The sequence below is a fragment of the Chelmon rostratus genome, chromosome 9, assembly GCF_017976325.1.
Source record: "Chelmon rostratus isolate fCheRos1 chromosome 9, fCheRos1.pri, whole genome shotgun sequence".
NCBI lineage: Eukaryota > Metazoa > Chordata > Actinopteri > Chaetodontiformes > Chaetodontidae > Chelmon > Chelmon rostratus.
In genome coordinates this window covers 10,508,792-10,641,986 of record NC_055666.1, presented here as the reverse complement: position 1 = coordinate 10,641,986, position 133,195 = coordinate 10,508,792, and the positions used below count along the sequence as shown (strand labels likewise).

At 42.8% G+C, this 133,195-nt stretch overlaps 9 protein-coding genes across 16 annotated transcripts; 4 read left to right on the top strand and 5 right to left on the bottom strand.

Annotated features, from left to right (window-relative positions):
* Positions 1-20,782: 20,782 nt before the first annotated feature.
* si:ch73-43g23.1 (serine/arginine repetitive matrix protein 2) lies at positions 20,783-29,429 on the bottom strand. The gene has a single exon (XM_041944669.1). It carries the CDS (start codon positions 29,427-29,429, stop codon positions 21,216-21,218), a length of 8,214 nt encoding a protein of 2,737 aa, XP_041800603.1. The 3' UTR covers positions 20,783-21,215.
* Positions 29,430-35,103: 5,674 nt separating this feature from the next.
* On the top strand, positions 35,104-41,689 carry rmnd5b (required for meiotic nuclear division 5 homolog B). The gene is made up of 10 exons (XM_041944120.1): positions 35,104-35,173; positions 36,892-37,068; positions 37,274-37,416; positions 37,495-37,632; positions 37,806-37,906; positions 38,326-38,492; positions 38,754-38,919; positions 39,126-39,228; positions 39,313-39,467; positions 39,674-41,689. Exons 2-10 carry the CDS (start codon positions 36,909-36,911, stop codon positions 39,735-39,737), a joined length of 1,197 nt encoding a protein of 398 aa, XP_041800054.1. The 5' UTR covers positions 35,104-35,173; positions 36,892-36,908; the 3' UTR covers positions 39,738-41,689.
* Positions 41,690-42,766: 1,077 nt separating this feature from the next.
* n4bp3 (NEDD4 binding protein 3) lies at positions 42,767-65,421 on the bottom strand. Of its 4 annotated transcripts, none has more exons than XM_041944117.1 (10): positions 65,231-65,421; positions 47,989-48,269; positions 47,687-47,858; positions 46,690-46,902; positions 46,388-46,509; positions 46,049-46,244; positions 45,859-45,951; positions 45,506-45,757; positions 45,088-45,346; positions 42,767-44,508 (listed from the first exon to the last, which is right to left on the bottom strand). In XM_041944117.1, exons 2-10 carry the CDS (start codon positions 48,234-48,236, stop codon positions 44,126-44,128), a joined length of 1,938 nt encoding a protein of 645 aa, XP_041800051.1. In that variant the 5' UTR covers positions 48,237-48,269; positions 65,231-65,421; the 3' UTR covers positions 42,767-44,125. The 4 variants fall into 4 exon arrangements, with proteins under 4 accessions (XP_041800051.1, XP_041800050.1, XP_041800053.1 ...); XM_041944116.1 differs by lacking the exon at positions 65,231-65,421 and adding an exon at positions 58,283-58,358; XM_041944119.1 differs by lacking the exon at positions 65,231-65,421 and adding an exon at positions 53,526-53,604 and having other exon boundaries at positions 47,989-48,166.
* Positions 65,422-66,699: 1,278 nt separating this feature from the next.
* LOC121611933 (platelet-derived growth factor receptor-like protein) lies at positions 66,700-70,743 on the bottom strand. The gene is made up of 7 exons (XM_041944667.1): positions 70,660-70,743; positions 70,231-70,397; positions 69,978-70,120; positions 69,711-69,862; positions 69,270-69,563; positions 68,156-68,295; positions 66,700-67,022 (listed from the first exon to the last, which is right to left on the bottom strand). Exons 1-7 carry the CDS (start codon positions 70,739-70,741, stop codon positions 66,816-66,818), a joined length of 1,185 nt encoding a protein of 394 aa, XP_041800601.1. The 5' UTR covers positions 70,742-70,743; the 3' UTR covers positions 66,700-66,815.
* A 1,177-nt stretch (positions 70,744-71,920) lies between these two features.
* Positions 71,921-79,151, bottom strand: LOC121611537 (cationic amino acid transporter 2-like). The gene is made up of 13 exons (XM_041944138.1): positions 79,081-79,151; positions 77,666-77,732; positions 76,598-76,979; positions 75,874-76,029; positions 75,617-75,782; positions 75,355-75,491; positions 74,299-74,521; positions 73,387-73,523; positions 73,195-73,297; positions 72,963-73,096; positions 72,693-72,859; positions 72,479-72,587; positions 71,921-72,391 (listed from the first exon to the last, which is right to left on the bottom strand). The coding sequence occupies exons 3-13, from the start codon at positions 76,965-76,967 to the stop codon at positions 72,261-72,263; spliced, it is 1,833 nt and encodes a 610-aa protein (XP_041800072.1). The 5' UTR covers positions 76,968-76,979; positions 77,666-77,732; positions 79,081-79,151; the 3' UTR covers positions 71,921-72,260.
* Positions 79,152-82,178: 3,027 nt separating this feature from the next.
* Positions 82,179-94,017, top strand: anxa6 (annexin A6). Of its 2 annotated transcripts, none has more exons than XM_041944184.1 (25): positions 82,179-82,284; positions 83,229-83,282; positions 85,382-85,466; positions 85,608-85,702; positions 85,844-85,957; positions 86,055-86,145; positions 86,240-86,319; positions 86,449-86,505; positions 87,136-87,229; positions 88,013-88,108; positions 88,195-88,253; positions 88,428-88,550; positions 88,639-88,697; positions 89,023-89,101; positions 89,682-89,763; positions 89,854-89,948; positions 90,103-90,216; positions 90,811-90,901; positions 90,990-91,069; positions 91,296-91,349; positions 91,452-91,545; positions 91,673-91,768; positions 91,896-91,954; positions 92,162-92,299; positions 93,573-94,017. In XM_041944184.1, exons 2-25 carry the CDS (start codon positions 83,280-83,282, stop codon positions 93,630-93,632), a joined length of 1,998 nt encoding a protein of 665 aa, XP_041800118.1. In that variant the 5' UTR covers positions 82,179-82,284; positions 83,229-83,279; the 3' UTR covers positions 93,633-94,017. The 2 variants fall into 2 exon arrangements, with proteins under 2 accessions (XP_041800118.1, XP_041800119.1); XM_041944185.1 differs by having other exon boundaries at positions 82,181-82,284; positions 92,162-92,284.
* Positions 94,018-95,359: 1,342 nt separating this feature from the next.
* On the top strand, positions 95,360-109,377 carry tnip1 (TNFAIP3 interacting protein 1). Of its 4 annotated transcripts, none has more exons than XM_041944181.1 (18): positions 95,360-95,475; positions 99,860-100,042; positions 100,463-100,606; positions 100,756-100,841; positions 101,001-101,060; positions 101,742-101,951; positions 102,827-102,921; positions 103,372-103,534; positions 103,796-103,888; positions 104,004-104,069; positions 105,548-105,679; positions 105,794-105,922; positions 106,011-106,145; positions 106,243-106,368; positions 106,505-106,588; positions 107,070-107,288; positions 107,550-107,634; positions 108,494-109,377. In XM_041944181.1, the coding sequence occupies exons 2-18, from the start codon at positions 99,895-99,897 to the stop codon at positions 108,568-108,570; spliced, it is 2,052 nt and encodes a 683-aa protein (XP_041800115.1). In that variant the 5' UTR covers positions 95,360-95,475; positions 99,860-99,894; the 3' UTR covers positions 108,571-109,377. The 4 variants fall into 4 exon arrangements, with proteins under 4 accessions (XP_041800115.1, XP_041800116.1, XP_041800114.1 ...); XM_041944182.1 differs by lacking the exon at positions 95,360-95,475 and adding an exon at positions 98,684-98,758 and having other exon boundaries at positions 107,160-107,288; XM_041944180.1 differs by lacking the exon at positions 95,360-95,475 and adding an exon at positions 98,684-98,758.
* An 899-nt stretch (positions 109,378-110,276) lies between these two features.
* gpx3 (glutathione peroxidase 3) lies at positions 110,277-114,003 on the bottom strand. The gene is made up of 5 exons (XM_041944186.1): positions 113,885-114,003; positions 112,166-112,313; positions 111,950-112,067; positions 111,308-111,407; positions 110,277-110,800 (listed from the first exon to the last, which is right to left on the bottom strand). The coding sequence occupies exons 1-5, from the start codon at positions 113,972-113,974 to the stop codon at positions 110,579-110,581; spliced, it is 678 nt and encodes a 225-aa protein (XP_041800120.1). The 5' UTR covers positions 113,975-114,003; the 3' UTR covers positions 110,277-110,578.
* Positions 114,004-115,511: 1,508 nt separating this feature from the next.
* Positions 115,512-126,698, top strand: dctn4 (dynactin 4). The gene is made up of 13 exons (XM_041944411.1): positions 115,512-115,673; positions 116,423-116,493; positions 116,666-116,844; positions 117,058-117,101; positions 117,662-117,769; positions 119,123-119,196; positions 120,280-120,392; positions 120,491-120,600; positions 120,714-120,787; positions 121,214-121,268; positions 121,487-121,594; positions 125,100-125,197; positions 125,278-126,698. Exons 1-13 carry the CDS (start codon positions 115,539-115,541, stop codon positions 125,492-125,494), a joined length of 1,386 nt encoding a protein of 461 aa, XP_041800345.1. The 5' UTR covers positions 115,512-115,538; the 3' UTR covers positions 125,495-126,698.
* The last annotated feature ends 6,497 nt before the right edge of the window (positions 126,699-133,195 follow it).

The window sequence follows — 133,195 nt, the reverse complement described above, 5'->3', positions numbered from 1 at the left end:
AAATGTATTTAAAGCTGCACCAATCAGTATTTTTACACGAGCAATGGATAAAATGACTATGTAATGTGAAAGGTGACATCACCAAGCTCTGCAGTCACCCCTCAGCTATATGGAGCATTTTTCATCTCATGGTTTTAGTATTACAGCATGCAGCGTTGCCTGTGCTCCCTGCTCGGCTCTAAACAGCAGACAGACAAATTAAGCAGCTAGCTGGTGAAGATGGTGGAGGACTTAGTGGCTAAAGAGCCAGATATTTCCCTCAGGAGATGGAGGAGGTGAGAGCAGAGCAACAAGGAGAGTGAATATTTGTGAGCTGAATGCTAATGCCGCTCCATGTGTGCTGGATGTGTAAACAAGCAAACGTTTGCTGATGTGTTAGCCATGGCAGCTTTGCAAGGCCATAAAGCGTTACACATATTTTGTGTGATTTTTAGCTTGTTGTCAATCATTCTGTTGAAAAATATACAAAATTCTAATTCTGCATCTGTAATTTTATACCTCTAATATGTGAGGTGAAAAATTTGATTCAGCCGTTACAGTAAACACCCTACTGATGAGGGTGATCTGCAACTCACAACCCTTGGTACAACTTGGCATTGAAGCCGAAGCAGGAATTTTATTTTGTTTTTGTTTTACTGACATTTATCTCACCCCTCCCTGACACTTGGCCTGCACATTTCTCTGTTTTGTTCTCTCTCAAACAGTTTTCCATTCTCTTATCTCGATATCAAGTTTGCTTCACAGCTGGTTAAAAATAGCCCTTCTGTCAAGACCATTGTGTCTATTTATATGGCGTAGTAAACAGTGCTGCACTGTTGTCTCACTTGCCCATTCCATTTGCCGAAAATTTTTATTTGCTTCTTCCTGGTATTTGTGTTAATACTTTTGAAACTGAACCCCACACATTGTTGTCTATAGTCTGTGAACAGGGGCCGTGCATGAATGTGTGTGTTTATTGTGTGAGAAAACGGGTGGATCCTCAGGCTGGGGGAGATACGCTGTCTGCACTTAGACAGGCTCTTCCTCCTGGCTGATTACTGCACAGTCATAAGCACCACAAACGGAAACATAGACAGGCACACGTCCACCAAACACACACATACACGCAGACACACACACTGACGACACACTGCTGACCTTACACACCCAAGAAAAGGCCCGTCTTGCATAAACACAAAGATTGTTCTTTGTTTTCCTTTTTTTTTTTTTTCCAGTACCCTGTTCCTCACCAACTTAGCTGCGTTTTATTCCATCTGTCTGTCAGTGGTGCTATTTCAGGAGGCTTTCTTTAGAAGTGGGTGTTAGTACCCTAAAGTAACTGCGAACACACTAAAAATACAAAATTATAAATGGCCTAAAAATAAACAAAAGAGGGAACCAGGGGAAGAAGAGGATGTGGAGGGGTAGAAACTAATGTCTGAACACTTATTTCTTGTTTATGCTCAGCGTCACAGCTTTCATCTGCCTCTATATGTACAGAAAAACACACGGACACAAACAGAAGCTGCTCTAAAGCTTTTCTCTCCTCCACTGTAGAACTCAGAATAATGCTGTTGCTGTGTTGCATCATACGTAGCAATAGCAAGGCACTGATAATGTCAAGAAATGCATATTTTAAAACTACCGTGTGTGGATTTTTTGATTGTGTTGGTGGTGGAATGAGCTTATATGGTGAAAATTTGTTGCATTCAGCTGATTCATTTCCGCACTGTTGCCTGCAACAGTGTCTGTTTGGAGCACCAAAGAAGGAAATTTCAAGATTCTACATAGGAGCTTGAATTGATTCCCACTCTCACTTTAGGCCTACCTATTTAACACATTTGGTGTTGTAGTAGCTGTAGTTCTAACATGAATGATCTCTCATACACATTGCAAACAATCTAAATAAGGCCTGTAGCATTCACGTGCAAACATCAGCAATTATGTAACTGGGGCTGGTGCACGCCTTTCAAAATTTGAAACATTGTGGCCTGTGGCCATGGAAACTGTGTGTGGCTACCTGTTAATTATGCTGGGCTTGTTTTCCAATGATTAACCCCTGAACCACTCACTTCCTTTTCACCTCCTTCCAGAACACACCGACAGTCAGATAACCTTTGTATTTATTGAGGGGAGGGGCCAGCGGCTGTAAAAGCCCACTGTCAGAGATCAATGGCAACGACTCGCTCGCACACAACTGCAGAGGAGATGGCAGGTTTTCGCAGGGAGTGCGCTGAGAGATTCAAGTGCAGATTAAGCTGCCATGGAAAGGCTTTACACAATACAGGCCAGGGCTGATAGTGTAGTTGGAGAAAATGAGAGAGAGAGAAAATTGGTTGGTGGTCCAATTGTTGCTAGTTTCATACCTCAAAGTGGATATAGGGAAAAGGTTATTGCTAGTTGCTGGTTGATCAGTTGTTTGTAATGGTCCTGAAGCCCTTGGTTTGTTGCAGTTTCTGGACTTTACTGGGTCACAGAAAGTGCAAAAAGTCCAGCGTCCTCTTCATGTACCACTTTTTGTTTTTCCCTTCAGGGTCATGAGAGCACAATGTGACCTAAATCTGTTTTGTAAATATTCAGACATGCACCGATTATGCATCCTGGTGTGATGAGCTGATAAACTGAAAGACACGTGGTGGTCAGTACATTCGCACCGCATGACACACCAGTTTCTGTATCACTCATACACGGGACATCATCACTGCTGAGCATATTCTGCAGTGCCAGCTTGAACCTCCTGGAGACAACCAGGAGACTCACTTCACGAACTAATCCCACAAAAATGACATCTCAGCTGGGTCCTTCATCAGTCCTCAAACCATAAGTGGGATCCTGAGTCACTGTACGGATAGAAAACATGCTCACACACCTGCATGCACTCTGCAAAAGCACACGCACACCATGAAAAGCCTTCGTAGCTCACTGATTGAATGTGGCAGAGGCTTTTTCTTCTACAGCTGGGAATGTAGGAGGCAACACGCGAACCACTTCCTTGCTTTATTTGAACCATTGTGGTAACATTAGTGTCCTTACTTCCTCCATACAATGACGGCACACGCTGCAAATATGGTTCTCCTTTAATACACTCGAATGTCCCAACACCTCACCGACACGTATGTCGCTCCGCAACACCTTCTCCCCACTCTTTCCCCTTCCTTCTCTCTCAATCCTGTTGTGTCTGTGTGGGTGCACCCTCTGTGTCATGCTGCCGTGCCACCACATTCCTCCCTGACCAGTTCCTGACTCAAAACAGCACTGACAAGGGAGAAGGAACGAGAGGAGAACGGAGCGGAGGGCTGAAACTAGCAATGACAAACAGAGAGACGTCAAGAGAGGGTGGCCTGTGTGAGATCACTGCTGCTCTGATGCCATGGAAATGCTGGTGGCCTCGTTGCAGCCGCTGCATGATAATTTTGAGCTAAAAACGTATAAACATAACATGGCTGATGTTTATAGGTTGCTTGAGCTAATAGTAGACTACAATTTAAGAGGATATGGCCTCACAAGCTCCCCATTCAGCAGTGGATCCTCAGTCTACCGTCCATAAACACAAGGAAGCTGAAATAACAAAGTGTTTGAAGTGAGGAAGTGTGATTGTTGTGTGGATAAAAGGGAGGGGAGGGAGGGGGCTTTCAACCAGCCTCTTGTCTGTCGGCCTCAACCAAGAAATCTTTGTGTGTTTTACGGCAGAACTCTTGACCTTCAAATGAGTAAATGGAAAAAAGTAAGCACTGCCTGGGCATTTGAAGGCAGGCACAATGTACAGGCACAGACACACACACAATGCCACAATGGGGAGCCATCGGCACGGTGGTGGCACTTTCCCATAATCCCCTTGAGTATGGGCACAACCGGTGGGAAGCTGCTATTTCAGTTTTACGTCATTATTTTTACACATACAGTAGGAATCAAAACACTTCCTGGTCGTTTTTGGTTCTCAGTCTACAAAGCAAAAGGCGTCTCATTTCTAAAGGTTTAAGAGCTGAGCTTTCCGTTAAGGAGAGGCGGCTTTATGAGCTTTTGCTTTGTTTCTATGGAATGTGTGTAAAAATCCCACGAGGGCCTTACTACATTCTGAAGTATGCTCCCACCTCAGGCACGGCTCGCATGCCAAGCATTACTGAGCAACATTACTACGAAACATCGTTATGTTCGGAGACGGCCGGGCACCAGGGCTTTTAAACCTGGATATATTATGCAGTAATGGCAAAAGTGTTGAGCATTTACACCCTGAGATAAGATCATTTCAAAGACTGGCCGATGGAAAGAAAAAGCCTAATGGAAGCTATTAAGCACATCAGTGTAGAACTGATATCTGTTTCATGACTTTCGTTAATGGCTTCAGTTTGACGTTTAATAGTGGTGATATGACCTGGATTTTGCTGACCAAACTTTCAGCAATGTACGTCATCTACTGCAAGAATAATATCAAGTTCAGTTGCAAAAATTAGCAAGATTTGGCTGTTGTTTAAGCTACAACACTTAGAGGGAAGGTTAAGGTTAATTTGAAGGATAAAGTTAGGTAATGTTTCTAATCCCTCATTGCACAGCAGAGCTGAGAACTAGGGCAACTACGGTAGGTCAGAGCTAAACCAGGGCATCCAGCTGTAAACTGGTGGATGTTTACAACAGACTTTGGTCCTAATTTTCACCTGCCAAATAAGTTTCTTAACCTGTTTTTGTGTTCCATGCCCCGTCCTTCTTCTTTTCATTGTTTCCATGTTATGTGATCTCATCTACAGCTTTATCAGAAACGATTTAACTGATAGCTGAGGCAGCAAAATAAAACCCAAGTTGTAATAAACAGTGGCTTTCCTTTAAGTTTGGCCACTGTTGAGAGCCAACAATGAACCACTGTGACCACCAGCACTGGTAGGATTTATAGGTGGCAATGATTTACCCTTTTAGTGGATGACTATGACATACATGCAACACACACATGCACTCTCAAACACAGTGTTACAGGTCAAGTACAGGTTGTGACAGGAAAATCCCAGAATGTGATAAATGAGGCGTGGATTCAATGGAAGGAGGGACGGCAGGGTATGTGTGGTGCGTGCAGCCTGGGGCCACTTTCTTCTACCTCTGCATGGGTGAGACCTGAAGGAAGCATAATTTACACAAGGAGGTCTGACTCACAGAGATGATGGCGCTTTACACAGATGTTCTCTCGTCCTCTCCCTCCCAGTATGTGCAGGCCTTCAGAGCTGGCTGTAGTAACCTGAGTACACCTGCGATGAGGCAGCAGCACTCAGGTAACATCAAAGCTCCTTTTCCGACAAACATATCCTGTTTCGCTGCTGGAATGTTCCACTGCCACAGCTTTCAGTCAGAGGCTGTGTTTTAATCGCTTTTGTTTGGCATGAAAGAGAATCAGCGCGAATCCTTTGATCACTGTTAACACACCACTGTGTGCTCTGACCCTCCAGGGTGAAGGACCTGTTGTGGTCTTGTAGGCCTTTAGTGAAGTCTGAGCTCACACTGAAGCACCTGGCCAGTGTACAGGAAGAACAATGCCGCCTAAGGAAGATGTGCACATGCATTTATTATGACAAAGAGCAGAGCACTCACGGATGCCTTTTGAGAGGGAGAGATATTTTAGAAGCATTCCTCTAAATACTTCTAATGGATTATTTAAATTGTTTCCAGAAGATGTGTTCGTCTCAGGCCTTGTGAATGCATGCTGGGTATGTTTGACATTTGCACAAACCACATCGCTGAAACTATCCTGAGGTATCTGATAAACTTGAACCAGGGTTCCTTGTGACTCACTGTCATTGCATCACATTAGGAGAGGAATGTGATGCAACGCAGTGACAACTGAGCAAACGACATGTCACAATTCAGGGAGATATTACATTAGTGAGATAAAGAGGCAGGGCAGAAAATAAGGGAAAGCTGAGCAAGCATACTATAAAGTCATATTTTCACTCCCAGCTATTGTTTCTGCCTTTCACCCACATCTAAGTGACATGAACACCAATAATGCTGGGCTGTGGCTTGTAAGGTTTTTCTTCTTGTGTGGATAGAGACTGGTAAAGGGTACTGGTTTTGTAGCCACTGTAAATTGATTCATAGTGTTGTTACATCAGTTTGACAAACAGCTTCAAATATCACAATACCCACATGGAGAAAATTACAAATCAGAGCTGAAGTAAAATGAGAATACTTCAATGTTTTTACTGGGACCACAGTTCCACCAGTTCCACAGGTAAACAGGTTGATTGGTAACAGGTGATAGTATCATGATTGGTTATGAAAGGAGCATCCTGGAAAGACTCACAAGCACGGATGGAGCGAGGTTCACCACTCTGTGAAAAACTTGATATAAAGGATGTTACTACATGGGCTCAGGAACACTTTGTAAAACAGAATTTGTTTCCAAATGATTGCATTCTGTTTTTATTGAGGTTTTACACAGCGCCCCACCTTCTTTGGAATTCGGTTTGTACCAAAAAACAGACATTTTGTTCCTCTTTCAGTTCCTCATCTTTTTAAATGATGATTCAGCTGGGATTTCAAGTCCATCCAGGTTTTGGAAACTCTTCAACTACCAGCCACCGAACATTGTCTGTGCAGAAAATGAGCCAGACTTTAACGGTGAAACCCTGTTGAATGCTAAGACACTGTAAATTCCTTGCATTTTTATCAGTGAGTGGAGGCCAAGCAAAAGCAAATAACCTAACTGAGTAAATGTGTAGCTACATCATAAGAATATTTATAAGGGCTACCACAAAACTGGTCTGTGCTCTAACAGTTGGCAGCTAACAGATAAACCATCTTCACTCCATGCTCCCACAGTTTACAGTTAAGGGTTGGGTTAAGCTGAGCAGGATGACCCAGTGATTCAGGTAGTTTGAATGGTTTCAGACACACCCACAGGAAGCACCGCTGGCCATGCCTGTGTCACCAACACTATTCCTGACTTGCAAAACTCAGCTGCCGTTGCACGTGTTTTCAGGGATATTAAGAACGGCCGTTTTCATGCCAAGTGAAGATATTCAGTGGTCTACTAATGGTGACCTCACTAAGAAAGGATAGTGCCACTGCAGCTGACAGCAGCTCTGTGAGGGATCAATACTGTTAGCCTGTCAACTTTCTGTTTCTCATGCCATTCCTGTGACTTATTCCTAAGGCAAATATTCACATCTGACCTGCCGCCAACCTGGAAATGTACAGAGGGACGTTTACAAGAGAGCACGGTGTAATGACAGACCTGACAGAGTGGAAAGGAGTACAAGAGCAAATGGACAAAAAAAAAAGGAAGATACAGAGGAAATAAAAGTGAAAAAGGAAGCCTGTGGTTGATTTTGTCTTGCTTTGTACCATATTTGTAAATCGCTGCCCTCCCTGTGGTTTTATTTCTTGGCAACTATGATGAAAGATTATCCTTTGTTAAACTTTCTGTCTTCGAAGAGGCTCACTCATTATGAAATAAGCCCAGTAACCGCAAACATATCTCAAACACTGGCAGCACATTGTCCCGTGGCAGCAGTCTTGGGGACGCGCTGTACTTGAGACCTTACACCGTTCTGATGAGTTGTATGAATTCGCAGGAGTGATGGTATCATCAGGATTAGCTCTCACCGCAGCTTCTGCACCTGGAAGTTCAGCTACAGGCTGGAGCAACCGTGACCTACTCCACCCTCAGTTAACGTGCAATAGTTACACTATCAACGTAAAAAGTTTGTATTTATGGAGCTTTTTTTTGGATGACATCCTCTGAAGAAAGTAATCACTGATACCCCTGTGTCTTACTCACTCATGTCTGATCTGTCTGAAAAGCAGACAGTCATAATACGATCAGTATCTCAGTAGTCATTGTCTCTCTAATGCTCCCACACACACGCACAAATGCACAGACGCATGCAACAGCACTAATACGCTCCTTGCCTTTTATCCAGCTCGCCTCTGGTGCCTATGTAACAGGAGCCGGCTGTCCAGCCTTTCTCACAGAAGGGAGAATGTCACAACGATAGATCTCCATTCCACAGACTCTCCTGACCTTCACACAATGCTGCTTTTGAAAGACTAAATGTCTCTGCACACAAGCCAGGCAGTTACTCTGTGTGTGTGTGTGTGTGTGTGTGTGCGTGTGTGTGTGTGTAGTATCAGAGGGGGAATCCCTGAGACAAATCGTGTTTTTTACTAGCGCAGCAATTAAATAGTGCATTTTGCCAACATAAGCACGCTCTCTAGGCTATGCAGACTCTTTTTTTGGACGATGTGGTTTCTGCCCTTTCACAAGCCAGCATAAAATGGATATGTGGAACAGAAGTGTGTTGATTTGGAGAAAGAAGGGGCGAGAAAAAACCATTTGTCTCTCGAGTAAGACAAGTCTGTCTGCCTGGGATTCCTTGACTGAATGTTGCCTCCCATGATGAAAAGCCCTGTTTATTTTTCTATCAGGGACCACACTCACATCCTGCAGGGATGGAATATGCCGGCGGTCTCAGCTGCGCCTCATGGATTATGTGAAATATGCAGAGGATGTGTGGGAGACAGACATATTCTGTTTGACGTGAACGAGACTGGAAATAAAACCAATTCAAGCAGACAGACAGTCTGATGACTTCGCTGACACACTGGAGTCGACCACTGTGATGGTGGATGATGAAACACGGAAGACGAGTTCACCCGCATCACAGATAATGTCAGGGCTTGTATTTGTTGTTCCAGACATGAGTGTAAATTTTATGGGTTTGACATTTAAGATATTGGGACAACATTTTGGTTTAAAACCTAATATGACACTGTACGTTAATGTCAGTGTGCCAGTGTTATTACAAGTCCACACCCATCAGAGCCACTTTTACACGTTTGATGATTTTGAACACCTGCAGCAACTCTCTTTATAGACCAGCAGCTCTCCATCCAGCAGCTCTGTGAGGCTGCAGCAGTGCTTTGAGCTCAATGCATACATGGTGTTGTTTAACAGGTATAATGTTTACCATTAACACCATCTGAGTTCAGCATGTCAGCATGTTAACAGACCAGCTTGTCCTTACTTTCAAATATTTCAAATTAAAGATGTGCATAAAAGCAGGTAGATGGAAGCGGACCTGTAGTCTTGATAAGAACAAGAGTCCATGCTAGTGGTTGTGTGAGGCTGTACTTAAACACAGCATCCCTTTGAGCTAATCATGTTATCATGGTTACAATGGCAGTGCAAGCGTGTTCACCATATTTGCTAAATAGCACTTAACACAAAGTACCACTGAGGATGGGAATTCCATTCATTTTTCAGACATTCTGTATTAATCCATAACTTTTGAGAAACTTAAAGTTCTCACAAAATGATTACAAAACATCCTGAAGGAAGCATGAATACATGTTCCAAATTTCATGGCAATCCATCCAACAGTGGTCAAAATGTCTCACTCGAAACCACAAATGTAAACCTGATGATGGGGCTGGAGGAAAAGTCTGGATCTTCAAAATCATTAGGATTCACCTTCGGAGGACCATGAATGTCTTTTCAGTATTTAATGACGATCCATCCAATAGTTGCAAAAGCCAATAAGGTCCAAACATGTAAAAATCATTAGAAAGTCAGAAAGTGTCACTGAGGTACAGTTATGCTGCTGTTTTAATTTACCTTTGTGAATCATAGCCATTGCTGTAATATATCTTGAGAAACACTGTCTTCAGACTACTGATAGAGAGTAGAGGAAATAAAATGTTCCCGTCTGGGGAAGGTGTGTGGTGAGGTGTTGACATCGGTGCTCTGCCTGGACATGTATGTGAGCACAACCTACGAACCTGTCATGACATCACACTGAGTGATTACCCCTCTCACAAGTCAGGAATGCAGCACAGGCTTCCCCCGTCTTCTGAGTCTGTGTCGCTGGTACTTTTCCAAAGCACAGCTGGACTTGTTTTCCAAAGCAAGAGGCGTGAGAACAGATTTAACAATAACAGCAAATATTGTCTTCAACAGTTTGCTTGGTGAAAACTACACACACTTTTCCTCTTTTGCCTCCTGTGTTTCAACACAGTTGTGGTGTTGTGTTTCTTGTGCCTGCGACACCACACAAACACACACGTCACTCTTTACAGCTATCAACACATGCATGATTTAGAGCACCTGTGTATCTGAGCCACTGTATGTGTAGTCCCTGTTCATAGCCCAGAGGTCATAAAACACAGTGCTCACGGACTGGAGCAGCTGTGGCTCGGCTTTATCGCCAAGACAATCTTGGCTTTTTTATGTTGCATTCACAATTTTTACCCCAGTGCATCTAAAAAATCATGCAGTGCACTTCAGCAACCAGCAGCTTGAGCATGATACACACACAGTAGGTGTTGCATGCGGGTGCACTGAGTAAAAAGGTGATAGTTGGGGGAACCAAACATAGTATATAGTATACTTGGTGTGCATAGCCAGCATTCCCCCCACCCTTACTCTGTATTTAGCCGCTGGCCCCCCCTCCATGACAAGGATCTACAGACCGTCATGACCTCACCATCCAGGAGGCTCGTGCATTCACATGGTCAGGGGACAGCGGGTAGCAGGGGTGTTAATTTACATGATGTCATTAAACTTGACACACACACACACCCTTATCACAGCCCAGACGTGACCCCAACATTAGCATGAACCCCACGCACTGCGTTTAAAGTGTGTTTTTTTCCTAGAAGCACAGTGTGCATGCAGCGTGGAAAGGTTGAAAAGGTGCTTTTCTGACTTTCCCCATCCAAGGATTCATCATGCACTGATACCTTTTTTCAGCACTCATCAGGATAAAATCTTTGCTTGGGGTCATTGTTAATCAGCAGTTGGATGGGACTGTGCATATGGGTGTGTGTTATTAATACTCCAGAGGCAGTCAGTTGGGGGGATTCGAGAGGCTTCTTGGGTTTCAGTGTTTCTGAGCTCACAGACAAATGTCCCTACATGGCGGGTTTATTCTCCACTGCAATGTGCTAACGACTTGGCCCCACGCTGAAAATGTCAAGCCATCAGAGCTCATGCTGCAGGGCATCGCTGCAACCTATACGATCTGCTGCCTGAGCCAGCAACACATACTGGTCCACACATCAAAAGCTGGATGTAAACTGGGCGCTGGATACGAAGAAAACTTGTGACTGGAGGGTCACAGGATTTCTTTGAATATGATTCAATTCCCCTGAGAGCCAGGGAAGATCTGCGTGGGATGGATGACAACCCCTGTCATCTACCTCAATGATGATTATTGTGGTAAACAAGGTACTTAAGCCCCAGCTGCCCCGCTGGGACTGTTCAGTGGTCAGCAACAGAAGACTGTGGTTGTCCTGGGCAGCTCAAGAGCACGTTTGCACAGTCAGCTTCCCTTGACTAATTAAAGGCTAAACAACCATACTAGAAATAAAAACACAAAAAGTACAGTTGGAATGAATACTGATGCATTTGAATTTCTGTGTTGGAGTTATTTTTTTTGGTGATTAATCACTATTTCCTGCCATTTCTTGCCATGTTGCCATGTGCATATACAAAACAATATAACTCCATATAAAGAAATCATTATGCATCCTTGGGGCTTCTCCACAACGTGACACTCATGCTTTAGGTCAAACACATAATGCAGGAATCCCAGTCTCAGTACCCGTCTGTCTTGAGCAGTGACACAGCATGTCTGTATGTCTGTCAGTCATTCTCTGACCTTGCGCCTGTCTGTCTGCTTTAACACTATCTGTCATTGCGGGCTGTGTGCCTGCCTATCTGTCTGGCCATCTATTTGCAGTATCAGACAGTCTATCCCATTTGTATTTGACAGTTGATGTGTTATTTTGTCTGCATGCCTGATGTCATTCAGGTGCAGTGTGCCAGGGCAGAAAGCCCAGGTGTCACCATCAGCTTTTTTTTCCCCCTCCTGCCCTTTCTTCTGTCATCGGACACCTTCCAGTCTGGGTTTTCTGGGGATGCATGCACATGTGCATGCAAAAGAACATGCAATATGAGTGTGAGTATGGGTATGCACTTGTGCACATTAGACGACATGGTGAAAGGGTGCACTGCAGGTCCAGTAGTGCAGCATGACCTGAGGCACTGTTGTGGTCAAATTGTGAGGTGTTTTAAATAGGCAAGCCCTGGGATTGGACTGTGGTGACTGATGGGCCACACTTTCCCTTCCTTGCTCTCTGCCTGTCTGTGCTTTTGCGCTGCGATGATGGATGCCCAGCCCTCTGTAAATATAGCCCTACCCCAGCTAGTTAGCATGGTTGGCATGATCCAGGCCGGTGGTCATAAGCTAAATATATATCCAAAATAAATACTTCCAGATTCAATTCTCAACTGTTGTTTAGACAGGCTGCAGCATATATATCACACAGAAAAAGTTAGAAAACCATTTTTAATGAAGCAGAGACCATGGTTTAAACATTGCAGAATCAAAAGGCTTAGAAACCATAGAGTGATAGATTTTTTAGAGACCAGTGGAGGAAAACACTGTGGTTCTGCAACTGTCTACAGAAGCTTTGCCCAGTGCTGTGGTGACTGTGGTGGCGAGTCACTGCTGTGGTAACAAGTCATTGCCATGGTTTCCATCCAAAGTCTGATTCTGTGTTCTGTGTGCACTGATACTGTGGAATGGATGCTGTGGGTGGAGAAACGGAGACATCCAGCCAGCGGTGACCGCAGTGAGTGACGCAAGTAGAGAGGCTATGATGTTAGTGTGGCGCTCAAGAGTTCATTCAGGTGTGATCGGACTGAACAGCGAGTTAAGTACCGAACCTGTTTCATGAAGTGGATACACAGAGGAACAACGGCACTTCCCACAGGTGACCTGTCAACACAGATGCTTTATCAGATCAAATACATCAATGCACGCATTCACAAGTATGGGACACTGTGAACCACCAAATCTATGAGCTGTTGTCTGGAAATAGGCCACAGAGGTATTCAAAAGGGGGAAATAATTTTTGATCTGGCACAACACGACAACAGACTCTTTGAGAATAGTTCAGAAGAAGCTTATCAGAGTGCTGCCACCGTGACCGCACTGGTAGGATGGAATTTGGCTGTGTGAGAGTTTCCATTCTCTGCACAACAATAGACGGCCTTCTCCGCCTGCTCCAACCCTGCTGACTCGCAGCGCTACAATCACCCAAACATGTCTTCGGTTTTCCCCTCCGCTGCTCTTTTGACTTAAATCCTACATCATCACCTATGTGGACAAATGCATAACAAAGTATAGGCATAGCAACATTTTACTAAACTAATAGTGTTTACCTAAACATTGATGGTATTGCACACCTCATCTCACCTGGCTTCAATCATGTCCTGGGTTATTACTGTCATTACTATGTACTAATTCTGTTTATGTTATGACACACTGGAAAATTGGCATCTTAAAGCGGCCCTGTGGGTTTTCTTTTAAACAAACAGAAGTTATGTTTACCTTCAGTGTTATTAACCAATAAGCATTGTATGCATCCTTGCTACAAAACAACCTATAAAAACATTTACAAAGCTCATTTTTAGAAATCCTACATTGTTTACAGGCATGTTCACCAGCTCATAATCTTCTTCTTCACTTCCTGTCTTGGCACACTGCTACACTTCTACTTGTGTGTGTGTTATCGCTGCCACCTGTTGATCGGTGGAAAAGCATGAAACAGGCGCCAGGAATGTGTGTGCCTGCAAGCTCCTGCGCATGCATCAAACAACACAAGGACCCACTGATTAAAACATGGCTCTATAGTCCTTCCTTGTGCACAAAAAACCCCACAGGGCATCTTTAAGTATTTGTAAAACTTTCCGAATGCAGACTACTGCCACCAAACATTTTGGTGGGCTGTTTATGGTTTCGAGGACATATTGAGGAACAAACACAGAGGCACTCTTTACAGCTTAAAAATAAATGGAAACACGGTTTTCATGGCAGCAACAGTGCAGCAAGTCTAGTGACAGCTCAATACAAAGACAACAGCAAAAGCCTTTTTCACATTATGCAGGATAAGCACAGGTGTTACTAATAACATTAATGATGGCTCTGTTCTGTCCACAGGAAGCCATGGCAGTGTGACAGAGAGGCAGCATGCACAATGAAGGGCCTATTGTTTGCCACCCAGCCATCATCATCATGTATTTTGTCCTATACGGAGTACATACCAACCTGCATGACACTTTCCAAAACATACCTTTTTGACTTCTGATGTTGTTCATTTTTTCTTGGTTGGTACGGGACGTCCTGTGTCTGTCATATCAGAAATATGCTAAGCCTTAATAGTGCTGCTCAGTGCTGAAGGGAAGTTATGACAGAGAGCTCATTAATCTGTTATCACGCTGTACCTCCACCCATCAACACGATAACAAACTTGACTTCACTTCAGAATCTGATATGAGGTGTTATACAGTCTACTTTGTATGGTTTCTGGGGAAATTCCTTTTAATCTCAAAAGTGAGATTATGTGGGACTACTTTAGAATCAAAACATTAACAAACAATGCTTATTTTTTACTCAGCACTGCTAATGTGTTGCATGCTGTCTGAAAAAAACGTGATCATGGCTCGGGGATGCATGGAAAAACTTGACACATAACACCTAGGTGATACCCACTACAAACAATCCGAGGGAAGACCTGCATGACAAATTATTCAGTCAACAAAACTATTAAACTGAGTTTCCATCCGTTGAGTTGCTCGTCTTGTCTTGCTGATGCCATTGTTACTCTGATCACCGGGATCAGACCAGTTATTAGATCCTAAATCTAAAGGGATCACTCCTATAATTCATGTGCAGTAGCCACAAATCAGTATGTCAGTATGAGCAGTTATTGATGTGTTGTAAGATGATGTCATCACATACGATTACACTGCATCGCTAACGCAAATCGATGTAATTTACTGAATTATTGGAGGAACTTTTTATACATTTAAAAATATTTTAAGAATCTAAAGTCTGCTTCCTTACAGCTGCTATAATCACTTTGCTTATTAACAATGAATTAAATGACTATGAGAGGATTTGCTTGAGGGGATGAACTCATTGTTAATCATCACCCAACTCTGCAGTTCCCCTCAGCTGTACAGACTGTTCTAATGTCTTTCAGCTCTTTGTGTTGATTTTTAGGGCCTTAAACTTTTCTGTTTGGGTTCAGTCTCACTGCTTTTATAACTGCTCTGATCATTTCAGCAGCAACAGGACGATCTGATGTGATCCACAGTGCACTACCTGCTCAGCAGGAATGACAGACGGACGACGTTATCAACTACCCGGTTAACGTAGTGGATCATTTAGCTGCTAAAAAGCCAGACATCTTTGTTTTTGTGAAGACAAAACCAGAATACATAAGAAGAATGAATATTGTATGTACATTGTCCGTGTGGATGCAATCTCAGCTCCAAATAAATGCTGATGTTGCTCTCTGTTTGCTGGATGTTTCTGTACTAAAAGCATTTGCTAGCAGGTACATCTTAAAACGTGGCCAAAAATCATCATTTATTGGGAAGAACACCAATTAAATTAGCATGACCATCATCTCAGTAAAATCATTAAGAAAGCTTGATTAGGCTTGATTACTGAATGTATCTTTGGTAGTTGCTTCAGAAGTTAGTTAATTCTTTCCAAAATATGTCCAAATAGGCTCCACCAAATACATTTTCCACTTTTCTAGTATAACTGTGGAATCATGACATGAGTTCCTGACTTCATGTTGGTGCTGCTTGTGTCTGCCCAGTTGGGCTTACTGAATTTGCCCAGCTGGAGATCAATAAAGTTTATCTTATATTATTTTTACATTTGTAACTGAGAGTTTTCACAAAATGGGATTCATAGAGTGCTGCTATCTGTTAACTTTGACCCACTTAACCAATGAATATTAACCTTGACGAACAGTACAAAGTGCAAACATGACGCCCTCCTCTCTGCCATTTCTTGTGGTAATTCGTCACTTTCTATCACTTCGGCTTGCACCCATCTCTCTGTCAGCTGTTAGGCCTCGTCATGGTGGGGACCTGTGGGGACGTTGCATAGTTGCTTGTATAATAATGTGCTGCAGGACCTTCAGTCCTCTAAAGCATACCATACATTGTCCTGACCATGTTTGAGATTCCACACACTCTTGATGCTAAAGCCAGTGAGAGAGATTCTTAAGTGAGACGAGGTACAGTACATAGAAATATTTCCTCAGAAAACTGGGTGACTGATAAATTATTGTTATTGGTCTCTGCTCTAATGTCTAATAGTTATATTATTAAATGTCTGCAGTCCATGGTCTGTGAGCCCGGGGCCACCCTCACATGACTCATGACTTTACCTCATTCTTGAGGAATCCAGTGACCCATACACACCATCACATAACGGACCTGACCACTGAACTAGACCAAAGGCTGATTCCCAGGAGATTCCCTCACACTAATAAGTGCCAGACCTCTCTGCAGCGGGGTAGCATCGCTGTCCAACTCCATATGAAGAGCTCTGACAAACGGTGCAGCGCAGTGAAAAGCTGACCGGGCACGATATCAATAAGAGTTTAGACATTAGCTTCGATTCAGCATGGAGGCAGCAACGAGCTTCATCCTTTCAATAACTCAGCTCTCTCACTCTCTCTCTTTTTCTCACCAGCCACTTACACAAGCAAGCACTCAGTCTCTCTCCCCACTCATTCCCTCCATTCCTCATTGATCTGACAACCAGGTCATGGGAGGAAGGGGAGGAGGAGGACGGGTAAAGTGATCAGACTATGACATCATTTTCTGGCTACCTCATCCTCAACACTGGATAATACGAGTGTGTGTTTGTGTGTATGGTGTGTGTGTGTGTGTGTGTGTGTGTGTGTGTGTGTGTGTCCCAGTCTTAGAGACAAGACTCATACTATAAGTAACAATTTCCTTTCTAGACATGAGGGGTCCTGGGACTCTAAAGGGACTAGACTGGACTAGACTAATGATTTCCACTATGAGTGAAAACATCTCTTCTCAGAGCTCTTTTCAGTCCGTTATTGTGTAGCTGTTGCTCATATAACAGTGAGGTTATTAGAAAATAACGTTGTGGCTATTGTAGAGGTGAGTCATGTAAAGCTTGATCATTACCTGGTGATGAATTTTATTGCAGGACATTGGGCTGAAGCAATCACAGGAAATGACGTGAAATCTGCGGGTCAGACAGGTAGGCACACCACCTGGTGGAGAGAGGGACGTCTGGGTGACACACAGCGGAAGGCTTGCAACATGGAACCATTATTGTGCTCTGGGGTTGCTTGGTAACAAGGTATCAGGTATACACTCTTTTCTCTTATCTTGCTCCTCATGCCTCACTCACCAGCTGTCAGCACACGCTCACACATGCACGCAGGCTCACATGGCCCTGTGACCCCACCCACTTCCTCCTGGAAGAAAGCCTTTTATGGGCATTAACCTGAGCGTACAGGTGAGGCACCACTGGAGATATACAGTGAATTGGGTTTTGGCTTTTTTTTATGGTCTATCTCTCATGATCAATAAATTCTTTGTCATGGGTGACAAATAGTAGTATCAGGCAGCAAAGGTTCCCAGTGTGAACGTAAAGGAAAACTGCTGTTGCTCATTGACATCTAATAAGGAGAGGAAAGCTGCACACTCATAACTTCAATGCAATGTTTTATTTCGCAATTTGGCACATCTTCCTCGACATTAAAGTCAGTAATCATTTGGTTTCATGCAAGATATATAATGTATAGCAATGATTCCCAATCCTCTCCAGGGGTCACAAGTTAAATCTGAGTGGTTGCAAGGTGCTTGACGGGTTAGGGAAAGAGGTGAAAAAAAGGCTAGCCTTCCACAAAATTATGTTTCTTCTTTCAGGCTTTTCTTTAATCTTGATTTTTTTTCTCATGAAAAAATGCTCACAGCTCAGACATGTATACAACCTGTGACAACAGGACACACTGCTTCATTTTGATGGGTTACAAACCAAGAAGACTGTACAGGACAAACGCATCAAATCAGGTGGCTCTAAAAATGTGGACACATTAATGCTGATGGCCTCTCTCGGCTAAGGCTGACCTCTCTCGGGACACTACATTAACAATGAAGGTTTCCAGTCAGACAGAGGTTACTAATATAAATGTCTGACATAGACCAGACATCCACCTCATGATCTGGCTTCCTCCCTTTGATTTGATTGATCACACACAGAGACAGTCATGGACAGACTGACTGACACACAAAGTGCTTCTTTATAAGTCTCTGAGTCGGCCATACAGTCATCATTAGTTAGAATTTCACTTTTACAAACTATTGACATCTAATCTCTGGCCGCACAACGGAGGCCACCCTCTGGAAAATGTCAGGAAGCACATTACACATTTTATTCCAAACGACTTATCCTTGCTTAAAACTGTGCCTCTTATCTAGCTGCCTGGCCCATGCAGCCCACTCTCTTCTACATTCCTGATACCAGAGAGACAATGAGGAGATGACTTTTCCACTGACCAATCAGCCTCCCGGAGGGTCCACATCAAACGTGGCTCACCCACTCACTCCTGGGTGCGGCACGGATGATGAGACTCCTACTGGGTTTGTGCTCACTGTGTGTGTTCACTATGTGTGTGTCCTCACAATGTGGGGTAGAATAGTGGTCACAGAATCATAACAATAACAGACGTACTGGAAAGAACCCCGAGCAATGCTCATGATGTCATGGTGTCTGTTTTATGTGTGTGTGTGTGTGTGTGATTGGAATTTAAGATAGTCATACATGATAGGGGGGTTTGTGTGTGGAAAATATTGATTAATGTTATTATTAGGAAGAGGCTAGATTATTATCAGGATTAGGCACAGGAAAATTAAGTCAATGCTGTCACTGCTTTTATACTCTTTGACCGTCATCTCATTTTTAAATTTAAATCACATTGAGCATACTGAGCAATAAAACCACACTGTGCTGGGATCTGTTTGAAGAAGCAGGTTTGCTGGATAATCTTAAAAAAAATGTCGCAGAGCAGGTCGTCTTACATCAGATTTGCGCAGGTTCTGGGTTAGATAACTCTGTAAAGCTGCGTCTTTGAACGGACCATGTGGAAGTGTGTGTATCTGGAAGTGATTCTAGGTGTGCCAGGAAGTTTAGATTAGTGTGTGTTCCTAAGGTGTGTCTCTAATCTAGAGGCTGATTGTGATAATACAGGATCATGACAATAAACTTCAGCCAGTCATTGCATTCCAGTGACAATTTCAGTTAAAGAAGTTGTACAAAGAATTGATCCAATTAATCAAAAGGATCCAAATCTGTGAACTATTAATAAACATTTTGATTATGTTTCAGCGCTGGTGTTCTCTTCTTTTCATGTTTTTGCTGTTTGATTGTTTGTAACTGATAACCTTGACGGCTGCCTTTCTTCTCCCTTACTCTCTCTGACTTGCCATAGTTCAGTTCATGTTCAGCGCACTCCTTAGCAACACCCTGGCTGTGGGACATCATGACCTCTCCCTTCTCGATCAGTAGGCATTCCAGACGACAAACAGTTGTGGATCTAGGCGTTTGTTTTAAGAGTGCTGGTAAAGTATATTTCCAGTGCTGAAAATGACCCACATACAGGACTAGACATTTTGCCAGGTGCCGTCAGCGTGGTATCGCCTCCAGATGTGAGTGGACACACTCTTGTGTCACTACGAGGCTTTGAGTTGCTTCTTTCAGATGAAACAGTGTTTTATTGAATCAGCCACATGCACTCACTCAGCCACACACCACACACACACACACACACACACACACGCACACACTAAAGCCCCTCATAGCTACTGGTCAGACCTCTCATTAGTTTTACCGCCCTCCACATCAAAGAAAAAGGAGAGCAATTTTGCCCCTTTGACCAAACAAATTAGGGTCTGGTTTCAGTTAACAGGCTCAGGTTTTGATTAGGAAATCATTGAACTGTTTTACTATGACTGGCTCTTCTCACGAAAGGTTAGCAGTTTCAGACTTACCTTCATGATGGGACTTCCTGTGGCCCTCTAGTGGTCTGTGGCACCCTCCAGTGGCCACAGTAGTATAATAAACTGCTACAAATTTATATTAGCCAATAAGGGACACCTCTTTGTGCTGAATATCAGTGCTTTCTCAGTCTAGCAAAAACCTTGGTGAGTTAATAACTTTTTTTTCCCCAATAACTTCCACGTCATGTGACCAGGTGACAACAAATCAGTACCAAAACCTCTGGTTGACAATTCTGTATTATAAATGAAGGCTCATTTTTGCTGTTGCCCACTTTTTAAGTGACTGTGCCCCCGAAAGAAAGAGCTAATTAAAGTGCTTCTTTGCAAAACTAATTTCAAAGAAGCAGCTGGCCCACATTTGATCCATTATAGTGGAAATATTTAGCAACATCTTCCGCTTACACACTTAATCATCAAAGACTCTGTATCTTTTGTGGAAACTTCAAGTTTGTGTAATGGATTGCTAAAGTAAATATTTGGTTTCATATACCCCACATTGTAGCCATTTTTATATTGCATATATGTCTGCATTTGGTGCATGGATGTAGTGTACCAGCACATGTATTACATTGTTTTTCTGAAAGACAACACAGTCTATAATGAAGTTACTGATTATAAAAACATTTCATGTGAAGGTCTTGCAGGACTATATTAGCTGAAAATGGCATGATATTACATATATGATGTGAATATCCAGTATTTAATACTTTACTTAGATTATCTGGCTGGTAAATAAATGATGCGATAGTGAACTATAGAAAGAATCTCCTGAAAATTAGATGAAGACATGAAGAAACAGCAACACATTAGTGACACATTTTATTGGCATTGTTGTTGCAGACGTCATGTGCACAAACTCACTCATCCAATATTGGAGAAACACAATAATAAAATAAATATGAGGTTCTTTTGAGACAGTATTTTCAAGTTTTTTGGTGATATTTCTTGTGAAAGTACACAGATCAGGATATCAGTAAACCTTTTGATTTATAGTGCCTATGCATTTCTGGTGAACTACAGTATGATGTTCTAACCCTGCAGCAAAAATAACAAACATTTTAATAGATCATTTTAGATTTAGGTCATAATCCTATGAACACCACATAAAAAAGACTTCAGAGCTTGTATTTTCAAAACTATTAACTCAAGAATCATGTTTCATGTTCTATTAAAGCAGCGTTGCACAGAACAAGCAGCAGCAAATAAACAACCAAAGAATTGCTGTCTTCAGTTGCAATGTGAAAACTCAAATAACATTACAGGCTAACATTAGACACCTCCCTTTATACACTGTGTATTTAAAACCTAACAGGCTCCAGGAAGGCGGCCTCTATCCTCTATTTCAGGACCTTTTCCCCCCTGTTGGGGGTAGGCTGGGGGGATGTTTGTGGTAATAGTCTGGAGGAGTGGGATTGGGGCTCGCATTCATCCCTGTAGGGACATAATACATACTCTCCAGGTAGCTCTGGTCCAATGGTGGGTGGTTCTGGGGCTCTGGCTTGGATGCCTGACCAGAGGGATTCCTGTAGCTGACCCCAGGCCCACTTGGGTGCATTGTTGCTGCAGCAGAGGCCTCGGGATATCGGGGTGGCTGGGGCTGAGCCTGGGGGTGAGCTGGAGGAGGAGGAGGAGCTGCATATGGCATATACTGCGGAGCAGGGGCATACATGTTGGTGTTGTGGAGAGATGAGAAGGGGGCTGCTGAAGGGGGATACAGGCCCGATTGGGACATTGCTTGCTGCGGGATGAGCACTTCCACATATTGGCCAGTCTCTGGGTCAAACAACATTTTCCTCAGTGGCTGTACAGGCACCTCAATATAAAAATACTTGCCTGTCTCAGGATCCAGGAGCACTCTGCGAGGTGTCTGTCCATAGCCACTTTCTGAGTACAAACTAGAGCTGTCACCCCCATATTCAGATCCATAAGAAGGCCCAAGGCTTTGAGGGCCACACAGGTACTGGGGATCCATAGGAGGAAGGCCAGGAGAGTGGCCGTGGCCTGTATCGCTGTAAGGAGCCCCAGCCATGCCTGGTGGCTGTTGCTGGGGGGATCTGTGGACAGGGGGACGTCGAGAGTCAATATGCTGGGGTGGCTGCAGTGGGCGGTCAGCAGGGCAGGCCTGCATGAGTGAGGGGTGGGGAGGGCAGGAAGGAGGCTGGTGGAGAGGCTGGTACATGGTCGGTGGCTGGCTAGGACCAAGAGGACTTGATTTGGGAGAGCCGGGCTGGTAGCTCATCTGCTGAGGGTCAGGTCTGCACTGGTGCGGACGGAGAGGGGGCTGAGCCACTGGGTAAGGCAGCGCCTGGCCCGGAGAATGGGGAGGGGCAGGGGGTGTGAGGGTATGGGGGCTGCGGTGATGGTGAGGAGGGGTGAGACCAGGGTGGGAAGGGCAGCCAGCTGTGCAGGAGCAGGGAGGAGGGCGGGAGGAAGGCTGATAGCGATTTGACCTCCTGGGGGTCAGATCTGGGAGCATGAGGGGACTGAAGCTCTCTCTTTCATCGTAGCTTGGAGGGTCATCTGAGGCATAAAAGCGCAAGTCATCTGTCCTTTGAGAGCGCTCACTGGAGAATGATCTGGAGAATGGCTGGTGTGTGTATCCTGGCGCTTGTGTTGTGGAAACAGCAGCGGGTTGTTTTATATTGTGTGAAGTTACCGGCATAGCTTGCTCATGAGGGTATGCTGTGGTGGGATGCTGTGGCTGGCTGTCTGGATCCATAACAACTGGCTGGCTTGGCTGGTTGGCTCCAGCCGAGGCAGGTCCAGGGACTTGGTTTGATTTTGGGTCATAAACTGGACCAGCAGCCGAGGTTAAACCTGGGTCAGAAGCTGATGTTGGGGCTGTAGTTAAGGTTGTGGGCCTCTGCGTATAACTAGACTGGTTTGGCTTTTGCTGCTGACCTCCGTCTTGAGATGGCTCTGTCTCTGATGGTGCTGTTGACTGGTTTGAGAGATTGGAGATAGTGGTTGCTGCTGTTTTGCAAGGTGGAGGTTTGAGGCTGGACACTGCAGAGACAGCTACTTTTCTTGTATAGTTTGATGCTGATGTTGACTCATTGGAGATCTTTCTATAGATTGTCGGTGAGGACACTACAATCGTTTGAGGCCTCTCCTCACTATGTGGTTTTACAGTGGATATTGTTGCTGGTGGTCTCTGTGCTTCATTTGGCATCACTCCTATATCTGCAGGTTTGAATTTGCAGCTCGGTTTTGGAGGCACAGCTGGCTTTTGAGAATTTTTAGCTATAGATTTGACTTCAATGGTTTGAGGCCTGTTGTTTCCTGTACAGTTTGTGGGCATCTCCTGTTTCTGTGTTTCTTTAGACAGTGACTTAACCTCAATTGGCTGTGGTCTGAACCTCCTTATTGCCGGGGACCTCGGGGGGAAAGTTGGATCTAGTCTTTTCACTGCTTCAAAATCTCCTACTTCCTTCTGTTTGGTGGGAGGTGGTATTTGCTCCAGCGTATTCCTTAGCAAAGATGCACTTTTTTGCTTTGCCGTGTCTTTTACAGTAGGCTTAATGCCAACGCCCTCTTCTTCTTTGGTCTTTGCAAGAGTGTCTGTGTTATCAGATACTGCTGAGGGGCCAGATGTGGTCGATGAGGAGGAGACTGTCCTCTCTCTATGAGACTCGATCCGACCTCCACCTGAAGGAGTGGTGGTCTGAAGAGGGATCTCCAGGCAGTTGACATGCTTACGGGGAGGCCCTTTACCTCCAGCTGCATTCTGGTTGTCACCCACCACAGCCCCGATGTCAGCTTGGTAGCCTTTCTCCTTTAATAACATGGAAACCGAGTGGCCGCTGCTACTGTGGGTACTGCCAGGGGTGTTGGGCCCTGGTGAAAGTGAAGAAACTGGAACTTGAAGCGGGGTATGGATCTCTTCCTGGGCTGGAGATACAGATGTTTTGGTCTTGCTGGATCCATCCCTTATTAACACTACAGCAGTGGACACCTCTCTTTCTTTACTGGGCAGTTTGGGGAGGCTCCCCAGCATGGGAGGTTTCCTGTCTGTTCTGACCACCACAGGTTTGTCCTCATTATCTGGCACTTTCTGCACTTCTGTCTCTCCTGTTTCTGCTGCCATGTTTAAATCGTGTTGGCATGACTTGTCTCCTGCCGTGTGATTCTGTGTATTTGCATTGGAGGACATCTGTGAATCTCTGCTTAACTCTGTGGCATGCTTTGGAGAGGCCCGGGGTTTGCCACCTGGGTTCTCTGAGTCTTTCGTGCTGCCCGAGATTTTATTTTTGTCCTCTTTCCAGCAAACAGCCTTGTATTCTATCTGCATTGGCTGTGGACGAGACAAAGGATTTGGTTTGCTCTGAAGAGGTGGAGATGAGGTGAACAGCTTTGAGCCCTTTACCTCCTCTTTCTGTTCCTCTTTCCCCTCCACCCTGAACTGCCCTTCCCTCTCCTCCCTCCTTGCCGCTTGCCTTACATCCCTCTCGTCCTCTGCTATGACCTCTTCCCTCCTTTCCTCTTTTATGTCTTCCCTCGTTTCCTCATTAAAATTTCCAACCCTTTCTTCATTCACATTCGAGGTCATTACAGCACTAGTTGCCTTGAAGGACAGATTATATGTATTTTTTACAAGTCGCCTCACATCTCTGACTTTGTGAATAGGGACCTTAACTGGATTTGCCCCATTTCCTTCCTCTTCCTCTGTTTTCTCAGCTACACTGATCTCTATTCTTTCCTCCCTCTCTCTGTAAGACATGTCTGGTGAAGAGGCCTCAGGTTTGTTTTCTGCCTCAGGTGTGAGACAGACATTTAGGGAGGCTTTCTTTTTCTCCACGGCTTTGAGTGTAATCTCCTGTGTTTTTGATGTGTAGGCGCCCTTGTCACCCTGTTGCACTTGTTTATGGTCCTCTGTGTGTTCACATTCCTGGTCTCTATTTGTCGCCCTTGCCTGCGTGCTGCTGGCTCCAGTGGCAGAAGGAGCTCCTGTGTTCCCGGCAGTGGCATTTGCTGAGTCACCACCCTCCCTTCCATCCCACATTTTACGCTCATCTGCTTGTTGTTCTCCGGCTCTTGACTGGTTACTATCGAACGGCAATTTCAATTTTGATCTCGTTTCAGATCTTGAGGAGGTTGCATTCCTGCTTTGAGAATCAGCCTCTTCACTCTCAGTCTGTGAAAAGCTGACACTTCTGCTGCTGCTGGATGAACTTGGCCTGTAACCGGATCTCACTCCACAGCTTTTTAGTGGTTTGGCGTCGTCCTTTGTGCTTGGTTCCCCTCTCACAAAAGAAAGACTTTCAGATGAGAGACTGTAATCTGACTGAAAACTGGAACTCAGAGTATGTGCGTCAGGTTTTGGAGACTCTCTACGTGGTGCCACTGCACTCTCTGTTGGTGGGCTGTTTTCCTCAACAGCGGGGCTCACTTCCTCTCCTGCCTGCTCATCAGGTTGTTTATCAACACTTTGCATCCTCTTGGACAGCACGTTCTTGATGAGACAAGAGGCCATCTTGGTTTTAGTGCATGTTTCATCCAGAGAAGCAGATTTATGGAGCTTGGATTTTCTTTCATTTTGTTGATTGGGCTCAGGGCTGCGCTCAGAGGTGTAGAATTCTTGCATTGCTGCTGGTGTACTGTGTTGTCTCATCAGTGTCTCTCTGGAGTGACTCTCTAGAGAGGGGCTTTCCACCATCACTGGAACCCCAGGGCTGCTATTTTCACTGCTCTCATCCTGTTTCCCTTCAGCAGTATCCTTTCTCTTCAGCTGGATCTGTCTCTTTGGTACTCCTCTTCTCACCTTCCTGGAGTCCTCTCTTTCCACGGCCACATCTACGCACTCAAAGCTGCCCATGTCATAGCGTCGTGATGGATCTAGGCCATCTGAGTAGTATGCAGATGGTTGCTGGAAGGAGAGTTCATCAGTGTCCAGTTTTGGAGCAGAACCCCTGAAGTCAGCATAGGCTAGCCAGGCAGCATTGACCCCCGCTGGGCTCTCCTGGGTAGATGGTTGAGAAATGTTGGTAGACGAACGGTGGCTGGAGTTGTACATATCGAGGTAATCTACCTCAGGGCTTGACAGGCTGCGGAAAGCCAAGTCTGTAAACCACTTCACCTCATTGTCTGCCTCATCAAGCTCACTTCCCATGCTGGAGCTGGAACTCCGACAGGGCCTGTTTACGGCCACGCGTCCAGGAGCACCGTTCTTGTTCTTGTGGGCAGGAGGTTGTAGCCGTCTGCTAGTAGCACCACCCCTGGTGTCCTGCTGGGAAGCCAGTCTAAGCAGACTCTGTTGTTGCTGTAGCTGTCTGGTGGCAAGCAAACTCTCTGAATAGGAATGCACTGTTGGCAGTCCCTGACGGGTCTCTCTGCTTGTGGGAGCTGTTCTGCGACTCGCAGGCCCTTTTCTATTCCTGGCATTGAATGACAGCTCAACCTGTTCCCCTCCGTAACTGGCGTCCCCTTGCCACCCCTTCCCCTTTTCAGGAAGCTGCTCCTCCCTCTTTCGCTCTCTCTCCATCTCCCTATCCATTTGCCTCTCCCTACCTACCTCTCTATCCTCCTCCAGCTGCATTTCCCTCTCCATCTCCAATTGCGTTCCTAGCCTGACCCACTGGGCCTGGCTATTATTGTCAACAGGGGCAACATCGGGGCTTTCCCTATTTGTCACCGCTTTCTTTAAATTACCACTTGGTGAGGATGCTACAATCTGAGAGGGGCTACAGCTTCTGTTTTGCCAGTGTCTGTATGGTTTCTCAGGGGCTATGATGTGGACAGGTGTAAACCTGGTGAGTGGCGGAGAGGGAGTCCGCCTTCTGTTCACATGGTGGGCCATGCCCTCTGTTAACCTTTCTTTGTTTTCAAGTCTAACACTAGTTGACAGCTGTCTTCTTATGTGTTCCTGTGTATAGGGTGATTTTAAAGAGTTGTTGCTTTCAGGACTTCGGGAACAAGTAGTGAACTGAGGCTGTGGTTTTTGCAGCGTCTGCACAGGTGATCTGGATGGAGCCCTGCGGACAGGGGAAATGCTTGGACTCCTGTCCTTGGACTCTAGAAGATTAGGGGAGGATGACTTGATTTCAGAGGGAGAATTATTATAAGTGTCTTCTTTCTTAAATAAGGTGAGGCCAGTGGCTTGTTTTTCCTCAGAGAAGACGGCTATGCCTGAGTTATCCTGAAGGTTTGCTTCCTTTAGCGATGCTTCTCTCTCTGTGCTTTGTTGTTTCGGTGAACTGTCCACCTCTTCTTCAGCTAAGAAAGGTGAGGTAGGTGCAGGTGAATGAAGTGCCACCACTGGTGATCTGCCTTTGATTTCGGCTACAACTGATTTGTCTCCTCTGTCTAATTCAAATGAGGGTGACACACTCTCTGTTGCCAAATGTGTGGGGTACTGTGCTTCTGTCAGATCAGCTGAAGAGCAATCCCTCTCAACCTCAGGTGTATTGCTCAGAGGAGGAGTAGGCTGTGTATACTGAGGGTTGTACCCTGGTGAATGCTGATGATATCTCTGTTCAGGAATTGGGGCAACAGGTGATGGCTCTTTACTTCGGTGCTGAGGTGAGGGACTCTGGTACTTGTCAGATGAAGGGGTTTGATATCTTGGCTCAGGTGAGGGAGTGCGATACTTTAGCTGAGGTGAAGGTGTTCGGTACCTGGGTTGATGCGACAGCGTTATTTCAGGCTGCACGACAGAGCTTGTGAAGCCTAATGTATGAGGTGAGTCTCGTGGTGTACTGGTGGACTCTGCTATACTGCTCTGTATGCTATCTTTGCTTGGGGTAGGGCTCCTTGCATCAGGCGACACAAGTGTTGTGTCAGGCTCAGGGGTGGAGCGACGAGAGAGCTCAGGAAATGGGGGAGTGACCCTGTCCTCAGGCTGAACAACAGAGTAAGAAATCCCTGTGATATGAGGGGATGAAGTGAGGCTTCTTGATGAGGATGAGTCAAAGGGAGGCTCTAAGAGAGGAGAGGCTGACGTCTCCACTTCAGAAGACCGCTCCTTCCTATTGACCTCAGGTGAGGATGCTGTAATCCTGATTTCAGGTGAGGGAGCAGTATATCTGTGCTCTATGGGAGAGCTGTTACTTGTAACTTCAGGTGATGGAGATAAACTATAGCTTACAACAGGTGAAGACACCTGGGCCCTGATTTCAGAAGGTGCTGAAATGTGTCTTATTTTATATGAGGGGCCAGGAGAGGGCGTTCTGGCCGCAGATTTAGTTGGAGAAGCAGTGCTGAGCAGGCCAGGTGATGGAGCAGTGTGACTTGATTCAGGTGAGACACTACGCTCCACAAGCTCAGGAGATGTTGCTATTGAAATGACAGGTGAGGGAGGTGTGTATCGTGGAGCGGGCGAAGACACAGCACTGACAGGTTCAGCTGATAGCCTCGTGGCTTGGTGCTCAGGAGTAGTTGTGGCGTCTCTCCCTGCAGTGGAAAGATCTGAAACTAGCTCAGGGGTGTGGGTAGATTCTTCAATATCAGGTGTGGAGCTTCTGCTGAAGAGATCAGGCAGGGAGACCCTCCCTCTCAGCTCAGGAAAAGGAGATGATGCTTGAGTATCAGGGGAGTAGGGCCTAGTATTCAGCTCAGGAGAGACCCGTGCCTCTCTTGACTGGGATGAGAACTCTGTACTACTGGATGAATGTAAAGGAGATGAAAGGATGGTTCTAGATTCAAAGGCTGAGTCTGTGAAATCTAGAGAAAAATCTTTGCTTATGTGCTCTGGTGAAGGACTGCTGTGTTGATTGAAGTAGCTGCTCCTTGGATCAGGTAAAGACTGGGTGTTCACTGATTCAGAGGAGGATGAGCTGACACAGTTCTGGGGCTCAGGGGAAGGACTTGGGGTGAAAGACTGATGTGAGGGGCTGTTGTGTCTATCTATGATAGTAGGAGTGATCCTCCTGGGTTCGGCTTCTGAATGGGCTTGTCTGGGATTAGGTGGTGATGGCGAACATCTATTTTCAACTGAGGAGGAAGATGAGAATGATGCTGTTCCCTCTGGACTCAAGGTATAGGGGCTGTTGTGCCCAGGAGTGGGGGTCCTCTCACCAGTGTTGAGGACTTCAGGTGATGGGCTAGCTAAAGCAAGCTGTGATACCGGTGATTTGTTTTCTGGATCTAAATTTGGGCTACTGTCCTCAGAAACTTCTGGATGCCCTGAGTTCAGTCTCTCGGCCTCTGGCTGCCTCCTCTCTGAAGACTCGCTCTGCAACAGGGGGCTGTGAAGCCTTTCTCTTGAATCTTCAAAGCCCTCCTCTCCTTCACTGGAGCCCTGTGCAGTGTGATAAGAGCCTGAGGAGTCGTTCAGGTCATCCACCAGGGGAGATGCAGCAGCTGACCCGTCCACCTCCCTCTGGGAAGGAACAAAAGCCCCTACAGCAGGGCTGCTCGAGAGGGAGGGTGACTCACAGTCGTCTCCAAAAATGTCACACAGGCAGGTAGTCTCAGAAATTGAACTGCGCTGATTAGGGACGTTGATGATGTCGAAAATTTCAACGTGGTTGGGGGTGCCGTCACGATGGCACAGGGAAAAGGTGCGGGGCGCACTGCGCAGGAAGGAGTAGCTGTCCCCCTGGAGAGTCCAGCTGTCCATCGCTCATCCACAAGCTCCAAATTCTCACTGTGGCCAGTCCAGTCTGCTCCTGTAGTCTGCTCTGGGCTCTGCTCCTGGACTGGAAATGAGATATGGTCAACTGGAGGGTGTGTAGCTCATTCATTTATATCACCAGTAACACTGATGAATATCACTGAGAGGCAAAAGCTTATTAATAGCAAATAAAGAGGCTAAAGCATTGTGCATTGTTTCTGTTTTGTTAGCTTGCCCAAAACAAATTTATCTTTTAACCCTTAAATGTTCTGAGAAAACTGTACATGGATATGTTGTAAACCTCCAAAAAGGGTTCAAAACATAAAAATAACTGTCACTGTGCCTTAAAAAGCGGCAGCAGCAAGCAACTTGAAATCAACACAATATACAAACATTCATTTAAAACTGACTAAAAATAATCAGTGTATCCCTACATGTGCTTAAAAGCTCAAAAGACTTCAAGATATTATACATGACTTATCTTGAATTATGAAAGACTGAAATTTATTCATCTTACATATATGGAAAGTGGCAATATTTAGAATAACCCAATACATACCCTTTATCTAAACTTCCTACTTTGCCTTGATGTAGGACTGACTGGGGAAAGAGGGCCTGCTCCCTGAGAGAAAAACAGAATGAATTGGTACTGTACCTTTGGCCAATGATGAGGCTTTCCCAAGGGCATCGAGTTCCTCTGTGTTGCAATATCAGCCCCGCATCCAGCGTACTGTTTCTCAAAATCCACAGCTGAATCCAGGACTGAGCAGCTCCGTACAGCTCAGTCTGGCAGTGCCACACCGGCTGGACAACTTCAGAATGAAAAAGGCACTGCCATGTATCAGACCTGAACAGAAAAAGCAAAGAGGGGCATCTCGCTCAGACCCGTTACATCTTTCAATGCTCCCATCTCTATTTCTGCCCCTCCCTTCAGAGCTTGCCTCTGGGAAATTGCTTGCTGAGTCTAACCTTTTCTCTTCTCCAGTCTGGGGTTTGGTTGGACATTGGCTTTCCTGTGTGAGCTGGGCGAGGGTGCAGCACTGAGGGTGGGTGGGTTTATAGTTAGCAGCAGGTGCTGATCCGGCCAGGACAGATGAGTGCGCCTGGAATCTGACACTTAGAGCCAGCTCAGTCACAGGGCTCCTCTATATATAGACCCATACTATCAGGGCCAGATAGCCTTAGCGTTAGCTGTTTGCCTGGGCATGCTGAGGGGGGGGCGAAGAAAATGGAAATACAGAGCTCTAGGCACAGCCCACACATTGTTCACTGAACCACTAGATCTGAGGTTGTACTTAACACTGAGGGTGTAGTTAATGCATGCTCGTGTGCATGTATGTGTTTGTGTGTGTATGAATGCTAAAGTGTAGCTGGGGCACAACAGGTCAAAGGTTAACACAGACCACCCATCTTTGACAGGTCACATGCAAAACTCCTGTGCACTGCATACACGGGAGCTAGCAACACTTGCATAACATCGGTGAGGTGCCCTCACATGTTTTAAGTCACGTTTTTCATGTTAAAGTCTGGACACTTTATGTTCCAGGACCACAACAGCTCGTGGAAAATTTCATTTCGAAATTGATGTTTAAGCTTGCCTATCACACCATAACACATGACAAACATTTGATCAAAACTGTCAAAACAAAAGGGATCATGTCATTTTACTGTATTGTTGCTATAACAGCAGCACCCTCTGAGCCACATTAAGACTGTCTGGGCATGTTTGATGGTAGTGCGTTTGGATAAGCCCTCTGTCCCTAACCTAATACCTCATGAGATTACCATTCATTCTCAGTCATTAAAGCCATTCAGGGCAAGCCAATGGAAAATCTTTGATTGCAGCCCCGACTGAATGTTGCATAAGGCTATGACTGAGGGTATACTGTATCTGTCATATCAAAGGGTAGAGAGATTGCTTTCAACACTGGACAGTCAACAATCTCTTATATGTATGGCATCAAACATACAGTACGTAGTTTGGCCCTCTTTTCTGTCTGAAGTGACACACATCACCACAAGTGCACACATTTTTAGTGTGGCCATCCAAAGTGGGAACTGAGTCCTTGACCTCGATGGAGGTAGTGCATGGCTTTCCTCACAGAGCTATACAACAGCTACATACTATATCTTTCTTTTAAACCATTAATTATGTATAAACTTACTATTGTTCATAGACTTCTGTCTATAGACTCCAGATCCCCATTCAAAGACATTCTAAAAGCACTTTCATATTTCACTGGAGGCTATAATGGCATGACATCATCCCGCTAAATGCTTTACTGAGGAGAGGATGGATGATATGATTAAAGCACATACAGTCAACCGGCATTTACTGTGTCATTATGTGCTATAAATAAACACAGATATTACCAGGAAAACACAGCGTGAAAGTGTGAAACATGGTTTTCAGAACAATAAAATCTTAAAGGTTGGAGGGGACAACATGCATGCATATGTATATGTGTGCGCTGGGTATGAAATACTGTCAACAAGTGTACAGAAGCGCTGATAAATTTGAACCTCTGCGGTTATGACAGTACACTGTAGGAGGACTCAGGGGGAAAGAATGTCGAGCACCTCAGCAATGGGGAGCTTTAGTCTACATCACTGATAGATTAGTCACACCAGCCTGCTTAAGTCTGAAGACCTCACCCACCCTCACCCTCAGCAATGCAACACAATGATAAATCATGCATAATCAATTAGCTACGTGGGCACCTATAAGCAGAAAAATGTATAACTTTCTAAATGGACAACTAAACACGACCTGCTTTTTAAAATGAATTACAGCAACTTTTTCTGCTTGCGTTGTATCTGTGGGAGTTGATGCTAAACAAGGGTCCGGTCTCATGATGGGTTATTCAGGTGCTAGTAAACAGTGAGAATATAAACACAAGATCGTGTTTCAAATCTATCTTTTTTGAACTGACCTAGTTGCTCATTTAGGATGCAAATAACTCTGCATGGCCAGGCTCTATACAAGCCACATTTTGATAGCTACAGCATATTTGACTTTTTGGTTATTAGTGATTTAGCAGTTTTGAAGTACTCATCCTCGACCTGAATACATTTACCTTAAAGAAATGTTGTACTTTTTGCTCCACTGCATTGATTTGACTGCTGTATTTTGCACATTAAGATGTTAAATTAAAAAAAACAATTGGCTTGAAATATGATTCATTGCTACAGATGGAACTCAGTAAAGCCAGTGGCAAAATCAGGCTGCCTAAGGGGCAGGGGTGAAAAAATTAAAACCCTGGTTAAGATTAAACCTGTTTTATCATGTGACTCCAATTTAATGTAGAGCAAGACACCTCTCTAATAAGGGAACTATGAGCTATTTAACCATTTAGAGGCATGGCATGTTGGGCAGCCTATATATCACTGCATCACATGTGTCTGCATTGAAAGGGCACCCTAGAGGGCACTTTATCATATTTTGTCTACAATTTGGGTATCCATGACAGCACTTTTGCTGTGTTTTTTGAAAATGGGGGAGCCCATGTCCAGTAGTGGCAAAAGGCTGTTAAGCCCTGGAGTCTGTACGTAAAGCACTGGCTGCAAGAATGGCTCTAAACTTGAGCTTATTAAGGAGTGTGACTCAAAGCTTTATGAAAATAAACTAAAAGTAACCTGACCGCAATGGTGCCTCAGTGCTGAAGGGTAAGGACTACTATCATGTCTATTCACTTCCTCAAGCGCTGAATCAGTCAACAGCAGGCCCCCACAGAAGACATGCCAGGCATCATCACAGCTTCATGCACAAGTTTAAGTGCTCCAGCTTCCACACCTCCACCTGTCACAAAGTCAACTTCACACCTGTGGGGAAAAAACAGAAAAGCACAACAGAGTGGGTGAGATAAGAAATTATTACATTAGTGAAAACAGTGGCATCAGACTTTCATCAGAGTTGTTTTTCATCATTACTTTAACTTGGTCTCTTACTGCCATTAATAAAATACCATTGGTAAAATGAATTATCGCCCTTTTTTAACAAGGTGATTATAAGTTTTTTAATGTTTGTAATTATTTTTGTCTTTGCTTGGCAAAAGCACATGTGAAAAAATGGAAAAATAGAGTCCGCACACTTGATAATGCTCCCATGAAAATGTGTTAGCAAACCATCATATGATGTTTCAGGCCCAATCCCTCCTTCAGACAAGCCCCTCCGCAGCAGGATGTTCAGTGATGTTGTTTACGCCACCTGAGGGAAAAAAAGTGAAAGCACATGAAAACCTCTCCTGTCACAGCATAAAACTGTCGTTAAAGAAATCATCAAGTAAAAATATTTTTTTCTCCAAATCTGTGTTTTTCCAGCAGGCCTAATAACACGGAACGAACTGTTCACCTTTAAATTCAAAAACTGACATTGATTGCTATACTATTAGAGCTTTTAAGAGATTTAAGTGGATGAATCAGTCACAAATAAAATGATCAAATTAATTTAAGTTATCTTACTGCATGATTATTGCCCAGCTCATGGGTGACTCCCATCAGCAAGTATTCTTCATTGATCAGTGGTCTACTGAGGGTCATTTTCAAGCTCTTTCAAGCTTCCACAATAGTTCAGTGATGCAACAGTTTTTCAACAATATCTGTTTCCAGTAGATTGTCTCCTGAGCTTCAGAAAGAGTTATCTCTTCCTGAATGGCATTTACTGATGCACATACCTGTGAGTGAGGATGACAGTTGTGTCCACTCTATTCATACTTTTTTTTTTCAGTGATTTGTTGCTACTGATATGGGGCAACATGGAATGTGTCACAGTAAATCTGAATGTGAAATTGAAATGAGAGAGAGTGCATGGAGAGATTAAATAGACCAACAGATGATATCAACTTTCGTGTCTATGCAGTTAGGGTCAATTAACTAGACCTTCTTGATTTTAAAGGGTGTTTTTAAAAATATACAGCAGGTCTATATCTCAGAATTTATTAGATTTCTGTGCAGAAAACTAAATGAAATTGTTATGTACAAAGTTTAGATTATAATTTAAGATAAAAAGGCATAAAGAAATCTCAGAGAATAAGGGCACAGTGAAGACCCGAACACAAGATTCAAGATTCAAGATTCTTTATTGTCATTGAGCATGACAGGTCAATGAAATTTGCATTGCAGCCCCCATGTTAGAAACAAGATAATAAGAAAGATAAGAAAGATTAGAAAGAATAAAATTAAGATAACTACAATAAAATAAACCAGCATGCAATAAAAATATTCGTAAATGCAATTAAAAATATACCAGAATGAAAATATACTAAGGCAATAAAAATATACTAAACAATCAAATATACCAGTGAAGCTACATTCACAGAGCCTTCCCTCCCTGCTGAACAGCCTTGTCCTGCATTAGAAAAATACACAGTTAAAACAATGAAAGAGTGAATAAAAAAATGGCAAAAAGACACCTAAGAAGAATGCATGATTTTTAAATACAGAGAATCATAGAAACAAATCCTAAAAATATCAGCAAAACTTATCTCTGATACATTATTCACAGGAAATAATCAGTTCAAAATTCATCTAAATTGCTTGTTTTACAGAAATGATAGAAGAGGGCCAAACATGATTCCAGTGAGTTTTCCAGCAGTTCCTCTTCAGTGTGCCAGAGACAACGACTTTTACTGTGAAATGTTCAGTTAATGCAGAATGCGACACAGGAAGATCCGCATTACGACTGCTGGTGAAGTGTTGCAATAACAGGCAAGTGGCTAACGCTAATGTGTGCTAACTAATTAGCAGGAGAGGTGAGTGGTGTTTATTTAAACATATCTTATATTTCAGTGAAAGGGCGACAGATGTTTCAAGTGTTGGAGTCATACAAAATAATGAAGACAAGGGTGTTGTCATCGCTCCTGAAATTATTTGGGCCTTGTCAGTCAACAGCTGGCTAACATCACCTAGCTAAGTAGCTGCTAGCAATGGCGAGCTTTTGTAGCCAGCCAGCCGCTGTGATAACCGTTTGTTTATGTTAGCTTTGCGACAGCTTATTTTTGTAAATACAGCATCGAATGAAAATATACAGCAAGCACTTTGTGGCACTTCATATAAGCATGTTTTAGCTAATAATAATCAATACGAAACGTGCCATTGCGGCGTTAAAATATAAATGTAGCTTGCGTTTATGTTGGTTAGCTAACGTTTTATTACGGTAACTGCTAGGTGGACATTTTCGGTATTCATCTTGTAAGCAGTCGGTTACAGCAAGCTAAAACAGTTACGTATCCATGATTTAATGTTTTTCCATTAAGAAAGTGATGGTAGCCGAAGTCAGAGCAGCTGTTCAAACAAAATCACCGATCAACATTTCCATTCGCCACTTGATTACTAAATTACACTTTGTATGTTGTGTGGCGACTAACGTTGGTAAACAGCAGGCCGCAGAGTACGCTGTTTGCCTGCGTTCAATATTGTTAAGGCCTTGTTAGTTGTTAGCAGTGGTACACCAGGCCAAACTTTGAATCAGGGCAGTACCCCCGAGTTTTGTTTTTTCTTCTTGAGATAAAAAACGAATTCTACTAGCTGACAAAGGTGTTTGCAAACATTGTACTTAGCATTCACCAGCGACAAGCCAGCCGTCTCGTTGAAGAGGCAGCTGTTTGACAGTCATGGGACTGTTTATATGGTAGCAGTTTAGTCAAATACTGCAGGCATTGTTTTTGTGACATTGGAAGGGGATCCTACATCTTTTTAATAGCTCCACAATCCAAATTTGTATAGTTTTGTTTTGTGTTGAATCCACTGAAGCAAACCACAAAGAGCTGCCAACTAGAGAGTTCACTGACAGAGAAAACAAACGTTTTTGTTATATTTTTAGTATTTGAGCCTGATCAATGCATCAGATGGGCTAATATATCACCATCTGTTGCTCTAGTGCATATCTTGGCTTTCTTAATTTAATTCCTTAAAAATGTATTTAAAGGCTTTGTTATCGAAAATGATTTGTTATGCTTTGTATTTAGGTAGAAAACAAAACAACAAGCAGAGCTTAAATGATCAGTCAATCAACTGGAAATTGATCTCTAACCGTTTTAAAAGATAACTGTTGATGTCATTGCAAAGCGAGATAACCTCACGTTACTTAGTTACAGTTTCTCAGTTGTGCAGATTTGCTAATTTTCTGTGTCTGATGTTATCCTAAACTGAACAACTTTGGGTTTTGGTCAAACAAAACAAGCAATGGGAAGCTATCACCTCGCCTTAGGAAAAACACATTTTTCACCATTCTGAAATTTTTTTGAATTATTCATTGTGACAGTGGCAGATCAATCTACAGATAACATAAATGTTATGTGCAGCCCTAAAAAATCCAAATAATGACAGCCGTTATGTTGTTATTAAACTCTCAAATACCGGTTTCGCCCTCAGAAGTCAAGTATTTCTCAGCCTGTAATAATAGCTCATTGCTTTGACCTGTATCTGTCTCTTGTTCCGTTTTTTTTTTTTCCTCTTTTCTCTGATCTAGGTGTTGTCGTTGTGTGTATGAGTGTTCCAGTCCCAATCATGGAACAGTGTGCATGTGTTGAGAGGGAGCTGGAGAAAGTGCTCCATCGCTTTGTAATGTACGGCCACCAGTCAGAGGAGAGGCTAGACGAGCTCCTGCGCAGCGTCTGTGAGATACGAGGACAGCTACTTGCTTTTGGTAAGAAAAACTGATGCACATAAGGTGACTGAACACTACGAAGATGTAATATTTGCAAATTGTGTTAATAAAATCTTATTTTTATAGTAGTTTAGATTTAATATCTTTGTCCCGTCAGAATTGTTTATGTTTCAACAGTGCTGTATCATACCTCATCAGGCACTTAACCTACACAATGAAGACTTTTCCTTTTTCTCTCTTTCAGGAGTACAAGATGCAGACTTATCGGTCCTATCTCAGACTATGGCACAGTGTTGTAAGAATATCAAAGAAACAGTGCAAATGCTAGCCTCCCGACATAAGGACATCCATGGCAGTGTGTCAAAAGTGGGCAAAGCCATTGACAGGGTAAGGACAGACAGCCGCTTTCTTTAACATTTAACATGTGGCATACATTTACTTAACCACCGATTTGCTTCTTTGCAGAATTTTGATGCAGAGATCAGCGCTGTGGTGGCAGAGACAGTGTGGGACACCCCAGAGAGACAGAAGTACCTGAGTGAGACAATTGTTGAGCACCTGTACAGACAAGGGATGCTCAGTGTAGCAGAGGATCTTTGTCAGGTAAGTAACTGAAGCCTTCAAACTAATGTTTATGGCAGCCTGAATGGCATAAGATGATTCCTTTCGGAAATGAATTAATGCAAATTAACTGAAGCAACAATATGGGGCTTCAAATCTACCTAATTGTTGAAAGAATTGCTAATAATTCAAAATTGCCCCTGTCTGTTTTCTAGGAGTCTGGTGTAGTCATAGATATGAGTATGAAGCAGCCTTTCCTGGAGCTGAACAGAATCCTTGAAGCTCTGAGGATGCAGGACCTCAGGCCAGCATTAGAGTATGTTTTCTTCTCTTTTTACCATTTTCTGTGTCTAGACAGTCATCATCTTTGTAAGGAAAGGAAAATGCCTTGACTAGTTTCACACACCGGTGGATAGAGGGGTAGACGTTTTAGCTGCCTTAAATCAAAATGCATTACAAGAGGTAGAAAAATTGTTGCACAGGGAATAAAACTGCCATACAGTGAAAAGATGTTTCATTGTTGCAAAAATTCTGAAGTTACTTCATCTGGCTTATTTCTCAAACTCTCTGGCTGCTTAGTAAAGGTGCCACTTGTATACAGTCTAAATTCCAAAGGCATCACTTTTGAACATGTAATGATTTAAAAAAAAAAAAAAACTCCCTTTAGGATGTTGATGGCTGTATTATAAGTGTCGATGTAGTTGACTGTCCTTATTTATGTCTGTGCCTTCTTAGGTGGGCCGTAACGAATCGGCAGCGCCTTTTGGACCTGAACAGCAGTCTAGAATTCAAGTTGCACCGCTTGTACTTCATCAGTCTGCTCAGTGGGGGAATCAGCAACCAAATGGAGGCCCTGCAGTATGCCAGGCACTTCCAGCCGTTCGCCTCTCAGCACCAGAGAGGTGAATAGTAAACAGTGGCATGAATGTGACATCCCAAATAGAAATACACTGAGATGCTTAGCTTGACTTATGTTTCACTATTTTTCTTTTAAACTTTGAAGAATATGAGGCTCTTAAGAGTCCCTACAACGATTAATAGTGTAATACTCACAACCAAGAAGTAATGAAAGTGTTCTTAAAGCAAACAGATGATTGTAGGAGGCCTGCCTCACAGTACCCATGCTATGTTGTTCCTCACCTGTGCCTCTTTTGTTCCTGCAGATATTCAGATCCTGATGGGCAGTCTGGTGTACCTGCGTCATGGCATTGAGAACTCTCCGTACCGCAGTCTGCTGGAGACAAATCAGTGGGCCGAGATCTGCAACATCTTCACCAGGGATGCCTGCGCTTTACTGGGCCTCTCTGTAGAGTCTCCCCTCAGTGTTAGGTTGGAACCTAAGAACCTCATCTTTGATTTGCTTTCTAAAATCTTTGAGATTGAAGTAAAAAAAAAAGTATTTTTTTCAGTTTATGATCAAGTATAAACAGTGACATTTCGTTTCATCATCATGTTGTATAATATAAACCTGTGTGTTAAAGGATATCAGCCGGAGTCAAAGAGGTATCGATGCCAACATGTCTGTTTCTCTGCAGTTTTGCATCAGGTTGTATGGCCTTGCCAGTACTGATGAACATCAAGCAGGTGATAGAGCAGAGGCAGTGCAGCGGAGTCTGGACACACAAAGACGAGCTGCCTGTAAGTCCTTCAGAATTCTCATCTGTCGCCGCTTTTCTTTCTTTTCCATCATGCTGTTGGTTCACATCATGTCTGTCCTTGTAGATTGAAATTGACCTGGGGAAGAAGTGCTGGTACCACTCTGTGTTCGCCTGCCCGATCCTCAGACAGCAGACCTCCGAGAGCAATCCACCCATGAAACTCATCTGTGGCCACGTCATCTCCAGAGATGCCCTCAACAAACTGACTAATGCTGGGAAGTAAGTTGCTGTACAGCCCGATTGATTGATATGTGCATGGTAGGATGAAGCTGTGTGAGTAGCAGTGGTGTTGTTATCTTGGATCACAACATTTACTTGTTACAAGCACTGCTGTTAAGTCAGCTGACAAAAGTTAGTTAATCAGCCAAAACAACCAATATAGTCCATTAAGCTCAACTTCCTGCTCTCCCATGTCTCGTCCTCAGGTTGAAATGTCCGTACTGCCCCATGGAGCAGAATCCGTCACATGCCAAGCAGATCTACTTTTGATACCGCACACTCTTCCTCACGAGTAAGGATGAAGTTCCCTGGAGCTCTTTGCATTTCCAGGACCATTTGCTCTGGCCCTTTTTCCTCTGTCCCTGGCCTCTCGGCCTGTTATTGTAAGCATTAAGGTTTTATCCCAGTGCTCCTCTGGACAGCCTTGGCCATCCTGTAACCCACCTCGGACCCTCCAACTTTGCGTAGTATACAGAGTCCAGCGGGGATGGTCCAAGTACAACCTACAGTAGAGTGAGGAGTCTGTCTGTAATGAGAACATCCTCACGAAGAAGCACCTCTGAAAAAGGATCATTCATTCAAACTCATTTGCAAATGCCTGCAGAGTTATAGGCTTATCTTTTTAAAGTATGTAATACTTTATAGTGTTTGTTTTCTCGGCTTTATTGACTGTTTGAGTTGGATGACTGCTTCTTTTTTTTCTTTTCCTTTTTTGTGACAGAAGCAGGTGAATGATTATGAATGAGTGAGTGTGGGTAAAAGGTATAGATAGTTTCTAATTTCAGGATGGTAATAAACTTATATTATACATGAGAAAAATCACAGAGTAACTGACTGTGCTGAAGGTTTATTATTTGCTGGTGAAGGGAACCGTGGAGGTCTGTCTTGAATTTAAACTCTTGATTGTGACCCCATTACTCCTCTAAAACGTAATAAAGGCCTCACGTAGCTTGAAATTCACTGTTGGCTGATGTATCCGTTTGATCAGTAGAGCAATTAACTCATCAATGGTGGAACAGCTTTTTTTTTGTGTGTGTGTGTGACTGAGTGCACCAGCAAGATTTTCCTCATTGTAGAAGCCATTTGTCTTGTTCTATGTATGTATTTAACAAACAGTGACAAAAAGGAAAAAAATATATACTGCTGTGAAATGTGCTTTGTTTCTATTTTTCATTGCGACTGCCACCACGGCTCATGTAAAATAGTAAATTAAACTAAACAGCAAAATGCATAATCGACACTACTGCGTAACTTTCAGAACTAACGACTGGACAGTTCACATCACGGTTGTGCCATCGCCTCACTCTGCCCCGCATTGTGTATCCTAAGCTTGCACACCATGTGATTTGGAGATGTAAAGTGGTGTGATGGTAGCCGTGTGGTCTGACTTGCAGTGGCTGTAGGCTTGTGATTCAGCTTTACTCGTCGTGGGTGGGGAAGTCCTCTGATCATTGTGGCTGTTGTTTAATATATACTCAGAAAAATGCCTCTGCTGCATAGGTTTTGCTTTTATTTGAGATTGAGTCAGAATAGAAACATTAAAATCCATACATTTCCTCAGGGCTCATTGTAACGATTCATACCACACTTTGCAATTAGAATTAAAGGTGTACATTTATATAAGGAGTCTTGAACAAAGATTACACAGATTTCACTATTGAGGCTGACAGTTTGGGTGCTGTTGGAGTTTGTATATATAATTCAAATGGTGGCGTGTGAGCATACACTTGGGGCAAGCGGGACACATGGTCCAAGGTATTTGGATGTACAATACTAATAGTGAAAGCTCCTGGTGTCCCCGTGACAATGCCGATGTCACCTCACACACCAGTGAGGCTCATTTGTTCAGCAAGCACCGCACCAGCATAGCTCACACTGGCAATGCAGCATTACACTCAGTTTGAAGTCAGAGTATAAGATGAACATTTTATCTTGGTTTCATTTGGAATGGGTTAAAGCACATGCTTTGTGTTGACTTTCACTGAGTCTCCTCTGTTCTTTCCTTGGTTGACAATCATTCATTGCTTCTTCGAGTGTTCCCTCAGATGGACTGCTAGCGCTCCGTACTTCTGTCATGTTCATTTCGTTGAATGTTTTTGCATTTCCTGCTTTTGTGTGTGCAACTTTTAATGTAAATATTTATCCTCTAACATGTTTCATATACTTGCATCTGAAATTCAAATAAAAATTTATACTCCAAGTCAGCTTTGGAGGCGTGTACTGGCGTTTGGTGGTGGACTGCTCCTGCCTTAACTCACTGACCATTTTCCTTCATGTTGCCAGAGCTGCTTAGCCGTCCTTTCATCACCACTTGGTGGTGCTATTGCTGTATTTTCCCTACTCGAACTAATAGCCTTGAAGCCATTAGGTCTCAAGCTATAGGTTTTAGTATGAGTTTCAAAATGAACCATTTTTTCCCCTCGTAAATGATACACTAATATTTAAGTCACATTAATTCATCAGATAAACAATACTGATGGTATTCAGTGCTGCAACCCTCCTACAGAGTGATAACATGTGAGGTAAGAATCTTTTCTCATCCCACTTCAGTGGACCTCTCCTGAGCTGTGCAGTTATATTAAGCCCCAGTTTATATAATGTTTTAAATGCCAAGGTAAGGGCCTTGTGAGTCAGCCACAACTCATAACTAGATTACAACCCTGCATAAAAAATAAACCTGTTATGGACTTCCATGTGCTGTCTCTCACTTTCCACACTATTTTATATATGTGTTCTCTCACTTATGCATACCCATAAACAACACATGGATAAAAAAAAGTCAATGTTAAGCCTTCATCCTTGCCAAGATATCCTTGGCACTCTGTTCTGGTTTGTACATTAGATGGGTTCCATTAGAAGTCCTTATTTTCCTGAGCAATCAGGGATCCTCCTGTGTTTCCATCTCCGCTGACCTCCCACCTCTCTGCCGCCTGTGCTGCAGGAGACCGTATGTGAGGATTGGCTGGGGTAGAGCTGGGAGGGCCTTAGGGAGAGGTTGAGATAAGGATTGACGGCTAAACCTCTAAAAGCCACATTAGTCCCAAAAGCCTCCACCGCTCTGTTCATTCTGTCATAAAGCTGCTGTCCTTGGGTTTTACTGGCACGCTCTGCGGAGATTTTAAGCCAACTCAGAGTGAGCAGGCGTCTGAGCCATCGGGTGAATGCCATCAGTTACACCTCGAACGTTTTGCCAAGTGATTTCTGGTGAGATTAATTCAGACAACAGTAGAGCGAAAAGCCTATTACAAAGCATTCCGCAGCCTTGATTGACACCAGATGATGCCATTGGGGCAAACACTAACGGAACAGCTTTTACACCACTTCATTAACGTTTATTATGAATCCAAAACAAACATATATTTATACTGTACAGTTTTAATTCCAGTAAATAGACAAGAGTCACAGTATGCTGAAAGGTCGATTGAGAGCTGGCTTTTGAATGTTCATATATTAATAATAAACAATACAGGAGAACAACTTCACTTACGTCATGCATTTGATGTTATTGGCTGAGTATGTGCAACAAATCGCACCATGAAGCAGGGCAGTCATGTTCAACAACCTGATCTATTGATCGCTTTCACTGCAATCAAAAGGAGTGGAAATACGCCCATTTAAGACAACAGTGTGCTTGGAATACAAGGACAAAAGGCCAGTCAAATCCAAATTACATTATGTACAAAATATATAGATCTCACCTGAAACTGAATGAGAAAGAAGTCCAACATTTGCAGTTTCTTAAGTAGCGTACACAGTTTCCTTGATGGCAAAGAATTAGCATTAGTACCTTGGCACCAGATAGCTTTAATCCTCGATACTTAACCCAGAGATGCAGCTTTCCTCCCAGAGCCCTGGTGGGCCCTGAATCCACAGAACCCTCTGCACAGGCTGGACAGGTGCTCAGATGTTACTGAGCCACACTAAATCCCTTTGAATCCTTTGGTTTAAGTCAAGACTATAAAGCAGTCCACACCAAACGGTAACTACCAAATGAACACAAAATAGTCAGCATATCAGTTTGCTAATTTACAGCTTGTAATTGGACAAAAGTCTTAGGCGGGACAGTCCAAGTGCTTGGCTGTACTTTTATAGAACTGCCGCTACTCTTCTTCCAAGGAGAGATGAGGCACAGACAGCATTTCTGTGCCGATTCCCTCAGTGTGCTCAACAGGGGTGCATGGGCAGAGAAGGGGAAGCGAACGGGAACATATGGAAGCCCACTTTCACCAGGAAAAGAAAAATAAATGAAAAGCTGCTTGATTAAAAAAAAACAACTCAAAGTCCAAATTATGAGATACTTAGTTAAGCGCGTGAAATAGTGGGTCAAAGTTTTGACTTACTGTCTCAGTCTTTACTTAATATGTCATAATTCTGACTTACTAAATTAATATTATGACTTAGTGTCTGATCATGTTGATCATAGTAAATCAAAGCTTGATTTTTCACGCAAAATCTATTTATTACCCATAACTAATAACTTGGTAACTTTTATTCTCTAAAAGTTTGTCTGAGTAAGTCCAAATTTTTACTGAACTTTTTACTTCCAAACTCAAAATTTGAAGTCTAAGTCTATTTGCTTTCCTTTTCGTGGTGGACATGGGTTTCCGTAGAAACCTGTCCACAGGGAGAAAACAGTTTGCATTGCAAAGAAGTCAGATTCAAATTTCAGATGATTCAATTCTCTCTATCCACGGCAAACCAGAGGAAGGTCTGCCCTCTTCTTTTTCACCCGCGCTCTCGCTCCTCAGCTCTGACGCCTCTCTCTCCAATGTCCCATTTCTGCTTCCTCCTCCTCCTGCTCCTCCTCCTCCTCGCTCTCTGCCTGCCCTCAGCTGGTGCAGCTCCCTCTCCAGTGCTTCATTGCGGTGGTACATCTCTAAGTAGCTGGCCTGCAGCTCCTTCTGGTAGCGGATGACCTTGTCCTTTTCTGTCTGCCATGTCTGCCTCTCTTCCTCGAAAGCCATGGCCTGGGCCTCGCTCTGGCGTCGCTCCAGCAGGAGCTCTGCGCGCAGACGCTCCTCTGTGGAGCCCCCGCACCCCCCTGCAACGAAGAGGTTCACATGGCTTCAACTACAGTCCAGCAGAGCTGCGAGGGAAATATAACGAAAGACGCTGGCTGCTTTTAAACAGGCAGAGAACTCTGCTCCTGCCCTGGTTAGCCAAATGACCTGATTTTGGGTCCAAGCATGTAAACATCATAACTCAAAATAACCCAGACACGTTTCTGCTGTGTTGATAAGAAACCCACTTTTCATGCCTCACTTGCTGTGATGTCAAACAGACATCTGTGGCATATGAGCTTCTTTTACTCCCCCCCAAAAAATTTTCCATGCATGTCAGCTTGGCATGTGCAGGCCTCTTTACACAGATTGAATAGATGTGAAATACTTATTGCTCTTGCAACAAGATTTATATTTTTTCTGTGGCTGAATGTGGAGCCGCTCAGTTTTATGTTAAGTGCTTTCAGACTTGTGGTTTAGTGCTGCGTCAACAAATAAGGTTTTCTTATCTGTGCTTGTGGCACCTCAGTAAGGTGTTTCCCTTCTAACCATCAAAGCGTGTACAAACATTGCCGATGACAATATGTACACACAACTAAGAGACAGATAGATGAAACTACCTGTTGCCCCAGCTGAAGGACTCTCTTCAGGTCCTTTTCCGTCCTCATGTGTGGTCTGAGAGGGGTTCCTGCGACGCTGTGTCCCCTGCAGGACCAGCTTCAGTGCATCTATCTGGCTCTCCCTGGTGCGCAGCTCTGTGCGGGTCTCCCTGAGCTGCGTCTTCAGCTGGAAGAGCTCACTCAGCTTCTGGGTCACCTCCGCCTGGGAGTCCCTCAGCTGCTGCTTCAACAAGGAGATCTCCCCTGACTTCTGGCATACCTGAGAGACGGAGTACAAAGGGACAATAAGATCGCTATAACAGGACAAACGAGTAAGGAGTTATCTCGTCAGTAATCTCCATTATGCCCTGTAATTACTACTTTTTAAGAGCTTGTGACTGTCATAAAGTGTCTCTCCCCTGTCCTTCCAAGGTCTAACCTCCCACTGCGTCTCCTCCAGGGTCGGACTGGTTCGTTTTGCCATGGCTCCAGGCTCCTGGCTCCTTTCCTGCTTCAGGCTGTCGAGCTCCTCTTGCAGTCGGCTCTTCTCCTGCTGGGCCTTGAACAGCTGCAACTGCAGGCTGCGCTGGGACCGTTGGGCATGCTGGGAAACCTGGCGCAGCTTGGCGGCGTACAGGCGTTTGAGCTCCTCCACCTCTTTCTCCCACAGACGCTGTTTCCCTTCAAACACCTGCACGCAGAGAGCAGATGGGGGTCAATCAAAACTTCAAAAGAGAGGCAGATGGATGGAGAGACTGATGGTGCAGAACAGACAACTACAATGAGAGTCACCTGAGCGATGGCGCCCTCACTCTCATCCAGGTTTCTTTTCATCTGTTTCAGCTCATGTTCTTTCTCCACCAGGCGCTCCTCCAGATCCCGGACCTGGAAAAGACAATATGTCTGTAAATCATAGCGACCTGCTCATCCTCCCATCCATCCATCCATCCATCCATCCACCAATCCATCCATCTACACTCACCACTTCCTCAACAGACAGGGAGAGTGTCCATTCATAAGGAGGTGGAGCCTCCCCTCCATATGGAGCCAGACGGCTCAGGGTTGCCATGCTCCGACACGCCATCTCCCCTATGTTGACGCCCCCTGACCCTGCAGCCTTTGCGCCCAGAGAGGTGCGGTCCAGAGAGCCGATGGTGTTGATGTGGCCCATAGATGCACTAGGGTACAAAAAGAAACCACAAAGACCATTAAAATCTCTTCCATCATCACTACCCACACGCTCATTAAGTCTAAAAAATCAATTATAGCAACATTTCTTTAGAATATTAAATAGAGCTGAGACAGTAATGCTGCGGCAGACCTGATGTGAGCCAGATGTGGGCGGAAGGGAGGCCGGTACGGCGGCAGGCTGTTCATGGAGTTATGGCCTGAGTCTGAAAGGTTATCATCCTCCTGGCTCATCCCACGCACCGAGGAGAGGGCCTACAATCATAATTAAAAAGTAATTCATCACTGTAACATTAATAGGCTGAGAAAAAAATCATTTTAGTCACAAATAACAATGACAAATCATGGCTAGTTAATTGCTGTGCTTCTGTAAAGACTGGATAATGCATCCAAACCCCAATTCACCTGTTTTGCTATGATCATGTGTTAAGGTACCTTGTTAGCACTGGATGTCAGTCCTCCGTGACGGGATGGCGAGGAAGAGGAGGACGAGGTGGAGACAGCTTTTGGGACATGGGCGTAGGCTCTGTGCAGCCCGTTGGAAAGGCCATGGTCCACATCCTCTGACTTGGAAGAGGGGTAGAGGTTTTGCATGGAGCTGAAATTTTTGGGGGTGACAGGCTTGAAGGCAGAAGACCTAAAACGAGCCTGAAGGAAAAGAACCAAGAGCCAGCAAAGTTCAGGGCACTGTTACAGGATATGAACATAGCAGAAACTGAGTTTAGGCTAGAGGGGAGAGAGAGACCTTACTCATAGCAAAGGGGGCTGGGTAATAAATCAGCAATGTTTCTATTAAATCAATACTGTTCCAGCCTCTGTTTTCCTAACGTTGATCAATCAAGAAAAAAAAAAAGGTGAGATTTGATTGCTGCAATAAATTCAGAACACAGTGTGTGGCAGATTTAAAGCTTAACTTAAAGCTGATTTATGCTGGTAACAGGCCATGGGGGTGTTGCATCACGCTGCCAGAGATGTATACATGTGATAGTAATCAATTTAACACAGCCCCTGCAGCCAGTCACTGGCTGCACATCATATATAAAACAGCCCAGTTGTGAAGTCATTCATCTGCATTTGGGCCCAAACTGGTGAATGAGACCCAGTCCTCTCATACCCGCTGCTTTATGGGATGCTTTAAAGCACATTTAGTTTGGGTACGTTTAAGCTTGAATACTTTTAAAATCACTCTGATTCTTGAACTTGAGTTTTACTCTGTGTTTGGCAGTGATGTAATGCACAGACTTGAAAATGAGATAAAATAGCTTACTAAGACAAATGAATACCTATTATGCTGAAACAAATGTAATAATCTAATGCAAATGATGCTCAACAACATGGTTTCTTTGATAAAATACAACATTTAAACACAAAAGGATAAGAAAGGACTGTCTTGAGTTGACCTTTTTGCAGCATTTTAAACAACAACATTCACCTTTTCATACTTGCCCCCACTTGGCAGTGAGTTCTTTGTCAAATCTACTTTGGTGCCATCTTTATGGTAGACCTTGGCGTATAAGTTGTCCTCCTCACGGGCGGTGGCAGAGCCGAGGCCAGAGATAACGTCCTTTTTGCCGTCACTGCTTGAGTTCACTTTAGGTTCTTTTCTGTTTGGAAGCACAGCGGGTCAACTGAGGTCAAGTCCTGTCGTGTTTTATAGTGCCCTGCAGACTACTTGGCCTTCAAGAGTGCAGCATGTGAAACATTCCACAAAAGCGTCTTTATAGCGGCGCTCACCTGGTGATGTTGAGGTAGTTGAGCAGCTCTCTTTGGGTGAAGCCTTTCTTCAGGAGGCCGTTGGTCTGTTTGGGTCTCACCTGGGGCACCGCACGGCTGGCTTTAGTCGGCGACACATCTGGCCTCTCCACCAGACTGCCTACACTTCCCATGCCGCAGCGGGAGGAGAGGGGCGGGGCTGGGAAAGGGTTACGGAAGGTTTTGTTAGGGCCGCGGGTCAGAGGAAGAGTCTGGACAGAGGCTGCCATTGGTTACAGGGCTCTGTGGGGGGGTGAGGTGCTCTGTAAAAAGGAAAAGTACAAAATAAACTGAGTGCTCAAAGGACGGTGAAGCAGGTAGACCTGTTTACAGTAAATATTGAGCTGATGACCAAGATGACCATGTTCTTGATGGCAACTTATCATTATCAGCTTTCTGTTAAGTTGTTCCTGCTTCTTGTCAAACTGTGTTTTAAGTACATGTAACATTTCAAATTCAAGACAGCTGCTCGTTCTGGGCTTTTTACGGCTGCAATTTCATTTATGCTAATGAATCAATTTGTTATTTGTTTATAAACTCAAATTCTCAGCGCCCAAGGTTTAATTGTCTTGTTTTGTCCCACCAACAGTCCAAAACCCTGAAACCTTCAGTTCATCCTCATAGAAGACTCAGGAATGCAGGAAATATATCAAATATATAATGAGATGTAATCACATTTGAGAGGCTGAACCCAGAATTAGTTAGTTAGTTAGATATTTTAGTCCGGACCAATAAATCAAAAAATCATCAATAAAGCCAAAAAATTTCCCTTCAGTGACATAAACTCCACCTCTTGGCTCTTCGCTGCCCAGAGTGGATGTTGGGTGGATGTCAGACGTTTCCTCAGCTGTGCTCCTCCGTACAGACAGCTGTCTCAGAGCACAGCTACAACAACTCAGCCTCCCACAACACACATCACAGCGCTGCATTCACCACAGAACAAACAGCACGAACTGACCTCCATGAAAACCCTTTTATAGGAGAACAATGAATGTAAAATGACGTCTTTACAAAGAGGACAAATCCCAAACCAATCTGAAAATGTTTACTCCGTGATGCTGCTGTCACAGTGCCAGTAACAGAGGCTTGTGCTGTCCCGTCCCAACGGCAAATCAAAAGACTACGGGATCACGTGAGAGGTACGTTTTCATTAGGCAGGGCAGCATATGTCACATCACAATCCTGTTATGTAACTCTGATCCAACTAGGTCTCTGCAGCAGGGCTCATTCCCTTAAAAAGAGTGAAAAATATCAGACAGAAGTGCTTTGGTGATAATACACATTATGGACAATTGAATTGAGTGCTGCACAGCTTATTTTGTTTGCAAATTTCCCATCTCTCATGAAAATCATGTGTATCCAAATGTGCCTTCATAAGTCTAGCATGGCCTGAATACATTTTTCAACCGATATGATGGCTGTCTGTGTGAGATTAGGTTCCCCGTTAGTCACAGCAGGCAGGCATTTTCCAGAAAAAAGAAACAACATGATGAACACTTTCTCTTGACTTTGAAAAAAAAAACCCCAAACCAGTTGCCAAGTTACCCCGACACCTACCTAAAGGCATTATTGTTTTGTCAACTTGAGTTTGAGCCTCTTCAAACCTCCCCACCACCATCGCTTGTCAAATAACCCACACATCCCCTCCCCTGCTTCTATTCAGACAACCTCATTAAGGATCACTATTGATTTCACCCTTCTGACCCCCTCACTTCCCGTGCATAAACACCCCCAGCAGCCATAAAACCTCCTTGAGACCATAAAACACACAAACACACCGCAGTCTCTCTGATTAGAAACGGGGCAAATTCTCCTTTTGTGCTCAGCCAGCTTATGTGGCACTTATAGAACAGGTAGTTTAACGGGCCAATTTTGCTTGTTTTAGCCCGATAACTACCAGTTTTATATACTCACAATTCTTCAGACCACAAATCTTTAAGAAATTTCCTAACTTGTAAGCAACAATTGGTTTGGATTTATTTCATTATATTATGATAAAACCCAAGATAGGCTTAAAGGTTGCTTCAGATAGATGATCCATCACAAAGATCCTTGTCAAACATAACATATTATATCGCAGACATCATATTTGAGATATGACTGCCAAAACCCATGACTGTAAAGGCACAAGATTCAACCAGAAAAATCACCAATAAGCAAACATGAATGCAATTAATTTCTTACATTAGAAAGGGTGCTGTTGGGCAGGTGACTCTAATATTGGAGTGTCCTTAAACGCACCAAGAAGATGAGCTTTCAAACCCATTCCTGCTGGCTCCTGCACCACAATGAAACAACATGGAAAAAGAAAGCAAAAATGTCTGCCTGGACAGATTGATTACCCATCTCAAGCAAGTTTCATGCCTCTGAAACAACAGTGAAATGAGCTGAAACAAGTGACTGCCTGGAAGGTAGGAAATCAAGCTGCTTTTCAATATGCAACATGCAAAAACCCCAGTATGGTGGCTGTTCTAGAAGGCGTTGGCAGGTGCACGGCTGCATGGGGGAGCAAACCTGGGCGCGTCCCAATTAATGTCTATGCCGTCCTGCCACCCGACGGTCACTTCTCAGTCAATACACACTCATGACACACACAGTGCTTTAAAGCCATTTCTCTCACTTGCTGTCACGCCGATGTATGAGCACAGACACCAGCAGTGACACTCTGGCATCTCCTCTTGCTTCTAATACAATCCACATTCATCAAGTGCTTTGCACTGCTGGCCTCGACAGTTATAACAATTATGCAAATGGTTAAAATAGGCAGAGAGAGCTGTGCAAAGGCAGCTCCAGCCCACTCCACTCAGGGCTCTCCGCCAGGCTGAGATCAAAGCAGCCCAAGCTGCTCATGTTTATATTCATGAGGTACTATTTCTCCCAGTGTAAAACTTTCCACTAAAGCATCCGGCTCTTAATAAGCCAACGTAATACAGACTGAACTGAGGCTGAGGAAGGAAACCAGATAATCAGTGATGATGAATATAATCAAATAGCATGTGACACTGCAAACGACCAGGAAGTCTTAGCGTGTTCCGGGTCAGAGTAAGACATGATGGATACGAGTCAGTGCAGGTCAAGCTGAGTGTGTATGTGTCTAACACCATATGAATAAATCATGAGTGCGCCAAACCTAATGGCCACTGGCCAAGGTCTGACACAGTATTTTTAGGTACGGTATTTTACTCAGTTTGTCTCTCCTATCTGCCAAACACATGAGAGGCCAATCGATGCTTGACGGGAAGCTGGGGCCGAGGTGAGGGCGGGTGAGGCGAAGCAATTCCTTTTGGGCAGATAGGAGGGTAAAAATCCTTTTAGGCTGCAACCACAAATCTTGCAGGACTGATGAAATCTTGCATCCAGTTGTTTTCCATAATTGCCCTCTAGTTTATGGGCCCAAGTAAACCAGGAGACACAGCAAGATTTACTGCCCAGCCTCCATGAACCAAGGGGCCCTGAAATGCAACACACCTCCTTAAATCACACACACACACACGCACACACACACACACACACACACACACACACAGATCAAAGCAGTGCTTCCTACCAGCCTTGAACAGTTATGGTCTAATTGAAAAGCACTCTGTTCTTGATTTATGCTTCTTTCAGTGACGAGCTTTGTCGAAAGCTGCTCATTCTGATCAGACATAAAAATGTTTAAGATCACTGTATCAAAGCGCCTCTCCGGCCTTCTGATACTGTGCATTCATACCTCCATCTGCTGCCCATGTTTCAGCTGGCCTGCTTGCAAAAGTGTGACGCAGTAAACTGGAAAAACTAAAATTAGCACATGAATGAAAACCCTCCACAAATGTACTGATTATATCCGGTCAGCACACCTTGTCAGCCTGCTGAGCATCGGTATAATTGTGGGAATGAATAGCCGATGTTGAAACAGGGAAAGGGTAATACTGAAAAGTGCAATTCCCAAACTGAGAGCGGTATCAATATTAAATATCGTGATGTCCAATTTCTTTAAGTACATTAAAGCTGTGAATTTGTGTGTCTGGCATCCCTGTGTCCATCCAGTATGCGTCACAGCTCATGATTTAAAAATCACATGATTTTTGTCAGTACGGTACAGTGCTGCTGATCTAAAGCCGTGCACTCTAAAGTGGAAAGATGTGAAGAAGCATGCCGCTGAGAGGTGTGAGTCTCTACAGGCTTGCAGTGAGGCTGTACAGTGAAGGTCTTGGCTTGAGTTTTCTCAGGTTGATATCCTAACTCATCTGGAAAACCATATAACTGCCACTTCACTACAATCACAAAGAAAACAAAGCACAGAGCCTTCAGGAGGAGGGTTTCAAGGGCACTCTCTCCTAAAATATTGTAATCAGGTGTACTGTGGGGAAAACAAAGCCCTCAGTGGAATGTTTGAGCGTGAAGAGGGGACATTTCAAACCCTCAGAGGCACACAGGTCATCGCTGGGACTGAGACAGAGGAGAGACGGACGGGGAAGCCAAATTCCAAAGATGCTTTGCAGAACACAAGCTCGGGCTCGTCAGTTTTTGATGCACAAAGCGCTCCCTCCCACGGACGCTCACTCACACTTGTGCGCTCGCGGGTCACTCGACACAGCCCCAAAAAAAGCACACGCAAGCTCCAGATCCTGTGCCCTCTTCCCTCTGCGCTCTCTCTCCCCTGCTCCACGATCAAAGTTTGTTTACGTTCGTGGGGTAACTTTGCAGGTTACATCTAAAACGCCCACACAGCGCACACTCTGTTACATTATATAAGCTCTATCAAAGCTATCAAGCCCTATCGCTAGTTTTCACAGCTGTTAGTTGTGTAAAACACTATAGAGCGATTACCAAATCAGCCACCCGCCTTATTTTATCTATTTTAGAGGGAACCGCAGTGTTATATTTAACTCCTACTCTGACAGCCTGCCCTCCTTATGGGACACTTTCTATCAAACAGCGAAGCCAAACAGGATGTGATGGTGGTTTGTCGCAGTGTCAGAGGTTTGACTTATCGTGCGAGGACAAATGATTCTGCCACAAACACACTAATTATGCAGAAAAAGAGTGTACTGCCATATTTGTTAATTAGCACATAAGGTCAGCTGTGGATGGTGGCATGTCATTAACTTTGCAAATAATTGCTCAAAATCATGATGATTGTGTGACAGGAAAAGTCAGGGGATGGTCAAAGTTGTTAGGATAAGATCTGGTGAAACTTTCACAAAAATATTTATACAACACATATTTAGATTATTGGTTATTGATTACAGAGCACCCAGCATTAAATTCATGTAAAATCAAATGTGACTTTCATCTGATGTCATGGTGTTTTGACTGTCCAAACCTGTCCGCAGCAGCAGCAGAGAATGAGAAAGGAACCATGCAACATGTGAAGCAACTTCACTCTCTGACTGACTCGTACATGCTGGCGTGTAATGAGTGAGTATGAGAGTGTCTCCGGCTGTTGGGCACGACAGCAGAGGAGTGCTCAGCAGCAGCCTCTAATTGTTAGCAGGTTATTCATTATGGATGGCAGACAAATCCGGTGGACAGACCTCGTTTTTCTCCAGAGACCCTGAGGCCATTCAAAGGAGCCACGGCGTTGAAAAGAAGAGTCGGGGTTAGGGTCACGAAATGTTCCTTCTTCTGTGCGTCTGAAGGCAGTTTGCTTCTCATGTAGTATCATAAATCTGGAAAAAGCCGACAACACACAAGCTACGCGCAGACATGGAAATCTGGTCAGATGCCTCCGAGCTAAACTGCCCCGCGAGGTGATCCTTGTCCTCTGTTTTCTGAATGAGAGCGCAGACGGAGCCTCGCGTGAAAGGTCAACCGTCATTTCATCACACTCAAGACGAGCAGCAGCCTCTCTGCGAGGCGTGGGACATAACTCACAGGCTTGGATGTGACCCAGTGTTCAGTCTCACACTGTCTTCATTGATGACGAGCACTTGAGTCTGTACACAGGGTCAATAGGTCGTATGTGGTCATGGCGGTAGATACAGGGCGCTATTGAACACGTAGAGCAGACACAGACGTTTTATTCTGCCAGTTCTGACAAGGGAGAAACGCCACATTTAGGGAACACTGAAACAGCTTGTATACTACATTATTCATAATACGCACATAACACTGAAGTCATTATTCTGAATAGAATATTGTCCAGCTATTTTGCAGACAACATTTGATGCACTAATATGGGTTTTTAATCAAACCTTTGATGGTTTTGGCATTTTAAACACTATTTGCACAGATTCAGGAGCATCTCTGAGTTTAATAGGGCACATTTTCATTGGACAAACAATCTGTCACAAATGTCAACATTTATCAATAGAGATGACTGAAATGTATAATGTCAAAGTAGCCTGTCCTGCAGCTCTACAGTATATTGGACCTATTGAAAGATAAATCTTTCCTCACCAAATGTTGCCATGCCTGACATCCATCTCATTAAAATCTTTATAAAATGACATTTTTGTTGTTTTGAGCTGGCTCCTCCTCCAATTGGCTCTCCATGCAGAGGAGATAGATGAGACTTCTAAATCTTAACACTAAATACTATCAAACTGTGGTGAGTGATTTCCACAGCAGCCTTGGTAAGTAGCCATCCAGTATGGAAAACATTAGGACGAATCTGGAAAGAATGGCTCCCTCACAGTCTTGATCCTGACTGTCTGGCTCTGACCTGGACTCCTTCCTCTAAATCAGCTGTCAAGACTTCCTCTGAGGCAGACCAGCTGAGGCGGGTTTCTTCTATTTGCATCTGTTGCACCTATTGATGGTCTGCACAGTGTGCCTTGGCCTTACTGCCTCTGCTGACTTTACAGTATTGTATTTCTGCACAGAATTCAATTACTGGCTCTGACTACAGTAGCAATGTTGGGGTTATCTAGGGTGACTGGTTGCACTGGTGTTTCATGGAACCTCATTGATCTGGATCTGACTGACGTTACATAAGGCTGCAGTGTGAGAAGATGCAGACCAGGAAGTGTGTTCACAGGGCCACCTCATCCCTCCAAATGTATTATTAGTGTTATTTATGGTGAAATTTATTCAACAACAACCCTCTTCTGGTTCTCTTCCAGTGGTACAAAGAGTCTGCTTTGTTAAAATATCAGAGTCTTCAAATTGGGGTGTGAAAAAGGATTGATCGCATAATCCCTGACGTTGTTTAGATGAATGTGTTGATCCCTCTGTGAGGCTACAAGTCCAAGCTCTATGGGTGTGTGTGTGTGTGTGTATGTGATGTGTGAGAGATTAGTGCTAGCAGCAAGAGGATAAGTACCTGACCTCAGTGTTGTTTTAAGTGACATCCACTTGCCCTTCACTCATCCCCCACACACACACACAAACACACACAACAGACACACACACAAACACACACTACTAATCTATCAATCACCCTGAAAACAACATGCTAGCTATCTAATACTAGAGGCAAAAAGGCAAATATCATTTAAACACTCACTAAAAGAGACTTTCTATGTATCCAGCAACAACTGCACATCTCACACTCTCCATTTTTCCCACCATCACAACTGACTCCTGTGTTAATAATCTGGTTGAGTTATTAAAGAACTCTGTAAAAGCGGTCTTGAATATGTAATTCATGGCTACATATGCGGTATTTTGCTAAAAGACTGAAGCAAAAGCTGCATGCCTCAGATAAAAGTTAGCATCCTCACAGCTGATGATCCCTGTAAAAGACATGGACATCGTTCTTGTACTGCACTATAGAGCTTGTTAGTCCCAGTAATGGCAAGCGTAAGTGTTATTTCATTCTAACACAGCCCTGTTTGGCTGCTTAGCTCTTTTCTATGTTCAAACAACATGTTTCACTTTTAGTGCAACAGGAGAAAAGGCCTCTGGTGCTGTCACAGCTAACGTTGTAGGCTTGCTGACAGAGCTTCTAACCCCCTCTTAGGGGACTTCAGAAAAAGTGAATTACTGTATTTCCCTTGGCCTTGACACAAACGATACACAAAGATGAGTAACACCCTACAAGGGATATTTACTATATTTAAAGGTGACGGAGACTAAGTTGGGATGTTGCACCTTCACACTGCTGGTGCAATTTCGATCTTGGTAGAATGACACAATTTGGCACCATGTTACGTATCTTATTTTGAAACCTCTTGTCTGGATGATGATTTTGGCACTATGTTTAGCTGTTAGTATCCAAAGGACAGTGCCTGGCATGATGAGACTGCTCTAATTAAAAACCAACATGTTTGTTTTGAGGATGTTCCAGTGATGAGATGATTCCTCCAGATTTCTTGCCCTGCCCGATGTAACCGCGGAAGTCCACAACTGTAAAAACAGCACCGTGCAGGAATATTTCCTCACCTAACATCACATTGGAATGAAGCAAAAGCAAATAGCACAGTTGACACGCTATTTATTTCACCTAATCTTGAATCCAGTTCAAGTTCACTGTTTGGTTTCTGTCCACCTTGTTCGCGAGCAAAGCCTGCACAGTGTTTGCCAACTGCTGCTATCAGCTTGTGAGCAGAAGTTCAGAGTGAAGAATGCAAAGGGAGAGAGCGATGTGAGGAAAGAAAATCGCATTCCTTACATTTCTCACTAGCAAATAATTAATGTGCCTTCACATGAGCCATACAGCACTGATATGGGTGATGTAGAGGGCCCCTGTTTCTCTGTAACAGGCCCTGAAGTGCTGAGAAATATTGAAAAAAAAAACAACCTAAACAACAGCTTCTATTTTCCACAGCGCCTTAGTTCCCATGAGAGCTATGTTGGTAATATTAGACATTTAATGACTGATAATTCTACCACATAATCAGAGCGGGGGAGCCAATTTAGTGTTAAATTGAGCTGATACAGACAAAAGCATGTGAGCTAGCTTCTTATTAAATTCATTACAGCGAGGATAGAGGGGACGTGAGCGGAGACTCTCCTTCTCTTTCCTCTCTGTGGCTTCTTTGTTTCCTGGAGCGGTTCATGTAGGAGTCACCGTCCTGTGATTACAGCGATAGAAATCAAGTGGTTCCTGCATCGACCCGCACCTGAACCACTTCCACTCAACAGCTGCGGCGAACGTGCACGCATCCATCCACACACCCTCAATGTTAGACCACACACTCAGCAGAAACACAAATGCGTGGACCGCGGCTGAAAAATTCATTGGGATTCGGAGGAACAAGCAGATGCGGGCTAAGCTGTAGCATGACTGCTTTAGATGTTAATACTTTCCAATTTATGCAGAGATAAAAAGCTTTACTGATCACATCCCAGCAAACTTTTTCTTTGATCTCATCTGCCCTGTAACACCAGCCGAGCAGGCCGCGTGTCCAGGAGTAAGCACTGATGCTGATGCACGCTGATGTCGAGTCCGAGGATCAGCACTTTTTCCTCCTGTGGTGTTTCTCTGTAAATAAAGTGAGTGTTTGTTGTTTGTTGGTGCTGAGAAGCAGCACAGTGGGAACTGCTGAAACTGCTGGGTCACAACTTTACTTTCCAGAGTTAACGATGACAGCGAGAAACAACGGTGAAACGGGAGAATCTCAACTTGTGCCGTGCGACATTTTGGCCTAAAGCTCTACAATCGTAAGAACAAAGTCAGTCCAATGAAATCTTGTTACTTAGCTTGGGTACAACAGTGAGCCATGAATAGTCCTCAGGGGGAATTCCAGCAACACGAATAGACCATCAGACCAGCGATCATCAAAAAAAAACAACAACACAGAACAAGAATGCACACAACGGAAAGAGGGTTTATCGATAGAAATCAAGATGCCCAGCTCAGAGGAGCACATAATCCCACGGTGTACATATTGTTCTTTAAGCAGCATGTGGCTCCATTTTGGGACATTCAATAATTAACAGTGAATTAGCATATTTGTTCTGCGCTGGGAGCGAACGTGGAGGCCGGGGCTGCTGCTCAGCGTGACGTCATTCGCCCAGGAGAAAAGATTTAGTTGAAAAGTTAGCTAATTCCAATTCAGCTCCACTGCAAACAAGCACGCCTGAGTAATTAACTATCAGCCCGCTTCTCTCTTCTCTCTGCAGCTTAAGCTGTTCTGTTGACAATGCCGCCTTAAATCGCAGCGAGTTCAGAGCATGTTAAGCTTGCCGGCGTATAAACAGGCTCAGGAATGTATTAAATACTAACATACAGGTTAGGTGAGTTCTTGCTTTGATCTGAAGCCCAGTATCACACAGCAGACTGTGGTGTTCAGGTACTTGTAGTATCCTAACAGTGACTTTTCCAAGCAAATAAGAATTATTTGATGACATGAGGCAGACGGAAATGAACAGATAGGAAAGAGGGGAAAAAAAGTTGCTTTTTTACCTGTTTGTCCACCTGAATCTTCACTTCTCCGCTCTTGATCCCATGCTCACCCTATTTCTCTCTCTCTGGCTCACGCTCGCGCTACTGATTATCACGCCACATGACTTCCTGTTTCTCAGTCTGTGATGGCAGTTGGGAGGTGTGGATGGGAGGGAGCTGCCTGGTCCCAGCCACTGACCTACAGGCCACGACAGGATGACTTTGCACGGATCCAAACAGATGACTAAGCTGACCTTAAGCCATGCGTGAGGGTGGTTTCAATACAGACAGCAGCATCACTGGAGGCTTACCTGCTTGTTTTATAGAGGAAAATGGGAGAAATCACTAAGTTGACCTTTGCTGCAGCTGTAAGTCAGCCTCAACTCCCCCTGAGAGAGCTGGTACTTCCTCCCCTTCCCCGCCTCACCTGCTCATCTCTTTGTGCACTTTGAGCCCTCTCAGGGGCCAGCATGGTTAGACTTGTTCTCCCAGTTCCAGAAACAAAAGCCCCACATGTGAACCAGCTCTGAGGAGGTCAATCCAGACCCTGCATTGACATATGAGAGCCAGTTTCACCGGACAAAAACCAACTGTGCAATATGTCTTGTTTGCTCATGGATGATAAGACAATAATGAGGGATCAGACCTGAGTTAAAAGACAGACAACAGGAACACAGAGAAAGAAGGATGAGGGTAGGAAAAAGGAAAAAAAGGGCGCAGATGAGGAACAAGTGGAAAATGAGAGCGTGTGGGGGCTGTCTCAGCATGGACCGTCTGGACAATAGTCTGAGTGTAAGTCTCCCTTCCTGAGGCTGGGTAACTGGACGGGTTCTACACCATATCAAGTTACATAACTCAAACTGGAGACACTCGCATCTGAGGAGGAAGCAAAGAGAGGACATTGTTCTCTGCTCCTTAACCAGAAGAGAGCGACTCCCCTCTTCTTTCTTCGCCATGTGCTGTAGAGCGCAGAGCTGAGGGGAGTGAAGGAGGTATCTGGATTTCTTAAAGCTGGCACCAATAGGTGGGCACACAGGAATCCCAGCTAATAAAGCACCTTGCCAACCAGAGCTGTAGAGACTGGCAAGCTATTAAAGGCATTCCAGAGAGAGAATGTGATGTTTCGAGGTGCCCTTTGGCCTGCCCAGTGCAATGTGAAGAAAAATCAGCGGAAAAAAGAAAGGGGGGGATAACCCCATCAAAGCAAGGCAGCCCAGGCGTACACTTGAGCAGGTGCCGCCGTACCCCTGTCATTACGTCTGGGCCCCACAGGCACATCCAGTCTCAGATTCCACAGATTCTCAATTGTAAGTCTCTCAGCTGGCCGACAGAGCAGCTCCAACAAGAAAGCTCTGCACCAGGAGTGGTGAAGGTGATGCGTGCGTGAATGGATGTAGAAATGGCAGCAGGAGGAGGGAGGACAGGGTAGAGAGAGTACAGGAATGTGGAGGTCTGTAGATGGAAATATGAGGCAGAAACAGCAGAGGAACGAGTCGGGGCCTGCTCTCAGATACTGTACCTGTTTGACCAGTCAACTAGACGAGACGACAACCTGGGCTAGACTCATTTCCTCTGCCTAAGCTCCCCTGGACAATAATACAGGAAGTTGGTATGGGAGGCATGATGAATGTCTGGCTCCAGAGAAATAACACTATTCTGGGTCACATGAGCTCCTTGTTTCTGTGCGGAATTTGTTCTTATGGAAAAACATGACATTTTGAAATCCTGTCAGCAAGCTAACATCCTATTTCACAGACAGATTTCACAAAAAAGAAACAAAAGTGATTAATTAGAGAGGAGCTCCAATTCATTTTCTTGCAGAGAGTTGAATGACAACACTATGACAGACATACAGACTCACACATCTTTATCTTAACTCTAACGCTAGGATTAGCATGTGTTAACTTAGCTTATTTTAGCACAAAAACAGCTAACCTGCCTCTAGCCTGAAGGGAACAGAATCGACCTGCCAGCACTTCTAAAGCTCACTCAATTCATTCATTCAATTTGTACCAAAACCCAGTATTAAAACAGCAATTTTGGTCGCAGCCTGGCTAGTTGCTTTCCCCTGCTTCCAGTCTTTGTGCTAAGCTAAGCTAACCGGTTGTATGCATATTTAACAAACAAATATGAGATTGGTATCAATCAAGTCACCTAACTCTCAGCCAGAAAATGAATATGTTCATTTTCGAAAATGTGAAACAACAACAAACAAGACAAAAAGATGACAATGACATTGCCAATGAGCCTTCACTGCTGTTCCACTTTCTTACCTGTGTGACCTACATGAGACATGCACAGGTAACAGCGTCTGAATGCAACCATTAAATCCACCGCATCGATTTGATGTAAAAGACCGGGATGTGACAGCAAACTGGCAAGCTGCTGTAGAGAACAGAGCTGACGACTGCTACTTCCACACGCAGATATAAATAAACAACAATGCCCACTTGCAGAGGAGGGCTTCGACTCGTGGCCTTTTGTTCTGCAACGCTACAACTCTTCAGACTAAATAAAAGAGACAAGGGCCAAGCGCTTTGCACACAATTCATCCCAGCACACACACAGGGTAACCGTTGCTGCTGATATCTATAGAAGGCAGGTGTGTGCGGGGGCGTCTCACAGGAAGATAAGCCCGATCGATAAAAACACGAGGAAATGATAAGGCTGAGCTGAGGTGAACACACCACGGCTGACTCACGAGGGAAAAAAAACATTTGTTAACAAGACAATAGTCCCTGGATGAGATGGTGCCAGAGTTAGCGGCTATTTCCTTCTGCCCTCTGAGTTGGTGACATTTAGACACAATGGTCACAGTATGGGGTCTATCCACCCTCCTACACTCCCAGACCTTTCCCCTCTGAAGGTCAAGGGGTCCCACTTGTCCCATGAGGATAAAACTATTGTTCAGCAGTCAGGTGGCAGGTCGACCAATCACACAGCAAAAACACAGGAAATGCTGGGCACAGTAGACTTAACTGTGATTAAAGTATATGATGGGTCTGGTTCGTCTGGCAGCAGAGGAGATTTTGATTGACAGGAATAAGCATGTGGGCCACAAAGCTAGCGCTGCATTATGCCAAATCCACCCATACATATTCACACTTACACTTATATATCATCGATTGGTGATGCTCCGGGCCTTCTATTGGTTTTTTATGAAGTTCTCGAAAGCTGATTCTGTTTTCTGGCAGACAATGTGTTTAATGTTTAAGATGAATCTAAAAATGAATCTAGAAATCTAGATTCATTTTTTATTTACATAATCACAATGGACAGAGGCTTTGTATCTAAAGTACATGGAAAGAGCTCTGCCTTGTTCGGATTAGACAAGGAAAGCAGAGAAAATGTACTCGTGTCGACATCAGACATCCCAATTTGTTGCCAAAGAAAAGCTTCCACCTGTGCTTAGATGCCTGCATGCTGCCATATATCATCAGTCTGTGATGTTCACATTCCAGGTGTTATTTTGTGATCACAGTACCCTAGCAGACCTGGTTTTCCTGCCTTAACCTGCCTGATCTACTTCTTCTGAAGTCAGTGATACTCACAACTTGCCAACTTGCCAATATCTGCATTTGACCTGCAGGTATTAAAAATGCAGCATATTTACGGGTGGATTATTTAAAGCAATATTAAGAGGGTTTTTTTGGCCACTTGGGGGCAACAGAACAAAACAGAAACACTGACATATTATCACCATATAAAGTTGCACGGCGCAACATTAGCATTCATTTGGAGTCATGTTTTGCTGCTGAATGCTTCACTAACTAATTGCTAACAGGGAAACCCGGGCTAAAGTGTGTTAAAAAGCACCGACAAAATAAAAATATTGAGCAGCTTTACGGTGTCTCATGTTGCTTCTTTTTCATTTACAAGGTTGTAGTTTTATTATATTGTAGTTTTAAATCTGTCTGGGTATGTCAGGAATGGCACTATACCTTCAAAGATCAATCTTTAGCTGTAAACACCTGCCACGTGGGGGTAATGGTTAACTTGGGTGTGTTCTCTGTCTTGGCACTTAGAAAGGAGCTGAGTCTCTACGACCTGCAACTCGACCCAGCTGAATTTGAAGGTGAATCAATGTTTTACCGAGGCTAATTAAAGACTGTGAGGCGAACCATGTTTGTCTGGACAACAGTTACTTACACAGATGACCACTTTCTTTTGATTCTTATTGATAATCAAATCATGCAAACTATCACCGTTTACAGTGATAGATAGGCCTTATATCCAACGGTGGCAGAGTCCAGGCAGGCAGCCCTGCACACCTGGCCAAGTCCCACAGTGATTTTCTTAACCGGGTCAGACTTTAATCGCAGCGACAGACGGCCCAGACAGCGTATCGAGCCAGCCACAGGCAGAGGGATAACCAGGGAGTGAAAGCTCTAAGTGTAAGAGCACAACACTTTCTCCTCAGAGCGATCAGGCACGGCCTTGTCTATAAACGGTCTATGAAATGAGTGCAGACAGGAGAGAGAAGAGGATAAAAGAATGAGGCCAGGATTACGAGCAAACAATGAGAAAATGGGGAGAAAGGAGAAGAAAATCTGAGGAGGGAAAGAAACAGAGTTGAGGAGGGGAGACAGACAGAGCTCACCGAGTGCAAGAAGGGCTGATTAGTGTTTGATTAGCTGGCTCGCCTGAGGGGAAATCTCTGTCAACCAACACAGTGCCATGATGACTGCACTCTCCCCGCTGCACCATCTGCTAGACTGTAGTATGCATGACTGACCTGCTATGCACTTACATGCAACATGAAAAAGCCTAGTAATAGTTCACAGTGGTGATCAGGATGTTGGGGTTTACTGGGCTCTGACAGGGCACAGCATTTATTTGCACCTTTATTTAAGCTTTACATCAGGACTAACATTACACTGTGGGAAGACAGAGGTGAGGGGTTTATTTCAAATCCTCCTCTCTCGCAACACTAAGCAAATGGTCAGCAGACATCTGACCGTTCAGCAGAATTAGCGTTTCATCAGCTGCGAGTGCCTTGAGGAGACGCATGTACACACACATACACACACACACACACACACACACACACACACACACACACACACACACACACACACACAGGGGAGTGTCAACCCCCCTGAGAGCCCAAGCACAGCTGAATGAAGACATCACATCAGCTGTCTGTCAAAGAGACAGACTGTGCTAAATGGTTGTCGTTAGAAATCTCCCAATAAGCTTTTAGCCATAACAGATGGGCTTTGAGACACTGACAAAATCAAGTATCATGATACTTTTCATGGCATATCACAGTGTTAATAAAGTGGCAATAATCACCTCTTTGAGAAGATTAAAAATATGTAGTTGGCAAGTACATAGCAAATATTTTAATGACTGATTAATATTTAGATTTTTGGCTGAAATTCTCTGATGTGTTCAGATTGACATACGGCCATCACAAGTCAGCAGAGCAGCGATGTTTCAGACAGCCAAAAAATACAACCATATTCTTTCTACAGTGGGTCAAAACAGAGATGGGAAGCTGTTATCAGCACATGATGTTGTATTTGTTAGATAAGTAAGCTGAAAAAACAACAGGTCATCAGAATGATCAACAATTAGTTCTCTGTGGCTCCACAGATCAAGTCATCGTAAGTGGTAGGCACTTACGATGACTTGATCTGTGTAACAAAAATATATATTTTGGGAAACATCTGATCATGCTAATGTGACATGTCAGGTCGATGCTAAAACTGTTCATTTCAAAGAAGCTAAAACAGGCGATTCACTTTATTCTGAAGCAGCCTTAAAGAAACAGTACACCTAAATTACACAAACCAGCGCCTCTGTCAGATAACAGCAGTGGTATGTTGCCATGCAGGTAGTTTGTGCTGTAGAGTCAAATGTCAATTTCTCTAGGAGCACTAATTATTGGCTTCCAGGCAGAAGTTCCAGACTCCTGCAGCTTAAAACAACTGCACTGTTTGATTTGTTCTGGTGTGTTGCAGTTGGTGGTAATGGAGGGCTGATGGCGAAGCCTCATCTCTCAGTCACCTCTGTGTCATAAAGAAGTGGGCTGGATGAGATGGAGAAATGCATTTTTGGGTCCTGACTTTAACCCCAAACAATACTTACGCTGTCAGGGTGATTGCCATGCAGTCATCAGTCATACGTGCTCACATGACAGCAGTATATCACCCCACTGTCACCTCTTTTAATTCTCCTATAATCCATTCCTAAATTACAGCAACGGTTGCCAACGCAGTCTCTAACAACAGCTCACACATCTATTGTCTCTCTATTGTCGGACGCGCTCCTTCACTTGCGTCAGCACGCACCCATAACCACCACACTCAAAGGACTCTTCCTGCAACGCTCCATGAGTCCTCAGGTCAGAGGTCACCTGTGGCCTCTGGTCTCCACGACAACAGCCTGGCAGTCCCCAAGACTCTCCACCCACACACACACACACACAGACACACAGGCCCTCTCACACACAGACACAGCTTTTGTCCCCAAACTCCTGTGTATCAATGGAGACCCTGGAGTGTGAGCTTCAGCCCAAACATTTACAGCCGTGCAGGCCAAACGCTGTTCAATACACTGAGTGGAAGAGCAGGAGACCACCAGAGCTGCAAAGTGACAGCAAATAAATGACCAAAAAAAAAAAAAAAAAAAAAAAAATCACTGTTCATCCATCAGCCTCCTCCTTCTTCTCCACAGTGGAAGGATCTTGCAAATGCCAGGACACCAGTGAAAACACACTGTGAGCATTAACCCTGATTTAAGGACTAAAACTGTGATCCATCTGGGAGCAGCGCCGTGTCATCACTTGAATCTGCACAGTCCAGCATGTCTCCAAGCTTATTCATTCAGGTCTAGTCTGCAGAAAGTTTTGCACATGCCACCATCATGGACCACAACAAACCACGCACTAATGCTGCCACAGATCCCGGCTGCATGCGCAGGGGAGTACGGATCATGAAAAGATTATAAAGCACTGGCGCTCACCATATTCTGCATGCAGGACATCTCTTGGACCAGCTCTGGTACTCTGCTGCAGTTTTTGTCCCTCGCTGGTTATATAATGAATCAAACTGCGTTTACGTGGCTCCGCAGGATATTTTCCAGGACTTGGTGCGGAGCAGCAGACAGCGATCAGCCTGCTGGCGGCGGGTGGAGAGAGAGGGGAGCGCAGACTGCTGCCTCTTTTCCCTCTCGGAGGTTTGAGTGAGAGGAAACATGAGAGGCAGGGAAACATGTGCCTGTCCCCCCGGTGACTGGACTCACACAGTCCAAGATGTGAAGAGGGACAGCGCCATCTAGCGAGCAGGCAAGCGGGTGCGCTACAAAGAGGCTTAAGACAGAGACACAGTTCTACTTAACACCAGGTCTAGATTACCAAGAGCTGCTCCAAGGGCCCCAAAAGCCCTGGATCACCAAGAGTCCCGGGTTCAGCTGGTTTTGGTCATTTGATTTATTGTAAATTCTCCAGAGAATATTCAGCACTGATGCACAGCTGCAGCTAAAGCAGGTCCTGCATTATGACCTAGTGCAGATAGCACTTGTGTCAAAATGTTGTTTTACAGTTATTGTTTTATTGTTTGTTGTGCCCACAGACTGCATAATATGAAGTACAGCCTTGTTTTGTTTTTACCACTAACTAACTGAGACACAGTACAGCCTGGTGCCAGGTGGTGTCATTTCAGAGAGCTGCTTGGTCTCTGGCCAAATGAAGCTGCCCTACATAAACAACGACCAGAGGCTTGGAGGCGGGGTGTTGCCACTGGGCCCCCTGACAGACTAATGCAGCCGTTAACCGCATCCTTCTGAGGGACAGCACCATCATCGCATCTGTGAGGACGAATTTGTTATTTTCAATTTATTGTTCGTTAAGATGTAGTGAAAAATGTGCACCATTTTCAAGAGCTCAGGGGTTTGTTTTGTCCGACAGAGACCCAACAATATTCAAATTACAAAGATAATAAAACTAAGGAAGTCACATTTGACTGAAAGAATTAGGCTATGAATTATTTGAATGGCAACATTTTTCTATTAATATTAAGTAGCATAATTATGAGTTATAAAATGCCAAAATTATGAGATGATGTAATTCTGAAAAAAAATTATAGACATCACAATGTTAATGTTGATGATTAGAAACATGATTTATCACAATATTGAGGAATTCAATGTAAAACATGACAATAAAGCAGATATTGAGACCCACATTAATGGATACAATATCTCACTCAAAGATAAATAAACTATCTGTCTTACAATAATAGAAATAATGATGTCATGACTGTTTATTATATTTTATTTTATTTCATCTTTGGTGGGTCATGCACAATAAGACGCAAGTAGAAAAAGACAAAAACATTGTGTGTATACAAAACTTTCCATAGAGAAGCAACAACAATTTACATACATTCATCTACAACAAAATCTCTGGTATCATTGTAACACTGCAGTGCATCCCCGTTATTTTTGTAACTATGTATTACTGCTAAAATACTGTTTAATACTGCGACAGAGCTACTGATCTCTATAGTCTCTCTCGCTGGTCTTAGTGATATCATTCAGTGTTAATGCTTTATGGTTTCTTTGCTTTGGCTTTGGGGACCACTTTAATGGAGGTGGACACTGAAGTGGCTCCTTGCAGATTCTGAGCGGTACAGGTGTATGTTCCCTGGTCCACGTCCCTCACCTCGTCCACCAAGAGGACAGACTGGGACTGCTGTCGAGCCGCTCCTCCTGCCACTGGACTGATGCTCTCTTGTGTGTACAGAGGTCTCCCAATCTGCAAGCAAGCAGTGAGTTATAGTGGAAATAAACACGTATTCTGCTGTACAGCATGGAAAATTGCCTCTTTACAGGCCATTACGTCTGCAGTTTAGATGTTAATAAGTCATTGATAAATAACTATAGGCCTGGATGCTCTGCAGTCCATAGGTTGGAGGCCTCTCAATTAATAACTAACTAGCCAGGAAGGCAAAGAAAGCTATAATGACAGAAGATGTACAATAATGACATGGAAACTTCCCCCTAATTTGTTAATACATCATCTTAACAGATGATTTATTAACATTATTAAAATTGTAAGTGGCGTAGTTAAACCCAGGGAAGTTGTAATTAGCTCTGTCACACCGTGGTGAGATCTGTCTCGTCTTGGGGTTTTTGTCTCGTCATTTCCTGTTTTATTTTGAAGGTCTAACTCTCCTCTCGTTCAGAGCACTTGCCCTTCCTCATGTGTCACCTGTGTGTCCGCCCCGATCACCTGTTGTCTCCACCTGTTCCTGATTACCCTCCACGTCTTAAATAGTCTGCGTCTCCCTTGTCTTGTGCCAGTGTGTCTTTGTCCGTAGGTCGATTCACCCGAGCCTGTCTTTTCCCTTGCCCATTGCCACAGCGTTCATTCTTGTAAGCCTTTGTTCCTCTTTGTGAGTGTTTTTTGTTTGTAACTTTAATAATCTAGTTTCTGTTTTCTTTTTCAGGTTTATAGCATAGCTGTTTTGTTTTACCTCTTTAAGAGTGATTTTCTGTTTGATTACTTTTGTTATTTCGATTCTTGTACCTCCGTTTTTCAGGAGTGTATTTTATTTTGATTTTTTTTTCTAGTCAGTTTACATTTTCATAGCCCTTTGTGTTCTTCCTCCTTCGGGCAGCAGGGAGCGTTTTGGTTTTCTAGTTTTGTAGCCGTAGTGGTTTATTTCCAATCATTTTGAGCGTTTTTTGTTACCTTGTTATTTTTCTTGTATGCCCGTATTGATGTTTTCCTGTTCTTGTATTGGTGTATGTTTCATAGCCTGTTTATTTGGCACTTAGCGAAGAGGTTACTAGGTTGCTTGAATAAAGCCCTGTGTGTTAAATCTCTGCATCTGAGTCCTGATCTGAGTCCCGGCCTGACAAGCTCCCTCTTCCTGACTGTCTCACCTGCTGTCCAGGGTACTCCCAGGTGAACTCTACAGCCACGTTCTGTTCTCCCACCACAGAGCAGCTGACACGCAGATTCTCCCCCACAGCCACTGAGCTTGACGAGGCCTGGATCGCTGGAGCAGGAGGAGCCATGGGGTCTAATGGCAAATGTGAAATATAAGTGAGTCGTGTAAGTCACACCAAACAATCATTTAGCTGTGACTCGCATTAATCAGCATAATGAAACTGTGTCTGTAACAGGAAACTTTCTGCATGGAAATTGCATATTGTGCTTGTTTACTCCAGTAATCGTAAAATGCCTGTATGGTAGAACCACAATTCCCTCTAGCTTCTAGTGGTGAGGTTGCAGGTTGCAGCCAACTGAATACCTCTCACCTCCCTTTTCAAGCATGTAGGAGAATGTATGGTGGCCGCGAAAAACACAAAGGCACTCTCTAGAGTCAGAGTTTGGTTTGTCTGTTCTGGGCTACTGTAGAAATATGGCTGTGCAACATAGTGGAATTCTCGGGAGCAGACCTCTGTAGATACAAAAAAAAACCCCTCATTTTAAGTTAACAAAAAGACAGATCCTCCTAAATCCTACACACTTCACCTTTAAGCACCGAAAGGAGATGAAATGTCGCAGTGGGACGTTTTTTGTAGTTGTTCAAAATGTGAAGACCTGAGACCTGAAAGGGTTTGAAGTGTTTGCACAGAAAGGAGTTTAAATTTCAGTTGATTGTTTTGACCATCAGTCAAAAGCCTAAAAATACAAAGTACATAAAACTGAAAAAGTAGCAAATCCTCACATTAGAAAAACTGGAAGCTATAAATAGTGTTAATTAATTACTTAAAATACTAATAAGAATTATTAATTTTGTGTTGATTTCCCACCTGATTAACCATCACCTCAGCACTTCTTACTTTCCACCCCTGCACGCAGGTTAGGCATACTGGAGACTTCCTTATGAATCTGATCCTCAGTATACATACATTTGTCAGCCCTGTGCTAGTTTGTCTACCTGTACACAATATTTTCTCTGCTGTCCTGTCTGATGCATGCTGGGAGAGGCTTTGGCCACAATGTACAACAAATTAATTTACGATTAATGGAAGTTAGTGCAGTACTCACAGTTAACATAGATGAGCATGTACTTAGTGGAGCTTTGCCTCAGGTTGCCCAGACTGGCCACACAGTACAATGCTCCAGCATGATAAGGTCGGGGTCGATGAATGGTGAAGCCCTTCTTGACATTAAAGGAGATGTCCGTCCCGTCCACTGCCACCTCCACCGGTGGAAACTCGCGGTGCAGAGTCACTTTCGCCTCAGGTGACGTAACCTGGCAGGGGAGGACCGTCGGCCAGTTGGTTCTCAGCTGAATCACCTCATAGTAGTCAGACGATGGTACGAATAGTTCTTGTGGGTCTGATCGATACAGAGAAAAGATATGGCAAATTGAGATAAGATACTGTGTGAATATAGACAGGCTTCCTATCAAGCTGGTGGTAAAATAAAGCAAAGGTAGTTCTGAGAAGTGCAAGCGTAAGCATCAATAAAGTTTAGTCATTATACCTGGAAAGAAGACAAAGACTTTGACAGCTTTGTCATACTCCTTCCTGCAGTCTGTGTCCTCACAGTACATAGGATAACAGGTGTACTCCCCTGTGTCTGCACCAGTGGTGTTGACCAATGTCAGAAGGCCATAGCGCTCATGTTGGACGATCCTGCAGACACACAAAGGTCAGAGAACACACTGACTGACAGCAGATCTTACCACTCTATCATTAGAAGAATGAATTGGTGTACATTGTGCACAACAAAGATTTATTGATAGCTCACGTGAGTCTTCCATCATCATCCTCCTCCAGGTAAGGGGGGACGCTCCACTGCACAGGTTTGCCCCTGCACCTCAGCTCCAGACTGTCTCCTGTCTGCACACTAATGGTCTCTCCCACTTTCTTGAATTTGCCTCTGTTTAGCACCTTTATGTGGCAAGAACAAAGTCATGCAGTTACATGAAAAAAGATATCAGCCATTTAAGTGTGTTTGATTTAACATATGAAAAATGGATGTGTACCAGATTAATAAATACCTGTGAGAGGAAGGCCTGCGTTGGGGCTGCTGGTGTGGCTTTGATCTTTGTTTTGGCTGGTACAGCTCTGGGCCCTTTATTTGTTGATTTCCCAGGTTTGGGTTTGCTTGTCTTGGCCTTCCTCCCAGGAGTCGTCCTCTGTTCTTGGGCATCTTTTTGACAATAAACTGCACAGTGTGAGAGCACATGGCACATCAATAGTTTGCAAACATGAATGATTAAAGATATTGTGTGATAAGAAGTTACTATCTTAATAGATAAGAATGCAATAAGATTGCTGTGTGTGGTAATGTATCATTTTTATTCGACGCTAGCTTCTAGAGTAAGCTGTGTCACAGATTAGGCCAACAGAAATCTGCAGAAATCTCCTCAGTAATTCTAGAAACACATGTTCACAGAACTGCTCAGCGAGTGAATAAAGTCACTTACCCAACTCGAAGATTATGACACAAATAAGGAACGTGCTCAGCACCAGTCTCCACTTTGACCCAAACAAGTTCACCAAAGGCATGATTGATCAGTGGGATATCAAAATGGGCTGTAGATTGTTAATTCATGCAGTTCAACACAGAGAACATACTGCAGAAACCAAGAGGGAAGGAGAGCGAGAAGAGGAGGGCAGGGCTTGCAAAGTGAGTGGTCAGCTGTTTACCAGAATCACACAAATTCCTCCTCCTGAGTGGCATTAGTACCCCAAATTCCTCCTGACTGGCTCAATGGAAGCTTTCAAGCCTGTGCGGACCAATGAGGGCCCAGAGACAGAGGCCCCTCCATGCGTCTGTTTGCTTAGCTGCTGGAGTGGAAGTGTGCTAGCAGCATGAGTCTGGCCCTCCAAAACACACCACACAGCCCAGACGAAGACTGCGGCAAGGTTATTAAAAGCATTTGGTGCCCAATAAACCTTGTGTCAAACATATGCTGACTGTCTTTCCACAGGTAAAACAAATCACTGTCTTGACCAGCCTTAGACTAGTATGAAATTATTCTTAATAATGATCAACCAGTCTTGTAAGAGTGAGATTTCTCATATAAACGTCTATATATCTGTTAAAGGAAAGCAGCTTCTGATTTTTTTGGTGTTTCTCACAATGCATCAAAAAGCCTTTGGGTGCATCAACTTAAACTAATATTTTAAACACAATAATCTGTTGTACGGACTATAAACCCCTCTGAGAAGAACTTGAGATTTTAGGCGATATAAATAAACCTGAGTGGACTGGAATATCTCTGTACTTATTGGTACAAATTGGTGAAGTGAGAGTTTTGCATATGTGATTATATCCATAGCGTGCTGTTCCCAGTGAGAACAATGTAAACCTTTCCTTTTGAGTGACTGGCTAAGCCACGATTTTGAACCCGACACAGGTAAGCTGCAGTGAAAGGTCCTTTTGTTCTCAGTGAACTCCGGGTAGTGAGCCGGTCTCTGGCTCTTTATCCAAGATTACGAGTGGAACTGGACTATTTCTTTTTATCAACATGCCCTACAGAAAAAAGGCACTCTGGATTGTAGAAAGCTGGATTCTTTCTTTTTTAATTAAGGAATACAGTTACAATATATAATTAGAAAACATATACATACAGTTTCCGTATTTACACTTTGGAACAACAGACAATTAAGAAAGTGAATGTTAAAACAGGTTAAGAGGAAAAAATAGGACATTTCACATAATTAAAATTGTATAAAATTTACAATTTTACATGGGATATGAAAAGTTTAATAAAATGGTAATTATCAACAGAAAACAGTTTTAGCCCTTTTTCTTTTTAAGGGTTAAACCACTTAGATCCAAAAATATGTAAGACATTATTTCACTGTTGACAATGACAATATTTAGATACATAACAAACACCAATAAAAGTTAACGTGATGGCTCGTCTGTCCATTTGTCTACATTTCAACACTGCACACGTGTCAGGTATTGAACACTGCAGAAACAGATCAGCACCGGTGCATGTACAACAGTAGTTACACACTTATAGCAGTTACTGACTATAACATCTCATTCGATTGCTCTCCACTCGAGCCAAGCTCAGAATTTCTCTTCTTTTATGATGCCCATGTCTGTTTTGCTGCTGACAGTTTCAGTCTTCATCTGGTTAGACATGACGCGCTTCCTCTGAACACTGTAACGCATGCCATAAGCGAAATAGATGACTAACCCTGCAGAGAGAAGATGCAGATCATTACAGTCCAGCAGCTAACATGATAAATGCCTTCTAAACCTTTCAAGCAGAAATACGGTCTTACCGATTGCCATCCAGACTGCGTATCGTAACCATGTGTCTGGGCCTAACTGGACCATCAGGTAGATGTTGATGAGTGTACTTAATATAGGCAAAAATGGGACTAAGGGCACCTGTGAACAGAGATAATAGGGATGTGAGAGGATATACCTGATGCTTATTACATCTCACGCACAAAATATGGGTGCAATTGCTCCACACAGTGGAAATTTTCTCACCATGAAAGATGCCTTGGTGGTATTTTGTGGGTGCCTCCAGATGAGGAAAGTGTTGAGCAGCACGATGAAGCCGAGGATGCAGACAGTCGTTATAGCCCATGGTTCCATCGAGACAAGATCATCCATGGCCAGGTTCAGGGTTACACACAGACCGACAATACAAGCAACTGCAGAAGAAGAAAAGATGAATAAAAGACATCAGTTTGCAGAGCAGAAAGACAGAGTGACAATAATAAACCAAATTTTTGGGGTGATTTTTGCCTTACATACCAGAGACTACAGTCAAGATTGTGACTGTTCTGGAGGTGGATGAATTGGGAGATGATGGAGGTTTCAGTAAGCCAAACCTGGACTTTGATTCTAGGATCTGTAACTTTGTGTCGTCAGACGGACCCTCTTGGTACCTTGATTGCAAAATAAATAGATGTGGAACATAAATTGAGTTTTGCTCAGCACTCCAGGTAAAGCACTGTGGGAGAAGAAACCAATACACTAAATATACCTTAGTATTAAGATGCATATAGCCACGAGTGTGTAAGCAAACAGAGTGCCGATGGACATCATTTCCACCAACGCTTCCAGGTCAAACACCAGAGCCATGATGGCTGAAGATGACAAACAGGCGATACAGAGTTACTTCAAGTCCGCAGACCATGTGTACATTGAAGCTGATGAACAGCTGGAACATCTGTACCTGCCACAATCCCAGACGATATGGTAGCTATAGCAGGACTGCCCTTGGAGGTGACTTTGGTCAGGGGTTGGAAAAGCAGGCCGTCTCTTGCCATGGCGAACAGCACCCGGGGCATGGGGAACATCGAACCCAGCAGACTGGAGAGATCAACGATAGCAGGGTCAACGACCATCTAAATGCCACTAGCACCTGGCCTGGAAGACGATTCATTCCCTACAACATCTCTACACTGACTCGTCCGTCCTACCCCAATATTTTTTTTTTCTGGCGTTTTGTCTCAAACTGATATGATTATTTTATCTAATGTTTCTGAAACCATATGTATTCAGATGGGGCTGTTTTTTTTAATTATCTGCCTCTAACATCATATTTCTGTTTCTCCATGGTCATCTATATCTGTTTGTGTCAAAGTGGTGTGAAAAATAGCAATGTCGTGTCTAATTGCTATTAATTAATGAAGTCCTACACGACTGATAAATCAGTCAACTATATCCTCACGAGTAGTTGCAGTTCAATCTGAGTGGGGAATGAATTGGGACATGAAGTTGAGACATTTCACTCAAAAACCAAATTGTGCTTCATGGTCGTACAACAGGAAAAGTCAGGGGATCACAAAAGTCATTAGGAGTCACCCTCTGGGAACCCTGAATGTCTGTATCAATTTTTATGGTGATCCATCCAATAGTTGTATAGCTATTTCAATTTACAGGAACATGGTGGAGCAACTAAACTGACTGACTGCAATCCCCAGAGAGGGAAGTCTGGGCATCCCTGCTTACACTGCGGCCCCTGTGACCCGGCCCCAGATAAGCAGAAGAAGATGAGATGAGATGAGACTTTTAACCCATGAATTATTGTCTCCAATGGCAGCTACAACAAGTGACTCAGACTGTACTACCAGCCATTTCATACCTGGTGGACAGGGCACACAGCGATCCCACAGCCACTGCGTATTTGGCAGGACCCCAGCCGATGTATTCAAAGGCCACCGGCAGGGGGCTTTTTTCATTGAGCAAGTAGTAGGGCATCATCAGGGTGAGAGCAGCAGACACAGCAAAGTAGGCCAGGAAACAGATAAGTAGTGAGACCACAATGCCCACAGGTACGGACCTCTGTGGGTTCTTCACCTCCTCACCTATGAAGAAAGAAAAAAAGACAATTATGAACTACTAAAATATATCACGTTGGGACAGGAGCAACAAAAGACTGGGAAAGTTGTAGAATGCTCTGAAAACACCTGTTTGGATCATCCCACAGGTTGATTGGTAACAAGTGATAGTATCATGATTGGGTATGAAAGGAGCATCCTGGAAAGGCTCAGTCATTCACAAGCGAGGATGGAGTGAGATACACCTCTTTGTGAACACATGATTATAGAAAGGAGATTACTACATGAGCTCAGGAAAAAGCTTTTTGACACAATTTTAAGCACAAGGAAGATCCACTTATTTGATATTTTATAGCGCTTTTAGCCACATCTCACAGTCTTCATCAGTTGGAGTTTGCTTAGCTGTCAAGGAGATGGTCCGGATGTGATCAGGTGACTGAAATCCCATACTTAGAGGAGGTCACATGATAGCAACCAAACCATCTCTATGACAACTGAGCCATATCGCATAATTTACAGTCATGTAATTCAATTTTACAATTAATTCGGTTTTTAGGGATTTTAATATTACACAGAGCAAATGTATTTCTTTTTGTTGGGCTTTTCTCTTCAATTAGTAGCTAATATCAAATTCATTCACAGATAATGCTGCATTTCATCCGAGGAACTGTGCCATATAGCATAGCATACCAAACATATTCAAATCTGTTGCTACCCTGCAAAGCTTGGCACACATTTCTGCTTTGGTATGTGCATTTGATCTTTTATTTCATAAAGAATCCTCTACTGGCAAAAATCTAACCAAAACTCACTATATATAATCACATGGACACTGATAAAGGGGGAAGTTGGCCTCATACCCGTTGTAGCAATGCAGTCAAATCCAACAAAAGCGTAGAAACACGTTGCAGCTCCAACTATCGTTCCGCTGATGCCATAGGGGAAAAATCCACCCACTCCATACGCGCTTGTCACGTTTCCAGTAGAGGTCAAGTTTCTGCATTGGGCGGAGAACATAACTTGTGTAATTGCAGTGAGATAACAGGAGAGCACTCTTACTGTATTTATGTAAGACGGGACACACACAAACACAGGCAGGATTATATTGCCCTTTGACATTACTGGAGTTCTGCGGTGGCGTTGAGCAATTCACTTTCACTGATCTCCCAATTGCCGATGTCACCCATGATGAATCCAGAGATAGACACAAACAGCAGTACCAGGATGTTGATTGCTGTGAAGATCTTGTTGATTGTTGTCGACTCTTTCACTCCAAATGCCAGCAAACCTTCATGGAAAACATGAATGGTGAAGGTTTATGTTTTTGCTCAGTATGTGTGACTGTCGCCTCTATAGTGACACCGGTGTCTTCATTTTACCTGAAAGCAGCAAGACGAGACCAGTGGCAAAGACATCCGGGTAAGGTGCCAGGCCAGGGACGGACATGGCTGCGTTTTTTTCAAAATATCTTGATATATGTCCACCTATGAGGTCATCAAAGGTCCCACTCCATGCCAGTGCAACACTAGATGTCCCTGAACAGAAATGTGCGATAAAACTAATCAGTCACCATATAACTGTAGTCATAAACAGAAAATGACTAAATAATCTTTAACACTTTCTGATTCGGTTACTTCAAAAATCAGTCCTGCTTTATGGAAAGCAACAAATTAAACAAGTGCTGTAAAAAAAATAAAAATAAAAAAATTGTTAAACTTGCAAAACTTCCAAACTTTCCCTGTTAAAAAAGTCTAATCTAACCAGCTATGACAGGTGAAAGCTCACAGTGTCTCCTGCTCTCATGTTGATAGTTGATCATTTATGAGTTTCAGCATTCACAGTGAGTCTAGCATGTTACACAAGTCTGTTTTTCAGATGATGGATATCACAAGTCTGAGCCTTGCACTTCACATTGACATTAGGACAGATATTAAATTGAAATAATATTTTTTTTCTGTACATCTTCGGCATATGCAGGCAAAATTTCAAACTTTCACTTTTTTTTCAGGAAAACAGCTATTATCAGAGGACTTGCTCTCAAAAAAGCTACATCACTGATTAACAGACATAATAATCAGTCGTAATCCTGTGTATCACACTTGCCTATGACATAGGAGAGTAACAGATTCCACCCAGTGATAAAAGCCAGTAGCTCTCCAACAGTCACATAGCTGTAAAGGTATGCTGAGCCTGTTTTGGGAACCCGGGCTCCGAACTCTGCATAGCACAGCCCGGCGAATATGGATGCCACGGCGGCGATGAAGAATGAGAGGATGATGCTGGGTCCTGAACTGTCTCTCGCCACCTCTCCAGACAGAACGTAGACCCCGGCCCCCAGGGTGCTGCCCACGCCGAGGGCCACCAGGTCCAGAGTTGTCAGGCATCGCTTAAACGTGGACTCTTCCCCATCAGGCTCCAGGGGTTTCCTCCGAGACAGGCTCACCAGAAAGGACTTCACAACGGAGCACGACATGCTTCTGAAAGGCTTGGATCAGGATGCAGAGATGTGGGAAGGTGGGACGAGTGGGAGTGCAGTTTGATATTAATGAAAGAGAGGGGGTAAGAAGAGGAAGGAGTGAGTGGGGAAGAAAGGGCGGATCAGTGAACCTGTGAATAATTGTCAGGTCAACCTTCAAAGACACATTTTGTAATCTATTTTTACAGTGTCCTTAGATCAGCTGAAGGAACTACTTCGTTTGAAAAACACTGAAAGAAGAAATCAAAGAAGACATGTAAACCATGGCCAATTTGTTGAAGGTTAACAGTATTAATGTAACTCAAATGACATGCTCTACTAACATTCCTCTGAAGTTACATTAACAACAAAAGGAGACACCCACTTCTTCTGTGTGATCTCCTGTCTCACAGGTGTGCTGATAACAGACAGTTCAGAGGAAGTGTCATTCCGCCTGAATCATATTATTGTTTTATACATCTTCGTCTTTATCACACCCCTGATATGATAATGCTGATCCTTGGAGTTTTCATTGCTGCCAACAGGACAAAAACAACGCCCTGCTGGAGGACTGCACTTTACTCAACCTTCATTTACTTACACAATTACTCCCTTGAAAACATCGGAGGAATGCAGGAGATTTTTCTACAATCTGATCTTCCCCTGGCTATACAAAAATCGATTTTCCAAATGGCAGAGGTGTATGCTCGCCTTACCAGAGCAGTGTCATGTCAGAGGTAATCCCTCCTCTCAGCTTGATGCAGGGCTACTTGTGATCAATCGCTGTAAAAATCAAATGGAAAAAGATAAGCTCTCTTCTCCACACTGTATACTGTCTGTGCTGGTGTTGGGCATGTAAATTGTCCAGTGTATCAAGAGAAAAACATAAAAATCATGTTTACAACACCTGTGTTGACATGCCTTTATTACATCAAAATGCATTTTTTTGTTTTCTTTAGCAATTGTAAATAACTACACCTGCTGCAGACTCTGAACCAGAAGAAATCTGGTTATTCATCTTCTGACACAGCAGGGTTGAAATAAGTGAAGGTGGAAATGAACGAACCACTACGGAAATCAAACAGTGTTCCAACAATTTGTATGCTTTCTTTATGTTGGGGGTGTTTTCTGTATGAATCATGGAAAAAATGCAACTCTTCTTGTGAGTAACTTGCACTTCACAGGGTTAGGGTTAGATCTGTGGCACTGGTAATCTTTTCATGATAATGCCTTCAAGATAATCCAAGAGTTTAAGGTTCACATTTGTCTATGACATTGGATTTTATCCTTCATAAAAACGATCCATTCGAAAAGCCTGAAAAATTAAAAAAAAGGAACTACACAACACTTTTTTAAAAATGCATTTCCAATGACGCTCATGAATGAAACATGGTTATTTAGACAATACATCATACCCTCCAAAACTACACACTGCATACTGTATGTTCTCATAGTGTGTTTACATACATGCGTTGCATATAAGCAAGGCTTTGGCCTTATCACTGCAGCTACTGTATGTTGCAGTTTCCCTGCTTGTTTTATAGGAGTCATGTCCCCATCTTTATGTGGAGGTGTGAGCTTGCCAGACTAAATGGCCCTGTGAGTTAATGAAACAGGAGGACAAAGCAGCTTTCATGGCTTATGCGTGCAGCAGGCAGCACACTTACTCGTTGAGAGGTAGCTTTCGCCTTCTCATCTCCCATCAGGGGATTTTAGCTCACCTAATCCCTCCTGGCATCTACTTCAGCAGGCAGGAGGCGGGTGGGAAGGCGGCCTGTGTGGATGGTCAAAGTACCTTTGACCAAACTTGACACTCAGACTTCCTATCTGCACATCTCATTGGTTGAGATAGCGTTTCCAGAGGGACAGTGGAGTAATGCTTAACTAAACAACAGCTACTACACATGTGATGTGCAGTTTTATGATCAGAGGGTTGACCTGATCACAGTGAAGCTCAGATATTATTTATGGCTGTCTACGGTGCGTTTAGAGAAACATCTTAGATGCAGCGTTACACATAAATTTTGCTGCCCAGCATTACAATTCACAGATGCAAGTTAAAGCAGAGGTCAGGGATTTGAATCTGACTTGCTCGTGGTAATTTTATTCAGTAGATACACAAGTTATTTACCTTGACTTCAGTCCCACGAGGAGTGACTGGTGACTATGAGGTGAAAACAGCGTAATGAAGCAAAAATATCCGTGCACCGTTGGCTTGGATGAAGGAAACATGATCTCTGCTGCGATATATACAAGACTGGCCTGTGTGACCCTCCCACTCAATGGAATTACTTACAAAGTAGCCTTTCTCACTCCCGACCAGTTTGGATCATAATGTGCTCATTATTGCATGGAAGGCACAGGGTGAGAACAGCAAATCCGATTCAGAATGTCAAAAATGCTTTTGTGCTCACTTCATTTGTTTGCTTGTCTTTTTTCACAAGTTGTCATTGCATTTTTTTTAATTTATGAATTTGTAGGATAGATACATAGATCTGAATTTAAACTGTTTTGGGAATTGAACGTTTCAGAGAAATTGCCGGGAAAGCAACAGTAACTAAACAGTTATAATTACAGTATTGATAAAATAATCACTGGTTCCCTAGAAATGGAAAAAAAACAGAAAACATGGATGCAATCAAAACTGTTATGAATCAGTTTTAAATTCAGGATAAAAAGAGTTTTCTGTAAATTATAATAACCTTGTTAACCTTATTTTATGTTCTTCAGGATGTTGTGAGTTCGGAAATGAAGGTTGTTCCTCGGGATCAGTCTGCAATGCATTTTCAATGCAGAAGAGGTCAGTGTAAAAGAAAAACATTTCATGGTGCCTCCAACCTCAAAGTGTCCACTCGCAACTCAAAAAATAAAACCAGAAGTAAACACCAGTAGAAAGCTGCACCAGTTATGCATAAATGCAAATGTAACCTAATTTTTAACACAGGATGGAGTTACGTGCTGCTTTCAGGGCACCAGCTGAAATAGTTCCAATGTATGAACAAAGTACAACTTAAATCTCACACTGAGCCCTAAGTAGGTGTGAAGTCCTCCCTAAAATACTGTGAGCATCGTTGTTCATTCAACAGATACAAAGCATCTTCTATTATAAACATTTGTTTTTAAAACCAAACAAAACTTACCAACAAACAGGGAACCACCTGAAATCTGCTCTGTATAGGTTGATACACTAAATCCATCCTTTCCAGCATTTATCAAACATATCTGTCTCCAGCCTCATAGCAAATGTTAACTTTTCCATTGCAAAAAACAGACTGCTAATGAGGGTGAACTTTGACATAATGAAAGATGACAGGATAGATCAGAAAGAGAGATGGGATACCCTGAAGCATAAGGACCAACTGGTTTGTGTCGGCAGCGCGTTTTCTGTGACAGTGCACAAACTACTCCTGTACCATCACACAAACTAACGTCAACACAGCATTACACTCTATTGTAGGCTAGCAAAGGTGGTCACTTAACGAATTTTGACATTAGACACTAACACAGTGATGGTAAGCAAATGTAGAGTTAGACAAATTTCATCAATTAATAAGTATTAATTCATGACAGTGTGTCAGAATTGGCTATCATTGTGTGTTTGTTATAATGTTACAATTTCACCGGCCCAAAATGAGGTACCATTATATTGCTCAGTGCTGTAGTTGGTGGTTTCACCGCTTGATGTCACTGTTGTTATTCTGCACTTGCTGTAAGGTTTAAGGTTGTATAGTTATCACCTAATCATAATGCTTTGTCCTAGTTTGATGAGTAACCTTAGCTATTTTTAGCCTGTTAGCCTGCTCGATTTTATGTATTAAAGTGTTCAAAGACCACCGGGCACAAGAGACAATTAAGACTCCATTAAGAACAGTGCTTGTCACTGAAACACATTTTCTGCGACAACATTTTGGTTTGTTTGGTTTGGTTTGGACTTTGCCAGAGTATTTAAGCTGAACCTTAGGCCTCTGTGGTGCAACCAGACAACGACACAGCTTTAGTATCAAACTAACTGGTTTCAACATATCGTTTAAAGTGGAGTTTGCACCCAAACATCAGAAAGAACAGTGTAGCTGCTGCAACAGGACTCAAGAAATGTAAAAACCAATGATTAAAAATCAAAAATTGACGCCATAACATTACTCCAAATTAAAAACCACATTGTAAGATTGCTCTTCAATTTCCTTTTAAAATACCAAGAAAGCCCTCAGCCTGAAATCTGGCAGAGGGAAAATTAGAGAAGCCAACGTGGATGTATGTGATACGAATAATGTAAAAGAGTCAGAGAAAACAAGCCAAACAACCACATTTCCTCGATAGACTGATGAATAAAAAGCTTGCCTCAGTTCATACAGTAGTGTCAGGCACTGAATGATAGTAACCACAGAACAAAACCAAGCCAATGACCCTGAAACATACTGAGTCATGCTGCTGCTATGTGAGGGACTGGACTGTAAAAAACTCTGCCTCTGCTCCCTGGAAATCACCTCTATCCTCATCTAAACTCCAGAAAGTATCAACGAGAAAGAGAGTCAGCAGCTAAAAAACTCTACGTGAAGAACATAACCCCAGCTAAAAACAAGTTTGTATCAGTGTTTCTGCCTCATTTCACAGCACCACTCAGAGTTTACATGACTTCCAGCCTCTGTTTATTTTGTTTCATATTTTCACATTTTCCTTATGTGCACAATGCTGACATGTCCCCCCCTCTCCCCTGACCCCCTTTCTATGTCGGTATGACTGTCTTCCCTCCTCTTACTGGAAGGGACACCTGACACGACAGAAATAGAGCACGCAGGCTCCCTGCCACCAAGCCCCCCTCACATTTGAACTCTCGGTCATGTGACGCAGTTCACAAATACCGGCAAAGGGCTTCAAAGTGCATTGCATGAAAAGTCGCCTGTTGATCGTTCTTTACTGATTTAAATAGTTTTGAAGTGTTTGTAAAAGAACGATACGTGTTTTGTCTACCTGTTCGCAGCAAAATAAATACAAAAAACCTAAGTTGTGCGCAAAGATGCGCGTAAAATTACGCGTCCTCTGTGAGTTAGATACCGTTAAGGACTACTTAATAAGGGGTCACAAACATTTTAAATAGTATTCGTCATACCGAGAGGCATTGCTCTGCTACATTCAGGCACTCTCTCTCTCTCGCACACACACACACACACACATAGGAGTAGCTGCGCGAGAGAGCGCCGCAGTCGTTGCGTCACTGAGGACACGTAACGGGACAGCCGAGTCTGACCGGGGGAGACAGACAGACCGGGTGAGCGGGGACAGAGCTGAGACAGCAGGACCACCCTCACCGGACACCGAGACTTCCTGCACCGAGAAGGTAAGCCAGTATGTGTCGTTTGCAGACCTCTTCAGCCGAGTAAAAGCTGCTTCTTCAGACGCCGGCACCACAGAGATACACTGGAGAAGTTTGATGATGCGTCATTATTTAATGTGCCAGTGATTTGCAGCGGAGATACCGCTGGATGACAGTTTTGCTTGTGACCATAAGTGGATATAAAAACCAAGCAATTCACAACACAACGTTTTGTTATAGAGAAATGTTTTTTGAGAAAAAAAAATCTACAGTGAGATCCGAAGTTTATTGTAAGTTAGAGTTTGGGGTACAGAGAAGGGTGCGGCTCTGTCTGCACAGAGGCCCAGTCCCCCCACACATTGATTCTGACATGAGGTGAAACATATGCATGCTATTTTGGGAGAGCTTCTGTCTTAAACAAACAGTACCACATTTAAAACCTTGGTGGAGTTTTCTCTCCTTTTCTCTGTTTAGAAGCTGAATTCATATAACCAAACCTTTCTCCTTTCAATTTGAGCTTATCTGTAGAAATAACTTATTATTTTTGCATTATTTCTATATTCAGAAATATAGTCAGTCAAAAGAAAGAAAAGCAAGCAGAATAGTTCCTCCAATGGCGGGCCTCTATATGCTTTACTTGTCTGAATGGCTGCATTATAGGTCAGAGTATGGCAGCCTGGAAAATGTTACGAAATAGTTTTCCTGCCAATTGGCTTAATGCAAATTCCACCCGCTGACATGCCATCTTAGGTGAATGAGAAGTCAAGTCTAATAGGAGCTCCTTGTTCTGTTTGTTCCAGCTGTGCTGCCCTGATCATGTTTTAAACACAGCACACTGAACAGACCACCTCGTTAGATTTACCCATCATGCATGCTGTCTGCGCCCTGCACACTGGAGGGGAATGACACCTTCTCGGGGACAGGGCTTTCTATCCAGCCCTGCATCAGCATTTCTCTCTCTCTTCTAGGCCTGAAACTATTGATTCCTGCAGTGTTGACACAGAAGACCAAATATAGCAATGGTAAGTAGACCCTTCTCATCTTGCATGATGTTAAGTATGATGCAGGTTATATACTGTGTATATCATATTGTCTATGGAACGTGGATGGCTTTGTGTATCACTGAATGAGGTGTCGACAGAGTGAGGTCATTTCTCTGCCATCTGCCGCCATGTGACTCCTCCCCATCATAAAGTCGGCAGTGTAGGGTGTCATTGCTACCTGTGGCACCTGCACATCTGATAGACACACCTGACAGCTTCTTTCTAAAGGAAGTGCCTTTGTAGCATTATTTAAGGCTAGTGGCAGATGTCCAACCTTATAGTCTGAGCTGTCAGTCAGTTTCCTATCATCGTGGTCTTACTTGAGGTGAAACATGCACTTGCTCTTATTTACACTCAGAAGAAACATAGGAAATAAGCATCACCTAGGGAGGAAGGAAGGGGAAGAAATACACATTAGTTCCTTTTCCATATAAGGCTCAACACAGGAAATGTGATTAGTTTAGGTGAAGGCCTGTTGCTAGAGGCTTGTATTTGTGGCCCTGTTGCTATGGGGGTGAAGCTCTCCAGCTGTCATGTAAAGTGATGGTCGTTGTAGTGAAGCAGAGGATCAGAGCATGTACAGTGGCCCCTCAGCAGGGTGGAGAGCACATTTTGGCTGCTTGCCTCGTTGCAGCAGTAATCTCTACAGCAGCAGCTGCAGTTTGAGCATTCATTGTGCAGGCCAAGTTTTCTTATTTCCCACAGTGAATGAGCTTCTAAGATCACACCATCATAGGGCCAAAAAAGATAGAGGGGTCAGCAGTAGCTTTCATTGTTACAGTAATGTCCTTATGCAGAGTTTTGTATGTTATTTGCATGCCCAAAGGAGTTTGTGTGTGTGAAAAGACAGACCCAGCAAAGGGAGATACTTTGTGTGCAACTTGATCCCCTGCTGCCTGTACACACCCACTACCCCGACCCCAACACACATGCACTCATCTCACACACACTCACGCACACATGCATGCACACACACACGGCAGGTTTTCCTCTGACCTGCTGGGGGTGAGAGAGGTGCACGCTGTCAGCTGCTGAAATGGCAGACTTGGCTTCACCTCCTATCCCAGAGTCCTGTCATTGTCACTTCTACACAGTCCACTACTCACACAGCTCAAGCAAGTGTGGGTCATCAAAGTGCACTATTAAAAAGAGGAATATGCAGTGCAAACGTGTGACCTCGAAAAAGCAGATTGTGCTGTGGTCATAGCAAATGTTGGAAGAGAAAACTTTGAAAACAAGCTAGTCTGTAGTAGAACAAGCCATGCTATCGTGTATGCTGCACTTAGAGGCATTTTAATTGAAATGCTATCGTCACTATGCTAATGTGCTCACATCAACAATGCTAACATGCTGATGTTTAGCAGGAATAATGTTCTCAAACCTCGTTTAGCGTGTTAGCGTGCTAACAATTGCTAAAACAAGTACAGATGAGATTTACGGGATTATCATTTTTTTGTTCAGCAACCAGTGTAGGAGAAATTAAAATGGCCTGATTGCACTAGATGAAAGAAAAAGGAGTCACTGAAATTCATCCTGAAGGGGATATTAATGTCAGTACTGTTTTTCATGGCAATCCATCCAATTGTTATCGAGGCATTTTGCTAAACAAACAAAAATGTCAAACTCATCCTGGCACTTGAGGAAAAGTCACAGAATCATCAAACTCAGGAGGCTCTATCCTATGGGGACTGTGAATGTTTGTACCAAATGTAATGGCAACCTGTATCAGCTATGAAAATACTGACATCTCTAGAGCCATGCTGCTAGCGTGGCAAAAAATGAAAATAATATATTCATGCTATACCGAGAATTACCAGTGCCCACTTGGTGTCTGCTATGACTCATTTCTGTGGCTAGCAGCATTACCTCGATAGCCTCAACATATTTTATGTATTTATTTATTTATTTGAAAGGGACAATACACATTAATGAACATCAGTATGTGAGTACATGTGTAAATGTGTTGGAGTTAGCAAGCCTGCTAATTTACATCATCATTCTGCATTTCGCTCTTGAATCAATCCTCACAATTTAAAATGTCTCACCCATGAAATATGATCTAACAATCTTTCTTACAGGTGTTCAGAGGCACAATAACAGATGCTCCGGACTTTGATGCCAGCGCCGATGCCGAGACTCTTTACAATGCTATGAAAGGCTTCGGTGAGTGCATCACCCCTCCACAACTTTCGGCCACAGAGGCACGAAGACTTTCACACAGCATTTGTGACAGTGATGAAGACAGTGATCAGTTTGTGTCACTGATGTGAAGGGTGATGAAAAATGTTGCTTTGTGTTCCTCAGGAAGTGATAAAGAGGCCATATTGGACCTGGTCACCTCAAGAAGCAATGCACAGAGGCAGGAAATCATTGCAGCATACAAAAGCAGCTTTGGAAAGGTAAAATAATGCAGCTCATCTGATCTCTTGTTTGTTAAAATAGAAACTAATTTTTCACAGATGGTTTAAATATCATGCCATGTGCTTGCTAACAATACATACGGTAGTTTTAAGTCCATTATGTTTTTGTTGTTTCAACAGGACCTGATTGATGATCTGAAGTATGAGCTGACGGGGAAATTTGAGCGCCTCATCGTCAGTCTGATGAGAACCCCAGCCTACCATGATGCCAAAGAAATCAATGATGCAGTCAAAGTAAGACATTTACCTCATTCTAAGTTTCTTCATCATAATCCGTCACATCTAATGAAGCTGAAGCTACTTCATATTAAACCTGATGCTCTGTTTCAAGGGAGCTGGAACAAACGAGAGGTGCCTTGTTGAAATCATGGCATCCAGGAACAACAAACAGATACATGAGATGGTTGCAGCATACAAGGATGGTGAGACATGTTTAATAAGATGTCATTTATTTTAAATCAACATATTGTGTGTTTAGCATCTCTCGGCTTTTTACATTGATGTCTCTGTCTGCAGCCTATGGCAGAGACATAGAGGACGATATAACTGCAGACACTTCGGGTCACTTTAAGAAGATGCTGGTTGCTTTACTTCAGGTCAGTTCACAGAGGAGCTGACGTTATCACCAGTGAAGTATCCAGTCAACCATACAGTGGCTGCCGTAGCCACAGTCGCTTTAACCACTGGCTGATCAGCAGCATGTTGTTTTGCTTTGATGGTTCCAGGGGACCAGAGATGAGTCAGGAGTGGTGGACGCTGACCTGGTGGAGCAGGATGCACAAGTGAGAATTTGAACATGTTATGACGAGCAGAGAAGTGCAGCATGCTTTGGCTTATTGGCTTTATATGTAATATTTTGTTTTACTTTGCATGTATGAGTTTTGTTAACAGTAACATGGAGGTGACAGTTGAATGGCATCAAATCAATATATTGTCACTTCGTACCAAACTGTTGTACCTGTATTACTCAAGACATTGTTAAAACAATCAAAATATTTAACAACAAGACAAAGAAACTACAGCCATGCTAGTGGCTGAATTTAGTGGTGCTTTGAGCTAAGTGCTAGCACTAAACAATGCTGTTTTGCAGGTATTATGTTCAACATCTTAGTTTAGTATTTTACCATGCTAGCTTTTGCTAATTAGCACTAAACCTTGAAAACAGCAAAACTAATGATGGGAATGTTATATATGCTTTTATGCTTTAATTTTACGCTAAATGAAAAGTAATTTAGGGATTGCCAAAGTCGGTAGACTTCATCCTCTGGGGACCATGAATAGGCCTGCAAATTTTTATAGCGATCCAGCTGACAGTGGTTGAGATATTTCTGTGGCGGGCCAACAACTGACTGACATATCCCTACCGCTGTTATCTCCATTATCTCCTCCTCTGCTTTCGTACCTCTGCGTAGGAGCTGTATGCAGCTGGAGAAGAGCAGTGGGGGACAGACGAGGCCAAATTCATCATGATCCTGGGAAGCCGTAGCGTGACCCACCTCCGCATGGGTGAGAACAGCATCCTGAGAAACTGTCACAACAGTGAGGCATCCAGGCATGTGACCTCGAGCCTCTCAGGAGTTAGTGGCACATTAGAAGTTGTTGTTGTAGAATGTTGTAGAGTGATGAGTTGTATACCCTCCTCTACCACCGTCCCATCTAATGCCAAGAAACCCCTCTGAGGCCTGCTGCTCAGAACTGAAAGGGTTTAAATATGTGTATCACAGAGAAGAGGTCAGTACACAACAAAAATGCAGGTTGTCTATTTTTTTTGTTGATGCCAATTGTAGAACTTGTTAGAAGCTAATAGGCTCTGTGTGACAAGACTGGAGCGATGCTAGCAGCTCTGTGAGGCTAAATGGTAACACCAACATGCTAGGATGATGCTAACATGTTGATGTTTAGCAGGTAGTACCTACCATCTTAGTGTAGCTTAGTAGCTTGCTAACATTTGCAAATTAGCACTAAACAGCTTAGTTTGCTGGAAAATTTCATCTAGCCAGGCAGGAATTTTCAGCTCTACTTCCTGTCTTGCCGACATTGTTTTCGAGGTTTTTCCAATCTGGCGTTAGAAGCCATAAATGAATGGAAGCAGATCATGGGGCTAAATGAGAGCTTGAATATCTGCAGCAAATTTCATGGCAAAAAGTGAAGAAGTTGTAGCTTTAAAATGACTGAACTTACATTTCCTGCTCAGCAATCATCAACAGTGTGTGTTGAGATACACGTTAACATAGCTCAATGATCTTGAGATGAATAACATGACCGAACGTTGTCTTCTGTTGTATTCAGTTTTCGACGCATACGAGAAGATTACAGAGCTGTCCATAGAGGACAGCATAAAGAATGAGCTGTCTGGGGACTTTGAAAGGCTGATGCTGGCTGTTGGTAAGAAACTCATTGAAAGTACCGCTTTGCGACGACATGGGGAATGTCAATTTAACACAGGCCTCTCTTCCTGGTTCTTCACACAGTCCAGTGCATAAGGAGTGTTCCCATGTTCTTTGCCAAGCGCCTTTACAAGTCAATGAAGGTAAACTCATTTGTAGCCATTCAGTCTGGTCTCAATCTGCAGACAGATATGCATGAAAAACACAGCCATTATGACACATTTTTCTTCTTCTGGCAGCTTGTAGTCTATTTTTTATATGATATTTGAAATTGATGTGTCCTGTCCCTAAATGCCTGTCCTCTCTGTTATTTCCAGGGTCTTGGTACAGCTGACAACACCCTGATCAGGATCATGATTTCTCGCTCTGAAACAGACATGTTGGACATTCGAGAGTGTTTCCGTTTAAGATATGAGAAGTCACTTTATAACATGATTAAGGTTGGTGAAACACTTCAAAAAATGTTGTAAATAGCATCCGATGATTGTGCACCTATAACCTGATTCTGTGTATGTTTAAACCTGTCAGGATGACACATCAGGGGATTACAAGAGGACTCTGCTCAATCTGTGTGGAGGGGATGATGAGTAAGTTACAATATGGCTGCAAGTGAGAGCAGTGACCAGGTGGGGGTGATAGAGCACCACTTTTCAGGGCATTATTGTTTTCTGAGGGGACTGCATCTCCAAAAAATGTGTATTGACTTAATGGAAGAAGCATGTTGTCATTACAATAGTGAAGAGAAATGTGAAAAACTACTTAAATTAATATCTCAAGACTGTCTGAAAGTAAAGCAGCAGTGTTTAGTTTATGTAATCATTGATCCATGTTCCCGGAAGCATACCCACTCTGTACCGCTTGAGGTTTCAGCTTTGCTGAGTGTGTTGTTTTGTGTCAAACCGATCATTACAGCTTAGCTGGAGAGTTCTTCCCTGAAGCTGCTCAGATAGCCTACAAGATGTGGGAATTAAGTGCCATGACCAAAATCCAGGTTTGGGCCCCATCTGCTCCCACTTAAGATGTGTCTGCATGTTTGGCTTGGCAGTGGCATGCATCCTAATTACCTGCTGGCGCTGCAAGGACCTCCGTCTTGCAGTGCCATGAACTTGTGCTGATAACGTTGCCATGTCTGCACAGAGAAGGCTTTGTGTAACTGAGGATATGATCAGAATGCTGTTCATTCAAATACAAAAAGTTTTTGTATAATGCAGACTCCTTTGCCTCTCCAAGTGAATGTCAGAAAAGTCTCAGCATTTTGCTCAACAATAGCTCGTCCCACTAACACTCTATAAAACTGAGTTGTTTTTCAGCCTACTCACCTTTTCATTGTTGGTGGTGTCACGGCCTCCAACCTCAAGAGGGCACACTCCCTCTCAAATGTGAAATCTTAGTATGCTTTTTTCAGAACTGTGAAATCAGCAGAATAATCCACCAACTCTTTTCTCCTCTGCACATATTGTAGATTTCTGCATGTTTGGTGCTTTAAGCTTACACATCTGGTGTATTGTATGATATTGTATTTAATTTAATATGTTTTAATCAAGTGAAACTGTCTCACTTTGTCTCACTAGCTAAGGCCAACAGTTCGTCCTGCACCCAACTTTGACCCTGCTGCTGATGCACAAGCCCTGAGGAAAGCTATGAAAGGATTCGGTATGCAACCCTGAAAGCTAAAGTACATTTGCACAGCTATAATTATACAAAACAAGTTCTACAAATGCTACTGCTTGTTGCTGCCCACAGGAACAGATGAAGACGCGATCATTGACATCGTTGCACAGAGAAGCAATGCTCAGAGGCAAGAGATCAGACAGGCCTTCAAATCCCTCCTGGGAAGGGTGAGGAAAATAAAGACTTAACATTTTTCTTGCCTCTTCATGTTTTGATGCACATACACTGGATATTTTAAGCTCATCACCTCATTTGTTAATTGCTTGGAGATGTTTCCTGACGCGGGTTTATAACAACTCAGTGTGTTCAATCTGCCCTCAGGATCTGATGAAGGACCTGAAGTCTGAGCTGTCCAAGAACTTGGAGAGGCTGATTATTGGGCTCATGTTGACTCCTGCAGAGTTTGATGCCAAAATGATGAGGAAGGCAATGGAGGTACAGTACAATCACCTAGTGACAGGCTACCTAAAGGTTCATTGTTGAATTTGTTGATTTATTATATATTATAAATTAATATTTGAAGCCATGGTTTGAATTTACCCCTTCATAAATACACTTTTAATTATTTCCCATGCCTATGATGATTGATGTTAAGCCCAGAGAGTTATAGTTGGTGCTTGAATGTCATGACAGTTACACAGAATGTATTTGGAAGTCAAATAGCTTGACATTTGAATTGTTTGGAACTTATCATAACACTGACTGAATTTCTGCGTAGAATTCTGACTCATCCTTTATTCTGACAGTCTTGAATTGTCACAACCATTGAATTGTCTTTTTTGCTATTTAGGCTTAAAAAAGTCAAGATACCCCCATACTGAACTGTGACTCTGTGTATGTTAGCTTTTAGGAAGGTCTGGCATTAAAATACAAATGGAGATGATAAAAAAGGAAATTAAAAAAATAGCAAAACATGCATTTTCACACATGTTCACACATACTCTTCCTAACTTTTTGGTACCTGTTCATCTGGTTTTTGTGTTTTTGTCTCCTCAGCCGTTTTGTGCTTAAAACCCTTCATCTTCACAGGGTGCTGGGACAGATGAACATGCTCTGATCGAGATCCTGGTCACCAGGAGCAATGAGGAAATACATGCCATGAACGCTGCTTATCAGAATGGTGAGTTGAGATACTGGGGGAAAAAACGGCTGCAAATCACTTTCCTTTTCCTTTAACATGCAATATATCACGTACCCACACTTCACAGCCTATAAGAAGACTCTGGAGGAAGCTATTCAGTCAGACACATCAGGCCACTTCTGCCGCATCCTTGTTTCTCTCGTGCAGGTAACGTTCATCATCATGAGAACTAAAACTGTGTTTAATTTCCACGCCCACTCACTGGTTGCTGTCTGTCTGCTGACTGTAGCAGAGACCTAAAAGCGTCCATTTAATCACATGCACGGTTTTCTCTGCAGTGTCTTCCATTGCATATTAAAGAAAAAACATACTCTGTGAGCCACTGATATTTCATCATTAAGAATTTACATTTAACCATCTTTCCTCTGTTCAGGGTGCAAGAGAGGAGGGCCCTGCAGATATGGAAAGAGCTAATGCAGATGCTCAGGTGATTTAGTTTATGACTTAATGTATCCTATAACATTTCACTGTGTTAAAAAAATGAAATGGAGGAATGGGTTTAAGTGCTTGTTCCTCCTGAACTTCTCAGGAACTTGCAGATGCATGCAATGCAGATTCTGATGACATGGAGATGAAGTTCATGAGTATTCTGTGCACCAGAAGCTTCCCCCATCTTAGGAAAGGTAAAGGTCAAGACTGATAGATTTTAGTGATTAATCACAAATGTAAATGTGTATTTATCTACATTTCAATCGCAAAATGAAATGGATGCAGCTTGTGATATCTGATCATACCTCTTGTTGTTCACAGTATTCCAGGAGTTTGTTAGATGCACCAATAAGGACATTGAACAGATTATCAAGAAGGAGATGTCAGGAGATGTGAAAAACGCCTTTTATGCAATAGGTAATAACTGTCTTTGACATCAGGTTATATAACATTACACTTTGGAGTGTGTCACAGTGTACACAGCTGACAGGATTTACTCTGCCACTCCTCCTCAGCCTTTTCTTGCTCTCTCTTTGCATTGCAGTTCGCAGTGTAAAGAACCAGCCTTCTTATTTTGCAGACCGCTTATACAAAGCCATGAAGGTATTTATTCATAGTGCCTTACATATCTTATGCTGTTTTGTAATTGGAGCTGCAGGCCTGCAGCAGGCCGCTTGACCTTTGATCCTGCATAAAGCAAGTGATGAGGTCATATTTGTTGTATATGTAATATATTTTATTTCTTGGCGTAGCCAGCAGCTACTGCAACTGAATCAGAACACACAAAGTGTCTATTAATCTCCTCTGCAGGGCCTTGGTACAGACGACAGAGCGCTGATCCGCATCATGGTGTCCCGTTGTGAGATCGACCTTTTCAACATTCGTAAAGAGTTCAAGGAAACACATGATGACTCCCTCCATGAATTCATCCAGGTAGAAACCATGATTGTAAGTCGCAGTCTTTGTCTACTAACACTCCTGGTTGGTGTGCAGTGTTCTCATCTTAGCTGTGTGTCTTTGTGGAGTTTCTTTGTCTCATGGCCTTTGTCCCGATCTGTGTGAATGTGTGTTGCACATCCTTCTTCTGCTGCTGTGGTGGGGTGGTGGGGTATGGTAATCTATAGCTTCCTGTGGTGGACTATGGGTCTGTGGGTACTGCACAGCTGTTTAGGAATTTCCCTTCGCTTAACTTCCTCTCTATATCCGCTGTGTGATTGGCTGACAGCCGCAAAGACAGGAAGTCTCCCAGAAGCAGTTCTATAATAACTTACAGATGAAATCACCATGACACCAATGCAGACCAAAAAGTAGAGTGCCCTGGATTGGCTTTTCCAGAAATATTATCAGATTATGCAACAGGAAGGATTGCTATTCGTTGTTTATTCTGAAGTGTACATTCAGTGAAATTAGCACATTTTTCAGACATCAATTTCAGTTGCAAAAGAGATTTTGACACAAGCAATTAGTGAAATACTAAAACAGTGTATTAATTTGATCAGTTCAGACAATTTACAGAAAAGCTAATGTCACTGACATCCCTTAGCAAACAGGTGCATTAAAAAAATATATTGAAAGTGTTAGTTTGACATTTTGAGAAATATGCTCATTGACTTTCTTGCTGAGAGTGAGATGATAAGGTCCATTCAAATCCAATGTCTCTGCAGTAAGTCCACCGGCCAGCACCTTTTGTGTTTGTTTTGATTTTGTTACCTTCAGACAGAGCCAGGCTAGCTGTTTCACCGTGCCTCCAGTCTTTGTGCAAAGCTAAGCTAACCAGCTGCCGGGTGTAGTTTCACATTTACTGTACAGACATAAGAGCGGTGTCAATCTTCTCATTACTGCTTGGCAAGAACACAAATGAGTAATTCCCAAAATGAGGAACTATCTCTTTAAAAGATGTAGCCTTATATAATTAGGATGACGATTATAAAGATGGAAATCTGCATGGTTGTCAGCTGATATTAAGGGTAATTCCACTTTTAACTCTCTTATTCACTTAAGCTGATTTTGTGACTTTTGTCCCCATGACACTCATTCACTCAACATTAGTGAAAGATAAACAAAGTTTTGCTGTTGTGCGAGGGAGAAGAGTGAGAAGTAAACCCTGCTTTCCGGCTTCAGCTGTGCGATGACCAAATGTCAGCAGACATAAACATGAGCAAAACTGTATTTTCCATTAATCCAAGGTCCTTCTGTGTGTGCGTTTCCCGTCATTTTACAGGGCGATACCTCAGGAGACTACCGTAAAACCCTGCTCGTGCTCTGCGGAGGGGAAGATTAAACGTGTCACAGACTTCAGTGGGAAGACATGTCACAAGCCTGATCACAGAGTGAAACTGTGGTGGTTAACGTCAGTATCTGTTGTCACTGTACCCTAAACTGCTGCCACTCCTCAGCCAAACCAAGTGACCTGTGACATCCCCCCAAGCCATCCAAGCCAGTTCTCCTGCTCTCACATCTGATCGTCCTGTCCATCAGGATTACGTCTGTCTCTCTTTTTTTTTTTACAGAGTCATGTGTGACACAAAGATGTTCACGTTAGTGTGGAAAGGTGCTTCACATGTACTGCAGCTTGGAAATTAGCAAGTGGAATAGTGCCTTCAGATCGCAGGCCGTCCAGCGATTACTGTGATTTTAAGGTGTCATATATACCTGAATAAAATGATTAAAAATACAAAAAAGTTTCTCTCATTGTTTTTGTCAAGTGGAAATCATGCTAGCTCACATTTTCTGTTACAGTATGTGTTAAGGGTGGGGTGGCCTGGTTTGTATTTGGCAGGGCAGTTCAATGATTAACTGTGTTGATACTGGCAGTACCGCCGGGCCTAGCAGAATGGGAACTAGAATATTTAACATCAGGAAGCTCCCGCTCACCGTCAATGCCTCTTCTGCTTAACAAACTCAAGAATACACATACATTATGGTTGTTCGCAAAAGTGAACTATATGTAAATGAAGGCTAATAATAACCCATTTAAACTAATATTTTAACCACTGGATAGCAGCTAACAGCTCATGTTAGGTCTTAATCTTAAAAAAAATCAGGCTCTTTTTAGCCCTTTCAACCACTCTGCTTCTTCAGATTCAAACACACTGTAGAACTATTGCGTGACTTCCTCAGCTACCTGACTACTTACCGTGACTAAGCGATTATTTATACCCCTACACATTAAAATTAGGAAACATAAAATATGTCATTGACACTTAAACTATTAACACGTCACTGTACACTTCATTTCATGTGTCTCGGTTGGACAAAAGTACCAGACAGCTGCCTCAGTTCTTGTCAGTGTCTCAGTTCATTGCGTATGTGTGAGCGCAGCTGTTGTCAGGCCATCTTTGAGTTAAAAGAGGAAAGATGAAAAAAGGCGCATGTGGCGAGGAAATCCCCTGCAGTAGGCCAAAATCCTAGGCAACAAATAGAGTAGACAGCAGTCAGTCACACTCTGGCTTTAATGGCACACCCAACCTGAAATTGCTCCATTTGATGATAATTATGTGAGATTAAGAGATTACTTCAATAGAACATTGTTAATATGCAGCCAAAAAGTCAAAATATACACTGTTCTTGAATTTCCCTTTTTGACAGCTGGGGGAAGTTTGAACTGTGGTGTTGTTCATCTTGTATGGCATAAATTAGATGAAAAAAAGCTGTCACATCCTCAAAGAGTTATGGGTGTTGATTTAGTCTTTAACTTCTTTTAATCTGCAGGCTCCAGGATTGTCGTGGTATCCTGCAAACAAGCCACATATTGTGCTATATGCACAGTGCTAGGTATACAAGTCAGTGCGTATTAGAGGTCAGTCTCCTTGAATGCTGCTCTTGCTGCATCATGTGTCATGTTTTGGTTTTGGTGAAATGCATTCATTTGTGTGCATTGTGTGTATATGCTGCTTATATGCAAAGATTAGTCAAATGCATTCAGTGTTTCTTTCATGTGTCGTGTTGCTCTGCAAAGGCAAGCCACACAGTTCGACACACACTAGGTTCTGTTTAGGCTGAGCATACAGTGTCAGGCCATTTTACTGGGTTATGGGAATTCCCCATGTCTCACAGTGAAATTGCTTCCCCCCATTCACCAGTTTCCTTAAAAAGTGCCTCTCCGACACAAGCTGAATGTGTGGGTGAGTTGTTTATTTGTTTTAACATTTGAGGTGTAGTAACAGAAAATATTAGATTTATTAGCGTTATTTGTGCCATTACCTTTTTTTAGTTCAGGGCTGAATCATTGTATGTTAGCACTGAAATGAGTGTGTTGTCCTCTGTTTGGAACTTTACACGGGAGGCAAAATGTAGCATAATGACAAGATTTCTGCCTTATAGGTCAGAAAAGATGCCACAGGCTCTGTACTTATACCGTATTGACTGTCTTAGCAAGAAAATGCTTGTCAATCCTAAACAAATACTCTTAAAATGTAAATTACTGGCAAATGTTTAACAACATGTGTAACATGGTATGTTTATTTTAAACCTGATTCATATTTCTTCATTTTAATGTGATTTTGTAATCATTACGACCTGCTAAATCCATGTTAAGGACAAAATAACAACATTATGGAATATGTAGTTTAAAAATAAGATTTATTCATTCCCATTATTATTATTAATACATAAGCCTGAGAGAAATGGACTTGGTAATCTGGTCATTGTTAAATTTTAGATTTTCCTTTCCTGTTTAAAGTTAACACTGAAGCATATCTGGCAAAGCACATGTCGGCTAAGTTATTTGCATAGCGATAGAGACGAGGATGCCCTGGTTTAAGGCCCCGAGAAGACAGCTGGAGTCACCAGTCAACTAACAAAAGGACATTTTGTCTTAAGCAGCACGGAGCTAATGACTATCAGCTGCTGATTTCAGCTTGAAGGAGATTGAAGACTGGACCCTCGTTGTGTGTTAGCAGGGTGAGGGTATAGAATGCATACTCTGTACTTGAGCTTCAATCTGATGATTACGCCACTCGCTCTTCTGTCTTTGTGCAATGAGCAAAATGTTTTAGAATAATTCGAAATTGTGGGTGGGCGGAGAAAACAAACTATTTGATACCCAGGAGGCCTAAATGATGGGCGACATTTCCTGTATCCTCAGGCTTTTGTTTTTGTGCTGGCAGGCTCAGAGTCAGCAGCCTGTTTATTATTTCAGCACATCACTGCAGCCTGAGGTGGAAACACTGTGCACCTACAATCAAGGACAAAGTGTTTGGTGGCAGGCACAGGGCGCAGGAAAAAACAACGTCTGTGTGTGACCTGTACGTTTGCTTTTTCCTGTAGCCAGCTGAGTACTCTTTGGGAAACACATTCACATATTCTCCCAGTGTCCCAGTGTCTGCTGGTCCACATATAATATGGTTTAAAATGCCATTGTCTGTCGTTATGCTGCTGTACGTGGTTTTAATTGAAAAGAATGGCCCTTCAATTGGATCTAAAGCAGTGTACGCTTTAGATCATACATGTATAAAAACGATTTTTTTGTTTTTTGAGTTTTATTGTTTTAGGCTACACACATTACAGGCTGTCTACCCACTCTCCCTAATTCACTTATTCTCCTTTACAGTATAATTTCCATTCATTCACCAGAGAAGTTAAGGCAAAGAGACAAGTAGTATGGCATGAAATTCTACGTTACTGTAACTTCTTTACTATGGAGGGAACTGTTTAAGGAAGATGACACTTTTCATGAAAGCTATTACTAAACTGTTTTCGCTGTAGCAGTAGTTTTAATATAGAAGTATCTCAGTATTACTGGTGTACCACCACCACCACCATCTGTGTGCACTTTTAATACATTACAGGAAGTGATTATGGTCGCAAAAACAAAAACAAAAAAAAGAAAAAGAACAAAGGCGTGACTCTGATTAGTTTATGTTTCCCATAAATCACATCATGTATAGCGTAAAATCATTTGCAAACTGGGTGTTTCCCGTGTTAGCACATCTCCATGGTTGATGCACTTAAATCTAAAATCATTATTCAGTGTATTTGTCTTAATCAACTTTGTGGAAAAGCAGCTATATATGTTTTACTTGTGATTAATATAAGACTTTTTAGAGGTTAAATTAATAATTTCTGACCCATTATAGAGCCTTAGAAACATCTAATACTCAGTTTTGATGACCAAGTACCTGTGTTGTACAGCCTAATTTTACACAGTTGAAGCTGGACCGCATCAGAAGTTGTGATCGCATTTAACCAAGGAGTGGACTTGCTCCCTGAGGAAGAAATATGACCACAGATTACCTGTTTTTAATTCCCACAAGATGTCACTATTGCTCTAATTGCTCTATTCATGTATGGTCAGACAGAAGCCTGCAATTAAGTTCTAACAATTTTTTTCAAACATTAATATTATTGTATGTGGTGCAATGCTCCTTAACAAACACCTCTTAAACTGTGACTAACATAACATTATTAAAACATGTTGTATTTAAATTGACATTGAAACTTCTTTGTGGTATTATTTTAAAATGCTCCAAATTCCAGGTGATACAAACAAAATGACAGTCAGAGCTGAAACGATTAGTTGATTAATCTGTTACTCTAAGTAGTTGATCATTTAAGTCATTTTTAAAGAAAACATCCCAGAGAGTCACAAATTTAAGTAGTTAGTGTAGACCATCACTGTGTATAGTGTAATACTTGTTGAAATTGAGCTTTCGGAAATTCTTATTTTAAACGGTTCTCTATGTCTATATTTTATAGACTGAAAAATGTATTTATCAAGAAAAATAATCATCAGACTAATCAGAAATTAAAATAGTCATTTGCTGCAACCTTAATTATAACATGAACTCACACCATTGGTGTGGACTTAAAAAGCGCAGTGTAACCTGAACTAGGCCATAATGACCTCCTGGTTCAGAGGAAATATGTGATGCAATCACAGAAACTCCCACCGGCACCTTCTCTAAAATTATCAATAAAGACAAAAGTCATTCAGTGAAAATGGTCGGGTTTGTCCCTGCACTATGAGGGATGGGTTTGTACGGGTAAAAATGAGATTAAGAAGTTGTGTAATTAAAATACGATTCGGAAAAATCAGGCTGCTTTTGATTATCAGTTTTACTCACCCCAGTGTTATTTGAGCCATTTTCGCTGTACATGAATATTCAGATCCATTTCTAAAAGTAGATCATGTGAACAGACTTGATTATTTCGGTAAAACCTCTACTACGAATAATAATAAACGATAGGCAAAGCATTTAACATCAGTGTTTACATTACGGTCAGTGGCTCCTGTTGGTGCCTCGCTGACGGAGAGCTGTGTTCTGATTGGTCCGCCGGCCTGTCAATCATCGTGTTTATATCAAACGTTGCGAGGTGGAATTTCCCAGGTTACAGCACAGACCAGTAGACCACTTCCGCAATAGATGTCTGGGCAGAGAGAGACGAGAGGCCACTGCGAGCTGAAAGGTATCCAGACAAAAGACACCTCTTTGTTCTTTGATTTGTCGTTTCACTCCGCTTTCCGACTGGCTTACTGCATCGATAAAAGTATCTGTAGTGACTAAAAAAGAGGAGCTAGACGCTTCCTGTCCCGCACTGTCATCTAGTGTTAGCTAGCCGACAGCTAACGAGGATGTTGCTAGCAATTTGCATGACAACAGCGAAAACTAATATTAGCCTTCTTCAGCCAATCAAGGTAGCTATCATTAGCTAGATTGTGCTGTATTTGACTCTCGTCTATTGGGTAGATGTTTGTTAGCAGGATTCACGTCACATTTTGTGTTTTTCCCTCTGCTTTTGTCCTTTTTCCCTCGGACATGAACGTTGTAGTTGTCATGTTTAGCCATCATAAATGTTAGCACATTCTTGCCATATGTTTCACCCTGGCAGTGTGGCATTATGGTGAGACTGTTGCTGCTTTCGTCCTCTCAGGGCTGTCCGTTGATCTTTGTTTTCTTCACTGGGCTTCACCGATAGTTTACACTCGTCCTGTTATAAATTATAAAGGGAGAGAGGGATCGAAAAGGTTCTTCTGGTTGGGTTACTTACAGTAGCATGTCTGAGTGGGTGGTTTTTATTCCATCAGCAATCAAGTAGTAACACAAACACTCTTTTGTATTTGAGTGGTTGTAATATTGCTACAATTTAAGTTTTGGTTCAAGGAGATTTCGTGATCTTGTTGAAATTATTTTTCCTCGTACTGTACAGCCAGCGCTTTTGCTCAACTGTTGCCTCCCTCTGCATGAACGGTTGGGTGTGGACATCTGATGCTGGTTGTTCTTATACTCTACCTCATACTTTTAAATGCATCTATGAGCAATATGCTCTTGACATAGGATTACATGTGGCTGTTTCACAATGCAAACATTGTTGAAGTTGTTTCTCCAGTTGCTTCTTTTATTGCAATGGGTGGAGGACCATTATAGGCACGTAATGGTCCTCCACTATGATTAAAGGCTTTACTATCAGCATTTTTTGTTTTCTGTAAAGGTCAGCTTCTCCACTGAGTATTTTCCGGTACTTGTTTTTGCAATTAACTTGAAAGTAACTTGTGTCTTCTTTCCACAGTTCAGGGGACCATGTCAAGTAAGTGAGAAACAGCGATGGAAGGGAAAGGCCCGTACCGCATCTATGATCCAGGTGGGAGTGAGGTCAAGGCCAGGGAGGAGGCCGGAGGGGGAAGTAGCTATCGACAGCTACTGGAGGAAAACAGCATACTGAGGGAGCGGATGAAAGGACTTAAGAGTTTAGGTAAGTCCTGAAGACGGTGGATGGTGGGCTAATGCCAGCTGCTCTTTGGTATTACACATCTGTTGTGCATAAATATATATATAATGTATAACATACATTTCTTTATTGTAGTTTGTATAATTTCTAAAAGAAAACCATATTTAGCTTGAGTTTATTGTTGTCGGAATATACAAATGAAACTGTCTTGCAGTAAATGAGATGGAATGTAGTAGAACCTGATGATCTTCATTGGTAGTTTGATGAAAAGCTTGCATGTCAGTGATGTAAATGCCATTATTGCTCCTTTTGTGACTCACCAAAGGAGTGCTACTTGCACAAAATTTCTCACTGAACTTCTATCACATCCTATTTGACTGCTCATGCTGATAGATGTAGCCTTAGCGGTGTCGAACAGAGACAAGATCTCTCTGAAACTTGCAGGTGATTTGCTGGAAGAGTCTCAGTCAGAGGCATCGAGGCTTCGGCAGCGAGTGGAGGAACTTGTGAGAGACAACGAGGCCCTCAAGTCCTCCAGCTTCGCAGCCAGTCTGTGTATGGGAGGGCCCATTCAGACGGAGACACAGGGTAGGTTACACAGACTAGATGGTAATCATGAACTTTAGACATATTTCCACATTTGTTGTTACTCGGGATGTTGTGGTAACCATATGGCACGTTATTTCACTTTACTGAAACTTTCATTAAAACCTTGGTATTGGTATGGCTTATTTCAGGTAAGCCCTGTTTACACCCCACTGCAGAGCAGAAGGAGGAGCAAACAAGCTATATAGGGAAGACCCTTCAGCCTGAGAAGCCCAATGTAAGTAATCTGTACTGGCAGACATTATGAGGGCCTGGACTATGACATTTGGCAGCTCTCAACAGGAGGATATTTACTTAATTCATGGAAGTTTAATGACGTAATTGCTGTACAGACAATGCATGTGCTGTGGTGCTACTTACTTTTTGGTCTTTACAGGAGACCTCATCAGAGTTTGAGGTCGTGAATATGGATGGGAAGACTACGGATGCCTTGACTGTACGTACAACACTTTTTGTGATACAAAGATGAAAATATCCTAAAGAAAATTAGACAGGCACTCAGAATGTCCTAATTTGGAAGAATCTTTAATGTTCTGTTGCTAACTCCCAAAAGTAATTAGTTATTTAATTTATTTAGGCTAAATTCAACCTTTCCCCTTTACAGCTATTTCCTCAATATTAGGAACATATCCTTGGTGTGGTGACTCACCACCAAACTCAATACTGGTAGCTCCAGTGTGAGTCAGTCAGGGGAAAGTCCAGGATTATTACTGGCTAGAAATACACATCTGATTCATTCGCACACTGCATCCTAGGGGATGTGATAATAGGACACTGTGCCAGAATATGTCAGTCACACATGTCAGAACTAATAGTATGACTAGCCTGTCACATGTTGTAAAATTGTTGTGTTTTATCTTACGTTGGTACAGTTTCCTTGCATGAACAGAATCGCAACAACTGTAGTCTGTGTGACCTAAATTTAAATCCAACAGGACAAACTGGTTCAGATAAGTCAGCTGCTGCTTTTCACAGAAATAGCAGCACGATGACTCTTCCAGCATGTTGCACTTTCAGTCTCGTGCTGGTTGAAATGCATCTGTAATTGTTTGATTGCATGCTGAGTCAGGTTGAAAGGAAGGACTGACTGACTGTTCACCTTTGTGGGTATCTACAGACCGGGTCTGTGGCGGGAGTAATCCCCCTCCTGCCTCAGGAGAACATCGAGCTAGCGAGCCAGCTGAAGAGACTGGAGAGCTCCTTCAGCATATTCGCAGAGGAGTCCAACCCGAACCAGCTGTTAGCTCATCTCGGCCGAATGGCTGTAGAGTTTCACCATCTTTCCTCCAAGGTCCAAAAGAATGAACAGAGGACTTCCCTCCTACAGGTATGCAACACGACTGAATGACAAAATTTTAAAAAATGTAAACACTCCTCTAGATTTAAACTGTTTCTCTATGGTGGCTTTACAGGCGCTTAACAGTTTATTTTAATTAGCATTATGCAGTGGTTGCAAATGTGTTTAGGGAGTGATTTATTTTGATTATTTTCATTTGAGTTTTAAATGTCATGTGTTAACTGTTGACAATTGACCATTCAACACGAAAACAAATGTGTCTCACCACTGCAACAGTAAATTTGGTGTCTTACACAGCTGTCCATATGGGCTGGGCACATAAACAACTACAACTACTACTACAGGCACACAGCACTAGCTTTCCTTTTTTTCAACACATTGTAATTTAAATTATAATTACTTTATTGCTTCATTGTCAGCACATTTCTAAATAATATTACAAAGTGCCTTGCAATAAACATCATATTACATAGATGTGCACTTAAAGAGGAGGTTGTCTGTCTGTAGTTTGAACCAGTGGTACCTCTGAAACACATTACAGCCTAATTTCTAATAGATGTAAGTAAAGCAGTATTTGCAAAGACTTGGGTTCATATTTTCAGTTTTGTTCTTACTTATCCTTTGTCTTTTCAAAACCCTCCGAGATAAACGTAGAAAAGTCAAGTTTGTTAGTTTATGGATTGAAAATGTGAAATATAGGAGCATGTGTCAGAAAAACATCAAACATCAAGAGTCATTTTGTGCCATAGAGGTGGGAAGTATTTCCACCTGAATCGGCTCATACACGTGTACAGCACTCCGAAATAATTTTCACCGTTTTGTTTTAGGCAGTTGCTTCTGGCTATGTGTGGGCATTCAGATGTAAAAAAAAATATGGTAAATGTTGGGTTAATTGTGTTTTATAGACTCTCTGTGAGCAGCTCAGACAGGAGAACAATGAGCTTCGAAAGAAAATGGAAGAGGATCATCATATCAGGAATCGAGACTTGGAACAGCTGAGGTAATGGTTTTTTTTTTTTTTGACTGGGTTTTGTGTTGCTTTGCTGTGGCAGAAACATTATTGTTAGTGAGATCAAAAAGAACCAGCTGTGATCTGCAGTATATTCCTAAACTTTTGCATCTCATTCTCATTCCTCTGGACTTTCTTTCTAAAACTGTGGGACAATTTTTTTTTCTCATGACCTTTTGAATGTAGAGTGAATCAGTCTCCCATTACTGTTTTGATGACCCTATGCAATTTTTACTTCGCCATGCATGCTGACAGTTGACCAATGCTTTCTCTTTTGGATGAGGGGGGGATTATTCACTGCTTTCTGTTTGCTTCACTGCAACCAGCGGTATTGTAGGGCCTTCCCAGAGGACATCCTGAAGCTGGACCAAAACTTCAGCAAACTCCGGGAAGGGACCTTGCTCACAAATGCTATCATTTTCATTTTCTTGCGGGTTTCAGACAGGAGAATCAAAAACTAAAGGAGCTTGTCACGGGAGGGGCAGCAGCAACAGGATCGTCGGCAGCGCCATCTGACACCGAAGCCGCAGAAGCCAAAGAGGAGCCTGTGAAGGAGGAATCAGCCGCTGTAAGACCGAAGATGGAGGCCACCACACCGCAGAAGGTAGTTAAAATGAAATGACATCGCACACATTTTTTCCTTCTGTGCAGACTTACTTTGCTTCATGTAAATTAATCTGTCCATTTACATAACTAAATATAGTTTTATTTGAAAGTTAATGTTTCCTTGTTAGATATACATTGAATGAAAGTGTTTCCTCAATGAATTTGTGACTTAAAAATTCCCCCCTGATAAGCCCTCATGATGCGGGGTTAGCGTGATGGAGGAATGTTGTGGATTTAGGAATGTTTTGTGTGCACCCAGAGTGGAAAAGCTTCAGAGAAAACCCCAACTAAACCTTGTGATGTAGAGGTGTATGAAAAGAAGATCAAGCTTTTGGAGAAGCAGAGAAAGGATGTGAGTCTTTTTTGCTCTTACTGCTCATCCTCTTTTGCCATAGGGGAAAGTCTCTGTGTATTTTGTTTCCTATATGTTCAGTGTCATTTGTTTCACTTTCTGGCGCTACTTACAGGTACTGGAGGTGAACAAGCAGTGGGACATTCAGTGGAACTCCATGAAGTCACAGTTTGAACAGAAGGTACAGTAATGACTTTACAGCTGTTATGGAGGGTGTGGGAAGACATCACTACGTCCTCGGCTGATGTAGAGCTGTTGAAGGAGAACCAATACCTAATTCTCTCCGAATTCCTTTGAAAAATGTTTTCATTTTTGCCATTTCAAAGTTCACTTTCAAAAAGTTGAACACATTTAGTTTAGTTTGATGAGATGAGATCATGTCAGAAAAATGCAATTGTGTTCTTGTCTCATTTTTATATGCTTTATTTTCACTTTGGCCTGTGTCAATGTTCACACGCTGGGCTTCTTTTAGATTCATAGCAAAGCACTTATAAATTTTAAGAATGCAGTTACATGTACAGTACAAAAAGTATATGGCTTGTTAATGCACAATTTCCATAAAAATCCTTCTTTGTATGAATATTGTATGTGCTTAGAATAGACAGTTCTTTATCTGTTGCCCTAGGTTCAAAATGAACTCTATTCAGCTGTGTCCTCCACTGTTCTCAATTCAGCTTGATTTATTTCACAAAGTACTGCTGCCACTCTTACCAGTAGTAATACATTGATAGCTTATAGCTAAATGTAGTTTCAAATTTCCTAAACAAGGATGAACTGGGCTCTACAATAGGTGAACATTACTGAACACTGTACACAAAGAAAATGGCCCAAAAAAAACAACAAAACAATATATATATCTTGCATGCAGGCTTTAAAATGAATAGTTGTAGCATTGTGACACCAGTGGTCACATTTTGCATTATGCCAATAGAATAATCTCAGTTTTATTTGTTGATGGTTTTCAAACAAGTGAAATGACAGGTGTCAAGGATTTTGTCATTCGAAAATATCTTTAAGGAACACAGGACTCTGTTTGTGTGCATCAGTTGGCAGCGAAGCAGCTGTGCGTGTGTGTGCGCGCGTGTTTTTCGATATGCTTGTCCAGTGGAAAAGGTGCAATCTTGCAATAGCTCACTATCTGAGAGCACACTTACCACAAGGCTTGTCACACCTCACTAAGAATTCCCCTCACCTCTCTGGTACCCGCTGACTTCCTGCTGTGGTGCAGTCAGAGGGCAGCAGAAACACACACATGTACACACTCTCACACTCATACACACACACCTACGCGTCAGTACACCCACAGTCATGAACAAACCTAGATTCACACTTTGTTCAGACGGGGACACCATGCAACCTTGGTTTTAAACCGCAGAACCCTAGATATATCCATTTGCGTCACTAGGTTCGTTCATTTTTTACACAAAAACAGAACTACGTGTGTTTGCAAATGTGTCCTTGTTGCTGTGGCTGTTTCAGATTTGGTAACACAAATTTCTACCACGTTTCTAAGGCTGCGTCCTAACACATGCAACAGCTGATGTTCATCTTTACCAGATATTTTATGTTGTTGGTTTGCTTTTGAGTGTGTTTATGAGAATTGCACCTTACAGCTGCGATTAGTGGACTCAAGGCTAAATGGTTCACATTGTCCCTCAGATCACAGACCTCAGACAACGGCTGGCTGAGTCCCAGAAAACTGTGCTTGAGCTGGAGGCAGAGCGAGAGCAGAGGCAGCGCGACTATGACAAGAAGCTGCTGCTGGCCAAGTCCAAGATTGAAAATGTACAGGTGAGAATACAAGGACAGCAAGCCCAGGTGATATTGGTCTAAAAGAAAAAAACAACACGTTTCCAGATACTGAAAGAAAAGTTTGTTTAGTATTTTTGGGTGTGTATGTTTCAGGGGGAAAAGGAGTGCCTCAACTCGGAGACCACTGAGCTGAAGCAGAAGATTCGCTACCTGCAGGATCAGCTGCTGCCCCTCAGCAAACAGAGGGAGTACCAGGAGAAGGAGATCCAACGCCTCAACAGAGTGAGTGAGGAACAGATGCAGAAAGAGAGGGAGATGTAGAATAGAAGCATTTCTTTGTGTGTGATACTCAGACTTTGTCTTACTTCAGGCTTTGGAGGAAGCCTTAAACCTGCATTCCCCTTCATCCTCCCAACAACCACCTGGCCAGGGTAACTTTGCAGATGCAGCCAATAACCTGAAGAAACAGGAACTGCTCACTCAAATCGCTGTACTAAAGGAACAGGTCAGACATGCAGCAAACCATAAACACACGCACTCAGTTCTGTTGCGGTTACACATGCGTTTCCTCAACTGCGTTTCATTGTTGTTTTGTGCTTCAGGTAAAGATCTTTGAAGAAGACTTCAGAAAAGAAAGGAGTGACAGGGAGCGAATGAATGAGGAAAAAGAGGATTTGAGGCGACAAGTTGAGAGACTCCAGGGTCAGATTACTAATTTGACAAATCAGGTAAGATGTCTGTTTTTCACTGTATGTGAGGCGTGATTAGGAGAGTTTAAGTTTTGTTGAAAAACAATGATAACTGAGCTGCTTTCTAATGTTGGATTTGGGTTTGTTTTTGTGTGTGTGTGTGTTTGTGGTTCAGCTTCATCAGGCACAAAACGAGTGTCAGAGAGAACGTACAGAGCGATGTAAGCTGGAAAGACTGCAGATGCAGCATCACAAACAGGTACTGGCTGCAGCCGAGATCTGAGCCCTGTGTTGGTGCAGACATGTTGAAATTTCAAATGAAAACGTGCCGTCAGCCTGGATAGGTGACATGTTTGTTCATTTTTGGCCATGTAGATTTCATTTGGGCCAAGACAGGCTGTTCAAGCCTTTGGGACACATCATGCAATAGGATAGGAGTTGTGGTAAACCTTGCAGACTAGCGCCCCCTTGTGACAGAGTGCAGCCCCACATAGATGTTTTACTGTGATAAGTTCACACTGGACAAATCAATACTCCAGGACAAGAGCCTAACTCCAGCTACGTTGTTTGTCAGTGCATTCGGGATCAACAGTTTGAACATTTATACTGCTCAGTGGGAGGCAGCTGCAGCAGGGTTGAAGGTCAGCAGTGGCTCATGCCATGACAGGGCCACTGCGCTCGCTAAGAGTAGCAGCCGTGCACTGATTGGGGATCACGTGTGTACTTGTGATCCCTCGTAGGGGCAGCAGCAGGAAAGACGTACCTCAGACCCCACGTCAGGCTCAGTGAACGGCCCGCTGAGCCCTCCCTACTGTGGTCCCTTTGTGCAGGTGGGACCGCAGGGCCTTGAGGGCTGGCCCATACACTTCCCTCCCCGGATGCCCAATGCAGCAGGCGCCACAGCCGCAGCCGCCGCAGCAGCACCGCCCCCTGTACGAGACTTCCAGCCTGTTACCCCGGTAAGGGTCCTGTGAGGCCCCTCTGTCTCTGTCTCTGGAGTGGAGTGACTCTGCCTCACTTAGGAAACAAGGCTCTTCTTTCTCTTACTTCTACTCCCCTTCTCTTCTGGGAGAAACAAGCAGATTTGTTTAGGTCTAAATGTAGATAAACCTAGCCCCCTTTACATTCAGTAATGATTGTTCAGTTACGGCAGGCTGCTGGCTGTGACGAATGAGTATATTTAATGATTTGAACTAAGATGATGCCATCTCTTTGGTCAGGGTTTTCCTTGGCAGTCGTCATTCCCGCAGCCCAGAGGGGCCAGAGCAGTAGGAGAGAGTTCAAGACCACCACCAGAGAATGCAGGTATGGTACAGCCAGCCAAGTACAATATTTATTCTTCTAGTTTCTAGTTGTTATAAATAACATTTTAGTACACTTATTTGTACAAGGAGGCTGGTGTTAGGCTGTATTGTATTTTCCCTTTTTGTCAACTAATTAGAATCAAAAGAGCAACACTATTCCTGTAAGTAGTAGTAGTAATACTAGTCTGTGTCAACACTTTTTGATTTCCCTACCCTCCCCTGTCTGTGGCTCTCAGACTTGAGCCCATTTGCTCCTACTGAGGATGCAACTCTGTAAAACATGGGTCATATATATATACTGTATATAGTGACAAAGGCTAAATACCTTTCCCAAAATTGCTGGTCTTAGTAGTTTTTAATAAACATTACTCAAACAGGAGTAAATCTCACATTTGTTGGGGACTATTTTTTGCAATGGATTAATACATACTAGTGTGTATTTATGAAATTTGGTTAGTGTATATGGGATTGACTCAAAACACACCATGTTCATGGTAATGAAGGAGCGTCACCCAGTGTAGTGTGGCTCCATTATGTGTCTGTAATAGTTCCTGAACAACAATGGAGCTCTATGATACAGAGGAATAAGATACATCAGGCTTTGGCTACACAGACCATTTTAGTACAATCAACTCATAGTTGGTTTTGGTATTTTCGTGAGATTTGTTGACAAGAAAAATATAGAACATTGGCAGCATTATCCTTTCATGAGGAGCATCACCAGTTCCAGGATTTTTTTTTTTTTTTTGACGCCACACAATGGCTGAATGTTTGCTGTACTCAGTTTGAATGAATAATGTGCATCGGCAAAGTTTGTGACTGTGAAGATAATGCAGTCTTGTTCCTTTGTGTGCCTGTAGATCAGTCCGCAGCAGCCGCAGCAGGAGCAGGATTTGGAAAAAGGGAGCGACAGAACATTGACCCTGGAAAGCACTAAAGCATCACCGTACCCACCTAATGGAGTCTGGGTAGTAGCATGAAATCAGTTTGTTTTTGAGTTGACAAGGTGTGATTTGATCTATAATTTTCCTACTGAACTGTAGATATCCTATTGTAATGTTGTTTATACTTGCGTTTTATAAGGCTATTTGTGAAACACTTCGCTATTCTGAAAATATACATGAAATATTATTTAGATTTTTTTTATCAGGAACTGAAGTCATTTGTTAAATAGGTTGGAATAATTAACATTGTTCTTTTATTTTCCGGAAACTATACCCATGTGATTGTCTCTCTGCAAATATGTAACAACTTGACACTTTGTTACTTGTAGGGTTACAGGAAGCCATTCCCCAATATGACTAAGACTACATATACTCATTCCAACAATGAATGATTATATAGGTACATTGAATCATAGAATTTACAATGTGAATGTTAATTGATTTATGAAGATTTCTTCAGTACCATCGATGTTATAGAACTGTCCCATATGTGTAACTGTTCAAAAGTGGTTGTTGAAATACAAAAATTTTGGGAAATGAATTTTGATGGTATCATACCAAAAACATGATTGTGATTATTGATAATTTATTTATAACCTGCTGTTTTGATAGTTGCATTGACTAAGTGTAAATCATTGTCTTTAGTAATGCTGTTCTTTCTATGTTGTTAGTGTAATCCCAATATCTTGTAGCTATTGACATTCTATGTTTGTACCATACACAATGCACAGTACATACACAACCTTTTTTTTCTCCATGATGATGGACCTAATCTCATTAAACACAACACTTCTACTCAACCACAATTGATTTGACCGCTCATTCCGATATTCATACTCATCTAGCTGCATCCTGTACTTTTGCCCACAATTGAGCCCCAGCATACAGTGTCTACGAGTCACAACAACTGAACCTTCAGGCAAAAGTGATGACAGTCCTCCTCTTCGTCCTGTTATTTCATGTTAACTTAGTGAGTTGTAATCAGTGCAGTACTCAAAGTACTGAAACAATAAAATTCTGCTCCAGCAACAGAAAGAGGAAGATGTTTATCAGTATTATTCGACCCTGATACAGTGTACAGTCACTCGTCAGGGGGAAAACCTCTGCCAGGACTGTCTGGCCTTGCTTTCTGTCCACTTCAACAACCAGCAACTCACGCCGTGCAGACTGACCTGTGAACTGCTCAAAGTCAAGAGCCCTGGTAACAGACACAGGAGCCACACCTTGAGATCATGTGCGTTACTATTTGAAAAGGCAGATCCAGTCTCAAAATCAAGCCACTGTTTTAACCTAATACCCATTAAAATTTCCTTAGTGCAGTATAGAGATGAAGGGCTTCAAATTGAGTGCAGGTGAATTTGGGAAAGGCATCATTTTATCAAAGAAGTTAATGGGAACAAAGTCCTGTTGGGTGGAATTGCACCTTGAAAGGTACGCTGTGATGACTGGCAGTTGTATTTCTTTGGTTTGTAGCCCTTTTTCTTTTTTTGCAGTAGGCAAAAGCACATGTGAGACTTTTTGTATCTGACTGGCTTAATAAATCTAAATGTCTATTAGCATCCCACCCTGCTTATTCATATTTTGTACATTTGTATTTCAAGATAGAAACGCCAGAGGGCCAGAAATGTTCACCTTTCCATGACGCGACGCCCACAGCATGAACAGTCACTTCTCGTAAAGAAAGGTCTGCACATCAGCGTGTTCTCCGTGATTTATTGGACGTAATTAACATTTAGGCTGTAATGACTAACAGGTCCTGGGATGAGAAGATGACATGGTGCTGTGAGATTGCAGGGCAGCCTGAATGCACTGAAGAGCTGGCCTGAACCGCAGACTCTGAAGAGGCACCACAGGATTCCTGTTTTCAAGCCTCCTCTTCATTCAGCATGCCATCTTCATGGATCAGAAACTGTTAGCATTACTTTCTATTTTACATTTACCGTAGCATCTCGTTACAGTTCACTAGATGGACGACACTGTATGATAAATCTAATTCTAGATCTAATTAAAAATATCCTGTGTGTACAGGTTGAGCAGGTATCTGCGAATGTTGGCCCGGACCTCAGAAATGTTGACATTTGGGTGCCACCTCATCACCGGCTTCCCGTCTGGTCCCACTAGAAACTTTTCAAAGTTCCACTTGATGTCGCTGGTCATCAGAGGCTCCCAGAACAGTCTCGCCGTGGGGTTGCCGAAGTTGTCTCCTACTGGGGGGCAAGAGTTCTGCGTGGCAAAAGCACAAGATTATAATGAGATATTTTTGTCTGAGGAGTCTGTGCACAGCTGCAGGCTGGCATCAGTGGTGCATGTTTTGATTAAATCTACAACCCCCGCTTCCAAAAAAGTTGTGTTACATGTAAAATATAAAACAGGATGTGATCATTTGCTAAAACTTTTTGAAATATACTCAACTGAAAACAATGTAAAGAATATATCTAATGTTTGACCTCATCAGCTTCATTGATTATTTTAAATATCTGTTATTCTGAATTTGTTCACAAGCAAGGATGGCGTGAGGTTCACCACTTTGTGATTGTATAACGGATGTTACTACATGGGCTCGTCTTGCAAAACCTTGTCGGTAAACACAGCTTGTTTGCAAATGATTACGGTCTGTTTTCATTTACATTTTACACAGCGATCCAAAATGCTTTGGAACCGGGTTTGTTCCGCAAAGACAGGCGACCCCTGCTGCTGTCCGGTACAAATCTAATCACGCACGTAACGTACCTTGAGGAAAGTGAAAACCTCTTGCTCGTCTTTTCCGTTCACATCACCTTTCTCAAACAGCAGGAAGTTTGGAACAAATCCATTGCCTGGTCTGACATGCCTGGAATCCAGAGAGAGGGCAGCTTATCACTGGACGTGCCTCTGAGCGCTCTGGGACTTGGCAGCTGCCCTAGATTCACTACACGCTGAGTAAAACCAGGCAGTCTGCTGCAGTCGCTTTGCTATGAATATAAGACAACTGATGGAACCTGAGACATAATTTCTATGCGTGTGAGAGAGGCCTCGGACAGAAACTGATCTTACTGCCAAAGGATGCTTTCCCCAATTAAATGAAGCTTTGTTGATTGACAGGATTTACCAATAATGCAAATTCCTCTCTACATCCAGCTTTGAAGGTTCTTATGTTACAGAACATCACAATATATGCGGCCTTGTGGGAAGCTTTTGATTCTAGTTTAGGGAATTTCCAAATCTTCTACAGGCTGGACAAAAAAAATCAAAATTCTGGTTCTTCTACTATAAGACACTTAAGAGCAAACATTTAGGAGGAAAAAGGTTTTTACCTAATTGGTTGGCTTTCATTCAGTGAGCTATGGCTGCTGACCTGATATTGACTTGCAAGGAAACAGAAACATTTCTCACTTTAGCCCTGGAAGAATTTCATGTGCTTGCCCTGGTTCCTGTTTCCCAAACTGGTTGCAGGGAAAGGCGAGAATGGTGAGGCCGAGAGGTTTCATCTCCACATGTAGTGCATTCAGTTCTGATAACAGAGAAGAAGAAGTTAAATGTCTTCAGGTGGAGGAGCTTGTTTTATAGACTGCAACACAATACAATGATGGCTGTGGCGCCGTTTCTTACCCACATACTGGTAGGTGTACCCTCAGTACGTGGCCACATTGATGAAGAGGACGGTCTTGCCCGCGTACTCACTGAAGTTCACAGTGTGACTCCCGTTCAGAGTCTTTGCCTTGTATTTGTAAATGGTGCCATCTGTGGATGAGTCACACTGCAGGGAAAGGGAGACGGGTCAAAGCAGGTTATTTGTTTAAGCCGGTCAACACATTCAGCAGTATTTTTTTAATGTAGTATTTTTGCTCAAGGAATGCAAAACAGCGAAGCCTTCCGTATACTCCTGCAGGACGTGATACTGTACGGCCATTGTTTGCTTTATATTTGCATTTCCTACAACGCACGTTCTCTAGCCAATTGTATGCACTGACCTTTCTCACTTACATGCACATGTTTGATTGTGGGCGGTGTGTCCGCTGTGTTTAAAGATCTGTTTCATCAGCCCTTTTCTTAGAAATGTTGAAAACAAAACAAAACATTGCTTTAACATCAGCCACAAACTTGTCTGTTGGGTTGGATGTGCTGCTTTGCCATTATGAATAACAAAATATGAAATGAAAATTAATCGCAACTACATTAATAATCACAGATTCCAGGTTAAAAAAAGAACTGAATATCACTGGGTTTGAAACTGTAGTTAGATAAAATGAGACATCTGAATGTCTTACTTTTGGTTCCGGAATTTAGTAACAGTTGTTCTGATAAAATATCAATAAGAAAAACAGTTGTTAATAATTGTATAATTGTTAATGCAGCCCTCCAGGAGCCCCAGACATATTTGATATGAGGAAATAAGGCAGCTGAGATCACATCCTTGCTGAGTGAACATTGGTAGTCAGCGTTTTCTGGAACATTTGACATTTTAATATAGTGAGAAGTGTTGAAACATCATCAAATTATGAAATCTAACGTCTCTGTAGGCTGTCCTGATTCCAAAGCAAACATCAGGAGCTTATTTACCAAGTGGATCCCAAAGCTTTAACCAAATAAGGGACAGCTGCAACACTTTCACCTCCCTCTCTCCTCATACCTCCGCTGTTGCTACGTGAGCCACACTACTGACTACTTACAAGTGTGCACCACAAAACACAAGCCCAGCGTCCACAGAGCAGGAGAACGCTGCTCTCAAACAGTTCAGAGGCACCTTGGTTAACTCGAAGCTCGCAGCACGGGCTATTTGTCAGAGTTACTGCCATAAGATTCAGAGTGTTTGCCTAGGACAGGTGCCTGTTTATCTACAAGAGCCTCCCTTAATCCTCGTGTGTGTGTGTGTGTGCACCTGAAAGATGTGGGAAAGGCCTGGTAATAAGCACACACAGGTGAAAAGAACATGAGCAGAGGACAGGTGATCAAAGTTTTCAGGTGCAAAGAAACTGTCAGCTGGAACATTCTAGTGCACTGAGGGACAAAAAATAAAAAGATGGCACATGTTACCTCACTACAAACTGACCATCAGGGCTAATCATACTATCACCCACACACCTGTGTAGCAGTGGGGTTGTGATTTAGTGTTTTCACATTATTGTCCACCCTCTATTTTGGTCATTTAAATAAAGCAAGAAAAAAAAAACCCACCAACTCTGTGGGTTACATCATATCTACACACAAGATGTGAGCTACGTGTGCCGACCTCGCAGCTCGCCGTCGGGTATCAGGTCGTCGCGTCTGTCTCGTTTGTCTCTCTGCGCTCACACCATGACTGTGTTGTGTGTGGATGTCAACAGTTACCTGAGTGCACAGGGCTCCGGTGCAGGGGCGCAGCAGACCGAGCAGCAGCAGCGGCAAGAGGGGCCACATCATGCGGTCCTTCCCCGACATGGTCACCGCTCACTGTGGATGTCTCTGCGCTTCTGCCTCAGGATGGATGAACTGCTCCGGCAGGGGGGCGGAGGGGCGCACAGCTGGCCGGAGACGACGCCCCCTGCTGACGCAACCGCGTACATGATGAATGAATGAATACAGTATACTTAGCAGGAAGGTGGAAAGTTTGTAATAACTTTTCTTCAGGCATTCAGCATTTACATTATTTAATAACGATCATTCAGTTAGTTACATGTAATCTTCTGCCTTACCTTACCCAACCCTCTGTAAAAATAAAGCAAAAACAGTTGACGAGGTCAGTGTGTGTCTTTCACTCTGAGTATGCCTGCTGCTCCACCTACTGTGAGCATCCAAAAACAACTCAGTTTTATAAGAAATTAAAAAAATTAGTCTGCCGGAGTGACAAGTTGAATTTGGCTGAATCTGACTACAAAAACCAGAATCAGCTTTTCCAAAAACAGCGTGAATGCTGTTGGTTTAATTTTTATTCATGGGTCACTTCCCCTCTCCGGGATCAGCTGTTGCCATGGTGAGCTGGTACTTGGCCATATGCCCTGTGGATGGCTGACAGGCCTCTTTCCAGTCCTGTCAGACTGGCTATGTTTTACACAGTGTTGAGTTCAGGTCAGTCTTTTTGCAGCAAGGCAACATGATTATGTAACACAATTAAAGGCTAAAAAGATTGGAGTCAACGGGAAGAATAAAGTGCTAGGCTGTGTAAGAAAGTAAAAGATGTATACCCTTCAAGTTAAGTGTCTGAATTGGGTCATTTATTCGTTTATTTCTGTTCCTCTGCAATACACACTGTGTATGGATGTGCCAAGCTTGAAAACTTGTTTTATATGAATTAAACCCACCAATCTAATGCTCGTTTTGTAATGTTCTCACTTTTAATGACCTCTGGATTGCAGGGTCTGGTTCACACGCATCACTGTACCTCGCAAATGTGGAAAAAATCCACCTGTTATTTCTGTATTATTGTACTTTTCTGTTTAAAGTTGTGAATTTGTTCAGTCGTCAGTGACTATTGGAACAAACCTCTGAGACACACACTATTACAGCACTGATTATGACTTTTTTAATGAAATACAGGAACCTTTTGTGACTCAAAACTGTAAGACCTATATCCAAATATAGTTATCTTCTGCAGTTACAGTTTTATTTACCCAATTGGCACACATTAAATCAAAATTAAAAAGATGTTGCAGTTTTTTTGTGCAAAACTAGTCTAATGTGGGCATCGATGGATTATGATACAATAGGCCCCTGGGCACCCTTGTTTCCTCCTCTATTTTTAGTTAACCATACCTGTTGTTTATGGAGAGAGGCTGTTTACCTACTTTCCTGATTGTGATGCAGGATATATTTTCTTAAATCCCTTTCGGGGCTTTAAGCCCAACCGACCACCCTTTCCGTTAGTGTGGGGCTGACAGTTTCACTATTGACCACACGAGGTCGACATTGAGCACACTGTGTTCCCTCAAAGGCCAGACGACTAGCGGTGACATCAATATTAGCAGTGCAGTGAGTGAGCCCACGGACTCGGCTGCTGAAGTTAGAGATGGCGTCCCTCCTGCAGCCAGATAGAGTCGTCTATCTGGTTCGTGGAGAGAAAAAGATCAGAGCTCCTTTATCTCAGTTGTATTTCTGTCGCTACTGTAGTGAGCTACGATCTCTAGAATGTGTGTCTCACGAGGTACGTAAACGTTTTCCCTTACTATCATCTGGTTTTGACAAGCTAGCTGTTAGCTTTATTTAGTCAGCAGCTACTTTGTTGTTAGCCGGCTTGCTAGTCGCTTTGACGTGTAGGTGGGATTAGTTCAACCACCTCGCGCACTGTATGGCTAAGTCCCTTGTCAATCAAGGGTCCTTCCAACAGTCTCCTCATTTCATTGGCTGCAAGCGATGTCCAACTTCCGTTGGAGTTAGCGTTATGTCAAGCACAGCACAAACGGGCGACAAGCTAGCAATTCTTTGAACTCAGTGTTGAAGTATTCATTTAGCTCACATTTAAAGAATATTAGCGGCGTGTCCGACAAGTAAAAACTATTTGTCACAACGTTAGTTTCTCCCAGCTGTCGTCTTCACGGTCAAAATCCAGCTTGTTAACGTGGCTCACGGTTAGGGATACCACACCCAGACTGACTTAGATTTTTCGTATATTGCAAAATCAAATCACTAGACAGTGATTTTACTTTGTAAACATGAGATTATTGACAGTTCATACGAAAAACCATCAAACTATTCAGCTCCCTTCGTTGTCATTGTACCGCACTGCTAAAAAAAAATTCTAGCGATATTCTAAGACAATTGCATGTATTTATGTAGCAGATATCAAAACACTATGATAATCCAACAATTAGGAAACCAGTGTAGAATAAACTTCAGCATGTAGATGCACAGTCTGACTGACTCCTCTTTTGTACCCCTGTTTGTGGTGATCAGGTGGACTCGCACTATTGTCCAAGCTGTCTGGAGAACATGCCATCTGCAGAGGCTAAGCTTAAAAAGAACAGGTGAGACTGAGGTGCAGATGCACAGAGAACGATGCATGTCTATACAGTACTCCTGCAGGTCCCTACTGATTTTGTATCTGTCTATACAGATACAAAATCAAAATATTATGTCATCATATTTATGCCATTCATGTCCTTTAATCCATTCCTGATTATCTGTGCTCTACTGTAGGTGTGCAAATTGTTTCGACTGCCCATGCTGCATGCACACACTGTCTACTCGAGCCACCAACATCCCAGCTCCTCTGCCTGATGACCCTACCAAGACAACCATGAAGAAAGCCTACTACCTGGCCTGTGGCTTCTGTCGCTGGACCTCCAGGGATGTGGGAATGGCTGACAAATCAGTTGGTGGGTGCTGATATAATGTAGACACAATAATGGGGTCATATTTACAGTATTAAGAATGGTAAGAAGCATCAACATTATCAAAACACCATCATGTATCTTGCTGTTGGTCCACAGTTGTTCATTAATTCAGGTCAAGAAAAAAGCTAGTATTCATTGTATTTGTTTCTTATGGCTATCTAAGTCTCATGTCTTGGCAAATTTTGTTCACTGCAGCCAGCGGTGGATGGCAAGAGCCAGAGAACCCTCACACTCAGCGGGTAAGTTTTCCCCCTGCAGCCATTTAAATTCTCTCGAGTTGCTCACATGTTTCCTGCTCATGCATTACTTGTTTTTGAATAGATGATTTCTGAACAAGTGGCACCCACACAAAACCGACCAGAGGCAAAAGCAAACTAAGTGCTTAGTTGCAGAGTCCACAAATGTGCCACAAACAACAAGCTTTAAATGCACCTTTTTAAAATATTTTTCACTGTTTAAGTGTGTTTTAAGTATGTTTGTGCAGTTTTTATTTTTATATCTTCAGTACTTGTACCAAATAATTTTTAAGTGTTTCTTTCAGCGATCATCATTGTCGTTGATTATCATTCTTCAGTTAATGTAAAGACTGTTAACTAGTTTTTTTGAGGAAAGATATCATAGTTTTTACCTTCCTGGATTATTGTGTTACTTTAAAGTGCAAACTGTGTACTGTATTTTACTGTAGTGGGTGGTGGTAGGTGGGCCTAGGTTACCTTATCCCAATTCTCCATTACTCTTGTTTTTTAAAAAAAGAAAGCAGTGATTTGTCTAGATGAATTTATTTTTTTGCTCCCTACAGATTAGCAAGCTGATCGAGTATTACCAGCAGCTGGCACACAGAGAGAAGCAGGAGAGAGACCGGAAGAAGCTGGCCAGGAGACGACAGTGCATGCCTCTGGCGTTCTCGGTACTCTGCTCCCTCTGAGCCCAGTTCAGCCTTTTCAAAAATTTGATACCCTCTTCTTTGACCTCTTTTAATGTCAAACAGCTGTTGTGTCATTGTAATTTGTGTAATTTATCAACAGGTACTGTTGAAAAAGAACTTAGATTAATGATTATATGCATTTAAGAGATTTGAAACTTGAGAGTTTCTACCTAAATCTCAATAATATTAACAAAGACGTCTCAGAGTATATGCCATTGAGGATATTATGTGATTAGCACACCTTTAACCAAAGCAGCAGGGAATAATTAACTTTGCTGCTCTAGTGTTTGGTTGCAGTGCAAGATTGACACCATGTCTATACTTGGGTGGATAAATACTGTCTGAAAATGCTATTTATAAGAGGAAATGTCATAAACATTCCTAAGTTGCGTTCAGAAAGTTCCCCATCCACACTGACATTTGAAAACAACTGGAAAAAAAAATGTCATCTTCCTCTGTATGAAAACAATCAGAAAATGTACCTTTTCAGATTTAGTCACCCTGGTGTGGACATGGTCTTCATGCTTCTTGAGCTTGTTGGCACATTGTTTACACCTCCTGCACAAATTAACAACTGGTAATGCAAACCAGTCTTTCCCATTGTGTATTGGAAGCATTTTTAAAGTCCTAAGCACTGTGATGTCCTGCAGTTGTTTTCCATCACTGATGCATTTCTGTTGCTGTTGCATGTCACCAAATGCCACTAATGTTTGCCAAATCGCTTGGGTTTCACCTGGTTCTTTGTTCTCTCCTTTTTTTCTTTGCTTATGCACTCTGATATTTTGGTTTTTACCCCCCAGCAACACACTATTCATGTGGTGGTGAGTTGTATTTTTCACAACTTGGGTAGTCTCATCTTTATAGTAGTGCTGTCTTCTCTTTATCTCTTTTCCTGTCTAATTTGTGACCTCACAGATCACATGAATGTCTCCTTGGTTAAATGAGACGGCGATCAACACAATGGGAGCCTTTATGTCGATTACAGGGAGAGATGAAATGGAAGACTTTGTTGAAGTCTGTGAAACCAGATCAATATATATTTTCATACTAATTAGTCCTTAACCCTCAATTGATTCTCTCCCACTATCCTGGACAGAAAGGCTCCTGTTTGTGTTTCTTACCAGAAAGGCCAGTGAAATTATTTTTGGCTTATTTATTGTTTATTTAAATGTCAAGTACCATTTCTTTCCATTTTTGTTTTTAAAAGATGTGTGTGATAAAAGTAGACACAAAAATGGTTGTAGATTAGATCATTTCAGAAATTGTCTTGAGTCCTCCTTAATTTCAGTCGGCAGAATGCCTGATCTTGTGCCCCCCCCTCCTAAATTCACTCAGGAAAAATATGGCCTTGGAACCAGACTGCAGAGGCAGAGGTCTGGAGCTCCCATATCAAGCCTGGCTGGCCTTTCGTGAGTAGTCTTTTGTTATATATTGAGAATGACTCTTGCTTTTGTGTCCTCTTATGCAATGTTTCTTTGCCTAGTAACACTTGTATGTGCATTTGAACAGCCCTGCCCTGGTTTTCCATGTTTGTACCCAGTAACTACACATTGTGTACAGACATATTATTGGAGACTTAGATAAATTGATTTCTTACCTTCCAGCAGACATTGTGTCATTAATTTCAGTGTGCCATGAAAATCAATTTGTAGAGCCTTGAAACTTGTCTTGAGAACATTATGTAGTCCATCACAGTGAACTGTTTTTCTCAAAGTTACATCATCACCTTGTAGTAATACAGCTTTGAGCGAAGACCATTTTTAAAATTTCAGCCACGGGATGCATTCAAGGACTGCACTTAACAACCGAAGATTAATAATTGAAGGTATTGAATCCACAAAGTACGCTGTCAGATACAGGAGACGAATGTCAGGCGGGCAAGGACACAGTGGCTGTTCACACTGGAAGCGTCAGCGCTCAGTCTGCATTTATTGCTCAGATCCAGAGTTTTTGTTCTTATTCTTTATTCTTCTCATGGTGCTGATTCCGATATGACTGTTCAGACTGAGATGCATCGCAAAAAATCAGACCTGTATCTGATGTGGCCATATAGGAAAGTGCTCCAAATAAGAGATTCCATGTGATTTGTCTTTGTTCACACTGTCAAATCTGGGCCACTTTTGCCTACAGTCTAACCATAGCCAATGAACACTAGAGCACAGACCTCTACCAAGGTCAATAGTCTGCTCTTCTTTGATATGCAAATCTGCAAACGCAACCTAAGTCAAATTAAGTCTAAAATGAAAGTCTCCTTGACCGCACCAACAGTGAGTTCTTAAAGTCTCTTTTCATAAGTCTAACGCCTTACTTTATGCTTGGAAAATGCTCAGTGGCAGTGTAAGATGGTGTCAGTTTATTGTAATGTGGATGTTGTCCGAGTCACGTAAACATCCAAAAATCTCAAGATGCCTTTAGTGTAGCCAGCTTTCAGTGAATATTATATGCCATCACTAGAGATACAACAGATGTTGACATGTATGTAACTTCACTAGCCTTAAAGAGGGTGAGGACCAGAAGGAGATCACTATCGAACCTGCCCAGGCTCTTGATGAAGTGGAACCCCTGCCTGAGGATTGTTATACCAGGCCCATCAGCTTACCGGAGGGTAAGAGTGTGCTGAGAACTCACTGAGCAATACTGATCATTTTTGTCACTCTAATAATTGAGGTAGTGTTTAATCTGAGTTTTTTTGTGCTCTCCCAGTGACCACACTGCGGCAGCGGCTTCTGCAGCCTGACTTCCAGCCTGCAGGGGCGTCTCAGCTCCATCCCAGACACAAACACCTCCTGATGAAACGCTCACTGCGCTGCAGGGTCAGTACCACCTCAGGGTTTTACTCTCCTCTATCAATCGGTGGCTGTTGTTTTTATGTAGATCACATTGAGATAAGGTTTTTTTTTCTTTCTTCTTAATTCTCCTCCTCCAGAAATGTGAGCACAACTTGAGCAAGCCAGAGTTTAATCCCACTTCAATCAAGTTTAAAATTCAGCTGGTGGCTGTGTGAGTATCGGTCATCAGATTCTGTCCTAAACACGTGTTTTCATTATGATGTCGATCTTATTCCAATTAATGAAAAACATAAATCAGCCTAAAGCCTGGTGTAGCTTAATTAGATTAAGATCCCAACGTTTAATTTTAGCCAAGTGCAATTATCAGCACATGTTCAGGAAATTATTCCTGCAATAGTAGCTTAATCTTAAACACATTTTTCAAACTTGTAAATGATCATAAGAATAAACCAAATTGCCTGTATCGACTAATAGAATGCTGATGTCAGCAGTTCATGCTTTGCAAACATTTTTTACAGCTACCACCCAAGATCAACTCTCAGTTTTTAATGAACACGGTTGAATGTTGCAGTGAATACTGTCAGTGTGTTTGAGTATTTCAGAGTATTGACCATCCTTTTTGCCTTTCCTCCCACAGGAGTTACATCCCTGAAGTGAGAATTATGTCCATTCCAAATCTGCGGTACATGAAGGTCAGTGTGGTCAAGTGTGATCTTGAATATTGTCAAATGTTTTATTCATTCGGTTCATAATCTTCACCTGGATAACTGAAGTCTGTAGGTAAAGGTAAATAGTCTACTATGGTGGTGAAACGAAGGCCAGAGCTGCTCTGCATTGCCTTACGAGTGAACTCACCAGCTTTGAAAATTTACCTGAGTCAAACGGTTGTTGTTTCCCCATCCTGTTTCAGGAGAGTCAAGTTCTGCTGACCCTGACCAACCCAGTGGAGAACATCACCCACGTCACATTGGCTTCCTGTGAGGAGGAAGATCCTGATGACATCAACAGCACTGCCAAGGTATGCCAAGAATGTCCTCTCTTTGAAACACGTATCAAAGAGTTATAGTGGGCATTGCACATATATCCATCATTACTGTCCTGATGACTGCCAAACACTGACAGTATGATTTAAGCAGTAATAGTGTAAATCCTGCATTTAGTTGACTTGAAGGCAGTGCGCCTGTTTGTCTTTAATTAGACTTGAAACTTAAATAATCTACATTTATTTTATGTTAATGCTGAATATGTTAAATCTGAAAATGGTTTCATGACAAACCTGTGAACAAATATCACAAAGCTCTGCAGTGTAACAGCTAAAAACCCTGATATTTTTTTCTGGAGTTTAGACAAAAGCCAGTGAAGGTGTCCGTCTTAAATCTGTAAGGTGGCCAGAAACGTTTCAGTGGGGTTTTAATTTTGTTCGATGATGTCTGCTGGGTACAGAGTTGTTTATTAAAACCACCACATCAATGAATGGAGTTTTAAGGGATCAGGATGTAACATTTAGGAGGAGCTATTGGCAGAAATAGAATATATATTCAGAATTATGTTTATTTTGTAATTATTGTATAATCATAATTATGTATAATTGCCTAAAAATAAGAACTGTTGTGTTTTCATTACCTTAAAATGAGCTCATTATATCTGGAGAGATAGTGGGTCCTCCTCCACGTACTCCACCGTGATGCACAGCCATGTTTCTACAGTAGTCCAGAACAGACATCCTAACACTGGCTCTAGACATCCATTTGCATTTTTTGCAAGTTTTGCAGGCACTGTAGTTTCTCCGACACGCTGGACAAGGAATGAGGTGAGGGGTTTTCAGTCGGCTGCAATCTGTAACCTCACCACTAGAGGCCACTAAATCCAACACACTGGACCTTTTAGCTGTTGGAAAGAGCATCATGGCTTAACTAGAAAATATATGAAACGTTCACAGATTGTGGCGGTTGTTTGCCACCTGCCCTAAATATTCTGCATGTTACTCGTACAGTCTTACCAGCCAGCTTCAGAGACTTCAGCTCCTTCATACTGACTGTTTCCTTATGGAATAGGTAGCCTAGTCGTCATCTCATATGGAGAGCAGTTGTGTTCCATTTTTACCTCCATCTGTCAGCTGTCACGTGTGCAGCTGAGGGTACCATGTTCCTTTGGTAAATGGTCTGCTGCGCTGCCTGTTGCCAGCAGCCGCTGCGGGGCTCTCAGTGACTTCAGGCTGTTTGTCTTGGCCTCTTTAGTGATGAACTCATGGGCCAGACTGGGTAAGGCAGAGCTCCTGGCCAAAACAGCGCATCTTCATGACCCATTTCCATTCACATCAAGGCTAAAAGAGTGTGCAGTCTTCTCATTCTGCTTGATCTGATATTCAAACACCTGGAGGGCAGTGCGAACCACAGTGAGCCATGCATGTTGATTCCATCAACCAGCTCTTTCCAAGGATGCCTTCCTTTACCTCTTACATGTATTCGGGTCAGGGCAGTATGACGATATATACCGCGCAACGGTGGAAATCTGCCCACCGGTAGAGATTTGGCAATATTGTTTCTACTCTGGGAGCTATCCCTTAAAGACATATTTACACACGGGTAGCGGTGCACACACTTGCTACACAGCAAGTGAGTGGGTGTGTTGATGACATTGCACAGAGTGTAGCTGCTTCATCCTCTTTTCTGCTTGCCTGAAAACCGCTTTCCACTCTTTTTGTTGACATTGCGGACACGTCCAAATACATGTAGTATTGATATTGGCGCAAAAATAGTCATCACGATGGTGAGTCCTCCTCCTCGTCCTGCACGCTCCACCCAGGCGCCACCCTTCACCTAAACCAAACAGAGTATTTCCAGTAAGTCAGAACGTGTCTGACACTGACAAATATGCTGGACAATGTCCGGACGTGTGTTCATTGTACCCTTTTTTTCATCTTGGTCAATTCCCTGATAATATTATTTTGTTGTAATCTGACTCCACCTCTATAACCAGATAACTGCGTTGTGCAAAAAGAAAGGTATGCAAATAGCAACTATTATTTTCATCTTTTTTGCAAAACATTTTCCATCCAGACTTGCGTTCAGACGTATGAAAATGATCGTCTTGTAATAATAATTTCTGTTTGTTTTTCCTTCCTTGTTACTTCTTAAATTACACCTATTTATTCTCCCTTGTTGAACAAATCCCGAATCCGTCAATATGCAAACATTGCTCACTTCAAAAGCTAGACACAGGATGTCTCTTCATTCATTGACCAGTCTGTTCTCTGCATATATGTACTGTAGGCTTCGATTTCCCACATCACTCTTGTGTAAGTTGCATATTGGAATGTGATTCTCTTCCCCCATTCGATGTGATGTCACAAAGTCATGCTCGTACTTACATATTAACCTTAGATTTAAGGTATGCTTAGAGAAACTTTCACATACAGCAGCTGAATGTGCAAATGATCTTCTAGCATCAAACTCTGCACATACATCATTCTGTTTAGCGTAGGTCAAACATCCAAGTGAAATAACAATGAGAGCCATTTTTGAGTGGGACTTTTAGATTTTGTTTTCCCTGTATAAAGACGAGAGGGTCTCGCTCAGCAATGTATTGTTTAGTCACTGTGGACCTCAAGTTTCTCACCTTTCATAACACCAATCAAATCAATAGTAAATAAATACTCAGGGATCTAACAAGGGATCAGTATAACTTCCAAAAGAAATGTGTAATCCAAGCCACCTTTGATATCCGACATAACAGAGCTTTTGGTTATTTTGCAACAGAGCAAACACAAGTGTGTTATTTTAATGATCATCTGAAAACCCTCCAGCCTACTGGAATGACGCAGGAAAACAGTTTGATCCCCTTCCTGTTAATTTGGTGACATTGTAACTTCCAGAATGTAACCTGTCCTTGCCACTAAAAACATCCGTAGGGGACTGCAGTAAGATATTTGCAGGGAATGAAGAAAATTCATTTAAAAAAGCTTTGTTAAGTCATATATTAGATGTGGCTTGTATTACAAATGATCTTTTGGAAGTTACAGTGATCGTTGTTAGATTGAGGCTTCGGATAAAATTATTAAGAGTTTAAATACAAAGCAGTGATTCACTTTGAGGTTAATACGTTTCTATTTTGGGTGGAATGGCCCGGCTCGCCTGTCAACTCTTTGCTTCCATTCTGGGTAAATTCCCAGTGATTGGTGATTCCATGCACCTGTTGACTTCACTGGCCCCCTGAAGTAGAGATTATGTCCCAGCATTTGCACACACTGATGAAGGCTGGATGGCTGAAAATGTTTTGTGTGTTGCCAGGCAGACTGAGTGAACTTATTAAACAATAATTGCTGAGTGTTACCCTCTCTTCTTTATACGTGGACCAGCTGGTCAGAGCGCAGTAGCAACTTTACAAGTAGAACTAGATTTTGGGGACATTCGCATGCTTCAAAACCAAAGTAATATGACATTTAAAATGTAGTTGACTCCACATCCAATACTTTGAAAGTCATTGAATGATGAAACTGTTTTTCTTTCTTTCTTTTTTTAAAGGTTGTAGTACCCACTAAGGAGCTGGTCTTGGCAGGAAAAGATGCTGCTGCTGAGTATGATGAGCTGGCTGAACCGCAGGACTTCCAGGATGACCCAGAGTAAGTATAACATACACACACACACACACAATTAATTGCATGAGGTAACTCTTACCCTGATCCTTCTGTCTTTTCCACAGTGTTGTTGCCTTCAGGAAATCCAACAAGATTGGTTTCTTCATCAAAGTGATCCCTCAGAAGGAAGAGGACGCCGATGTCGTGGTTTCTTTCAAGATCCGACACGACTTCCGCAACCTCGCAGCTCCTATCAGGAGCGAGGAGGGAGCCGAAAACGCCACTGAGGCCATTTGGCTCACGCACCATGTCGAGCTGAGGCTGGGACCGCTCGCTCCCTGAACATGAATACTCCATCAGACAGTCCTTGTGTTGGGTTCTCTGAAATAATTTCTGTATACTGTGGGGATGATTTAATTTACAAATGGTTTCTGATTCTGCTTATGTAAGAACTATTTGAGATCTACTAGTTTTTTTTGTTTTGTTTTGTTGTTGCCTAAGTTGCATCATCAGATGTGTTGCTGAACACACAGTGATTGCATGATAGCCTAGTTTATTAAGCTGTACAAAAACCATGGCTGACTGCATACTTAACTGATGAGTTAAACCTCAGTTAAGTTTTTTTCTCTTTGATTTGATGTTGCTAAATGCAATACCAAAAACATGACAATGGTACAGTATTTCACATCATCCTCCTCAGCTTAAACACTAAATCAGTAAAAAGCACTTTTAGTGTGAGGTTACACAGAGGAAACTGAACCTTACATAGACATGTAACTGCTCATTTAAAAAATATGAAGTTTTGTTTGTACCATCTATTGGCATTGTTGTTGGAATGTGAAAGATTTAATATGATTTAATATTTTCTTAAATGGGAAAAGCAACTTTAACCTCCCAGCATCTGTCCCCACACATAAGTTGCAGTTTTTCTGAGGCGAAATATTAGAATATATGTAGAAAACAGCAGTTTATGTTCAAAGATGAGAACGAGTGGTTACACATTAATACAGCAACAACTTCAAAATGGTGAAAAAAAAAAAAATCAAGTCGATGAGCAGAATCAGAAATCATAACTGAGAACAATCTGAGTAATTCCCAACTGTGCAGCACACGCCTCTGCGCTTTTAGCTTCCGTATCCTCGTCAACATCCTTTTCTGCAGACAATAGTATCGTATTAACTCGCATGCTTCAACTGTAGTGAACATCGCAGACAGTGTCATCACAGTTACTGGTCCTCTACTGTTTTCTTATCTGTTTTCTTGGGTTGAAGGTGATACCTGCCCATAATTTTACTATGGTCTGAAGTCATACCTTCATTGGCACTATGGAGAGGACGTATAAGCAGCTCTGTAAATGACATCATTTAAATGTACTGAGACACTATAACTTTTTTCTGATATAAAAATGTTTTGGTTTGTAGAATTCACTGACCTCTCGGTGTATATCGTAAGCTGCTGTCATGTTTGGTCTCACGTGTGTTAGTGAAACAGAGCCTACCAACAAACACAGTTAATCCTCTGTACTGGCTAATAAACTAATGTGATACTGTAACAGACCTCCTGACTCTTTTGTTTGTTTGTTTTTTAGGCCTGGCATGACTTAAAGATCACTAACTAACATGATGACAGTTTGCTGTCTCTGTACGTTGTGGTGTATTCATTGTCACCACAGGGTGGCGCTACAGGCAAACAGTTTATGGATAGCTGTTATAAAGGTGGGGGCTTTGTGAATACATAAGAGAGCATACAGGGACATGTGTTCCTCAGTGTGATTGTGAATGACCTTACAATCCAAAACAGTACATGACAGTATGTGATTATAGTAATGTTTGAGAAGGTGCACTGTGATCAAGAAAGAAGCATTTTAATAATAAGCCAAGCAAAGCAGGATGCTTTTTTTCCAGGATATGAGTCATGAGGATAAAATGTCTTCTTGTCAGTAGGAGCAGACAAATGGAGTTTGTGTGCCTACAGACACCGTTTTGCATTTAGCACACATCAGGCCTGGTCAGTGATGCTCTGCGCCCGTGGGACAGTTCACTGCCTCTGAAAAGGCAGATCAGATATGTGTGATGCAGGCCTGTTGCAGCTGTCCAATGAGACCCGTCTGCTGTGTAAACAGACCCACTCCCTCTGGGTAATAAAGCCATGATTTTCTTTTATCTTCAGCAGATATAAACAGCTCAGAAGAGTGGCCTGTGTGAGAGCCATAAATCACCCCTGAAGATGAGGTAATAAAGCACACATGGAGCGAGTCCGTGCCACTGAAACAGCCCAGACTCCCACTTCCAGCACAGCTGACGATAGCAGTAGCTGACTTTGAGTGCACAGCAGTGGTGTGCTGTACCTGCACTTGCTTGGAGGTTACTTTACTGCTGGGAATATGTATTTTATCAAAAAAGATGAGCACTTGCTGGGTTAAACTTGTATATCGCTGTAATTTAAATAAAGACAGTGATTGAAAAGCGGCTGAATTGGATACGGCAGAGGAGATTTATGCAGAAACCTTATAACTGACTCATGAGCAGACCTTGAATGATGCCCAAAAACACCGTCTGGAAGACGAATTCTGGATTCCTCTGGTCAGGATAATATTTTCCTGGATCAGGACTCATACTCAGCATCAGTGTGTTCTTATTTGTAGAACCCCATTCTGTAAACAGCACAGAAATGTGACCTGTGACCATGTTATGGGGATTAGAAATTAATATCAGGGTGTTCCAGCAGTGTTGAGTAAGTAACTGGCTCAGTGAAGGACTTTCATGTCTCTGCTCTCTTCTTCCTCTGTTTTTTCTCTTTTGAAGACTAACATCTTTATTTTTAAAGACAGACCAGGCCAGCCTTGACCAGATGAAAAATTCCTCACTGAATTACAAGTCTGACTGCACCCAGGACCTTTCCACAATTACGTCATTGGCCAAACCGCCAGTAACTCACCCACAGAAGAAGCATGACACAAGCAAGTAAAAGAGGAGGAAAGCTACACCTCAACAGAGGCAGTAAATTCCCTCCATCAAATAAAAAATGTGGCTTAGAGAAGTCTGCACGACTATCATTCCTTCATGTGTTACTCTCATGGATCAACTGCACAGTGGTGGCACATGAGGTGTGCTTTCTTCCAGGTAGATAGACATTGCCAGTATAGTCCTCAGAGGAGTCTCTGTCTTCTCCTGCTTGTGGACCAGAGCAGTTGTCCTGTTTTTGGTTGGACACGAGGAAGAGGAGCATAAAAGACCCCAGAGCTCTTTTTGTCTACATCCCTCTTTTTTAGGTTGAGCAAAAGGCCTGGAGGTGCTCTGAGTGATTAATCGCCTCCTTCATTTTCTGCTCACCGGACCATCATCTGGTTAATTAGAGGTAATTGATGATGTCTACCCAGATGAATAACTGTAGGCGTGTGGGCTTCCAAAGCCGGGAGAGCCAAGCCTGTGAAACCTTAGCTTCTCAGGAGGAAAAAACTTTCTCCTCTTTTTGTCATTTTCTCTCCATCACCCTCCATTTCCTCTCGCCTTCGTTGTCAGTCTGCATTCTGATGGCTGTAGGTTAGTTGGAATGTTGACTTTGGACGCCTGGTTGAAAAAGATCGCTCTGAGAAAGCGGCTGACCCTCGACACCCCTTCGAAGCCCCCTGTCAGAGGCTCAGACTGCAGGCCTATGCTCTCTCATTTATTATTTGCTCAATTGCTCACCAGATGCATTATGCGTGTAAGGGCACAAGTGTGCGAGTGAAGGCCGGTGCCACGGACTGGGGCCTCCCAGAGGGCTGAAAGTCTGCTGTTTGTTTGCCATCTTTTCACTAAATGGGAAGATCAGAGTAAAGATTAAATCAGGTCAGGATTAATCTAGTTTAGTGAAGGAAGCCCCATTGTTGTTACTCCGTGAACTGGTCCCTCAGTGTACCCTTTGCAAACCTTAAGAGAGAGGTCAAACCCAATTTTCATACCTTTAAAGGTATTTTTGTGATCCCACAGATATCTTCTGTCCTATCCTTAACATAAATAAGAGTGCAGTGGTTGTGGAAAACATTGATTTTAATTTTTGATTTTGCATCATTTTGATCGTTTTGATCAACGAGTAGGCATCTGAGAAAACCAGAAGATATAATCTGCTGCCGGATAATAGTTAAAAAAGACGTTTTTAACTTAATTCCAATAGTTTGTGCAGGAAACATGGAATGCTTAAGAAAAACAGCAAAACAGCTTAATTTAAGGTGTTAATTAGTGAGTTTTAGATGTGCTGGTACTTTTTTTTTTAACTTTAAGGTATATCCAGCTGTTTCCCCCATCTTTCCAGACTTCCAGCTGCTGGCTATAGCTTCATATTTAGCATGCAGATATGATAGTGGTATCAATCATCTCATGTGACTCATATAAGTGTATTACCGAAATGTAAGTTTCACTAACTTGTACACTAGTGTCTGCTCAGTTGTGCCTGAGCATGCTGCCATAATCACAGCTCGGCCTGACTTTTCCAGAGGGCATCGGGTCTCTTTGCACATATACAGCAATTCCAGTTGCAGGACATTTCGCCCTGGAACAGGAATGACACTCATTTATTTGCTCATATCAGCGAACGGAGCAGAGCTTGAGTTTCCCTGACATTTATAGAAAAGAGTCATGCATCTCTACACCTGCCACACTAAGATCTTAATTCAGTGATGCCCAGCACAGGATAATCCTCTGCGGTCTGCAAACGAGGTTCATTCATTGCCAAAATGAATTGCATGCCCTCAAGAAATTCAGCCACACGCCAGCAATAATGCATGTTCAATAAAAAAAAAGGATTTCAATTAGGGCAACACTTGTAATAGAAGCACTATTGTTGTCTCACTGTGGATGGTATAGCCAGAGGCTTCTTGCACAGCTAAGCCCCATTAGGTCTTGCTGATAGTGTGCTGGCAGCTGAGAATGTGTGGATAGATGCTGAAGACAGAGGCGGCCGGTTTCCGCTGTGCAGCCGTCCCAGGGCAGGCGGCCAAACCCACAGAAGCCCAGCCCAACATGGCCCGCACCGCAAACACTGTATATCCACATCCAGCATATACACACAAGTTCCCATCACTGAGCAGCGCTGTATTTCAGCCAGGAGAGGCTGACTTAAATCAATGTAGGAAATCAATGAGAGCTTCATTGGATTTACAGGGCAGGTATATGAAATGTCAAACTGTAGATGGGGATTTGCTGTAGACTCTATCAGCAGCATATTTCACAGGCTGAGGAGGCCCTTAAAAGGCTAGAGGACAATAAAAATCCCCTGCAGATGGAACTTGAGTCCACTGTATTGAGAGTAAACAGCTGCAGATTTTAAGGCTTCACATCAACATGGAGTGTGTTCTTACTTGCACGATCATAGCTTCACTCAGAACTTTGTTTTGCACATGAGAGATATATGAGATGTATTTATACAAGTTAAAGCAAAAGTTCCCACCCTGGAGGCTGAGACATCCCAAGGGTCTCAAGAGTTTCCTTCCGGCTCTTACATCACAAATTATTTTCCATAACTCCTTTGGTCTAGTGGTATTTCATATTTTCTGATTCATGATCACTGAATTTGTTGCCCAATATTGTTTTCTGTTTCAAAATTGCTTCCAGTAAAGACTTAAAAGGCCAGCTCCTTGTCTTCAGTGTGTTCAGCTGACTGCATGCAGATCTTACACATGACGAGGACATAGGACGTCACTGTGAAGTGGTCATAATGGTGCAAAACCTACAAATACTGAAGCACATCATGTCACATTGCATCACATCCAGTGATTCTTTGAGATTTTCTTTCCCAAACTCAGTTGGAGTGTGAGGTTTCATTAAATTCCCGTCATCTCGCAGCTGACGCAGCCACAGGTGCAGCGCTTTTTACTTTGATTCACACTACACACGCTGCACACTACTAAAGTCTAAACCTGTACCCGGTGAATTAATGAGAACATCATCTGTGAAAGAGTTTTATAGACACTCAAGCTCAGCTGTGGAAACACAGTCAGACTCAAGATCCCGCAGGGAGCTTCGACAGAGAACAGAGGGCTAAGTTACAAATTTCTGTCATGCCCAAAGAATTTAAGATTATGCTTTGCCATCCCAGCTAAAACAGTAAAACAGAGAACGCATAATGAGATCATTAAGACATACAGTTCGTGGGATAAGAGAGAGCTAATTGAAGTCAAGGAGAATGTTTGTGAAGTTGACATTAAACCACTTTTTATTGGGCTTCATTCAAATCTCATTTTGCTGCATCTCAACTTTACACTGATAGTTTAACTCAATAGATGCTCCTCTTGACTAGCAGCCATCTGTAAAATCACATTTTGTGTATAAACCTGCAGGTGTACTCTCCAGCAGCCTTTGAACCGAATTAATGTTTCCATGCGGGGCAGACTGTTGTCTGGTTGGGTAAACTCGCTCCGTGTTGAGCTTGTAGAAAAGAGGCTGCGTTAACAGAGATAGAAATGAGCCCGACGAGAGGAAGAGGTCTACATTCACCAGTGTTTGAAGCAGAAGTTTCTCAAACATTTATTATTTACACGAGGATGTCTGCTGTCTGAGGAGTCTGGCTGCTGCTTATCTACAGACTGGAGTGCGGAGTGTTTCGCTGTCAGGACGTCCTCAAGCGTTGCCAGGTCTGGTCACTGGTTGCAGTCGCCGCTGGGAGGCCCCTAGGTAGACTGGGCTCTGTCTAAACCATGTTGTTCTCTTTAATTTCCTGTTGATGGGGCTCACAGATCTGATTTCCTGCCCATGCTGGAAAGATAATCTTGCTGGCAATCCGCTGACTTTGGTGGGGGAGAATTTCACTTCAGTGACTTTATCTAAGAGCCCCTAAACCTCCCTCCACTGCCTTCACTGTTGGAAGACAGGCCTCGACGGAGTTTCACATCTGTTGTGTGTAATTTCATGATTTCATTTTGACAAGACTTGGTGGGAGAGTGTGTAAAAGAGAGACAAAACAAGAAAGAGAGTCAGTGAGGGTAGGAGTATGTAATACATTTTACAATCACTTAACTGAGCTGATAGCATAATCCAGTTTTTACAGCTACCAGCGAAAGCAACTTAATAAAATCTGGTTTTATACAGCATGCCTGACGATGCAGAGCGCAGTGATTTTGCAGCGCAGTAGAAGTGGCTCAGCCTGATGGCAGGATGGAAGAAGGTCAAAGAAATGGAGGAGGAATAATGAAGATGGAGGAGAGCGGGGTCCTGAGGGAAGAAAATATTTCTTCAAAGGAGGGGAATATTTTGGTCTGGGACCAATCTGAAGCATCTGTCACTCCTTTCCTGTGTAACATCCTCTGATAATGGTTAAGGCTTTGCAACGGGGACTCCTCATAGGATCTCACTCAATCCCTCAGCCGCACATTTGAACTGACATGCATCATCTTTCCACGTGTGGCTGCGGCTGTAAACTATCATCTGCCGAGGGACGAGACGCGAAAGATGCTGCACAAATACCAGCATTAGCATTAGGGCTGCGAAATGGAAAGTCTGTGCTACCTGCACACAGCAGCTCGCAAACAGCTACAGACAGCTGTGGGTGAGCTGCAGCAGTAATACTTCCACGGCAACTTTCCCTTTTGCCCGAGGATGGATGAGCTTGACCCCTGAGTACTTGACCTTGTTCACCCTGAAGCAAGAGCAACACATTCCCCGCTGGATCAACATCGCCCCGTTCAGTGCAAAAAAAACTTTCCATTCGCTGAGCGTTGAAAGGGGGACCACCTCTGAGGTGCAGTTTCACACAGATTAGAGTCACATGGAGAAGTGTGCGTTGCTGTTGAGATATTCCTTAAAATGAGTATGAGTAAAACAACATGTGGGTGGAAGCCTTAGGACTGCAATGACTTCATGTTTCTGGTGTAGCTTGCACAACATTGTTAGCAGGAACTAGCCGGCAAACGTCCAACACGATCTGTTATTAAGGGCCTTTTTTTTTTCCTCACTTCGCTGGGTTCATAAATATTTTCATGCTGAGGGTTATCACAACATGACCTCAAGCTAAGATAAACAAAGCATTCCTTCTCCTTCTGCGCAGAATAAAAGCCATCTACATCTCCCT

Coding starts and splice junctions, on each gene's coding strand:
- si:ch73-43g23.1 (XM_041944669.1), bottom strand. CDS start 29,429: ATGGACAGCTGGACTCTCCAGGGGGACAGCTACTCCTTCCTGCGCAGT.
- rmnd5b (XM_041944120.1), top strand. CDS start 36,909: ATGAGTGTTCCAGTCCCAATCATGGAACAGTGTGCATGTGTTGAGAGG. Junction 37,069..37,273: donor AGGACAGCTACTTGCTTTTG/GTAAGAAAAACT, acceptor TCTCTCTTTCAG/GAGTACAAGATGCAGACTTA. Junction 37,633..37,805: donor TAGCAGAGGATCTTTGTCAG/GTAAGTAACTGA, acceptor TCTGTTTTCTAG/GAGTCTGGTGTAGTCATAGA.
- n4bp3 (XM_041944117.1), bottom strand. CDS start 48,236: ATGGCAGCCTCTGTCCAGACTCTTCCTCTGACCCGCGGCCCTAACAAA. Junction 46,510..46,689: donor TGACATCCAGTGCTAACAAG/GTACCTTAACAC, acceptor TTATGATTGTAG/GCCCTCTCCTCGGTGCGTGG. Junction 46,245..46,387: donor CCACATCTGGCTCACATCAG/GTCTGCCGCAGC, acceptor TTTGTACCCTAG/TGCATCTATGGGCCACATCA.
- LOC121611933 (XM_041944667.1), bottom strand. CDS start 70,741: ATGCCTTTGGTGAACTTGTTTGGGTCAAAGTGGAGACTGGTGCTGAGC. Junction 70,398..70,659: donor TGTCATAATCTTCGAGTTGG/GTAAGTGACTTT, acceptor CACACTGTGCAG/TTTATTGTCAAAAAGATGCC. Junction 70,121..70,230: donor CGCAGGCCTTCCTCTCACAG/GTATTTATTAAT, acceptor TGCCACATAAAG/GTGCTAAACAGAGGCAAATT.
- LOC121611537 (XM_041944138.1), bottom strand. CDS start 76,967: ATGTCGTGCTCCGTTGTGAAGTCCTTTCTGGTGAGCCTGTCTCGGAGG. Junction 74,522..75,354: donor TGACTGCATTGCTACAACGG/GTATGAGGCCAA, acceptor CTTTCTTCATAG/GTGAGGAGGTGAAGAACCCA. Junction 73,298..73,386: donor ATCGTCTGGGATTGTGGCAG/GTACAGATGTTC, acceptor TGTCATCTTCAG/CCATCATGGCTCTGGTGTTT.
- anxa6 (XM_041944184.1), top strand. Junction 88,109..88,194: donor AAGGCTGATGCTGGCTGTTG/GTAAGAAACTCA, acceptor TTCTTCACACAG/TCCAGTGCATAAGGAGTGTT. Junction 91,546..91,672: donor CTTCCCCCATCTTAGGAAAG/GTAAAGGTCAAG, acceptor TGTTGTTCACAG/TATTCCAGGAGTTTGTTAGA.
- tnip1 (XM_041944181.1), top strand. CDS start 99,895: ATGGAAGGGAAAGGCCCGTACCGCATCTATGATCCAGGTGGGAGTGAG. Junction 106,146..106,242: donor TCGCTGTACTAAAGGAACAG/GTCAGACATGCA, acceptor TTTGTGCTTCAG/GTAAAGATCTTTGAAGAAGA. Junction 107,635..108,493: donor ACCACCACCAGAGAATGCAG/GTATGGTACAGC, acceptor GTGTGCCTGTAG/ATCAGTCCGCAGCAGCCGCA.
- dctn4 (XM_041944411.1), top strand. CDS start 115,539: ATGGCGTCCCTCCTGCAGCCAGATAGAGTCGTCTATCTGGTTCGTGGA. Junction 117,770..119,122: donor GCATGCCTCTGGCGTTCTCG/GTACTCTGCTCC, acceptor AAATTCACTCAG/GAAAAATATGGCCTTGGAAC. Junction 121,595..125,099: donor ACATCAACAGCACTGCCAAG/GTATGCCAAGAA, acceptor CTTTTTTTAAAG/GTTGTAGTACCCACTAAGGA.